The sequence below is a fragment of the Sander vitreus genome, chromosome 3, assembly GCF_031162955.1.
Source record: "Sander vitreus isolate 19-12246 chromosome 3, sanVit1, whole genome shotgun sequence".
NCBI classification, from domain to species: domain Eukaryota; kingdom Metazoa; phylum Chordata; class Actinopteri; order Perciformes; family Percidae; genus Sander; species Sander vitreus.
In genome coordinates, this window is record NC_135857.1 from 11,319,626 (window position 1) to 11,463,804 (window position 144,179).

General features: G+C 40.1%; 6 protein-coding genes across 17 annotated transcripts in view; 3 read left to right on the forward strand and 3 right to left on the reverse strand.

Moving 5' to 3' along the window:
• The first annotated feature begins 6,084 nt into the window (after positions 1-6,084).
• Positions 6,085-71,344, forward strand: LOC144515268 (roundabout homolog 2). Of its 2 annotated transcripts, none has more exons than XM_078245950.1 (26): positions 6,085-6,684; positions 19,377-19,703; positions 32,000-32,157; positions 34,188-34,308; positions 34,391-34,529; positions 36,092-36,219; positions 45,613-45,737; positions 47,665-47,836; positions 48,687-48,892; positions 52,792-52,873; positions 53,109-53,271; positions 56,314-56,480; positions 57,847-57,968; positions 58,191-58,407; positions 58,944-59,062; positions 61,604-61,781; positions 63,795-64,013; positions 65,224-65,266; positions 65,369-65,505; positions 65,581-65,868; positions 66,393-66,528; positions 67,580-67,905; positions 68,127-68,243; positions 69,269-69,448; positions 69,758-69,879; positions 70,718-71,344. In XM_078245950.1, exons 1-26 carry the CDS (start codon positions 6,630-6,632, stop codon positions 70,727-70,729), a joined length of 4,059 nt encoding a protein of 1,352 aa, XP_078102076.1. In that variant the 5' UTR covers positions 6,085-6,629; the 3' UTR covers positions 70,730-71,344. The 2 variants fall into 2 exon arrangements, with proteins under 2 accessions (XP_078102076.1, XP_078102077.1); XM_078245951.1 differs by having other exon boundaries at positions 65,584-65,868.
• Positions 71,345-80,646: 9,302 nt separating this feature from the next.
• lim2.3 (lens intrinsic membrane protein 2.3) lies at positions 80,647-81,936 on the forward strand. Its single transcript, XM_078243402.1, has 4 exons — positions 80,647-80,821; positions 81,409-81,558; positions 81,655-81,789; positions 81,875-81,936. Exons 1-4 carry the CDS (start codon positions 80,647-80,649, stop codon positions 81,934-81,936), a joined length of 522 nt encoding a protein of 173 aa, XP_078099528.1.
• A 3,285-nt stretch (positions 81,937-85,221) lies between these two features.
• On the reverse strand, positions 85,222-92,145 carry hspa8b (heat shock protein family A (Hsp70) member 8b). The gene is made up of 9 exons (XM_078245952.1): positions 91,972-92,145; positions 89,420-89,629; positions 89,125-89,330; positions 88,735-88,887; positions 87,669-88,224; positions 86,960-87,162; positions 86,648-86,846; positions 86,320-86,552; positions 85,222-85,724 (listed from the first exon to the last, which is right to left on the reverse strand). The coding sequence occupies exons 2-9, from the start codon at positions 89,622-89,624 to the stop codon at positions 85,539-85,541; spliced, it is 1,941 nt and encodes a 646-aa protein (XP_078102078.1). The 5' UTR covers positions 89,625-89,629; positions 91,972-92,145; the 3' UTR covers positions 85,222-85,538.
• An 8,482-nt stretch (positions 92,146-100,627) lies between these two features.
• LOC144512601 (zona pellucida-like domain-containing protein 1) lies at positions 100,628-103,601 on the forward strand. The gene is made up of 10 exons (XM_078243413.1): positions 100,628-100,727; positions 100,827-101,053; positions 101,287-101,471; positions 101,566-101,638; positions 101,740-101,837; positions 101,938-102,018; positions 102,137-102,308; positions 102,427-102,526; positions 103,230-103,259; positions 103,391-103,601. Exons 1-10 carry the CDS (start codon positions 100,628-100,630, stop codon positions 103,525-103,527), a joined length of 1,203 nt encoding a protein of 400 aa, XP_078099539.1. The 3' UTR covers positions 103,528-103,601.
• A 3,196-nt stretch (positions 103,602-106,797) lies between these two features.
• Positions 106,798-132,560, reverse strand: sytl2b (synaptotagmin-like 2b). 3 transcript variants are annotated; one of them, XM_078245953.1, is made up of 19 exons: positions 132,434-132,560; positions 130,399-130,606; positions 127,035-127,195; positions 125,903-126,014; positions 123,756-123,804; positions 123,532-123,634; positions 122,680-123,414; positions 118,846-121,293; positions 116,456-116,569; positions 116,315-116,365; positions 116,118-116,212; positions 115,922-116,023; positions 114,645-114,814; positions 112,360-112,462; positions 112,071-112,232; positions 111,757-111,841; positions 111,516-111,618; positions 108,484-108,689; positions 106,798-107,596 (listed from the first exon to the last, which is right to left on the reverse strand). In XM_078245953.1, exons 2-19 carry the CDS (start codon positions 130,497-130,499, stop codon positions 107,448-107,450), a joined length of 5,049 nt encoding a protein of 1,682 aa, XP_078102079.1. In that variant the 5' UTR covers positions 130,500-130,606; positions 132,434-132,560; the 3' UTR covers positions 106,798-107,447. The 3 variants fall into 3 exon arrangements, with proteins under 3 accessions (XP_078102079.1, XP_078102081.1, XP_078102080.1); XM_078245955.1 differs by lacking the exon at positions 130,399-130,606; XM_078245954.1 differs by lacking the exon at positions 115,922-116,023.
• A 4,186-nt stretch (positions 132,561-136,746) lies between these two features.
• picalmb (phosphatidylinositol binding clathrin assembly protein b) overlaps positions 136,747-144,179 on the reverse strand; it is a 22,623-nt gene continuing 15,190 nt past the window's right edge. For 5 of the 9 annotated variants that reach the window (XM_078245964.1, XM_078245957.1, XM_078245956.1 and 2 more), the window contains 8 exons: positions 143,915-144,025; positions 142,328-142,444; positions 142,177-142,207; positions 141,850-141,949; positions 141,626-141,685; positions 140,508-140,660; positions 140,048-140,153; positions 136,747-138,210 (listed from right to left, as the gene is read on the reverse strand). In XM_078245964.1, coding sequence (XP_078102090.1) covers positions 140,061-140,153; positions 140,508-140,660; positions 141,626-141,685; positions 141,850-141,949; positions 142,177-142,207; positions 142,328-142,444; positions 143,915-144,025 — 665 coding nt within the window. In that variant the 3' untranslated portion in view covers positions 136,747-138,210; positions 140,048-140,060. The remainder of the gene's footprint in view (positions 138,211-140,047; positions 140,154-140,507; positions 140,661-141,625; positions 141,686-141,849; positions 141,950-142,176; positions 142,208-142,327; positions 142,445-143,914; positions 144,026-144,179) is intronic. The other 4 variants (XM_078245958.1, XM_078245965.1, XM_078245961.1 and 1 more) reach the window with 3 other exon arrangements.

Sequence of the window (144,179 nt, forward strand, 5' to 3'; positions counted from 1 at the left end):
ATGGGCTCTTGAGCACAAGTGGCAATTACATGAGGGATCTATTTGTACCGAGCAATCAGTGGCTGTAGATATGGAGACTGAGAAGTCTCTTTTTCTTGTTCTGTAAGTATCAGAACCATTGGACGATATTGTTTAAGTCTCATCCAATCTCTGTGTTTAACAGTCCCACAAAACAAGTTACATTTTAATTACTTTTCCAAAAAAGGGATTTTCTCCCAAAACAACTCACAGAACTCTCTATCAACAGCAATCACAGCTGTCTGAAACTACATACATTATCATTATATAAATGACGAAGACATGTATTATGGCAGGATGTTGACGGATCACACTGACTTGACAGAGATGAGAAAGGGTTGATGATGAATAAAGTCATTTAAAGTTGTGAATATACATGCATACATAAGTAAATGAGGATTTATTGTGTTTGATATTGCTGTTTGTGCTTACTGCATCATAATAAGACAAGCATTTAAAAAAAGGCTTGGCATGACTAAACTCGTGTATGGAAGCCTATTTCTGCCACAAGAAGAAAAAAGAAAAGTTAATCAAGAGAAAAACAAATGGTCATGTTAAATTACAATTATGAGACAGAAGCCAAACTTTTGACATACTAATTTCAAATACTGTGAGATACAAACTAAAATTGGGACTTACTAAATCAATACAATGACAAAATAAAAATGTAATTATGAGGGACAGTCAAAATTAAAAGATGAAAGTCAAAATTCTGACAATTTCAACACACTAAATCAAAAGGATGATAAAGTAAGTCACAAGTAAGAGATAGAAAGTCAAAATGATGAGCTAGTAAATCAGATTTATGAGATAAGACATCCAAACTTGAATTACTAATGCCTGGTTTAGACTACACAATATCAGACCAATTATGACAACCAACGGCGCGTCTCGACAGAAAGATGAGCATGTTAGAATTTTTTTTTTTGCATTCCAGGATGTGTTCCCTCACGATCGTGACTTTGATCAGTACACAAAGGAGCACAGAGCATTCTTCATCTGTAAACATGATGAAGCAAAAGAGCAATGATGTGAAAGATCAAGATGTTTTCGGTGCTGTGAGGTGGAACTGTAAAACAGAGGAAAAGTCACCGTCTTGTGGTAAGTAAAGTTATGGTAAGTCAGAAATGTATAATAAGAGGTCACAATGTTGCCATACTAAGTAAAAAACAAAATGAGATAAATAGTGAACATTATAAGATAAAATTATGAACTAGTAAGTCATATAAGATAAGAAGTAAGATAAAATACTTCCTAAATCAGAATTATGAGATAGTAGCTAAGTCAACTATTTAACTTTTATTTATATTTTTTTACTTTCCATGAGTTTTTTTTCTTTTTAAACGTATTATGACTAACTTGACATCAATAGTTATTTCTTTTTCTGGCTGTAATTGGCTTCCATTCCTCACAGCTGTTAAGAAGAGTTGTCAGGAAGCAGATCAGAATATTGTATAAAAATGTTTTTTTTTTTTTTTTTTTTTAAACTACTTTCCTTCTATGGTGGAAACTGTCTTTAGTGCAGAAATATACATTTGGAGAAAAAATAAGTCAAATGAGTTGAGAGGAACTGTACTATAAGCAGCCTCATTATATTGGTTTATCAGATACAGCAGGAGTGAGAGCTCCTCCAGGGCTCTCAGACACTGTGACACTGCCATTTAAGAGCATGACAAAAGAGGAGAGGTGTTGCCCTGTATGCACTTCCTCTGCTGGCAAGGGTCCCGAAACATAAAAAAAAAAAAAAAACGAAGAACAGCTAAGCCTTTGAGCCAAATGTTGCAGCGATAGTAGATGCTTACCTTCGCACTCTGGTGCATGGGATGTAAATGACTTGCTGCTGCTGTGACACTCAGCCTATAAATAAACTCCCCGGTCCTCCTGGCTATCTGGAGGTCCTTTGCACTTGCACACACATGCACATACACACACAATAGGGAAACAAAAGCCCTGCTCCTGTGACTAATGAAATCTGCTGACAAGGTATGTTAGCAGGTCAACAGCTATGAACATCGACCATGTAAAGAGAGATAACAGGAGCTTAATTAGTGACAGCAGACGAGAATCAGCTTTATCACTGCTATGAGTGCCTCTTTTGAGACATATGGGAGTTTTTTGTTTAGTAATTGTTGCGGCTGGTACTGTAAGAGTGAAGCAATATGGAGTTTATTATAATGAGATGGAGCCAGACGGCGATCAGAGACGCATAAGGTCATAGCCAGGAGGCGAGAGGCCAACAGCTGAATCTCACATTCTTCACTGCAGTCAGACAGACTGCCACATCCAGCCATCTGTACCTCCCTGTACTGTCAACACACACACACACCACACACACACACACACACACACACACACACACACACACACACACACACACACACACACCTACCTACAGCAAGCACAAAAAAAGACCAAGTGTCCCCTTAAATCCTGTTAAATGCCAAAAGTCACACAAACACAAAGGGGAAAAGACCAAAGAAATAATTCAGCTGGATTGTGTGTTAAGAGCTGCAAACGTTTTCATGAATTATTGTTCACAATGCTTTACAGTAAGAAATAGTTTGACATTTTGGGAAATATTTGCTATACTTGCCGAGAGACTCCAGCACCCAGGCCAAGAAATAATCAGACACATAACCCCCCATAAAACCACAACTTTACTTTCTACTGTACGGATTAAACAAGCGAGCTATAACAATGAGCTGTGGAGGTGGTGATATGTATATATTTTTTTCTTTCTAGCCAGGCTAGATATTTCCCTTTGTTTCCAGTCTTTGTGCACTAACTATCCCCTGGCACCAGTTTGATATTTACAGTAATGGACAGATATTCAATCTTCTCATCTAACTCTCTGTAAGAAAGTGAATAGGTCTACAGAAACTGTCCTCCCAGAAAGAATGATAGCTTCAGTCCAAAACAACATCTGCTTAGAGCACTTGTTGGAATACACACATTTCCCAAAATGTCAAACTATTCCATTAATGTTTTTTTTACTGAATGGATATAAAGTCTGGATTCTTCTATGCATAATAGATCATTATATAAATAATAATAATAAATAAATAATAAAATAATATTTCTCAAGCTACGTTTACACACTCTCACGCTACAAAATCTACTTTTAAAAGAGAAAAAAAAGAGAGTTAAGATGCTCTTTTGAAAAAAAATAGAGAACTGGAGCTCTGAAAAACTATTGTGTTACAATAAAATGCCTTTATTAAAAGGCATAAAAAAAACCATACAACAGGTATGCAACCCAAGCATGACTCTTCCTGCATCCAAGCAGAAAAGCAGAGCCACGTGAAATGATTTCATGGATCTACTGATGACTTCTGTGAGGTTTTTAGTGGAAGTTGAAAAAGACACCACCATTCCCATCTGACACCTCCAAGACTCCAGCCTTTCTCCTGTTGAGATGCCTCTATTTTCTGCCAATTTAGCCTTTGTGGCCCTTGACAAGACACACTTCCACCATAGCTAAGATCCACGCCATTGTGGGGCCCCTCTTTGTGTCAAGTCTCGCAACAGACATCTGGACAACTCTTCTGTCGCCCAATTTCCAGTCCCATTCAAGACGGACAAAGGAGAGCAGGTGTCTGACCGTCTAAAAGTCACTCTCCATCATGTTGGGCTCTCGCAGCCTGACACGGAGACAATAAGGTGGAAGGAGAAGAAGCAACAGGCACCGAGGAACCGGTCTGCTCTGTGCTGGAGGAGGGGGAATGAGCGAAACAGAGATCATACCCCCAAGGGAGCTGTGTTTGTCCACAGGAGGAGGACAGAGGACAGGCACCAGAGGCTCCAGCGGGGGCCAGATTGTGAAGGGAGGAGTGGGTGTGAAACAACAGCTGCTTCTTAAATCAGAGAGTGGAGGCTCAACAGCAGGACTGCAGCGATCCGAAGTGGCGAGGACACAGGACGACTGTTAACACGCACGCTCCCCATCATCATCATCAGCAGCAGCATGACGATGGTGGCAATGATGATGACACTGAGAAACATGATGAGGGGTGTGCTGAGGTGTCCATTATTGATGAACAACGGCAGTCACAATGGCAGTCGTCAGCAATTTAAAGTGTCAAGTCAAGTTTATTTTAAACCGCACATAATCACATATTTGCCTCAGAGGGTTTTAATGAGAAGGAAAAATAAGCTCACAGGCAAGAGTATGGAATAATCATCTTTTTTTCCTGCAATTAATTGCTCATTTCACACTACGTTCAAACAACATGACAATTATGCTAGAGACTGTTGTAGGGAGAAGAATAGAGATCGACTCATGGGAGGGTTACGATAATGTATAGGCTATGAGCAGTGTTTATGACATACACAAGACATGTTGTGCTGAAAAATACAAAAAAAATATATATACAACACGAGGAACAATATGTTGCTGAAGCAGCGACCAGAAGGCGACCACAAGGAAATATACAAAGTGAAAACCGATTCTGGTGGATGGACATTGTTGAAGAGAGATATGATACGGCAAAGCCTCGTGCATGATCTGAGAACTCAAACATTGGAGTTGAAGGTTCTCATGGAGTTCTTATGAAGGAAAAGGACAAAACAAATATAGTTCATATAGAGAATGAGACCTAATAAAGAGATATTATAACTTGTATCATATGGTTTATCTCACTGACACTATTGTTGGTCATCCTTTTGAATCGCCATCATGAAAAGCATTTAGGTAAAAAAAAAAAAAAAAAAGATATGACGATATAAACTTTAAGTGTAGCTTCACAAATGAATACATTCAGCACATTGGATGGATAGCATTAGTGGAAGTGCTTTAGATAAATAAATAAATAAAAAAGCCTGGCGTAAGTGCAGTCCATTTACTGTGATGTAACTCATTGGATTCACTTGAATTTCCAGTCTTTCTAAGGACTACACTGTATCCCTTTTTGACTTTGGTGTCGTTTCCCATCAGGGGTTTTGCTAAAATAAAATATTTTAGACTTCCAAACCCTAAAACCTGAACTCACAATCTTAACGTTAATCTGAAATCTTTATAAAAACTGATGCAAACCCCAAAGTTGACCTCTCTAACCCAGTGGTTTCTCAACCGTATTGGCTTATGGCAACTTCAACTGAAACAATATGAACGTGTGACCTCTCATCACCGTTTAGAGTCTTAGTTTTGAGACTAAAAAGAAATCAGTATTCAAACAATTTTAGTGAAGTGAAAGTTCATAATTAGTAGGAAGTCAGAAGAAAATAAAATGAAAAATCTAAAACCATCTAGTCACCCCTAACTACAATGACCCTAAAACCAAGGCTCATTTTGATTTTAACACATTTCCTCAATAACAGACCCAATCCTATTTTTAGGACTCGTTAATAGACTTTTTAATATATGTTATGTCAATATTTTAGAGTCAAATGCAATGGACCTTTTTCACAGCAGACATTTTGACCTGTCATAGTAGGAAAAGCACAGCTGAAACTGATAACCATAACAATGGCTCAATTCCATCAAGTGTCCCAGTAAGCTGTTTCAGTGAGTCAGCATGCACAATACCAGGGCCTCTCCTAAGTGAAATGTAGCCATCATTAATGGTTATAATACACCTGTGCTTTTCCTACTATGACATGTCAACGTGTCTGCCGTGAAAAAGGTCTATGTCCAAACCCTAAACCTTAAAGTCTATTTTAGTCACACATACATTCACAACCTAATTCTTGAACCCAAAATACAAGGTTCATTTTTATGCCTATCACTTGCAATAATAACCCGAATCCAGAAATAACTCTCCTTTTATAAGTCTGATCTCATTCCATTGACTTTTTGGTTCTCATATAGGAGACTCACACACACGCACACACGCACGCACACACACACACACGCACACACACACACACACACACACACACACGCACGCACGCGCGCACACACACACACGCACACGCACGCACGCACGCACGCGCACACACACGCACGCACGCACGCGCACACACACACACACACACACACACACACACACACACACACACACACAGGGCGCAGATGTCGTCTCTGTCTCTTTAAAACACTGACTCCTGGAGGTTGCCGAGGATTTGTTGCAGATAGCAGGGAGTGCGGAGCTCAGCTCGGCATGTGCAGCGCTTCATTTTCGCTCAAACTGACGCCGCAACCTGCAACTGCCCGGATCAGAGCAGAGCAGAGAGAGAGAGAGATAGAGAGACAGACAGACAGAGACAGAGAGAGAGACACAGACAGAGAGAGAGAGACACACAGACAGAGAGGAATACTTGTATGTATGGCCGGGGCTAAATACAGTTAAAGCTCTTTTTTTGTTTAGTTTTTCAGCAGCACTTGGGCATGTTGAAGAGAAGCCGGTGTATGTGTGTGACTATGCGGGGATGAAGAAGCGCTGCTGCTGAGTTTTGTTATAAGGTTTCTCCGTGGTGGCGGTGCTGCTGCTGCTGCTGCTGCTGCTGCTGCTGCTGTCATGGCTTTCTGGGAGTGACATGGAAGTTTTTATTTTAGTTTGACGTTTTTTAAGTTAACAAAAAGAAGGAAAAGACAAATCTGGGTGATTTTCTGACTAGAGGTTTGATTTAATCGATCATTTGAGTCGAGAGGCTGCAGAGTCCGGAGAGTGGAGATGAACTTTGGAAATGTACTTCTTGTGACTGTCTCATTCATCACCATCGTATCAGGTAAGATATTATATTAATATCTTTTTTTTTTAAATCTTCTTTAGCTATTTTAAAAGTGTTCTCTCTCGCTCTCTCTCTTTCACACACACACACACACACACACACACACACACACACACACACACACACACACACACACACACACACACACACACACACACACACCATATGGCGTGACTGCCTCATAGTGTATTTGTCTTATCATGTTTTCTGTCCCTCCAGATGGATGTAAATGTGGTGTTCAGTTGCATTTCAACATTTCCCAGACAGCTGTGCGTACATCCTCCCAACAAAAAAAAATGAATTCCAAAGTGGAAATGTCACACATTTATTTCATGCATTCATTTGTAATTTAAATACCACCAGCTTAAAGCAATAAGATGCACATTTTCCCAGAGTGTGCCCCCTGAGCACTGGGGTGGTCACACAGGGAGGCCATTAGGCAGCATTGGCGGTCAAAAGAGGCTCCACTGTAGCCAAAATGAAACCATTTAACTGTCACTTTTAGTTCAGCTGTGAGCAAATAAACTCTCAGTATATAGTGTCATAGTCTTACAAGCCTGCACCTCCCCTCAAAAATGGTTTTGAGGATACAGACATATTATTATGAAATGCTTTTAAAAGCTCATTTTGATTACCTTTGAGAAAGGGATTATATATATATATATTTTTTAATCATTGCTCTAATAACCTGAGCCTTAATCCGAAACCCAAATAAAAGCATGGCTCAGAAAAAAACAATTCATGAGAGTGCAGATGTTTTTTTCATTCTCATGTATGAAAGGTCTGAATGGCCCGTTTCAGGTTTAAACTCTGAGCGAATTAAACTGAACTTAACTCAGTGGATATAAAATGAAATGAAAGAAAGTCTTCGCTGCTACCCTATATCAATATTTGAGTTTTAAAAATCAGAAAGAAATACATATGAGCTGATATTGATTTATTTACACAAACACATACCATACACAACATTTAAGATCCAGATTTTGATCACTAATAGCATCACTAATGAGCAATGTTTTTACATGGCAGCCTGATGTGGTTTTCATTCATGCTAGAGTGCTGATTGAGAGTTAGTAGTAGTAACAGTGCAAGTTAAAATATATTTTTTTAATCAGCTTTCAAATGTTCTACAAAGAAGGAAATGCACTCAACACATTTGTTAGGTCTCAAGAATAAACATAATGCGTTCTTGTGAGAAACCCTGAATGTAAAACATAACTTGTGTTATGAAAATGGCATGAAAATGGTTACATGAAAATGGCACTTATAAACTGGCAATAACTGATTTTTGTTGGCCACTTGGGAGGAAACATCTGTAAACACAACACTGATATTATCAGCTTTTATGTTGATCCTGCTTATCTGCACATCCAGCAGATACATTAGCAACATTGGCATTCATTAGGAGTCTTGTTACTGGCAACCAAGTGGATGTAAGTCCAATATTCTTCTTTGTCTGTCTGCTCTTTGGTGCTGGAGATTTAAAAGCTTTTTCAATGGGAACATCTGCCGAAAGTGACGCTGATAAAAGCAGTGACCCAAAATAATAAAGTTGCGGGACGTTAACCCTATGAGGACGAAAGACGCACCGGCGCGTCCAAATGATGTTTGGCAAAACTCCTACTCAAAAAGCGATATTACAAAATTTCATTTCAGACATTTATTTACTATTTTAATCATGTATAACCTAAGACTTTGGTAAACTCATTTCAAGCACCGAAACAATTCGTCAACACATCATGAGTAAAGATTTGTTTTCAAAAGAGATTTGAGGATTTTTTAAAAAGCCAACATCGACGTTTCAGCTTTAGTGCCAAGCTCTCTCCTTACACATTGCTCTAGAAAAAAATATGGCCGTCACTATACAGAAAGCTGAGTTTGTTCTGAACATTTTGATGAGAAACACACGGGGATCAGTTATATGCAAATACCCTAAAAAGGGGATTTTAAGAAGATATGTGAAAATGCCCTTAAACCTCAGAGAGTTCAACCAAAACAATGAGCTGAAAGATGCTAAAATACTTCTAAAGCTGAGGGGAACTACAGAGTCTGATTCCTTGTGGGTTTGTCACTATACGAGCAACTCCTTTCACATACACGTAGTCAAGTGACCCAACAGCTTTAAATAATTGTGGAAAATGTATTTGTTAGTCTTCTCTTTCTCTCTGTTTGTTTCTAACCTACCTCAAACATATCTTATCTATTTCAGTTGTGCAATTTCTTGTCACCTATTGGCTGACATACACATTAATACCAATATGTCTGAAATGAGCTAATAACAGCCGATCTATCAACCTGGGCCAATTAATGAGTCTAGCTTTATTTTACATATTCCTCAATGATATACTATAATTTCACTATAAATCCTGAGCTCTGTGACTCCTCTTGCCACTCGCTCTGCTCCATTATTATAAACTGGTTCCACCTCTCAACATTAAAGGCACTTTTCAACACCCACACCATCTGCCTTCATCCATTAATGTGGAGTGGGTATTCTCTCTCTCTCTCTCTCTCTCTCTCTCTCTCTCTCTCTCTCTCTCTTTCTCTTTATATATATATACACACACACATACATACACCCTATGGATACTGCACATACCCATAGGGTGATGTGTATTTTCATAAAATACTTGAGAGAAGAGGATTCAAACAGGCTTCACAACCTCTGTGGGAGCTGTGTTGAAATAAATACCGAACCGGGAGATTTTCTTCTGTTGTTTTTGTATAATATAAATAGAAATGTAAGAGTTATAGTGATATATGTTTTTGTCTATGTGTCCAGCCAATAACTTATTCTCTATTGGTCTGAAGAGGCGCGGTGGGGGGGGTTGATTGTGTTTTCACAATCCTCTGTGTGATTGTGAGCTAAAGCAACAACAGTCTCCTTCACAAATTGTGTTCGATTCAACACAGCAGCTTTTTCTCTCTCACACAAGCCAAATCTCAATTAGGACAGCATCAGTGTCGACCCTAATGCGTCTCACTGAAATGTGTCATCTTGAGCTGTATTCAGACTCAGCTTGTTGGCGTGATCGGCATGGAACTAGTCAATGCAAAAACTTGCCTTAGCTGGTGATTTGTGTCCACTCTCTCCTCCTGTTCATTACTTAGTGACACATATGGCTGAAGGCCGACTAAAGCCTCTCACGGTCCCTCTTGATGAAAAAAACGTGAGTGAAGGAAACCACTGTGTGCCTCATGCTTGACTCATGTCGGCGGATGTTGACGACGCCTCCATACAGTTACTGATGACATCATTAAAGATTAGATTACGGCCGAGGAGGACGGTTGCCAAACAAAGGCTCAAAAAGCCCAGAAGTAAATCAAACCTGACTTCTCTGCTTTGAAATTTAGTTTGTCGTGGCACGTTATCGCCCACCTGCAGAGATTACTTGGCAGTGCCACAACACTTCTTGAATGTTTTTGGCCTTTTTAAGCATGTAAATTAATTGAAATTGAAAAAGACACGAGTAAATCTCAGCAGACCGCCACCAGCCCCACAGACAAGCTGCCAGCCTTCTGCTCCTGTCTCACTTTAACCTGTAAAGTTAGTCTCTGAGCAGTCTATTGTCTGCCCTGTTGTTGTTGTTTTTTTCTTCCAGATATCAAGCAGTGCGCTCAGACAGGTCCAGCTTCTTGCATGTGTTTGGCTCCGAGCCTGGCTGTTGCTAAAAGGCACCGAGATCTTAAGCAAAACACAGACGTGCCCTCTGCGGCTTTGTTATTTTCGCACATCAGTGTGGCATCAGTGCACTTCGGTCCCTGGGGAGGATGCAAGGTTAATATTTTGAAATACTAATTAATGAAAGCGCCCCTTGTTATGTAATGTCACCGCCAGGAGCCAAGAAATGCCAAATATAGCCTGAGTCAACAGGGTTTTCAAGACGTGATCTTGATCACGACCCCCAGCTCTTACCCTGCTAACTATGTGTGTTAGATGAGGCAGAAATGTAGGAGACGCCATGAGCAAACATGTGGGCGTGTGTCTGAGTTTGCAATTAGGACCAATGCAATAGCTCGTCAGAGCTGCGTGCGGCACTAATGGGCATCATTTGGCTGCGGTTGCTTGCTTTCTCTGGGTTTTTTCATTTGCTTTGTGAATAAATGAAGAAATTCTCACAGATCAGAAGCAATCATGGCAATTACTGCATCTAATCATCCTTACACACATGAACAGATCACAATGAGTTAGGTCATATAAAGATCATATAGACAAACAGCACCATACATACAGTACAGTAGAGTACAGAGACTATAGGCTCTCACCAAAAATATAGTATAGTATACTATAGTATGATATTATATTTTATTTACGTGTCATGCCACTAAGTGGCCAATCCCACACGGAATTATATGTCACCAATACAAAAGTAATTTCATCCACAGCTTCCGGTCCAATGTCCACACACATCATACTCTACTTTCCACAAAATAAAGAACAAAGAAAACATATTACAGCAGCCACAGCACAATAGTATAACCCATAAATTGTCCAACTAGAACTAAACATTTCATACATGATAAAACATTACTGACACACACAAAAAAAAAAAAAAAAATAACAGGGAAAATAACAGGGAATGTCACTTCCAGACAGAGAATCATCAATATCAATATCATTATCAATATATAGTCAATATTCTTTTTATAGCATATAGCATGTATTAAATGACAACGTGAAAGGAGTCGCTCGTAGTAATGGACCTACAGAGTATAATCACCCGAATCTGTAGCTCCTCTCAGCTTTATGGAGCGTTCTAGTGAGTTTCACTTCATTGTTTAGCTGTCTGCCCCACAACTTTACTGTTTTGGTTCCAACAAGTCCTCCAAACCATCCGACGATATTCTGTTGGGGTGGGGGAAAAAAAATCTAAAATCGTATGTATTGTTATTGTTTTTACGACGATTATGAAAATCATTTTTTCCCCCCAGAATCAATATATATAAACTTAGCACAAAAAGTAAGGACATTTGTGTTTGGTAGATTATTTCTCTGTGGTAACAATGCTTTTTGGCAATAAATCTTATACCGTTGGAAAGCCTGTTTAGTTCCCTTTCAAATGGTGCCCCATTTGTAAGGAACATGCATTCGTGGGATGAGCAGCAGCACTGAGTATGACAAATTTGCCAAATCTTCTCTGCCAATGCCAAACAGCTTATTCTGCCATTGACTCGTTTGGTGTTTGGTGGATTGGATGATTGAAGTTTGGAGAAACAAGACATATTGGCAATTGAACAATTTATTCATTTTACAAACAGGAGCCTCAGTAGCGTGTGGAAGAACCATACACAGCCACAACAGCCTGGCACCTCCTCCTCATGCTGGTCACCAGCCTGGTCACACACTGCTGTGGGATGGCATCCCATTCTTCAACCAGCATTTGTCGCAAGTCAGCCAACGTGGTTGTGTTGGTCACTCTGGCACGAACAGCACGCCCAAGCTGATCCCACAAGTGTTCAACGGGGTTGAGGTCAGGACTGCTGGTTGAAGAATGGGATGCCATCCCACAGCAGTGTGTGACCAGGCTGGTGACCAGCATGAGGAGGAGGTGCCAGGCTGTTGTGGCTGTGTATGGTTCTTCCACACGCTATTGAGGCTCCTGTTTGTGAAATGAATAAATTGTTCAATTGCCAATATGTCTTGTTTCTCCAAACTTCAATCATCCAATCCACCAAACACCAAACGAGTCAATGGCAGAATAAGCTGTTTGGCAAACAATTAGTTTTTATAAATGCCTCATGATATATTGTCTCTAGAAGTGTATTATTCAATTTTTGTTTTTGTTAAAATATGAAAAGAAAATCACAATACGCAATACTTCTAGAATCGCAATAAATAAAAACAATCGCAATACAAATCGAATCGCCACCCATGTGTCGTGAAAGAATCAAATCAGGACAAAAGCATATCGTCCCAGCCCTAATGAATACCATTGATAAATAAATAAGTGTTTTATTCAGTGGGTAAAAAGAGAAAATATCAGCTTCAATTTTAACACGTATCAAATGAGTAGAGCTGTTGAATCAAATTCAGTGTATTTCTCATATGAAGGGCACCTCAGCCTCCCGCCCTGCGGCATCCATTTAAGGATTGCCTTGAGAGTGTACAAGAGAGCGATAACCTTGCACGAGACCCTGCACAGCCCCGCTCCGTAGTGACGACAGCTGAAGGATGACTGCTTTTCACTCTTATGGAGTATCTCAAGTACGTTTACATGCACACCAATATTCCACTATTATTCTGAATATGACAATATTCCGAATTTGATACATGTCATGTAAACAGCATGTTCTAGTTGGATATTCTGAATAAGGCCTTTTTCCGAATAATGCATTTTCAGATTAAGACATGTGGGATATTCAGGTATTATTTGGGTTTTAGAGGCATTCTTTGGACATGTATACATTGCATTCGGAATATGCGTCTCAATCTGGGTTTTTACAGCTTATGGTCAGCTCTGTGTGTTGCTATGGTTGCTGTAAACAAACCAACCAGCCAACAGTTTGCAAGGCTGCAGACCCGATAAGAAGGAGAAACACAGCAACTAAACATTATCAAAGACTTGGATATCAACAGGTTTTTGGATATGCGCACACATCGCTACACCAACCTTTTCGAGAAGCTGGTTGAAGAAATGAAAGAGGGAGACTGTGTTCGAACGGTCCAACAAGTCCGCCGACGCTGGTAAACTTAGAAAAAGTTTTGTACGGCTGCATGTAAACAGGAATATTAGTGGAATATTAGTTACTTTCATTAGCCATGTAAACAGCTTAGGTGGAATATTGTCTTTTTCGGAATAAGGGCAAAGACCAGAATATTATGTGCATGTAAACGTAGTCACTTGACTCTCTCTTGTCCCTTGCGCTGAATGTCTGTAAAGGCCCTGACAAACCAACCCGATAATCGGCCATTGGACAGTCTGGCGAGGTCGGTGACTCGAGTCTGTTCGGTGTGTTCCGTGTCGTCTCCGTCGGAGGGGCCGTCGGCCTTCATTTTGGCCGACCTGACTTGCTGGGTCGGAGGGCGGGCAGTCGGACTCAATGACCTGATCTGATTGGTGGAGTGGTGGAGCGGGATGAGTGACGAACGCCTCTCAAAATCTGCCGAAAATCTTTTAAACTGACCTTTGTCGATCTGAAATGAAGACGGATTCAGCAACTGCATGGCCTATTTCTCGCTTAAAATGTTTTCAGAAACACATTTCAGTGAACTATTTTAGTAAAATACGAGATCGTATTTTGAACAAGCCGCCATTATCTGGCTGGAAAAGCCATACCCACGTGACGCATTTCCGGTGTTCATTTTTTTTGTATTACGTCTCGCGCACGCGCAGAACGTACGCTCAAGTCGACGTTGCTTCGGTGTGTTCCAAGGCACTTTTTGGACCTCGGGGAGCCGACTGATCAGTCCGACTGCCTTTTCTGCCGACGGTCAGCCGTCTGGTTGGCGTGTCAGGGCCTTAAGGTTCAGAGAAGGTAATGTGTGTTTAAAAGGGTTTCATGGATTCGTCCTCTCTGACACGGCTTTGGCACAAAGATGATGCATGATTCCTAACTACCGGGGCTGATTTGTTTTGTATTGTAAGATTCAATGCATCCTTTTGAATCAATACACGTTGAATTGGACATTTGACCTCCTGTTTGGTTAAAATAATCTGGGTTGTTGAGCTGATGTCCTGTTCTTGTTTCTTTTTAAACACACCTATAGCTGTATTTGTTCATTGTAAAGCACTGCCGAGAAACCACTTGAAGCAGCCAGGCGTTAACTTCAATCTTTTATTCTGAGGTCTCCAAAATAGTGCTTTAATAAAATTGAATGTACAGTAAATTGAAAATATTCTCCTGCTGTAATTTGCTGCAACATATCGATCAAAGCTGTGAATTTTGGGAATCCTGACAACAGCTTAAATGAAATGAAGCAGCAGTTTGTGAAAAAAAAATCCCGTCTTTATGTAATTTGTTCTGAAATTCGACAACATCAGTAAAGCCAATATCCTTCTACTTCTACTTGTTCATCTCTTGTAAACATGAAAGTCATTTCACACCAGAATTCCCCAGATTAATTTTTTCACACAAATCAAGTCACACTCTAAATTCCCATGTGCGCTGGGATATCTCTGAGGGCCCACTGCCGTCTCTAATGGGCCGTGTTTATGATCTGACTAAAATCATACCTTCACAGAGGTCCCCATTTTCGCCCGTGACGTTTATTTTCCATGTCACAAATGAGACTGACAGAGTTTCTTTTTTTTTATTTTGCTGAAAGGTGCTTTCAACCACTGCACCGCAATCTTCCTGTCATGAAGCAAACGTTACTGTGAAAATATTTCTTCTCACAAAGAAAATGTGTTGCTGTCGCGGTCAAGGTGGCGGAGACTTTTCACTGATTGCACACTTGTCATAGGAGCATGGTTGTTACTTGTCACTTTGCTCACCTGAGACTATTTGCTGTTCTTTTTGTTGTTGTTGACAAAACTATTTACCTTGTAATACAATGGCGCCGCATTGATACTGTTGCATGATAGCTGTTGTAAGTACCCATATTAACCCTCATTAATAATCCCCACGCCTGATATATCAGTGGGGCGTAAAAATCCTTTTGACAGTTTTCAAAGGCGTTTCTTGTTTCATGCAAATATGCACTCTTCGAATCAAATGAATACACAAGTATTTGCCATGGTGACATTTGTGACATTCAAACCAACTGAAAGCAACCCAAACTTCACAGTATGTGCTGCTGACACACCGAGTACAAGGACAGCTGGATCTTATTCATGCTGCAAAGAGAAGATTACAAAACAGAGAGCCTTGACTACAGCCACAATAAATGCATATAATAAAAGGAGGGAAATGACCCATTGTTAAGACTTAATGGTGTTGTTAATGGCATATTGATGGAGGTGGTTGGAATGATGGAAATAACCATTGAGCCTAGCCTGTATTCCTGTGAGTAAATATAATGTATAACATGACTCTAAATAAATGGTTATGTTGCTCTATATCGCTGGATGTGTAAATGACATGTCAATGTTGTGTTTGCAGTTTTGGTTCGCTGCTCCCAAACAGCCAAAAACTTTACAGCTTTAAAAGAGAGATTTGTTTTAAATGATGCACCGTCTTTATAAAGTAACGTCAGAGAATCAGATCTGGAGTTCTGAAGTCTTGTACCAAAGATTGCAGTTTAAGATAGGGATGCACCGATACCACTTTTTTTTTAAGATCAAGTACAAGTACTTACATTTGGGTACTTGCCAATACCAAGTACCGATACGAGTACTTAATAATCCCTCTGGGGTCAGAGGTTTTTTTCAGACACACATGATTTTGGCCTTCTCTGATATTGTTGTCCATTAGAACACAGCAGTATTTTCAAAGGCCTTTTTTCTGTTCAAAGCTCAGTGCCTGGGACTGGACATTTCCCCGGGCTAGTGTCAATAAAATAAATCATATAATTCCTAATAACACGATACTGAGTGAAGTTTAGAAAGAATGAAAAACACAAAGTCCGATGACGTCATTCACGTGCATATTAAGTACTAGGGTTGCACGATATTGACCAAATGTGATATTGCGATATCGATTATGAATATTGTGATATCGATGTTAATTTCGATATTTTTAAACGTGTAAAATTACAAAAGTTATGGGAAAACGCATCAAAATAGATTCATAACAAATCAAGTTTTCTTACAACGCAAGGTTTATTTCAACTGACAGTCATATTGGACTGGTACAACATGAATAAATAAATAAATAAATAAGGACCATGTCTACAGAACAGGACATGTTTTACTGGTTGGACAGTATAAAATATATAAATAAAGAGAACAGGACACAACTTTTCTTTCGCTTCTCTGATTCGTTCCGTTTTGTTGTCTATCTATTTCTTCACATCACACTGTCACTCTGTTGAAATATGCACACACATTGTACGTTACATAGGGTTTGTCACGTAGTGGACCTGTACGCTGACGTATACTAACATGTGCAAGTGGCACGGTAACCGGCCAATGAAACAGGATCATTACAGCGTTTCAAGCGAGCTCTAAATCAAACACAACTAAGCCACACAGCCAACGGACGGGACGCTGCGCTCCACAAAATAATCTAAATATTGCATACTTATTTTGACACTTTCGATATACTGCGATAACGATATTGAGTCAATATATCTTGCACCCCTATTAAGTACCCATGTGGATTTACCGATCCAGCGGAGAGGATGGTTTGTTTACGCCACCAGCTAAGTTCACAAGATTTTGCCCAAATTTAAAGACTTGTGACAAACTATAACAGTTAGACTACACACTGAGAGCTTTCGTTTCAGTTTGTGAAAAAAAATCGCTATTTACCGAGTAGCACTGTGGTTGTTAAAACAGCGCTGTGTAGAAACCGCAAGCAGACGGAGTAGATTGAAATATCGCTTTCTTCATGTTTGTGCCCGTTAAGCTGATGAGAGACATTGGGCTGACACCGCTACTCCACATATCAGTGGTGAAGTTTATGGGCAACAGGCTGCTGATGTGCTTTTTCACAAAGGAGCTTTGGAAACACGGTTTCTGTGATGTGGTGACGGCTGGGAATCTCTCGGCTCCAGTACACTGAGAAGACGTCGAAACCCAGTATTATTAACGACTGACAATGGCTGGTCGTCAGGGCAATCATGCATTGGGCAAGAGCCTAGTTATTTTTTGCACAGCCAAAAATTTACAAACGGCTGGCATTGCTCCTCTTCCGTCGCCTATACCTGCTTGACGGAGAAGTTTTTGTCACATTGCTATGAGGTGGTATCGGGTGTGGTAGTATCGGAGTAATTTTATGACTACGAGTATGAGTACGTGCGCACGGCATCGGACCGATACCCGATACTGGCATCGGTGCATCCCTAGTTTAAGATTTTGTTTTAATCAGCATAAATTACGCTGATGATGTCATAGTCATGGTGTCTTGGAGACCTCAACAGAAAGCCTGTCTTACAAACTTGGGAAAGCGAGGGAGGGTAACATATGGGATGTGTAGGATCAACAGTGTTGTTCAACATCATTGCCTCTGGGGGTTTTTTAACGGCTATTTTAGACTTTGCTGCATGGATTTTAATACAAACTTCATGGGAATGCAGCATTAAACTGTCGGAAGTAATCTTTTAGGAGGTCAAATCTCTCGCAGTATTTTTTTTTGGTGTTAAAATCCAGTTATGCTAGAAGAGGAATAGTTCAGAGTGATGTCAGTGTTTTACATGAGCTGGGATTTGAAACTGCCAGTGATTCCTTTGCATGCTTTAAAAACCTGGTTCACCACCAGGTCATCACTCAGCTGTTGAGAACACGTCAGATGTGTCAATATGTACTTGTCACAGATGTGATGGAATATAATCTAAAGGAAAGTACATTATAATATCTTCAAGGATTAGTTTACAGGCCTAGCATGAAAATGTTTACACTTGTTCTCTTTTTGTAACAAAGTCTGTGTTTTTGTTGGGACTGACTGGAGGTGCTATGGCACATTTTAATGGCTCGATTAGTAGTCATCCACATCCTGCAATAGTGTTTTGAGCTGTCCTGGTTTGTGACCCCGGGGTGTTTAGCTGAGAGCGCACAGATCGCTCTTTAGATGTTTACTTCAGGATTGTGCCATTATGGCGACTCTTGCTCCGCATGGATCAAATCACTTCACGAAAAGACATAAATCTGCTTACAGCTGAAAAGTGAGGGTTTATCCCGATGCCTCCGATTTAAGTATAATGCAGCAGAAGCATGTGCAACAACATGTGTGTCATTAGGTTACTCCTGACTGCTCCTCACCAATGATAATGGAGGATTTTCATGCAGTCTAGATTATGTGCTGAAAATAATGCCTCAGACTGAGCTGCACAATAATCAGTGGCACAGTGACCATTTCATTTTCTTTCATTTTTTCAGAGTGAGTGAGAGACCATCTGTTCCTAAAAGCAGAGGCATTTTGAATTATTCATTTTTCTAACTGTAACACACTGTTAGAGACATTTGGTCTTTGCCTAAAAGCTTACCTTAAGATTGGAAGCAGTGTGCCTTTCCCTTACAACTAAGGGAAGATAATGGATCCCCAGAGAGAAGAATATGGGAGTTATCTATATCTCTCCGACTTGCTCATTCTCTCAACTCTGGTCTTTCTCCTCTTAAATGCATAGATCTGCTGCTTGTCTTATTCTCAGCTGTTCACCAACTATCATCTCTACCTCTGCAACAATCCTGGTTGAGACAGAAATTGGCCATTACCATATCACATGGCTGATTGAATCCTCTGTACAGGCGGTGCCTGCTGTGAAAATACTCTGCTGGATATAGGCTATATATATATATATATGTTCTCTTAGGGCAATATGGGGCTTCTGTGTTTTGCTATTTGCAGAATATAGCAATAACAAATGGATATCAAATTTAGTGATCTGAAAGGCACAGGTTGTTGTTGGAAAATGTAATGCCTTCCCTTGAATTCAGAGTTAACCTTCAAAGAGAAATTTGCTGCTTCACTACACACACATTTATCCAACACAAACAGTGATTTTTGCCCAGCAACCTCTAAAAGGAAGATATCCTTGCTTTTTAAACGGCTTTGCAGCTGTCTGTCCTGTTACAAAGAGATTAAACATTTCCATGCATGATAGGTAGTCAGATGGATAGATAACATCTGTCCTCATCTTCACTTCACAGGGTTGCGGGCACGGTTTGAAGACAGCGCACCTCGGATTGTGGAGGACCCCTCGGATTTGATCGTCTCCAAGGGGGAGCCTGCCACCCTCAACTGCAAGGCAGAAGGCAGACCCGCTCCCAGTATAGAATGGTATAAGGATGGCGAGCGTGTGGAGACGGACAAAGACGACCCCAGATCTCACCGCATGCTCTTGCCCAGCGGCTCCCTCTTCTTCTTGCGCATTGTACACGGACGCCGGAGCAAACCAGACGAGGGTGTCTACACCTGTGTGGCCCGCAACTACCTGGGAGAGGCCATTAGCCGAAATGCTTCACTAGACGTTGCCAGTAAGGCTCTACATTATTTACCATAGTCCTAAAATTGTGTGTGTGTGTGTGTGTGTGCATGTTTTTTGTGTGTTGATGTGTGTGTACAGTATACAGACGCTTCGTGCAGTTGTGTCCCAGATCTTTTTGCAGCCGTCTGGCAGCTTTATGGAAGTCCTCTGGAGAGTTGGCCGTGCTGAAGAATAATGACACGAAACAACCCAAGTGTCAGAAGCAACCCCTAAAAAGATAGTGATGTGGGTGGACATATGTTTAGTAATAAGTAATAGTCTGCGGATTTGTTCCTAATTTTAGGCTACTATGGGAATAATGTATTTTTTTTTTTTTTAGGCTTGAGAGGCGTCAGCACGGTGAATTAAAAAATGTTTGGGGCATTTGAGCTAGTTAACTACAGACTTAGCAAGTTAGTCATACATTCACAGTAAGTATGTGACTATATAGGTAACATGGATATAATACCAATACAATGATTGAGATTTTGGCTAATTTTATTTTCACAATTGCTTGTAAGATCTCTGTTCTGGTATTAAAGGCTGTAAACAGTGTTCAATTCAATGTTATTTGTGTGTCAAATTATAACAGAAGTTCTCTTAGGACACTTTACAGATAGAATAGGTCTAGACCACACAATATTTAACAAAGACCCAACAATTCCAAGTGTTCTGAAATTACACTATATACGTAAGTTTTTTTTCAACATTGATTGTGAATTCTGGCGGTTGTCTAGTCGAAGATTCTGTATTGATCATGAGGACATTTAACCTTGGAATGCACCGATTAGAAATGCTGGATAGGTATGGGTGCCTATACTGACTATAGTCAGTGTTTATGCTACCAGTAACAATCATAAACATGATTTAGTCAATGTGTGGTATACAGATGTTAATACTGGCAAATAGACTAGTAATGGACTGGTATTGGATCAGTTTATGGTTTGACTTGAGGTACAGAAATCCGTATGAGAGAAAATGTTGGATCAGTTCACCCCTAAAATCCCAAATATTTGGGAAACTCTGGTGAGATCAACTAGCCTGGCTCTGCCCACCTATGTGCTTCCGCTCAATTTTCATTTTCTTTCAGTACTCCGTCTGGGTTTGCGGTATATTCTTGGATTTTCTCCGACCAAATATTTGGCCGTCCAATCAGCGAACAGAGGGAGTGGCTGAGAATGATGACGTTGAGGTCGTGACGTGCGCTAGTTTGAGTTATAGTTCCGTAATGGCGGCGGAGAAAGATGCGGTCCGGAGTGGCAACGCTGCCGAATATCCAGAAGTTAAACCCCGAGCAAGAACAATCTTTGCTGAGTTGTGTTGGTGGCCATGATGTTGTGGCCCTCCTCCCCACGGGGTTCGGGAAAAGTTAGATTTTTCAGCTCGCTCCGTTAGTAGTGAAGGAGTTAGCTAAGGCTAACGCTAGCGATGCTAAGCCGATAGTTGTTGTTGTGCCTTTATATCCACATGATCCCAGTAATACTCTAGGTATGCTATAGCTAAACTCTCCAATCAATTTTCAAGAAAAATCTCTTTGCCGTTTTCTCTATAACGTGTCAAAAAATAGTGAAAAATCCCAATATAATTTCCCAGAGTCCAACGAGATGTCTTCAAATGTCTTATTTTGTCTGATCAACAGTCCAAACCCCAAAGATATTCAGTTAACTGTCATATATGTCAAATAGCGGCAGAAATCATCACATTCTAGAAACTAAAACCAGTGACATTTTGGCGTTTTTGCTGCTACAGAAAAAAAAACTGCTCACTGGTCAGTTTTATTGAGAAAATGTCACAACTGTTGTTGCTGACCTGTGGAGAACTTCTCTGCAGCAGCCAGATTCTCATCATATCACCTGCGAATCCTCTCTGCGTGCACCAACAAGATCATGCGTGTGAGCATGCATGTATAGCCGTGTTTTCTTTCTTGTATGTTGACTGCTGAGTAAAGCAGGGGAGTGTGAGCTTTCTCATATCTTGGTGAGAGTGCACTGAAGTAAAAAGCTCCCTCTAGGAGCCGTGTCTATTATTTCCACTCCTCGGTCAAGGACACGTGCCATTGTCTTCCTTCCCTCCTAATTGTGCCAGTGTGGCTCGGCCCTGGGCTGAACTGCAGCTTCTCTTTGCCATGAGAAAATGGATTAGTCAGTGGGTTGATTATGGGAAGGAGCATTGCATTTTAGCAAGGTCGAAATGTCCTCATTAAAAAACAACAACACACAAAACAGCAATTTGGGCACAGTCTTATCTTCCACCATATTGAGACTTCCTTACTGACTGGTGTACAGTAAGCGCTCATGGCTGGCTGACCTCATCTGTAGATCGCATCCGAAAATAGGGACTCTGATATGCTGTATATTGGGAACAATGAGCTGCTGCGACTAATGCAAATGGGAGAAGATATGATGCACATATTGTCTTATGGCCTCTTTTAAATTGTTGATAATGAAATTAAGCATTTTGTGCAGCTGGAGATTATAGTACAGTCATATTGGTAAAGGGAGGATTCACCTGCAGGCACTGAGTGACTAACAGTATTAATAAGTGCCTGTTTTTGCTCCTAATCTTGCTGCCTCTGGCTAGAGAGGGCATATGCTAAGACAGCATGATGGTGGTCTTAGACTCCCCCCCTCTCTGCGGGAGGTTGTGCTGACTGTGGGGTAACTACTGACCCAATTAGCTCTGGCAGGGAGGTGGGGGGAGTATGCAGTGTTAATGAGAGGCCAGTTTTTAAGCTGGTGGTCCTGCAGTAATGTGGGTGTTGTTGTGTGAGGCAGCCGTCTGACGGACAACAGGTGGGAAGAGGAAGAGCTTAAAACTCCCACTGAGCAGTAATTAATACTGGTGCATCTGTTCGGCTGTTAGTACAAGTCCGAGTCGGGAGCAGGAGTGCTGGCATTAACCTGGTTTTAACCACGTTAATTACACAATAGTCTCGCATTGCCAGACCTTCCTCCACAGCGCTGTGGAGGAAGGTCTGGCTAGTCCACACAGTTCTAGCTTCAGTTCTAGGTTCAGTTCTAGGATGGGAGAAAAACGTGCTCTGGTTTATTGGCATTTCTTTAAACCAATCACAATCGTCTTGGACGGCGCTAAGCACTAGACGGAGAAATGGTGCCTCTGCAAATGATCCTCGGGAAGGAACTTGTTTTGGTGGAACATGTGTACGTTCAAAAGTTGCTCCGATTGGGCAGATGTCTAGTTAGCTGTCTGGATTTACCCTGCAGAGATCTGAGGAGCAGTTAACCATAGTCCTCAGAAATCCACCGGGGTTTAAAATTCCAACACAAAGAAAGCGGAAGGTGACGGACATCCGGCCGAAAATTAGGGACATCCGGTGGAATTTCCGACAGCGCCTGAACAATCCCGGCAGATTTGCAATTCACTCACTCTAGCAATGTTTGCCTCAGCCCCAGGATAAGAGCTTTTCTCTGAACTGGCATCTACTAGCTGGATTTGCTTCTGCTGAGATGCACGTCTTTGTGAAGCTACACAGAAAAGGCTGTTATGGGTAATCGTAGATCGCAAGGCTTGCAGAGGAGCCAATACGCCCAACTCCCAAATCTCAACAACGTCTAGGGCGGACCTGCATGTCAAGCAAGCTGACTGGTTGATCCAACATCATGTTGATATGTTTTCTGTATGTATTCTTGCAGGGTTTGGGCGTACATTTCAGCATAGGACAGCCAAAGGTGATCGTCGAGCAGAGCATAGAAAAATAAATTCCTTGAAGGAAGTTAATATCTTTGCCGATAAAACGGACTTCAATTTCCTGATTTCTTCTACGTTTTTTTTTAACATTGTGGTTTACTATACGTCACACCGCTAGTAGATATGTACTATCTACCCCCAAAGAAACACGCAAGAACGTGTTCGAACACCACCCATGTATGTTCGCTTACATGCAGCCCAGGGAAGCATAATTCCAGCTTTAGCTGTGTGCTACAGGTGTCTTCCTTTTTCTTAGAGCTTTTTGAATGATGTGGGAACACAAACTATGACATCTAAATCTGATATCTGATAATATGACATCTAAAGATTAACGTGATCATATTGACTCTGTTGCCACAGACTGTGAAGCAATAAACAATCTAAAAAGCTCTGAGGCTTATCAGTACTTCCACACAAAATAAATACTACCGGGCATGTTTTGTTAAAGGAGATGGGGTGCAACCTTCAAGATCAAGATTACTTTATTTGTCCCTTGGGAAATTTGCCACATAATACATACACAGACGCAGTGTAACACAGTCCAGTGCAGACATAAAGTGAATTCACATACATGCACCCTCCTTATGTCCTGATCTTAGGAGATGTACTAATAGACGGCATATTCTCCTGTATTGAATTGGACCCCTGTAGCGTCTACCTGATGGGAGCAGTACCTACATATCTAAAAGACAAAGACCCAAGTCAGATCTTTTGGATTTGTCTTTTGGTGACCGATTGGAAACTGGATTGTTGTCAGGAACAATCATTTTTTGGTTGATGTAAGCTTGATCATCCGAGTGTGCATATTCAAATGGCTGCATGTCCTCACATTTCAGCAGCTGACCCAGTAGATGTTTGCCATTTTTTCTTGATCAATTCTGAAATTTAGGTTAGCTTTAATGTTGGAGCAGACGCAAACAGTAAAACTCATCCGTCAACTGTGAAACATTTTAGCTTTAACGCAATTTTGCCCACTTGTTCATGTCGTCCTTTCATCTCTCTGCATGAGAAGGCAGAGGTCTGATCCCATTATCCCATTTAAGGTGCGACAGGTTTTGTTTACCAGATAATTTATTTCCCATACAGCTAACTCTCGCAGACACCACTTCAGTGACAGGATTAACCAGAAGGTTTAATGGGCTAGTAGCTGGGCAGTAATGTGGATTTGTATCTCAATAAATAGAAGAAAATAAAGCTGGAACAAACGCTGACTTCACCGCTGCGTCATGGAGATTTGTGTCAAAACATAAAAAGTATTCAAGAACTTAGATTTATTTTTCTGTGCAGTCATTATTCTGTCTTTTTTTAATTCCCATTTTTACTGTAAGCTGCCAGTGAGTGGCTGACTTGCCTGGCTGCTGAAAAAAAAAAAACAGAATAATGAGACAGTGGGAGTGGACTGAAATTCATTACTCCATTCTTCCAAACTGTGTTTTTTTTATTTTTATTTAAAATATAACTAGAAAACAGTAGTAGTGTCTATTTCAAGATCATGAATGTGTGCGTCTGTCTCAGGGAGGAGCTGGCCACATGGTGTGGCAGGATTAGAATAAAGTAGGACAAATAAAAAATAAAACTTGCTTAAAAAGCTTTAGAGCCAGATGTTCCTCTTACTCCTGATGAGGGATTATGGAGGAATCAAAGTTCTGGTTGCAGCTTGTTTCTTGGCTTCTTCTACTTTACGTTCTCTTTTCACTGGGGATACACATCAGATACTGTACATATCATCCCCGATAAATACGGTTTATATGTGTAGGTTAGAATTCATCTGCAACTTGGATGCAAGAAAATTGCCAGTTTGACTGAAAATGTGCAAATAACCACTGCTATGGTTTATATGAGCACTGCCAAGCCTCACTAACAATGCAAAATGTGTTGTCTGTATGCAATGTTTGTTTGTAATTGAACCATCATCACATTTTTGGAAAGTGGAGGAATTTATAGTCATGCGTTTTTCATAAAGACTACTTACCCTGGAGTCTCTTCTCATCCTCCATCAACACAATCAGACAATGGATGGATTAAAGCAATCTCTCTTCTCTGTAGGAAAAAGCCTCCATTAGCTGTGACAGGGCAGTATCATGGCAATGGGATTAGACTACCTCCCTAACGGGTTTATTGCACTCCGAAATAAAAGAACAATAGGAGCCAGGAAGCGGGTCGTCTCAGGCTCTGAATAATGTGCACCCTCCTACCTGTCAGCCGTGAAAACACAGAGCCTGGTAGCCATTCACACATCTGGCCGGCCCACACTGTCTGCGCTGCCTGCTTCCCACACTCACCGTCACCTTGCGTTCAGTACAAAACCCTTCTTTTTTTTCTGTCCCGTCTGTCACACTCAGCCATCATGTTGCTTTCATGCTGGGTATGTAAATGGTCTGTGAACTGTTATGTAATTTTCCCTGTGGCTGCTTGATTTTAGACCAAGTCGCAATCGATTTACAAATATACAATATACATTAATCAGCCCTGTGCATGCAATACAAATGTGAATGCCATGCACACAGTTTTCTTGTGATTAATATCTCTTCCTAACTCTGTTCATTTTTCCAAAAACACCAACAGATGGCCTTTCTGCCGTCCCAGAGCTCCTCTGTGCTAAACACTACATTATAGAGATAAATGTCACTTAAAAATCAAGTGATGAATATTCTCGTGGAGATTAAATCTCCTAATCTGTATATCCCTGAAATATTAAAGTTATGAAAATGAATGGGCGCTCTTGGATATAGCGCCCACAGAAATAATGATGAAACCGCTGAAAGCCATTGAGCCCTGCTTTGCCATTATCTAAGCTCACAGGAAGTGCCTTGGGGTACATGAGGATTTGTCTCCGCAGAGGCTGGGTCAAACCTCAGCTGCCCTGCGGTAACCATGCTCCCTGTCTGAGCCCAGCGTGGACGGACGGACCGAAGCGAGAGTGCAGGGCCTGGTTTAGGAGATTATTTTTCAGACCTATTCGTATTAACTTGTTAAGTTAAGTTAGGGACAGTAGCCCCTCAGGAGACAGAGGGAGGGTTCGTCTTTGTGTTTCTGAGGAGATTGGTCGATTCTGTGGTTGGATCATCACATACTTAAACATCCGTGAGGAACTCTGTTTGGCGTGTCAGGCTTTTAAGTCGGAGCAATGAAGGATCACATTAACTTGAACACAGCTTCAAAGAAAATTTTGGAGCTCATGTTGCACAGTGTTTGGGGGTAGTGAGGTCAGGAACATATTCTGGTCTCTAGCATGGGTTTCAAACCCTGAAATGTCCCACTTTCTGCAAGTCTGTGCCTGGGGACTTGGGGTTTCAAATGCTAAAGGAAGGTGTGTGCATGCATGTGTGTACAGTTCAGGGATTAGCTATATGCCCATAATGTTTTCACTTCAGTCACCTGGCAGTGAAACGAAGGTTTCTGTGTACACATCTAACCAGGCCTTACAGACGGAGGTCTAAAAATAATGCAGTGCTTTCAATTAGCCCCTCAGCTCTGCTCAGGCAGCCATGTGAACAGAGTCTGGTTTTTTGGTGAAAAGACCTTTGGGAGGAGAGTGAGTGCCTTTCCTGGTTATAGTCCACCCCTGCTCTTGCTATAGCTAGAGCTTTGCTATAGCTGCAAAGGCTCCTTAATTGTCCTGGTTTGTGAAGGTCTTTGGGGTGTTTTACTTCTCTGTGGCAGATGTCCACACTACAAATGTCTTCTACAAGCTCCCTGGTCAGGAAAAATCCTCCTCAGTGTTCAGCTAATCTCCTGGGGCCTCATATATAAAACTGTGTGGCAAATTTGTGCCAGAAGTGGCGTACGGACGAAATATAGGACGTGAGTACGCACAGAAATATTCTGATTTATAAAACCGTGCGCACACACGTCCTACGCCGGTTTCCCTTTATGAATCATAATCGACTAATTGTGGCGCAGCTTTGGCAGCTTCATGTCACGCCCGTAGTTGCCCTTAAATAGTCAGTGAAATGCCCCCAATTTATTCATAACGACACGCGCAGAGAGAAAAACAAAACAAAGGATTTTCACTCAAAGTGAAGTTGTAGTTCTTGTTAGAGAGGTGGAAAAGAGGAAACAATGTTTGGAGGGCACAGTGTGGACATTACTAATGCGAAAAAGCTGTAGAGTGACAACATGTTGCAGACGCAGCTAATGCCTCAGAGGTCGGACCGTGCCGAAATTAAAAAGAAATGGTCCGATATTAAAGGTGATGCAAAAAAAACACAGAGAAAGTGTATTTGCCACGGGACACCAGAGCTGACCCCTATTGAAGTGGGACTGTCACAGCATGGTTTCTCCAAGTGCTCCTCTATAACGCTGGGCCCAAAACAGCACAGAGATCCAACAGGACAGCTCGAGGAAGTCGGAACCGGATCTGAGGCCATTCGTCCTCATTCGCCAGCAACTCTTACTGCGGTTTGTCTCCATTTGCCACATCTTCCAACAGTGCAAAGCCAGCCATTGTGTCCGTCATTACACATGGCATGCCTTTTTATACCCATCAATTTGATTGTATCTAAAAAGCTAAATGCGTCAGAATGAATCTACTTGTAAATGAGAAATAGTTCTGCGCAAGGAGCATGTTTTTAGTAAAACTTTATTTCTATTGCACCTTTCACAATGGTTAAAACATGCTTTAGACCTACAATAAAAATAAACATTTAAAACAGAAATAAAAAGATCTAAAGTCATAAAAATAAACACTGTATAAAACACTATGATAGTATACGATGACCATATTAAAACAACGTGCGCCACCAGACGGAGGCATCGAAAAACAGCATCAGTGTTAACATTATTTTTCGGTTTATTGTATTATTTATGAGAATAAATTCCATAACATGCCAATATATTTACAGAACATATTAGTTTTTTTTTTTGCAAATATATCTTTTGTTCTAATTTAAATTTACGATAGTAGGCTCGGGTGTTTGCGTAGGATATTTATTGTAAGAATGACTTTGTGAATTCTTCATATCATCAATGAGAGGCAATATTTTGATTTGTTTTACACAATGGCCTCAGTTTCACGTGTTTCATCCATCTGCTGTCGGTGTCACCGTTTCTCATGTCACCCGTTTCTGTGCCTACACCTGGGTCAGGGTTTCCGTGGAGGACTGCACATTTTCCCGTCAAGTTTGCGTTTTATAAATCCCAATTCTTGGGTAGAGAGCGGCATATGTCTTCTTTTGTGTGTACGCCACGTTTATAAATGAGGCCCCTGCTCTGAGATGTATTACAGCGTCATATCACTACAGCGCATTAAGACATTTAATCGAGGTTAGAAGTTCTGGAAGTTCACTTTTCCTTATCCTAACTGTCACGGCATTTAAAATCCCACTCGGGGAAGAGAGTAAACTTCCACTTAATTTAAATAAAGTTCAGTTTTAGAAGGCAGATATGTAAGATTGATATCGCTGAGTAAGTTGAAGACAGGGTGCATAATGCACGGATTGACTGATGTCCTGCTGTATTAAAGGACAGAGCTGCCATGTTGACACATACCTGTCAGGAGTACTGATGGATAATTCATGTGGCATAGATTGAATTATGTACTCAGAGTAATTGGCTTTGAATGAACTAAGTGCTTAGTTTAGTTGATTTAAGGTGGATTACTGTAATGTCAGTAAATCCTAATGAGTGAAGACTAACTGAGATTACACCAATTGATGGTTCGCTTGTTCCTCTTGCTACACACCTGTCAAGCTTGTTGTCCTAGTATAGCAAACATGTAGGTTACAATGATTTACCACTTGAAATTCAGTGTCATGTTTTTTTTTAATAATAAAGAAAACCAAAAAATAGAACAGAAATAAACAGAACTTCTCATTTCTAGCAAATTGCTGTGGATTTTGCTGGCTAAAATAGCTGTCATTAGCAAAACTGTATCTGTAGGTAGCACGATAATGCTAACTTCGCATCTTGGCGTGAAACTTTGTCTCCAGCTGACTTTTTAATGTTCCTGCTGATAAACGAGAACCATGAAAATCTATAAAATGTGCACTTGGTGGTTGCATACTTGATTAAATGCTAAAAGACTGTGTGTGCTATACAGTCAGCACACTCACCATTTGATGATCTAAATAGAAATGGAAATAAAGAAACAGCATTGTGTATTTTAGGGAAGAGATAGTCAGCCCTCTATTACTGCATTATAATTAAAAATGTAATTAAAATGTGATCTATTCAGGCAAGCATTTTGCAGTTGGTATGCCCATAAGGTATGCATAGAAAGGAAGGGAGATGTGCAGTAGACAAACAGTAAGAATTTCATTCAGTTTATGCTAACATTATTATTATTATTATTTATTGATTTTTTTTTTATATAAATGCTACATTACTTGTGTAAGGGAGGTTTCTGTGCTTTCAACCCCTTCTGGACTCTGGAGTTCATTTCTCACAGACTAACCTGAGCTAACTTGGGCGTAGTCTTGGTTGGCATCATTACTACTAGCTGCCGTTTCACACACTGGTATTGTTAGCTAGGTACAGATAAGACATGTGTGATTAAAAAAATAAATTGAAAAGCAAGGAGAAGTGCTGCATACAATTTTACCTTTAAACTGTATTTTGACTTGTTTACACAAAGTTTCCATATTTCTTAATACTGAAAATGTTCATGATTAAGCTACTGTATCATGACATAGCACTTGTTTTCTTCCTGGATTGTTTTTCGAAAGACATACTTGGACAAGCAACTCAATGGTCAGACTTTTACAAGAGAAAACATTACACTACATCTAACACAAATTTGGCTTTAGTGTAAACTTCCCCAAACCAAATTAGGTGCAAGACAGAGCTGCTATCATTCAATTCAAATGTATTTACAGTGTCAAATCATAACAGTAGTTATCTCAGGACACTTTACAGATAGAGTAGGTCTAGACCACACTCTATAATTTACAAAGACCTAACAATTCCCCCCAAGAGGAAGCATCACTGGTGTGACAGTGGCGAGGAAAAACTTCCTTTAAACGGGCAGAAACCTCAGGCTGAACCAGGCTCTTGGTGGGCGGCCATCTGCTGGTTGGGACACAGAGACACTGATACAGATATACAGAAATATGATTCATAATAATTATAGCAGTTGGTATGATGAACAGTGGCAATTATAATATTATATTATATATATTATTATTATTATTATTATTATTATTATTATTATTATTATATTATATTATAAGTAACAAAGATAATAGAACTATGACTAGAAATAATAGTAGTAGCAGTGCAGAGCGTAGCAGGGCATCCATCGTTACTCTCAACTCTGATATTGTAGCATCTTAGCTCCTACTTTTTGTAATGTAGCCCGTAACCGCACAAAATAATGTAGTTAACTAACAACACGGCCGAGTGTGAAGTGGCTGGGATGAGGATCAGCACCTCTAAATCTGAGGCCATGGTTCTCAGCAGGAAACCGATGGAGTGCCTACTCCAGGTGGGGAATAAGTCTTTACCCCAAGTGAAGGAGTTCAAGTATCTCAGGGTCTTGTTTGCGAGTGAGAGGCCAATGGAGCAGAAGATTGGCCGGAGAATCGGAGTAGCGGGGGTGACCTCCAAACTCCTGAATTGAGGTCTGCCATGCCCAATTACTGTTACCAAGCTATGATTGGTAATTGCTTTTCGGGGGTGGGGCTTTAGTGATTGATCAATTGATGATTGAATTTGTTAATGTTTAATATGTTGCCGTGGATTGCAGATTGACTTGAAAGCAGATGATCTCTCATCTGTGTATCTGTGAAAGATTGCTAAAATATTCATTAACTGTAAAAAGAGATTGTATTGATTGATTATGCAGGAGTAATACGCTTTGGTTGAGAAAAAAAGCCTGTAGATACGAGATGTGGAAACATGAAGAGTGAAGCCGTTTGTGTGTGTTTGAAAATGTGAGCCTGTCAGCATTCGAGTATGAATTTCCATTGTACAGGAGGTCTCATGAGAAGGCTCCAGTTCACAGTTCACACTGAGGCTTTCATCTGTCAATCACAGACAAAGATTAGACGATATCAAAAGGTCTCCGTGTCAAACTCGTCTCATCCTGTCGTCATCCACAGGGTGGCGTAAGTGCAAACTTCAGGGGTGACATGAGGATAGATATTCAGTTCAGGGCTGATTTTATTTGAGTCTGAATTTTTCAGATTCGTAAGATAGCTTTTGGAATCAGACACACAATCCCTTCAATAAATCAGGGACCTTTTTTCTCCCTCACACATGGGCTAAATTATGAATGCGCTGTTATTTGTTTACTCCATGTTGGACTGAGAGATGTGCATTATTCATCTGCTCTGACAGGAGAGACAGCAGAGCAGGACGCAGGCCTGGGAAAACATTAAAATGGAGCGCAGTCTAACAAGGACGTTGCCAGGGATTTGAGCAGTCATGCACATGCAAACATAATAATCAACTTTCTCTCAATGAGCTTGTTTGCCGCCAACCCTCTACAAGAAGATATGGTCCACTCAAGAAAACAAGTCTTAATGATTCCCAAGATTTGAGGTCATGTGTCTATGCTGCTGCTCACCGATCTGTGGGTCAGATTTACAGTCCTTGTTTTGAGTACATCAGACAGACAGAGCTCCTGAAGCTAATTAGATTTCACATTTTTCTTTTTAGTCCTGAGAGATGATTTCCGGCAGGCCCCGAGCGATGTGGTGGTGGCTGCTGGTGAGCCTGCAGTGTTAGAGTGTGTGCCTCCACGTGGTCACCCTGAGCCCACCGTGTCCTGGAAACGCAACAACGTCCGAGTCAGCGCCAAGGATGAACGCATGTCTGTGAGTTCAACATAAACACTGAACAAAGACTGAGTCAAGCTCTCATTTCAAATTAAATAGGATAAACAAAAACAGCTATTTAACCTATTCAACTCTCCATGTTGTGCAGCCAAGCATCAGTCAAGTTTCAATCCAAATTTGGTGCAAATTTTAACCACATTTCCAGAAAATCTGCAAAAGAAAAGAATTAATGCCATAAATTCTCACTAGAGCAAATGTGTGTGAATCTGAAACTGAAAATAGTCCCCAAACAAATTCATTATTTACTCCTGTTAAAGCAAAACTACAGTGGGATCTTCAGTAGGAACAAATGGCCTTGTTGCTCAGAGCCATAGACCGGATAGGCAAGCCAGAAAGTATTAAGAGACATCCTGATGCATTTTTGGTTTCTGTCTTTTTTTGACAATAACAAAAAATATAGAATATCACCATCCTTATCTTTTAAGGGGGAGATCATGAGGAGTGTAAATGGCCAAACAATAGCTAACATTAACAAAAATGAACAATTTAACAAGAAATTACATCTGAAACATAAACTACAAGATGGCTTCTTTCTTTAGAGCTTCTTTATAAACCCATTTATTACTATCATTCAGCAGTCCTGGAGAAAGGCAGAGTCACTTATTTACATTGGCAATAGTTTCAATAGACCATAATTCAATGCCTTGGTTTTCTATGGACTGGAAAATGTCTTGGATTTTACTGTCACTTTTGTTCTCTCCTCTCTCGTGTAAAATCAACAGCTGGACACAATCTGTAGTTGTTTTTAAAAGTAATTTTTTCTCAAAATGTAGGAAATCACAAGCAGTTAGATAATAGAAGCTGTGGTGGAGGAAGTAATCAGACCCTTTACTTAAGTAAAACAATACTGTGACGCACTATAAAAATACACAAATAGAAGCAAAAGTCCTGCACTGGAAATGTTACTTAAGTGAAAGTGTGTATGTATTATTGGCAAAATGCAAGACTCTAACGTAAAAGACAATTGGCCCCAGTGACAGACAATTATTATATTATTGGGTTATTATTACTGATACATTAAAGTGTAAGTAGCATTTTCCTCATATGTGTTGTATGTAAAATCTTAATCTTCAAAATAACTAAATGTAGTAGAGCCAAAAGTACATTATTTCTCTCTGAATTGTATTGGAGTAAAAGTATAATGTAACATAAAATAGATATACATTTGGGGGACTTGTACTTTACTTTAGTATTTAAGTACAATACTAGAGTAAATGTACTTAGTTACATTAGACCACTATACAGAAGTATACCAATATGACTCATATAGTACTTTGAGTATAAAGGATTAATGATTTATAAACAAATGTGGATTATTTTTCCATTAAAGCTATAGTGCGTAGTTTATGTCTCCCCCATGAGGAATTCTAAGTGATGACGACAACAACACTGTCAGCGCGTCCACATGATACAAGCCTTCCGTGATCGTGCACGCACCCCCACCCCTCCTCAACACAGTTGCTAGTAACCAAGGAGGACACGGAGGATTAAAAAAACATGATGGACTCTTCAGAAGAGGTCATTATCTTCACTTGAGCTTCTGTGCGGGAAAGTCATCGGACGCCACAATCTTCTGAACATAGTCATACTGAGAAATACAGAGAGTGTTGTGTGGAGCTGATAGTCTTAATTAGCTTTGTAGCAACTCATTTGGCAATGGCTTGAATGTAACGGACGTTCATTAATATCAAAAATGTACGCACTAAAGCTTTAAAGGCTGTGATGATAACGATGAGTAGTGTAAGTAAGTAAAGTTTATTTATCTAGCACTTATCACAGTCACAAAGTGCTTCACAGGCCAAAAGAATAAATACATTAAAAACAAATATCATAAAAAGCACAATAAACCATAGTAAATCATAATAAAACAAAAGCATAACATACATAGTAATACAGTCGAGAATGTGGCTAAAAAAAGGACTGATTATTTCATGTCTATCTGTTGTCTTCACTCATATCAGGACATCGTGAAGACTAATCTCTTCAACTATCACTGTACCATTTTTCAGATGCATGGGGGCAAACTCATGATCTCTCACACCATGAAGAGCGACGCTGGCATGTATGTTTGTGTGGGCACTAATATGGTTGGAGAGAGGGACAGTGATCCTGCAGAGCTGGTGGTGTACGGTGAGTAAATGTCTGTGCAGCAGTATTAGGTCTTTTAAGGAACATGAGCTGGACATGTTTGATATCTTCTGTCTTCCTGCAGAGCGCCCTGTGTTGGTACGGAGGCCGGTGAACCAGGTGGTCATGGAGGAAGAGACTGTCGACTTCCTGTGTGAGGTCCATGGAGATCCCCCTCCCACTGTCCGATGGCGGCGAGAGGAAGGGGAGCTTCCCCGTGGGAGGTGAGTGTGACGGACATGATCACAGACCAATAGAGAGACTGGTGCTGCACATATACGTTTTATGAGGCTGAATAAGAAATACAGCTTTACCAGAGACGAGTCATGCATTGCATAATTAAAAATGTGACCTAGAAAACGTATGTGGAGTAATTGTTAATTCATATCTTTCTATCAGTCTGCTAATATAAACTCATAAATGGATCAGACCAAAATTCATTAGATGGCAGAATCCTCCTGTGACCAGTTTCATCCTTTTTTCCATCTAAACTCAATATAATGTACTGTATATTCAGCTAAGCCTATTAAATAATAGCAACATTTCTTTCACTTTCCAACATACTCTAAAACTTAATATAAAACGCTTAAATAAATAATGAAAGGCTATACAGCTAATCACTTATACAGCCAACACTATGTTGAGCTGAGGTTATAAATTATAGGTATTCTCTACTTTATTTATTTAATAAATGTATGCAGATGATTTTGTTTCCTGCCTGCAGCGCTGCACGCTCTACAACAGCTCTTGAATAAATTGTCTGGTGCTGGCATTGAAATCGGAGTTAATGCCTAAAAATTCATGAGGTGACATTTAAATGTAAAGCAGGTAAACCAAAAAGTAGATTATTTTAAAAGAATAGTTCAACATTTTAGGGAATAGCTTTCGTGTTGACAGTTAGATGACAAGATTGATACCTCTCTAATGTCTATACGGTAAATATGAAGCTACAGATAGCAGTGTGTTAGCTTAGCATAATGACTGAAAACAAGAGGAAACAGCTAATAAGCTAGTTAATCAGAGAGCTACAAAAAGGTAGCTGGCAGACTTTGTTACCTTTGGACAGAGCAATGCCAGCCGTTTTCAGCCTCTATCTTAAGCTTAGCTAACTGTCGTTTGGCTTCAGCTTCATATTTATTCATACAGACACGAGTCCTTTTGTCCACTTTAAAAACAGGTAATTGTGATGACAAACTCATGAAATGATAGTTTGTGAAGAGCTATATTTTTGTCTGTCTTTCATCTGTTCCTTGTTATCTTTTATTTCTTATATCTTTTGCTTTTATGGGTTATGAGTCTATGAAATGAAGTGAATTATACTGGTTTGATTCATTGTATCCCTTTGCATAGTCAAAGACAGCTGAATTAGCTTTCTGTATTGTGGTTGCATTTGGCATTTTTTCAGTAATTCTGCTCTGCAATCCATCTCAACTTCATATTAAATCCACTGCAAAAAAAAAAAGCTGTTTCCCCAGAATAACGTGAAAAATCCTTTAATGGGTTAAGATGATCTTACTTGTTTCCAATTGATTTTCAACTGTTCCAAGACTTTTCCAGGAACTAGTGACAATATCTGAGGCAGATAAGGCACATTGTTCCAGTCGTTTCAAGATGTTACTCGATTTGAAAAAAGAAAATCCTTGCAACAGGTTGATTGACAAGAAAGAAATGACCTTATCTCGTTCTGCTGGCAGATTTTCTTCGCTTTGTGTAAATTAGTATGCTAATTTTCTTTTGGCTATGCTTCTTTGTTAGATCTTACAATCTCTCTTTTTCTCACTCCCAGGTTCGAAATCCGCAACGGCAACAGCCTCCATTTGTTCCGTGTGAAAGAGCAGGATGAAGGGACGTACACCTGCACATCTGAGAACAGTGTGGGCAAGACTGAGGCCTCGGCCATGTTGCAGGTCCACAGTAAGAAACACATCATGCATATTGTATATGCGCATACTTAAGACTTAGGCATGCATACAAAAGCTCATGTTCATGTATACAGGCACAGGGCAACAGAATCATGCAAAAGCCGGTTCCCATTCCCTGTGCAATGCTCTGTGTCTGTATCAGTGTATCTTCCAGCGGTGCTGCCAGGAGCTTATGCTAAACCGTATGGATTACGCCATTTGACAGATGTTTGGTAGATGTGTGCTTTAACTCAGTGCCAGAGCAGTCCCAGTATTAATAAGACATGACTCCCTCCCGCTCGCCTCCTCGCTTTCCGTGTGTCTTGGTTTAAATAGTCTCAGACGACTTCATCCACTAATGCTTTTATCGGTGTAAATGAAATCCAAACCGAGCAGTTTTCCATTCACTTTGGTTTTTTTTTGTTTCTTTTGGCTCTTTCCCATGCTAGCGCTGGTTTTGTTTTGTAGCTGAGCGTTTTATCCATCTCATTCATTTTCCATCTCTCTCCATCATGTTTCAAACCATATCATCATTCCAGTTGGCCCATTCCGTAAGTTCACTTTCCATCTAATTCTTCTCTAACAAAAGACATTTTGTTTTATACTAATTTATTTTTGAAATGGTGCTCTTTTCTGTATGGCATTTTGAAATGGTGCTCTTTTCTGTATGGCATTCTTAATAGCTTTTTTAATCAACACGCAATGCCTGATGGTGTAAATAAGTTCCTCTATTAGGCACTGAGTGAGTGCAGTCAGGCATTAGGTAAGCCTCAGACACAGTGAATTAATGTACAGCAGATTAAGGACTCCTATCAAAACACACATCTGCTGTGCAGAGAGGAGTGTGTCAGGATAGTATGACATGTAAATCCCTCTCTCATTTGTAGCTATCAACTGTAGCTGCAAGATTTTTAATTACAACTCAGTGGAAGTCTTGGTCTTCATTTGTAAATGAGGACATGATTTGACCTCAGGTTACATTGCTGATCATTAAAAAAATAATAATTATATATATATATATTGTATTACTATTAATCATTTTTGTTGAATACACACACCCTTTTACATACTGAATAACAATAGAGTTAATATTAAAGGGGTACTCCAGCCATTTAGAATTGCTTTTCCCTAACATTAGGGGAATCATATGAGACAGTGATTGTTAAAATCATTGCATGAAAGGAGATCCTGAGTTGTAGTCCCTTGTAGCTCTAAAAACAACTGTATCCTACATTTCCCATTATGCAACTCTGATCTTTTCATTACACCTTTCATGACCAGTAAACAACCACATCTTTCTTCCATGCTCCTTGTTTGTTTCTCAAATTTATGTTTTACATTTTTGGTGTCAACCTCAGCTCAAAAACAACCCTGATTATGTCATAGTGATGTCATCAGGGTTGTTTTTGAGTTATTGTTTTAGTAGTTATGTTCTCTGACTTGACAAAATCTGCTCTAGAGCTGCAGAAGAAATACAACTGTTTTAAATGGCTGATTAATACTCCTCATACAGTAGCTATACTACCTTTCATGTGTAGAATTTGTGGAGTGTCCCTTTAAGTAGTACTGTAGTATTAGTTTAAATTAGTAGATTTTCTTTCTTGTTTTAAAGTGCTTATATTTTGCTTTTCCCTTTATTTTGTTATACATCTTTTTTGTGCATGTTATAGGTTTACAAAGTGAAAAAGCCCAAAGTCCACCCCAAAGGGACTTACCATCTCCAACAGAAAACACTTTTCACAAACTGCTCCAGACAGCTGTATTGTAGTCCAGCCTTTACTTCCGTGACGAACGTGCGTCACTTTGTAACACACGGTATAATGCTCGCCTAGCTGCTAGCGTGGCACTCCCTCATACTCTGGTTCTGACTGGCTTGTAGTGCTGACCAAGTACTGAGCATGTGCGACTCCCAACAAAGATGTTACAGAAGTGAGATGTATCACTCTGTAGCTAAAACAGAGAGCTCAACACACAGGGTGAAAAGAGGAGCTGCAGCAATGTGCAGTACAACAAAAATATGGTGTTTTTTGAAAATTAAACCATGCAAACCTATTCCGATATAACCTCTAAATACAATTATGAACCTGAAAATTAACATAATATGAGCACTTTAAATTCAAAGAGCAATTTGTTGTATTTTAGCAGAATGCTAAGCAGCAGAAAGGCAGAAATGAGTACATTTTCATCTGTTAATTTATCGCAAATAATTTTTATCATTATCATATTAGCATATTCAACAACGTTGTTAGGGCATGTTGCATATTTTCCTCATATTGTTCAGCCCTAATAAATACCCTTGTGTCAGATGCAGCATAGTCTAACAATATTTTCATCTGTATCATCTTTTAGTCTAATTTGTTTAATATGTAAATAGTTATTTCATTTCTAAATTATCTGATAATGTTATCTATAGTAATTTTTTTCACCTTCGTTCAACTAGTTTATTGCTGAACCCAGCCATCACAAGTAAATTCTCAACCTGTGGCAAACACTGAATCTTCATTTAATCAGAAAAATTTAAATCTGTAGTGTCATGATGGGATGCTTTATATTTAGAGTGAAGCCAGGCCAAACAAGCACATATTTGATTTGCGGTGCAGGAGCTAAACTAACCTTGCAAAAGAAAGATGAACAAAAATACACACTAACCCTGACCCCCTAACAGAAACTAAGTACAAACCACAGCTGGACTTCTTAGATTACTGACCAACATGGCATCATGACTTTGCTTAAACATACACACCACTTTCCTAAAGCCAAATGGTGTGTTATCTGTGCGCATTTTGAGCTATCCGTGTGTATGTCTATGCTGTATACAGCGGATGTAAACATACACATCGTCGCCACGTGGCGTGTTATCGCGAGAACGTCACAAGCGTGTAAAAAAAGTTGGGTTTAGGGAAAGAACATTGGGAAAGGCTTTAGTAACACAAAAAAGCCATAAAACCACGACGGTCACCAACATCACACACTTAGGAAAACAATACACGGTTGGGTTTAGGAAAAGAACATTGGGGAAGGCTTTATATATATATAAAAAAAAAATAAAATAGGTTACTAAACGCCACACGTGGGACGCAATCCCGGCTCTGGGTGAAAGTCCTGTGTTTTACCCCTCCGCCACCCCAACCAACCAACCTCCGTCCTTTCATACTACTCGCTACAACGATAATTCACATGTAATGTAGGTCAATGGAGGCCAAACAGCGTTGATAAACATGCTAAAAAAACGATTATGCGTCTTGATAACACGCCAAAATGGCATACGAAATGGTGTGTCATACATACGCCACTTAGTGGGATCAGTCTGTACTGACAGACAAACATAACTGCCACGTAACTGGTGTGTTAAAGAGACGCTGTTTTTTTAACCAAGCAAAACAATTGAAGAAGAATGTCCAATAATACCGTCATAATGCAGCCAGCCTGTATAACATTATCTACTGTACATTCATGATAAATATAATAAGAAACAGAAACTACAATGACTGACCAAGCGGGAGTGAGAACGGGTTGACGTAACACACGTACGTCACCAAATTAATTTCCTTGTTTCTGATATGAAGACGAGACGTGTGTGACTTGAACATCTCACATTTACCAAATAAAATGTACAGCGAAAGACCGTGCAAAACATTTCAGACCGTCCTGCCAACCTGTATACATTTTAACATTAATGTACGCTGTAACGTTTTTTCTCTCTAAAGTTGGTGAAAGCTGCTGCTGTTTCAATCCTGTCGGCTCTCTGCAGCAGGCGGGGCTGCTGCTCAGTTCCCCCCGCGACTGACGCGCGCACACACACAAACACACATGGTGGATGCAGGAAAAACCGAAGATGAGACGTACAGGATGACCTAAATTGAGGACAGCTACGCTCGTTATTTTAAGTGCAATGATAAGTTAAAGTCCAATAAGTACTTACTAGGTACAATAGGTACTAACAATGTAAAGATCAACAAGCCACTGACACATATGTTCAAATTTGATTCATTCAATATTATTTCTTGTCTTACATCCACCAGCCATTTTCATATTATACCAACAGTTGCAGCATCCTGAGCCTTTTTGGTAAGGTTACTAGAAAAACTCATCCCCGAAATAAGTTTTATTTTTAAAAGAAGTATACCAACAACAACAAAAAAAATCACAACTTTTTTTGCAATTTTCTCACGACTTAGTTGCAACGAAAATACAAAAGCCATCGCAACTTTTAATGCAATTTTTTACAAAAGCCCCCGCAAAATCAGCCAATCTCAAAAAAGGCTGCGAAATCCTGGAGGGACTGATATGTACCTTCATCATATAAAGCTACTTTACATCAGCTGCTCGACTTTTAACTTCCAACTAGACAAACAGCATTATACAGATAACACAAGATATATCACACAATCAAAATATAAATCAAATAAAATCATAGAGTTGCCAACAAGAGTCATATAAAATATCAAACTAAATAAATAAGACCAATCTAATGCTATATGTCATAAGACCATAAGTGTATGAGACTAACCAATCAGATTTGATGAAAGACATTACAATCAAAACACTTTGATGTTGATGAAAATGGGAGAAGTATTCAGTGTTTGGGAACATGCTCTTAGTGAGAACACTACGACATACACAGATGACTCAGATACCTTGTTAGTGAGCCAAATATGTGTTTGCATGCTCTCCTGTGTGTGTGTGTGTGTGTGTGTGTGTGTGTGTGTGTGTGTGTGTGTGTGTGTGTGTGTGTGCGTGCGTGCCTGTGCATATGTGCTCACAGATTTATAGAGAGGATGAATCCTGGCTGGAGAAGCTTCTCATCCTACGGGAAGCGTGAGCCAATTATTCAGACGGGAGGTAGAAGGTGGTGGTCAAGTATAAATCCACAGAGGATGTGATGATGGGACTAACACAATGATCTGACCCGAGCTGGAAATTGGCAGCTCTCCCCAGACCTTTCCCAAAATAACTGAGTAAATGTCATCTGAACACTGCTGCCGAGCGCTGCGGTGATTTGTTCATTTCAGAGGACACACGGGTGATGTCTCTCATTAAAGATGAGAAGAAGATGACAGTGTAGTGATACATCAAAAAACTCAGAAGGTTAAAGAGGCAACGCTTACATCTTTGCTTGTTAAGGGCTAATGATTGCTTTATTGGTACAGATCTGGCTTCCAAGAAGTGGTGGAAAGTAACTGAGTATATTTACTCAAAACTGTCAATCAATCACTGCCTTTACTTGCATGTTTTACTACACTATGACAGCAACAGTATAGTTACTTTTGAGATTAACATTTTACTTCAAAAGCATATTATTTATTTTATATGGACATCACAGTAGCAATTGCAATTGTAACATATTTGCACAAGAAGCAGATACAAGTGTTAAAAGATACATACATATACAGATGTGCTACAAATGAGCATTTTGTAGGGGGTCCTTGTGACATTTCAGATGTCTATGAGTTGTTAGCAGTTCCATCACAGAATGACTCCCCCTTGCTTTTCTTTTCTCTCTTTCTACCTCATTAATCATCTCACGACCCCTCAGATTTATATTGAGACCCTTTGGTGGGGCCCAACCCCTAGGTTAGAAACCACTTGGTATATAAAGTGGGCAAGGCAAGGCAAGGCAAGGCAAGGCAAGGCAAGGCAAGGCAAGGCAAGGCAAGGCAAGGCAAGGCAAGGCAAGGCAAGGCAAGGCAAGGCAAGGCAAGGCAAGGCAAGGCAAGGCAAGGCAGCTTTATTTGTATAGCACATTTCAGCAACAGGCCAATTCAAAGTGCTTTACATAAAACATTAAAGAGCAGTTAAAACAATAAAAAAAAAAAAAAATCTTTTAAAACAGGCAGGACCATATTTCTTTACCATCTCATCCACCACAGGCCCCACAGGAACATGTGACTTTGTACTCTTGTTACCCATAACAAGAGTGGAGGTACTTCTCTTTACCTACAATATAGGTAAAGATCGCTATAAGGCTTAGTTTAATCAAGGCAAACTCTGCAAAACCCTAAACAGTTCCAACTGTTTTCCTTTAGATTTGATCATAAAATCTATGTCACACTGCGTTGGAAAAATTCTCAGAAATATGCCCGTTATCTGTTCAAAAATACCACTAGATAAAAGACGAGAATAAAATTGACAGTGCAGTATAAGAAATTAATAATTTATTTAAAGAAAGGCAACATCAAAAAGAAATATCAGCCTTAATTTGAAAGAACTGAGAGTTGTGGCGGACCTGCAGTTTTCTGGGAGTTTGTTCCAGATATGTGGAGCATAAAAACTGAACGCTGCTTCCCCCTGTTTAGTTCTACTAGAGTAGTTAAAACTAGCTCCACCTCGAACAGCTAGCTACTAGGGTTGGGTACTGAACCCTGTACTTCTACTGGTACCGACCGAATCACGTCGGTATTACCAAATATTGGTTCACGTAAAATCAAACGGTGGCAAATTTCGGTGCCTGAGAGCACAAGCTTATCTGTCCTCTCTGCATGTTGACGCGGAGCGGACAGACACACAGACACAGACACGCACACGCACACGCTCTGCAGTTTTGTTGAAGTCACAGTGAGTCACGGCAATGCCGATAAAGTGGTTTCAAGTGTGGTTACAGTTTTTCAAAACTTGATGCAGACACCATTCACTGTGATATGACATTAACGGCGAGCCGAAAGCAGTTGCGGTGCTGTTGACATTACATTTCCTGTGAGACAAGTAGGCACAACCGGTATCGGTACTGATATTGGTTCAGATGCGAATGGTACCCAACCCTACTAGCTACTACAGTAAAATGCTGTTACACATTGATGCATCAGTTAATCTAATTGTTAGACTATGGTTGCACGATATTGACAAAATGTGATACTGTGATATCGATTATGAATATTGCAATATCAATATTAATTTAGATATTTTTAAACATATGTAAAATTACAAAAGTTATGGGAAAATGCATCAAAATAGACTCATAACAAAGTTTTCTTACAACACAAGTTTTATTTCAACTGACAGTCATATTGGACTGGTACAACATGAATAAATAAATAAATAAATAAGGACCATGTCTACAGAACAGGACATGTTTTACTGGTTGGACAGTATAAAATATATAAATAAAGAGAACAGGACACAACTTTTCTTTCGCTTCTCTGATTCGTTCCGTTTTGTTGTCTATCTATTTCTTCACATCACACTGTCACTCTGTCGAAATATGCACACACATTGTACGTTACATAGGGTTTGTCACGTAGTGGACCTGTACGCTGACGTATACTAACATGTGCAACCGGCCAATGAAACAGGATCATTACAGCGTTTCAAGCGAGCTCTAAATCAAACACAACTAAGCCACACAGCCAACGGACGGGACGCTGCGCTCCACAAAATAATCTAAATATTGCATACTTATTGCGACACTTTCGATATAATATTGCGCAACGTGATATCGCGATAACGATATTAAGTCGATATATCATGCACCCGCAGCCTTACAAGGCAAGCGGTCCGAAAGACGTTTCAATTAGCCTATTTAGAACCATGTTCAGGGCCATATTCAACGCAGTGCGTTAAACTTCTATTTTTGGTAACCTATTTGAATGGCCAGTTGAATATTACTTCTATAAAGGCAAGCAGTTAAAGAGTGTGCTAAGAAATCATTCTGTTTTTGATACTGTGCTTAAATTGGCAATTGACAAACTCCATTTCTCTAGGGACTGAAGCTGTAGCTGCAGCATGTTGATTGACATGTTTTAATTATGTAAAGACATGTTCAAGGAGTTCAGATAGAGCCTGTATCAGGGCCATCTTTAGTTCAATGGGTTATATGTCACTATTTGTGGTAGCCTACTGTACTTAAAAGGCCAGTATGTACTTTATTTTTTTTTATTCATTGAAGCCTCTATGTTTACAGGCTTGTGGTGATGCGCAATGGGCTATAGGTGCCAAAACAAATCTGTTTGGTACTGCCAATTTGTTTTGTCATGTTACGTGTGCAATAAACATTGCACTTCGTGAGAGAGAAATCATGGCAGAGAATCGTGATATCAATTCTAAGCTAAAAAAATCGTGATTCATACTTTTCCTCGAATCGTGCAGGCCTACCTAATACAGATATTTTTTTTTCTGTAGAACAAGCGCTTTTAAGTACTTTTACTTGTGTTTGCTGATAATACTTCTGCACTTTTACCTAAGGACCTTTACTTGTAATGAAGTATTTTTACATTGTTGTACTGGTACTTTTGCTTAAGTAAAAGGAAATAAATACGTCTTTCACCACTGGTCAAAAGATCAGGTGTTGGTACACAGTGGAAATACAGAGCAAAGCAGGAGTTTGACAGTTTTCATGCAGTGGAAACTAAGGCTGGGACGTAAATGCGTCGACACAAATAATTTGCGTCGCCGCGTCATGCGTAGAAATCTAAAAATAACCGGCTGCCTCCAGCAACAGCGCAACTATGGATTCCTCGCAAGTTGAGAAAAAGGCTCGCACACGGTCTTCTAAAGTGTTGGAGTATTTACTCTTAATGCCAACAACACCGTGGTAGTCTGTAGACTTTGTAAAATGATCCCTGAGTCAGGATAACAGCAGCAAAACACTGTAAGTTCTGCTCACCTATGCCTCTCCAGCTTCTCCCGTAGCTCACCCGTATACAGTATGTCCTGCACTGACTTGAGTGTGAGGTAAACTGTGCTGCGTCTCCTCCATCTGTAGCACCGTCTTGGATAATTACGCAACCAGGCCAGATTGTTTCAGATATCTCACGAGTCCTTTAACGGCCCACGTATTAAAAAATTGTCGGGTTAAAATCGGGCTCGGGCTCATAATTCCCTTAGAAAGGAGAGAGAAAAATTGCATTTATTTTTTATTTTTAAGTTTTTTATTTGTGTATTCCTCCTGAAAGTGACTTGAAATTGACTGGTTTTATTGTTGGATTTATTTGATACATCTGATTTCATATGTTGCTAAAACTTACTTTTTTTTTACTGTAAGATTAAAGGGAGAAGAGCTTGGATGTTAAACAAGAGCCTAGTCGTTATTTTACCTAATACTCTTAAAAAAAAGCAACTACAGGCTACTCTTTTTGCACTTGCTCTGTTTACTTTAAGTTTTTATTTTTGTATTCCTCCTGAAAGTGACTTTATTTAGTTGTTGGATTGATAGCCTACATCTGGCTTCAGGTAGCACTACAAATTAATTTTACTTGAACAGTGCAGTGCTAAACAATTTTAATAAATACAGACTTTATTGACCTTATTGAAATTTGTTTTGTGTAAATTGTTAATAATTGAGCAATGGGAAACTAATCGCTAATTGAAAAATTATCGCTAGGTTAATCGTTTAAAAAATAATCATTTGGGACAGCCCTAGTGGAAACAGTGCAGCTTTTAATGGGTGGTCACACCACTTTTCCTCCTCCAGTACCACCTCAGATTGCCACAAAGCCCCGAGACCAGATTGCCAGCCAGGGGAGGAGCATCACCTTCCAATGCGGCACCACAGGAAACCCCCCACCTGCCATCTTCTGGCAGAAAGAGGGCAGCCAGGTAAGAGACTGGAACAGGGAACAAGACATCCTCTAATGCTGAATACTGCAGCAACATCCACTACAGTAAATCCGGTGTTGGAATCACTGGATGAGTACGGTGTGTTTGGGGATATTTGTAAAACTTACTCCTACTGTGTAGTTTATCATATCCACAAGCAGAGTTTTCACACTTTGTTCTAAAGGCGAGAACAACTCACCGCAACATGAACAGGTTTTGTCCGATTAATCATACTTTTTCCTCACACTTTTTTTTAGGACTCTCACACTTATTGACACACATTTTTCAAAGAGAATAAGCGAGAGGCGAACAAGAAAATGCAGCACATTTGCATTTGGCACCTAGATATGACTGGAGACAAAGTGTCGGAAGGCATTGTTGTATTGCGTTGGCGAGAAATGTTTCTCCTGCTTGCGGCCGTAGTGTAAGAGAGTTGTGATGAAGAGGGGGTGGGGGTAGAAAAGAAGAGGGAGAGTTGGCAGGAAGTACACCAGGTGTGAAAACTGCGTCTTCGGGCAAACCTGTAGACAAACACTGTCCTCCTTCCACATTGTACTCAACTATAAATACCCTGTTGCTCAACAGCAGCTGGGATCAGTGACTTGGAGGAGCAGCTTCAGATGTTTTTAGAAGCTTGTCAGAGAGCAAACAGGAAGCTCAGCTACAGATTTTGTGAATAAGCTTCCGTCTGCAGGAGGGTTCGGGCACATGGCTTGGCTGTTTGTAGAGCTTTTTGCTGTATTTGGGGGATTAACTGTAGCCTTATAACCTTGGTCCCTCCACCAAAGTCTAAGCCTCTTAGAGGAATGAAATGGATGGCTGAATGGATTGATGTGGATCCCTTCCCCCTTGTTCACATCCATCTCACTTACAGAAAAACAGAATGGGACAGCTATGAAAGGTCTGTTAACGGGCATCATCCCAAAAACACCAAAACAACTGTAGCCCACTCAATCAATTCTAATTGGTTACAGGATTATCATGTGCCCCTTTAAATCTGATAGATCCGTTGCATGGGAGATAAATTGGTGACTGGTACTAAAATGTAAAATTAGAATGCGTCTACAGTAACCAACAAATTCAGGAATATGAGTCTGAATAGGGTGCAGAGAGGCCTAACGTCACTGTGTCCATGTTGGGACACTGTCGCTGCTGTTGGCCATATCCAGAGACTTCCAACCTGATGCACTTTCCGGTCTTTTCGCGTACTTTCCAATTGCAATCATCACCAGCAGAATTGATCTATACCCATCTAACAATATATGTATGAGTTTTCATATACTGTATGTACATGGACATTTACATGTCTAATTAGTATATAAATGAAAATAGTTTTACTGTACTGGAAATTAAGGAGCTTTTATTGCATAATTCAGAGTTGTTGAAACATGTCATTTTATTGTGAAGGACGTAAGTTCGATCCCGGTAGTTTTGACAGCGTTGATTCGACTTAATACCAAGGGGGTGAGCTTCTTCTAACAATGTGTAGCTCCTATGGCACCATTTTGATGCTAACAAGCACTCACCCGCCGTTAGCATTCCAATACAGAAGAAAAGCACCTGAGAGGTTCAAAGGCTACTAACAACAGAGGCCATTTCACTATCTTACCAAACTGTTTCTCTGTGTTTATGCAAAAGTTATAATATACCAGAGATACTTGAACCAGCCAATATATTTTTGTCAACCGAAATACATATCAAAGTACAATATATAAACTAATTCAGCAGGGTGCTACACAACAATCTCTCCCAGTTTGTTTCAGCCATGCTAGTGGTGACGTCGGTCTGTTGGTCCACCATTTTTTTATTTCACTATTTCATGCCATTTTAAAGATTAAATTATGAATTAATTAATTGAAGTATAGACACAATGTAGCCTTGCTTTTTAAATGGTATCTTCTGTTCTGCTGTCCGTCTGTGTGTTTAGATGTTGTTGTTCCCCGGCCAGCCACCGTCGCAGTCTGGCCGTTACTCTGTCTCCGTGAGTGGAGAATTGACCATCACTGACGTCCACCCCGAGGACTCTGGCTTCTACATCTGCCAGGCCATCAGCGTAGCAGGAAGTGTGTTGACCAAGGCGCTGCTGGAGGTGGAGGGAGGTGAGACTTCAGTCCACACAGTTAATGTTTGAACCTGGAGGAGGTTTATTCTTTATTCTCTACTCAGCTAATGAGAAGAAACCATATTAATTACTAAGTAGGTGCATAACAATACGGCTCATAAAGACCAGGAAAGAACACAGTTAGAGACCCCATGCTCGATGAGCAATGAATTTTAGGCTTAATGTTCTTCCTCAGGCTGCTTGTAAACACCAGATTTAAGCTTCTTTTTTGTGCTTTTTATGCAGCCTATTATTTTCTGCCTACTAAGCATCTGAAGTACTCTCACCCTTTACACTCAGGCAGGTATTAACTTGATAATCTTATTTTCTATAGGCTTTTTGTACGCCCTACAAATATGTTTTTCACCACTTTTCTCCACCGTTTAGCTGTTATAAAACAATCTGATCTTGATTGTTTTGTGGTTCGTATCCTATCATCTACTGGCTTGACCTGAGTGAGTTAATTCTGTAAGCAGTTACGAGCGCTTGATAAACAAAATGACACAAAGCAGTGTTCAGTTCACGTTTTTCCAAAGGTTTAATGAGACACACAAGAATACATACATTTTCTAAAAATGAATCTACTCTTACTTCGATGACGTGAGAGTAGATAGATAGAAAGAGGAACCAGAGGAAAGGAGAAATTTAACTCAAGGTAGGTTCATACAGATTAATCTTCAGTAAAGAAAACAGTGTAACACTTTATGATACAAATGTATGATACCAATTAAAGCAGATGAGAGAGGCTTTGTTTAGAGTTTTTACCGAATGGAATGTAACAGATTCACAACAATAGCCAATCAGAAGACAGACATAATATTCTACCTCCGCTCCCCTCATACTGGTAGGTCCTTCAGGTCGTGTCCCGCCTATTATTCGCCAAGGACCGGCCAATCAGACTGTATCTCGGGGCGCGACGGCGCACCTGCACTGCCGTGTAATCGGAGGACCATCAGTGAAGATTTCATGGGAGAAGGATGGAGAGAGACTTCTGGGAAATAAGCCTCGACTGACCTTGATGGAGAATGGCAGTTTGCAAATCACAGACATAAAGGTGTGTGTGTGTGTGTGTGTGTGTGTGTGCATGTGTGAAGTGGGTGTCATTTATTAGAAAGGGCATGAAAATGATGAGCTTTGCTGCTATCAAGCGATCACCCGCCGTTAGCATTCCATTGACTGCCATTCATTTTGGCGCCACTTTGACAGCGAATAACTTTACAGCTGAAGTGTTTAAAGACTTTATTTGTCCATTGTTTATTTCTAAAGAAACACGACAATGTATAAAAGGCTACATTACTTTGTACCTCACGTTATGGCTCCGTAGCAGATATTTTTGTAAAAATAGGCTAACGATTGTGTCATAACCACGCGACTTACTGTCGCACAGTAGAGGAATTACACAGGAGCACAGGAAAAGCTCGCAGGCAGTTTCGACTTACATTAGCTGTTTAAGTTTAATTACTAATGTTAACTAGCATTTTAGTTAGCAATAATTAGCCTGTGCCTATGTTATCTCCTTACATATACCTACGCTCTCCGTCTCTGCAAGATTGGGAATGATTGAGATTTCTCTTGGCACAGCTACCAGAAGACTTCCAACTTTCAGACAGGTTGCTCACGTCACATTTACGTCGTCTCTCTCAGTTGGAGGCTGTGCAGTAACGCTCAGCCATCACCGGAAAAGTGCTTCTAATATCCTTCACTGGTCTCCGTAGAAAACAACAGCATCATTTTGTCCACTTCTTTAACTGTCTATGATCTCTGGCCTAATTTCACTTTCTCTGCAGCCCACATTGCAACATGTTTTTATTTTTTTCCTTTTCCATTATACATTTTATTTTCGTTTGTAAAATGAAGGTGAGACTGAGTTTCAAAGACCAATCTCTCTGAGGCAGAGCGTATCTCTCCAGTGCAGTTATGTGCTCATACGGTGTGTAATTGTAATGTTAATGAAGGTGCTTGTTTGTAAATGCTAATGTGTTCTACTTTGATGGAAGAGCAGTCGGCAGCCCCTTTGTGCTTTAACCCCTCCTGGAGGTCAGCGAGTGCACACAGGACGGAGCGAAAGCAGCATAGTTTTCGTTAATTGACTGGCGATAGATGATTAATCATCTGACCAGCTTTTAATTAAATCTCCTGCCCCGACTATGCTTCACCACTTCCTCCCACGTCCTCTCTCATCCTCTTTCCCCCGCTGTGGTGCTCAGCAAACTTGGAGCATTAAGGTTTGGTCCAATGCATCACTGAGGCTGGGGAAATCTGCCATGCCAATGGATTCAATGGAACAGAAGAGATGCATTAGTGTGGCATCAAGGGGATGACAAGGGGAAAAAAAGAAGAGGGCAAATGTAGATGACGAGTGAGGGACTAAAAATATTTACCCTGCTGATGCCTACCCACCATCAATATTTTAGCAGCAGTTGAAGTCATCTAAAGATGTTCACCTGCCCACACGCTGTGCTGTCTGTCAGCCAGAGGTCAGCACTGCGGTGGATGATCTCATATGGTCTGATGACGGCTCCAGCAGACTGGATCTCAGCCAGGACAGGGCTGGAGCAAACACTAGAGTGTCAGTGAAGCATGAAGGCATATACTATACAGGGCATAATGTAAACAGGGGGGCAGGTACAGTAGAGTTTGGTGTGGTGCCTCATGGTTTGTAGCAATGGAGCTTTGAGAGCTATCGAGGCTCAGGTGAAGACTACTGAGCAGTGTTGGAAGAAGTATTCAGATCCTTCACTTAAGTAAAAGTACTAATACCACCCTGTAAAAAATACTCTGTCCTTGCATTGAAAATGTTACTTAAGTAAAAGTATGTAAGTATCATTAGGAAAATGTACTAAAAGTATTACAAGTAAAAGTACTCAATGCAGAAAAATCCTCACATTTTAGAAACTGGATACGATCAAAACAGTTCTGTCAATCAACAAGTGTTTAATTGGTTAATCATTTCAGCTGTACTTGTAGACCTGTATTTTGTCAGTTTAATTTATAATAAAACATCATATTTTATAGACTATGTTTGCGTGCAAAGAAATCTTAATTTGGAAATTAACTAGTAACCTGCTTTAATGCAGTGGAGTAAAAAGTACAATGCATACAATACAGCATCAGGCAACTGTTTTCAGTGAAAAAGCACTGTGAATATTGGACATTTATCAGGTGGCCAGCAACATGACTCCAAATGAATGCTAATGTTGCTCCGTAACTGATGGATGTGTAAGTAAGGAGCTGTTTCCAATAATAAATAAATGATGAAAGAATAATTACTTGGGTTCAAACAGAGCATCTTCTTTCGGGCATTCTTATTTTCTCGATAATTACATGATTCCTTGATGAAAACTTCTTGGATTGGAAGTTAGAATTAAGTGATTTGGAATTTACGGACTTGTATAAAACGCACGTGTTTACTTACATTTACGTTTACTTACAACTTATATTTACATTATTGTCATGACCTGGCTCAGGTGGTCACAACAAACAGGGAGACGACACCATGTTGAATGTTTAAAGACAACTTTATTTAATCCGGTTAAATCAAATTAGACCACATTAAATAACCAAATTAACTATATACAGAATGGGATGAGGAGATCAGACTCAGTGGCGTAGGGTGTGCATGAGTGAAAGAGGTGAGTGTGTGTTGGTGTTGTAAAGTGTAAACATCGCAAAAGGCAAACCTAGGACAACATAACCAAATCAAACCAAACCACGGTGTGCCTGTGGAGACAGCCAGAGCAGAAAGAGGGAGAGCCAGAGTGCAGTTTAAGTAATCTCAGCACACCGGGCCCTGGTAAAATGAGGTATTCTAAGTAGTGACGTGAAAATGGGAGGCAGAGGTTAGAAACACACCTCCACAATGTCAACTGCAAAACCACTCCAAAATGACACCACAGGGGCATAGCAATTATGTTTTTTTGGGATGCATTAACATGTGAACAGCATGTTACATGTAATATTGTGGCGACATTATACTTTAAAGTGCCCATATTATGAAAAAGAAATCACTTTTTCTGGGATTTGGGGTGTTATTTTGTGTCTCTGGTGCTTCCACACGCAAACAAACTTTGCTCCGGGTGAGCTGTTCAAAATCTGCACGGCTTTCTACGTCACCAGCCGAAATGAGGGTGCTAGGGAGCTAACCGTTAGCATGCTAGCGCTAGCATGCTAGCTCGTTCTCAATGGCAAAACACTGCTACAACACACACAAATTCACCCTAATCTACAAAATAAATTGTATAGAACTACTTACATGTCTCTGTTCTGCAGGTATTCCACGCAAAGTTGTAAGTGCGCCCTCGTTTAGAAGAAGTCTCCCGGCTAATCCTGCCTTGTACAGGCCGAAGTTGGAGAAACAGCTAGCTAGCAATTGTGATCTTACCTAGCTACTGCGTATGTGCGACTGACAACAAAGATCTTACAGAAGTTGAGAGTTCTCACTCTGTAGCTAAAACAGAGACCTGAACACAGGGTGAAAAGAGGAGCTGCAGCAATGGGCAGTACAACAAAAATATGGTGTTTTTTGAGAATTAAACCATGTAAACCTATTCTGATACAATCTAAAATTACAATTATGAACCTGAAAATGAGCATAATATGACCACTTTAAAATAAATCTGTACAGAAACTAATACATGTACATGTCAGGTGAATGTAGTTAAGTAAAACATGCAGTATTTACCTTTTGAAATGTAGAAGTACAAACTAGCATATTACGGAAATTGTATACAGTAAGCACAATACTTATAGTAAATGTATAGTCTTCTTCTGCCAGTCAGATTGAGAATAGGATGACTTTGCTGACTTTGGCATTCTTGATCTAAACATTCTTTCAGTCATCTAAATAGATCCAAACCATCCTTCAAAAATGAATAACTGCTGGCAGCATTTGTTCTTCATTGGCTCCTTTTTTTTTCCGGGTGTCTGTCTCAAATGTTAACTTCTGTTCAACAGAATGCAGACTCAGGGATGTACACGTGCGTGGTATCTAGCGCCACAGGGGAGACGAGCTGGAGTGGGATGCTGACTGTCAGAGGTACTCCCACCAAAACTCTCCACACTCTGTCTCTCTGATACACTTTACACTCTAGTCGCTCTCACACTACACCTCCATGCTCAAGAAACTACACGCTCTGCCAGTGTTCTTTATAAGAGCACAGTCTGTAGCCATAACAGGACAAAATCCTCTCCAGTTTCAGCCAAAATGTTGATGAGAATCAATTTGTTGTTGTGGTATAACAGTGCTGTTTGTGCTCTGGTTTGTGTAACAGAGGATGGAGTTTCTTCTGTATCCAGAGAGTTTATCCAGCTTCCGGGGCCTCCGCAGAAGCCTGTAGTGACAGAGGTGACTAAAAACACTGTCACCCTCACGTGGCAGTCCAACCCTCATGAAGGCGGGGCCGCCGTCACCTCCTACATCATCGAGGCCTTCAGGTACACAATGACACACTGATACAGGAACACCATGTTTTTTGTACATTGTACAATTTAAAAAAACATTTTGAGTTTGCAAAGTCAGATCAGGCATTGTAGTGTAATCTGAAAAGCCTTATCTATTATCTATTATTATAAAAAAAAGATGTTTTCATGATTGTAGTCTGGTTATAGGAACACTGATGTTTTTGGGAAATATGCGTATTTGCTTTCTTGCTGAGAGTTAGATAAGAAGATCGATACCACTTCCATATACTATGTCTGTTCAATATGAAACTACTGCAGCTTGTTAGCTTAGCTAAGCATGAAGACTGAAAAAAGGGGGAAACAGTTAGCCTGTCTCCCTGCATAAACAAATCCACCAACCAGCACCTTTAAAACTCACAAATGAACACGTTTTATCTCGTTTGTTGAATCTGTCCAAACAGAGCTGGTATCTGTTTTTCCAATTTTGCCAATATTCTGACTATTCACACATAATGAGGTCTTCTTCATTTAGAGTTATTAGAGTTGGGGAATGACTCATCAATGCCTGAGGGAGAGACAGTTCTATTAAGTGACGTCCTGAAGTGACACCGTGACACTCATTGCATCCGTATTTAGCCGTGGCAATCCCGAGGAGAGCCATAGCAGTTCTAACAACAAACTAGAGGCTTTAGTGAGACAGACAGTGAGTGAAAGAAGAGACAATTACTGCTGTGGTCAGCTTGGCAGCTCTGTCCTGTCCTGGGGCAAAGGAAGGAGGGGATGCTAGCCCAGTTGGAGAGTTCACTCATTACAGAAGCAGGAGAGAGGATACAGGCAAAGTGTACAAGCACAAACACACACAAAAGTCCAGTTGGTATGTGTGTGGAAAGAAAGCTCGTTGTGGTAGACTTGCACGCAGAGCTGATGATGACAATCCACTCACTGTTGCATGATCCACCAACAACAAATTGTTGACCTTTGTTGATCTGAAATGAAGACAGATTCAGCAACTGCACGGCCTATTTCTCGCTTAAAATGTTTTCAGAAACACATTTCGGTGAACTATTTTAGTACAATATGAGATCGTATTCTGAACAAGCCGCCATGACAGTCTGTCTTTGAATTTCCGGAGAAACCAGACCCATGTGACGCCTTCGTCCAATCAGCTGCCGGTTTTCATTTTTGGGCGACAATACAGATTAGCGCCGCCTGCTGTTAGGGAGACGTATTACGTCTCGTCACTTTGGTGTGTTCCGAGGCACTTTTTTGACCAATTTGGGGAGACTGATCAGTCCAACTGCCTTTTCCGTCGGCTCTGTGTGTCTGGCCCTTTAGTCAGTTAATCATGACAGTTACGGAAACATGGGGGTTTTGTTTGAACTTTACTTGGAACGTCAACAGAAGTGACCATGCAGGAACTCATAGTGCACCTTTAAGAGCCATGGCAGTGCCAACAGATGATTCTCACTGTCCTGTATTTAAAAGAATTATTTTGACATTTTTTGTTTGCTTTCTCGCAGAGAGTTAGATGAGAAGATCGATACCCTTGTAATATCTGCCAGTTAGAGGTCCTGATAGATGGATATGATAGTGGTATCGATCTTCTCATTTAACTCTCAGCAAGAAAGCGAATAAGGGAATTAAGTGTATTTCCCAATATGTCAAACTATTGCTTTAGGACACCAACCAATGCTGAAAGGCAATTGACATTAAAGTAATTACCTGCGATTTTAGTAATCTATTAACTGTTTAAGTCATCTATCGAGACATGTTCTCAAATGTGTTTTATGTCATTTTAACTGACATGAAAATATTAATATGGACTTTGACTGTCACCTTGTGCTCGGGGAAACGGCGATGGGCCTTTTCTGACCCAAACAATGAATCAGTTGATTGAAAACATAACGGAGAGATGATCTAGTCATATAGAGTGACAGGCATTTTTACTTGCAGCCGTAATATCAACTAATTTATGTCATTACCCTGAGATATCGCTTTGTTTTCTCATAATCACAAAGATAGCAACAACTGTTTTCAAAACTTAAACGTGATTTACCCAATGTAGAGCTCTCTTCTGTTGTCTGTTCCATTTTCATCAGTACGTCTGCTGTCAGGCTTTCAGCAATCAAACCCATTATGTTGTTATCTCAATGTTATAATGAAGCCGTGCTCTCAAGATAGGAGGAAAAAAAAAAGTTTGCCTGTTGAAACTGTGGGCCCTATTTTAACGATATAAGCGCACGGCGTGAAGCGCATGGTGCAGGTGCTTTTCCAAATCCACGTTTGCTAATTTGACGGTGGAAAAAAGGGACAGTGCACCGGGCGCATGGTTCAAAAGGGTTGTACTTGGTGTCTTCATTAATTCATAGGTGTGTTTTGGGCGTAACATGCAATAAACCAGTGTCATCTCCCATTCCCTTTAAAAGCCAGGTGCGTTTGTACATTTGTGTATTGCTATTATGATGGCGGATTTGCACCGAAATATTTTTATTTGTAATCTTTTGCATGTGTGTGTGCTGCTGCGCTTCCCTGTGTGTGTAACAAGCAGTGTGCGCTCGCTGTGCATAAGCCTAGGCGCATTTTACTAGTTTGCTGTTAAAATAACAATGAAATGCTGCGCTATTGACTTTAGACCAGGTTTTTGTTGGTCAATGGAGCGATCACTTTTCGCTGCCTCAAGATAGCATTACGCCAAGAATTCACCTGAACACACCTCCCTGTAAGACCAGCACGCCCATGGGCTCAAAGATGGGTGCAGGTGTATTTGCCATTTTAACGACGCGGGCGCTGGACGGGAAATTGACCACTGCATCGGTCTTAAACTAGCAAAGACACTGGGGTCGTGCTTTGCGCCGTGCTGCGCCAGGTGCAAGATAGGGCTGTATGTTTTAAGATCCTCCTGATAAAGATCTTGACCTCAAGTGTGATGCTATCATCTTACATTCCCCCAAATCCCTAAATAATGAAATAAATATCAAATTCAGTCTTTTAATCTGACAATATTGGTATAGTTAAATTATGATCACAAGACAGATTTTAAGAAATGTTTTAATTGTCTTGTTTCTTTCCCATCAGCCAATCAGTGGGCAGCACCTGGCAAACGGTGGCGGACCACGTGAAGCATGAGAGGCACACAGTGGCCGGACTCTTCCCCAACACTGTTTATCTCTTCATCGTCCGAGCAGTCAACTCTTACGGCCTCAGTGACCCCAGCCCCATCTCCGAGCCTGTCAGGACGCAGGGTGAGTTATATAAACAAAAACTTTTTCTGTCACAACCTCAGACTCGAGACTGGTGGACTCAAATGCACGACTCTTAACTCAGTAGACACTTAACAAAAAGTTCACTTGGCAAGAAAGGTTAAACAAAAAGCGCTCACAAAGAGGATCAGTCACTATACAAAAATCAATTAACAAAAACCTGGAAACATGAAGGTATGGCTAGAAATCTTGACACTTTCACGTGGAACGAACAAGACGAACTGGCACAAGACAAAGGGAGACGAGGAACATTTATACATGAGGTAGGGGAAAACAGGTGAAAACAATCAGGGGCGGGGATGACTATCACACTGGTGGGAAAATCACACAAAGGGAGGAAGTCAGGGTCTGAAACGGGAAAGTGAATACAAAATAAAACAGGAAGTGCACAACAAGACAAGAGTGACTAAACTTAACAAACTTGACGAGACATAATTTAGAATTCTCTTTGGATTGGGTTCTATGAGTTTAGCATCGCCATGGTACATCGGCAAGAATGTATGAGGGACAACAGGTGTTTCCGTTTAAGCCATGCATTTACTCCGCACACATTCAGGGCGAAAGCAGATGATGAGGCTTGACGGTTATGTGTTTTTTTTCTATAAATGATAAACAGACACAAATTACAATACAGTTAAACATATAACATCAAGTAACTTAATGATTAAATACCTAAACAAACAATACATATAAGTAACCTTACCCGAGGGGGTGAGGGATAGGCCTACCACTGCTTAAATTCTAGAGTACTATATAACAGACAAACATTAATTGAACAGTTACATAGGACATTGCACTAAATCAGGTTAAGGATACTTGTATTTCCTGAAGGCTACAATTAAATCATGTGCACTGCACACTTACACACAATATTACTCCTGTAGCCTCAAGGCAAACAGGCAAGATTTCAGCATTTACTGGTCAAGCATTAAATCACATCCACTTCCAAATAACCATTAAAGTAACACAATAGTTGATTAATAGGTGAGAATGATTGAGTCCATGCTATGAAAGTGAACCAATGAATAGTATGGCTCTATTCTACACATAACATTTTCTGATTACACTCTTGCGTAATATAACTCCTACTGTACAATCTTTATTTTAGTTTATGGTTTTGAAGAAAGACATTAGAGATACTGAGGCCGGCACCAAGATAATGAGGTTTAAAAAAAACTTGCTTTTCATGTGCAGTCTCAAAACTAATTTGCTTTCCCAGTGTGATTTTCTTTTACCTTGAGCGCTGCTGAATTTCATCAAAAAGCTTTGCTTTTGTTTGTTTTTTTTGCTGAAAATTGCTATCCAGTTGTTTTTGTGGCTTGGACTGACTGGATTTCATTGTTGTCAGATGGAAGTCCTACAGAACAAGGTGTGGACCACAGACAGGTGCAGAGGGAGTTAGGAGAGGTGTCTGTCTACCTGCAGAAGCCTGTGGTTCTGTCTCCTACCAGCGCCAGGATTTCTTGGACTGTGAGTTGAATACTTGGCTCATCAAAAGGTCTACTTACTCAATGTCGGCTTGCAGTGTGCGGAGGACACGCTACTCTCCAAGAATTAACTTCAAAACCCTCAAACATTACGTGACACAAACAGATTAACTTGAAGTACAGACACAACTGGTTCTGCTTGTCGTTACTGATGTAAATGTGAAACTCGGTTTCTTCTTCTTCTTGTCTTGCCAACGTTTCTCAGGTCGCCTTTCAGTCCCGGTACGTTCAGGGTTATCGTATATTTTACCGGACTATCGGCAGCTCCTGGTTGGTCCAGGATGTGGAGGCCACGTCTGACCACAGCATCGTCTTGGTAGATCTGTACAGCAGTACGGAGTATGAGGTCAAGATTCGCCCTTACTTCAATGAGTTACAGGGACATGACAGCCTCATGGTCCTGCTGCGTACGCCTGAGGAGGGTAAGAAATGACATCATCAATAACTTTGTCAATAGCATAGAACTGTAATTATCAAGTGAAGCTCAGGAATGATTAGATTAGCAGTTGATAGTATTGTCCCTTAAAGGAATACATCAAAGTTGGTAACACTTAATTTCTAAAAGGTTTCCTTGAAATAACTATGCAATTTGGGACGTAATACAGAGAAGAGTGTTCAATTGCTACACTTGTAGTGTAAATGGAAACAAATCTGTGCACAGCAGGTCTGCTGAACACGCACACATGTGCCAGATATCGAGAATAATGTTTCCAATAATAAATAAATAATTACAGAATATTTAATTGGATTTAAACAGAGCCTTTATTTCATGGACATTCCTATTTCCCCCGAATAATAGCACCAAATTACAGTTGTTTTTTTTTAGGAAACCTCCTGGACATTATTGGGAAATTATCCACTAATCACAGACCTGTAAAATCGATCGCTACCATAACACTGATATCCGTTAATAATAATAATAGAAATGTAATCGTCTTCTTCTTATCTCTGTCTGCAGTTTTAAGTGCACCCCCACAGGCTATATCAGTGGTTCAGCTCACCAACAGCTCCAGTATCAGTGTGTCCTGGGAGCCTCCGACTCATAATACTCAGAGCGGCATCATTCGAGAGTACAAGGTGAGACCTTCCTGAGATTTCCTCCATTTTTCCCCCGTTAATGGGTTTTTTCGGGGACTTTTTTTTTTTTACAGCTATCAGTATATGACTAGACTCAGTGCGGCATCATTCAAGAGTACAAGGTGAGACCTTCTTCGTGAGATTTCCTCAATTTTTTTCCCCGTTAATGGGTTTTTTTCGGGGAGTTTTTCTACAGCTATCAGTATATGACTAGACCCGACTCCTGAGACAACACCTGACTGTCTGTCTTGTTCTCTGATGTTTATTTTTTCTTTTAAGTCGGTCAATCGGTAGTCTATATCCACGACGTTCCACTTCCGGGATTGCTCCGGTGCCACCGGAAATTCCGCCGGATGTCGCTCTTTTCGGCCAGACGTCTATTACCTTCCATTTTCTTTGTGTTGGAATTTTAAACTCCATTTTATTTATGAGGGCTATGGTTAACTGCTCCTCAGATCTCTGCAGGGTAAATCCAGACAGCTAGCTAGACTATCTGCCCAATCTGAGTTTTCTGTTGCACACCTAAAACAACCTTTGAATGTACACGTTCCACCAAAACAAGTTCCTTCCCGAGGCTGTTTTGCAGCAGCACCGTTGCTGTGTCCGGTACTTAGCGCCGCTCAAGACGATTCTGATTGGTTTAAAGAAATGCCAATAAACCAGAGCACGTTTTTCTTCCATCCCGGAATGCTGTGTGGACTAGCCAGACCCTCCGCAGCAGCACTGTGGAGGAAGGTCTGGCAAAGCAAACAAGTCAATCAGTGACGTAGACTGTAGACTGCGTAAATAGAAAGGAACAAATTGTTCTTTTAATCCATGATATTTTTACGCACTCATTACTCAGTGTTTGTCCAAATTTGTTGTTTAGACACATAAAATTCATTTTTAATTAACAATTGCCTCTAATCTTCTGCCAGTGCATGCACTGCTGTCGCCGAAAGAGCCTCAATTTTGTCATCAGATTGAAAACTGACTGTCCCTGTCATCTGTTTGCTCCGTGAAAAAAACATTGAGAGTGAGTCTCTTAGTATGAGCACAACACTGATTACTAATCATCAGGCTGCTATTGCAGAAAAAAAGGAAGAACATGCAGTTATATTGTTTTGATTTATTCATCCCATCTGCGTCTCCATGTAGAAAGTTAGTGAGAAAACCCCACATGTCTGATCATAAAAAAAAACAGATCATTTTTGTGTGCGGAGGCTCATCAGCTGAAGGCAAAGATCACACTTAATCCCCTTAAACATTTAATTTGCTGAAACCTGCACACAATGTTTTGTATAAGCCTCCCCGTGTCTTAAATGTTAAAAAATGAAATGTTGAATTGGCAGTACGGTGTTACAGGATAGATTTTCATCACAAAAACAGATGATACCGGAGGTGGAAGGTACCTAAGAAGTTCTTTACTAATGTATTGAGGGACTAAGGAAAAATATTCAACTTCTTATTCCACTATATTTATTTTCAATAGTTGCAGATTTTAGCTTACTGTTTGCTCATTTTAAAGTAGTATGATCCTCCGTTGTTGATTAAATTAGCCATCTGTGTAAAAAGTATTTCAAATTTGCTCCATCTTGACCAGCTGCAACATTAAAATGCTACAAACATTCTGCATGATACTTTTATTTTGAAACTTTAAAGAAGCTGTTAATCTATGTTTAAATTGAGACTACACAGAAGAAATATTCAGAAACATATTCCTCACTTACAAATTAAAAGTGGAATTCATGAGCAGTAAAACACACTGTTGTTCAATTTAATAGACTCAGGGTTACTTGGTCTGGTATGTCCAGTAGCTTATGGTGGCTAATGTTAGCACATTTCAGATAGATACTGCTGTCTGACAAACATTACTGAGTCAGTTTAATGATGATGCTGACTTGATGACTTCATTTTGTTTCTGCAACTTTTACAAATACAGTTTAAGCATTTCCCATCCTGTAATGGTCACTTGGCCATAGTGACACACACAAAACACATTTGAAAAAATAATTAGTTGTTTATCAACTTGATTAATCAGTAAATAATGTCAGCACTTAATTGTTTTTTGAAGTTATTTATCAAGAAAAGAAGCAAAAATATCTCACTATTCACAGCAGTTATTTGAAAATAGGACTCTGAGCTCCGGGAACTTCTCATCTGTCGCCATTTATGATCTTATAAAACATTTTCGCCATTGACGTGTTGCTATACTTTTACTGAAGAAATCTGAATATTTCTTCCGCTGCAGGATTTTAAAAGACATACTTTAAATCCAACATGCATGAGAGTAACATATCCAACACATAAAGTGAATGCCTAAAGGCACGTACATTTGGAACATCAGGATTTTAAATCTGGCTTTTAACTGTCATTGCGTTGACATCCCTTTCTCTTTCATCTCTGCTGTATCTTTGCCGTCATTCTCCACTGCGTTCTGCCAGATAAAGCTTCAATGCCTGTCTTATTATAATAACAGGCCATGTCTTGTCACAGGGTGTGCAAGATAAATAAATGTCTCTATGATTCAAACATTAACCCTTCATGTCTGGTGTGGATCAGGTCTGGTGTCTAGCCAGCAGCATGGAGCAGAAGAGCCAGATAAACCGAACAGTGGATGGATCGGTGCTGTCCATCCTGCTGACAGGCCTGTTGCCTGACGTCCACTACACCGTGGTGTTGGCTGCTGTCACCAGTCTGGGTGTGGGCGCTCAAAGCGCACCCGTCAGCCTGCTTCTTAGTGAGTCACTCTTACTGTAAAAGCCACTACAGATAGATAAATATGGCAAGATGTGCTTTCAGCGGGCTCCGTTTACCACAAATGAAATCTGTATGTGGAATGTTGATTTGCTGTGTGAATGACTTTACAACAGATAAGTCATCAACACTGATGCTCTGATTGTGAAAACGTAAAAAGTGTCAGAAAAAGTCAGAAATTCACAGTGAAGCTGAGATATTAATTAAAACTGCATTTAAAGTCTGGTCAGCTACACAGCCAGTTACCCAGACAAGTTGTAGCCCAGAGGGATTGAGCCATTTTCTGAGACCTTTAGCCTCTCCTCTTTACCTTCTGCTGTAGTTTTTTTGAGGGAATAGTTTGACATTTTGGGAAACATGCTTACTCACTCTCTTGCTGAGAGTTAGAGAGAGAGGGTTGATGCCATTTTCATGTCTGTAGGGCAATTATGAAGCCACAGCCAGCAGCCGGTTAGCTTAGCATAAAGCAGGCAAATATTTGTGTTCCTGTGGTCCTATGTTTCCCAGCTAAATGTCTTTTTAATATGACACATTAAAAGGACAATTCCGGCGCAAAAGAGTCGACCGTTCTCTGGGATATGTTTTCATGCTAATCGAATGTGACCAGTTTTATCGCAAACCGCTAATTAGCTTATAACGCTAGTCATTGGGGCGTGCAAAAGTAAAAAGAAATCGCTATTTCTATACCACTAACAAGGCTCAAAAAAGCACCACACTTCCACGGTAGCATAATGAGGGTCCCTACATGTAAACCGCAGCATTGAGAACTTTGTAAGTGTTACTTACTTATGCCTGACACCCCTTGTGGGGGTATAGGCTGTCGACAAAGGACCTCCAGACAACTCGGTCGCTGGCTTTCTTTTCTGTGACCAGGTAAGTAAGTAAGTAAGTGTAGAGACAGTTTATTAAAAAGATAGTTTATAAAGACAGTACCGTTCGGTATACAGGCAGGCCGCATCTTGGGAAAACAGTCATGAGCAGTCAAACGACGAACAGCATGTAACCAGTAACCACTAACGTAGCTCAAGCACGGCGTTCGTCGTCTACTAGCGTTATAAGCTAATTAGCGGTTTGCGCTAAAACTGGTCACATTCGATTAGCATGAAAACGTATCCCAGAGAATGGTCGACTCGGTACCCATGTGTTATTAACCCCTAGGTTCATTTTGCGCCGGAATTGTCCTTTTAAGGGTAAGATAAGGGTTTTATGTTCTCAGCATTGTTTTTTTTCCCTAGGTCAGACGTTCAATGTACGCTTTCCCTGGGTCAATATGTTGAAATCAACCACCTACAGCTTATACTCCTTAAAACCTATGCCCTCAAATTTGCGGGCAAGCCCATTTTCTTGAATTTAGACATTGACATCTCCACAGTGGCTGAACGGATCTTTACGATTCAAACTGCATTTGAAAAGTCCATCTCCTTTCTCTCTTTTGCAAAACAGAACTGTGAAGATATCCCCCATCAATCGCTTGCAGTGTTAGTTTATATCAAGAACATGGGATCCTGGGAACATAGCCCCATAAGGCCTAGAAACAGCTGGAAACAGCTGGGAACAGCTAGCCGGGCTCTGTGTCCAAAGGGAACAAAATCTGCCTACCAACACCTCAAAAGCTCACTAATTAACACAAATGTATGCTGTTTGTTTATCCTATACAAAAACCTGTGTGCCACATGCCTAGCACCACATAACTTGTAATTGTGGTTTTATGGTCAGGCTAGCTGTTTCCCCCTGTTTCTAGTCCTTACGCTAAGCTAAGCTAACCAGCAGCTTCACATTGAACTAACAGACATGAGAGTGGTATTGATCTTCTCATCTAACTGTCAGCAAGAAAGCGAATAAATATATTTATTAAAATGTCAAACTTCTCCTTTTGAACTGTCACCAGATCGTTGTTACATAACCTAAATGATACAGCATGATATAAAAACAATACAAATGCATCAGTAGAGAACAGCCCTCCACTTTGTCTTTAACTTTGCTACTTTTCTTTCAGCTCTCCCCCCGGACAAAACGTCAACTCCTGTGAAGAAAGGCGGTAACCTCAGCATATCAGAGCAGATCACAAGCGTGGTGCGGCAGCCGGCCTTCATCGCAGGGCTGGGTGTGGCTGCGTGGTTGGTGCTGATGGGCTTCAGTGGTTGGCTTTACTGTCGACACCGCAGGAGGAAGCAGCTGGGACACTACACCACATCCTTCGCATACACACCGGCAGGTACGTGGAAAAAAACTTTGACTTATCTTAACTGAGTTTCAGCATCAGGACAGGTGTTGGTAGCTCAGTGTAATAACGGGAAAATAAATCAGTATATTGAGTTTCTAGACTTCAACATTTGTAGAGATTTTCCGCAGCTTGAGATTTTTGGTGGCAGGAAGATTCATCCTTGAAGAATGAACTGTAAAAAGCAGAAAAGGCTACAATTACATGATCCAGGATGGTTTTCAGATGCACTCTGTCACATCTTATTCATTATAAATCTCTTGTCCATGAAAAGGAGAAGTTACAGACAAAAGGCTTCAGTTGTTGTACAGCAAACTGTCAGATTTTAAGTTCTTAATAAACCACTGGGGATATCTCCAGCAGTGATGAATCTTTTTAATTTTAGTTTGCACACACTTGCACTGGATATTCGGTTAATTAAAATCTATTTATCCCCACTGGGCAGTTTTCATGAAGACACACTGAAGCATATGCAAACAGAAACCACTGTGTGCAGTTTATTTTAAATTTGTATGCCCTTTGGCACATTAGCACATAAACACATCAGTTGTTTTCTGACTTTGAGAGATATTTGTCCATGTTCATTAATAATCAATGGACAGCCCAAAGCTTTGAACAAAAATATCAGCTATTTGATTTTCCCATACATATTTCACAGTGACTATTATTGCCATACTAATGACTAAAATATGTTTTTGTTTCATTTTAGTATGGAATCTTTTATCATCTTGTTCATTTAAATGCCACAGACTCTAGATACAAGCAAGAAACAGCTTCACTGATTCGTCAAATAACATTTGTATTTTTTATGTATTGCAGGCATAATGTGTATATATATGTATGTATGTATGTATGTATGTATGTATGTATGTATATATATATATATGTATGTATGTATGTATGTATGTATATGTATATATGTGTGTATATATATATGTGTGTGTGTGTGTGTGTGTAGATATATATATATATATATATATATATATATATATATATATATGTGTGTTTATGTAGGTCAGCAGTATAACATTAAAATATAATATAAATAAAATATTGATTATTATCTGCAATCTTCAAACTTGTGCTTTTGTTTTTTAATAATAGAGCACAATTCAGTTTGAAATGTATTTCATTTCCAGTGAGTCTTTTGTGTCTTTTCTGTTGTAAGACAAGATTAATAACTGAGCAATATTTGTTCTTTCAGTAGGCTTTGCTCACAGTGAAGGATCTGGAATCATCAGTGGAGGGTAAACTGAAGATTATGATTTGATTCAGATAATAATTTGTGTACTTGATGTACAAAGTATTGATATAATCTCACCTTTTTTTATTTTTATTTTTTTTTTTAGGCCTGGCTTGTTAGGATCGAATATGGGCAACTACCCCTGGCTGTCCGACTCTTGGCCGACTCCGAACGTCATTCATAACGGCAAAGACTCTGTCAACTGCTGCTCTGGCAAACTGGACTCAGACAAATATTATAACAGTAAGAGCTAAAAAAAAAGTCTTTTTAGAATACTGAATATATAATTCCCATTGTTAATGAACCTTTGCTGTTCAGCAGTCGGCATCATGAACTATCCGAACCAGTCCGAGAAACACAGCGCGGCGTCCAACGACAGTCCCATCTACAGCACCATCAACACAGCCGCTGAGGACGACCTGCTGGCGTACTACGACACCTACTCCAGTACGTCCTACAACCAGGGTCCGGACCCGTACAGCAGCAACCCGGTACTGTCAAACAGTGCCCTTGTGGGCCTGGAGCTAGACCTGGACCAGTGGACCATCCAGTCTGGTCAGTCTGGGTCTGAATATGCCAAGCTCCAGTATACCAAGAAAAGCAACGGTGAGTTTTCTACCTCTATATTCCATAAAAATAAATAAATAAAAACAGTGCTGGAATGTAGCCGCTAAGTGCTCAATCAGTTTCACATGCAGAAATCCAAGAGAACCTTGATTATTAAAATAAAAGCTGGTCAACCAAGAGAAACATCCTTGTGTTGTCTTACCGTCAACCTTGGAAAATCCTTTTTTCTCACACCTTCTTTTCACAGTTTGTTTTTGTTTTTTCCAACGTTTTAAATTGTTAAATCTTTCTTCAATTTTTTCAGCACTTATTTCTACGTCCCATATTTTCTGATATAAAACAAAAATTGAAAACGGGTCAATGTGACCTGAAGTCAACACAAGGGTTAAAGCATTTATAAGCAGAGCAAAGATAAATAAATGATTTAAAAGCCTGTATTGACTTTATTTATACTTTAAAACCGCCAGCGGATTCAATCTCAGGGTCAGCCTGGAGATAATAAAAACACAGTGGTTACACCTTGTACACAATACTGTGTGACATATTGTGTTTTGGCTTTATAGACAAACTGGTAAAGCAGAGGTCCGCTGGGTCCTCGTCCAGGTCAGCTCCTCTCACCTGGGTGGATGTTTTATCGCTGCCTCTTCCTGCCAACAAAGACAGAGCTCACACAAAGACAGACAAAGGGGAGCAACACAGGTGAGACTAATTTAGACTTATTTAACTTGTACATCAAGGCCCTTTTGTCTTTTCCTTTTAAGAAGCTTTTTGTTCCGTCTAATATTCTGCTTATTTATAGCATTAAGGCCTCTGACTTCACCTACATGACAGAGAGAGTTAAGGCAGATGGATATCAAACCTGCCCTGTAACTCTGCCAAGGCTGTCAAATAAAACTTGAGTGAAGTTTGGAGTCTGGGGAGTTTTCAAATTAACAATTGCGACTGCAGGCAGTGAGTAGACTGAGCTGTGGGGTTTCGGAGGGGAGCGTCTCCTCTAACTACTTCTGACAGAATAGATTGCGGATATAACGGGGTGGGATCCGAGGGCTGTTCTTACTGTGCCGTGTCTTTTGTAATGGCATTAGCCACCATCTGACAGTCTGGATTAGTACTTTCCATTTTCAATGACACAGCCATCATTAAATTAGCCCTGACAGCACTGAAGTGACAAAACAAATCACAGGGGTGGTTCTCTTTTTTTTCCTTTTTTCATAGAGTATGAACTTGGAAATGGATTTTATTTTAACAATTATTTCTTTACTTGTTATTCATTCTTTCTTATATTTAGTAATTGTGTAGGTCAGCGGTTGGATGGCAGTGTTGGTTTGTCTATCTGCGGCTTTGGTCCGGACTGAAATATCACATGGATTGCCATAAAAAGGCACTTAAGTCCCCCTAAGACTGATTTAAGGGGTGATCCCTTAACTTTTCATTTTTGGCTATTAACAGGTGCAAAATTTGAATTTGTCCAATACTTTGGTTTATGACAAAAATACCTGGAAAAAGAAATCTGTCAGCTGTACTTTTGTGTTTAGTGCTAATAAAAAAAAAAAAGTTAGCATGCTAATACGCTAAACTTATTAACACTGACGTTTGCATTTACCTCAAAGCACCACTGTACAGCCTCACAGAGCCGCTAGCATGGCTGTAAACTTGTTTTACATTTATTTTACAAGAGCAGGTTTCACGTTAAGTGTTTTCCCTCTGAGACACACACTCATGCTGCCATGACTCGCTGTCCGTCCTCTAGCTCTGAGGAGGAAGATGACAACTGGTGTCCTCCGCTGCCTGCCAGAACCTACCTGATGGACACTTCCAGGGAGGAACTCTCCAGCCTGCCCTCCAAACCAGACGAACTGTCCTACGCAGCAACACTGACGTCTCCCTCCCAGCGAGATAAGCCCAGTGACAGTCCACGGCTACAGCACTTTGACCTCTTGGCCCGTAACCACTCAGGCTCCCAGGTTTCCCAGTCCAACCCAGATCTGTTTACCAACGCCAAGGCCCAGGTTGCAGGGGGGATGTACCACACCAGCCAATGGGCAGAAGATTTCAAGGGGGAAAGCCTCGGAAAAGGTCAGTTCATATTCAGTTTAGAGCCTCGCATCTTTGGAAGTGACTTCCCAAGAGGCAGCGCACAACCACACAGTGTCATCCATAATTTAGTTTATGATGATGTTACCCAGCAGAAAGCATTTGTACATGAAAATCATGTCGCATTTATTCAAAGTGCAGCTCAGTGTTCTTTAGTTTCCTCTAAGTTTCCTGAGGATGACATCAGTGTGCTTTCTTGTCAGGACAATCTCCTGCTCCAGCTGCCGAGTCTGGCCCCGCAGCCCAGGCAAACAGATCCAGGAGTAAGAAGAAAACAGCCAAGGATGGACAACTCAGGCGAGAGCTACACAACCAAGCAGGTATGACACAATGTTTGTAATTCATCTAACTTCTGTTTTAGTTTTATTTATTTTTTAATGCGAGAGAGAGGAATTACTACTCAAAGACTCTTTTTTTTAGAAACATTTTAAGCCAAACTAGTAGCATGACTTTCATACCATGCTATTTTATACACACATTCATGTCCCTCTCAGGCTGAACTGTAATAACGTTGGTGATCCCTTAACTTTTTTATGTAGCCACTCCATCAAGTCAAAATTCGAGTGTGTCCAGTTTATGTCCAAATACCAAAACTAATGACATTCCCATCAGCCTCAACTGTGCTTTGTGTTTAATGGCAATTAGCAAATGTTAGCATTCTAACACAGTACACTAATCTATGATTGTTATTAACAAGGTAAAAATGATGCTCGCTAAACACTAGCACGTTAGCATTGCCTAAGTACAGCCTCACAGAGCTGGGGCTGTACACTTCTTGAGATGAGAACAAATTCAGCTTGCATTATTTATGGTCTAATAATTCGGACCAAATCGTGGTATTGCTAATGTTAAAAACAATTAAAGGATTATTTACTTATTCATGATATACTTTAAACGTATAAGAGGACCATGGGTCTGGGGAGGGGGGAAGACGATAGGGAGGGGAGAAGGCGGGGGGGGGTTGTTCATTTAAGTTCATAAAAAAGAAAAGACATTGTATTCCTGTATGCACTTTATGTCTGTGTCTTGCACTTGATAAATAAAAGTTAGGAAAAAAAAAAGAAAAAAAAAACAATTAAAGGAAATGTTTGACATTTTCAAACCTGCCTGGCAACTGTTCATTGCACAGAATTAGTTTGGTCCATAAAACGTCCAACTGACAGCTTTACTTTTACATAATATTACATAATATGTTAACCAGTCAGCTATAGAGGTCCTGGTACACTTTTGGACAGAGCCAGGCTAGCTGTTTCCCCGTTTCCAGTCCAAATGTATATTCTAAATTCCTTTTAAAGCAGTATTTCTATTTGCAGTTTATTAATTACCATTGATCAATCATATGTAGGACGTCCCCCTGCACCAGCCCCTCCCCCTACAGATGACTCCCTGCAGCTCTTGGCTGATGTTTTGACCCGCAGCCGAACAGACACTCAAAGAAAAGAGGGCAGCGACTCGCCTACTCTTCAGAAGAGGGGAGAACATTTCTCAACCCAAAGGAAAGGAGCTACAAAGTGGTTATCGCAGGGTAAGTACAATATGTAATACTCGCCTCTGTAGCATTATTCTGCATCTGTCAACAATAGATGATAAAAGAACAATTTCTGCTCCAACAGCTGGAACCCAAATAAATGTGTATTAATATCGTGATGCTTCATGCAAATCCCTTTTGAGCTTAGAAAGAACCAACTGCCACCCGTGTATGCACAATTATTATCCCATAGTAGTAGCTCTGCTTTTAGTAGCAGGGGGTCTATTTTCAGTCTGCTCCATCACTTAGGGTTTAACCTATATAAATACAGCTGTATCTTGGGGGTGATTTGTTTGCCATCCACAGATGAGAATGTAATCCCACATGGACAGTCCAGCGTAGTGCCCCAGGTCCAGATGTCAGGCTACGGTTCCCTGGGTGGAGGGGTCCTTTCACGACCCTCCACCACTGGCCAAAGGAGAGATGAGGTATGGTCTAGACTTACAATAGCAACTGCTGAACAAACATTGTGTTTTTATAATGTGGGTCACAGTCTGTTCAGCAGAAAAATCAGGGCATTTTGAGCTGCTTGTCAGAATCCTTGTGACAGTGCATGGTAGAGGTTTCCCATGGGTTTTGGGAAAGAGCCATGTAGCATAATGACTCGACAAAAGTCTCTAAGAATCTCCTGATACAATATAGGACATTGCAAGATTACTTGGAGTGCTGTTAAAGTTCTCCTCTAGTTTTCTTGTGTGTTAAGTATGCACATGAATAAGGATGGTTTTTAAAAAAAAGCATCTATGCTTTAATAGATAGATGAAATAAATCATTATTGATACCGTACTCCACCCAAAATCTGGCTTTTGAGAATAAGAGTGGAAACTGTAATGAGATTGATTTCAAGGTTTCAAGCTTCAGTGGACCTTTAATGCTTCATGTACTTGATGATTTATTCGCCAAGTCTGTTTCGATAATGCTACTGTATGTTGAATTTAGTTCTCATCGATCCGAGAAATAAAACCATTTGTCATGTCAGAGAGCATTAACAAGTATATTTTTCAACAATGAAATGTCTCCGTCAGAACATATCAATTTAAGAACAAACGTATACATTTAAGGGACCCTTATCAAAAATGTTTGCTCATGGTTATGTTTATGAATTAAAGAAAAAGTAAAGAGAAAAACATCCCTTAAAAATATTTATCTATTTTATATTTGCCTATAAAAATTCAGTACTGGTCAGGGTCTGTTTAATATTTCTATGTTTGTGTATGTACATGTTACTCTCCGTCTCATTGCTCTTTGTGTTGCGTTTGTTTCCAGAACCTCATGTAGACAGACGCCGATTACATGACATGCCATCCTCCTTTTTCCTCCCCGATTTCCTGTCTTTGCGAACCATCAATCTGTTGCCATGGTCTCTTATGAAATACTGAAGACTAAAGGGAAAGCGTCAAGGCTAGCCGTCTGCCTTTTCACAAAATATTTTGTTTTATTTTAATGATTTCATCTTTATTTTTTTGTGGTTTCCTTCACCCTTTCTCCGTGTATATATACTGTACATCTTTGCAATTTTATAAAGATGTGATCAGATGTATTACTAAAAATGGATCTGCTGTTTAAAAGAAATACTGTATTTTCAGGCAGTGGGAAGTTAATGCAACTATTACATTATTGTACAACAGATTAATGAATGTATCTTCTGTTTACTCCTGACCATGAAACCATGATGATGTACAGTATGTGTTTGACGAAAGACTGGAGAAGGTGTGTGTGTGTGTGTGTGTGTGTGTGTGTGTGTGTGTGTGTGTGTGTGTGTGTGTGTGTACATGTACATGGTGTAGTGTTGTGTGTTACTGTTTGTATCTCTCATTTCTGTGTGACTGTGTACTGTGGTATCCCTGTAGATCACCAGTGTGTTAGTTCTGTCAAGATTTTTAAATTGACCAATAAAACATTTATTACAAAAAAATGCTTCTGTCCATGTGTGAACTTTACTATATACTACCGAAGTAATAGCTAACGCATTTCTAACCACGCTAGCGGCATGGCTCTAGGCCTGGCAATGTCAGTCGGTTTTGTGGTTGGTCCACCACTTTGGTCCAGACTAAAACCATTCAACTAGATTGCAGTGTAATGTGTACAGACACTCAAATCTCCCTGAACTATTATAACTTTGGTAATCACCTGACATACCTCCGCCTTTCGCGCTTTTACACTCAGTGGCAGCGTGACAAATGTCAGGGAGGGGGAGAAGATTAGTCGCAACTGCCGGCAGATTTGAAAGCCTGTTGAAGATGGAGTCGCCAAGAAAGTTAAGAGAATTAAAAACGACAATGCGACAGGCAAAGCAACAACACCACAGTTCGTATTGGAGTGGCTTTTCCAAGATGGAAAGAGCTCATAAGGAGCAAGGATTTAAAAAAAAGGGACATCGAAGTTGCCTGCTTTCTTCTCAAAAGGTAATTCTGCCTATTTGTGTAAATTTGAAGTTTTATAGTTGCTACTTGCTTGGCTAACTAGAGCATCATTGTGCATAACGCTAGAACAACGTCTAGGATACTTTACCTCGCGTCAATGATGAAAAAGGATTGTCTACCTTGTAGCATAAACGTAATCATATGTGTCGTGATTTGGGGGAGGGGGTGGCTTAGAAAGTAATAATCAGTTGGTTGTCATATACAATTTCACAGCTAGATGGGAAAAATTCTTACACAATGTAGCTTTAAATATATCGTGAAATAATTTGAGTACAGACCATTTGAGTGAAGTGAACAAAAATCCTTCTTTATGACATGAAACTAGATGTATGTGTGTTGGATAATTCGGACGACTTACAGGAGTACTATTAAGAGAAGATGGAGAGAAAGAGGGGCAAAAAAGAAGACAGAGAAGTGAGCTCAAATTTTTCCATCAGAGCCAAATGTCTCTGAGGAGTTTGTTATCTCGTGTTCCCAGTAAAATGGCTATTCTGAAACAAGATAAAAAGGAGGTAACCTTCGTCTCACGGTGCGACTCCTAGTGTGTCAGCGATGGGATATAAAAAGGCTTCCTTCATGTCTGCACCTTCGTCTGCTCTGTGTCCTTGTGTGCAGTTCTCATTGGTTTTGGCAGGAAGGCAGTCGGATGGTGTGGAAAGTGAGTTGGACTCTCCTGCCTCTGGCAAATACTTACTGGGTCCCACCAGGCTAGGAGGATAATGGTAATCCGATGCAATTTAGAAGGGTTCTACAATTTTATGCTTTTAGGCCTTTAGCATGGATTAGGCTCTCTGTGGTTTACACCCTCCCACACACACATACAGACAGCCATGGTCTGTTACTGAGGCCACTTCACATGTGTTCGCAAATGTACTCAACTGGATCAACAGGAAGATTTTTTTTCTTTTGCTATAGAAACTTAATTTCTTGAAACAATGTATTTTAACTGCCACTGTTTGACTTTATTAAAAATCCCCTCCGGACAAATTTTAAGACATAAAATACTCTGCTTGGAATAATAAAGTGTCAAGTTTCCACATAAAACTGTAAGTTGCATATTGGACAATGATTGGCCTCCAAACAGGTTGTGATGTACAAGCAAAATCAGCCTGTACGTACAGGTCTTAAACTTAAACCCTCTTTAGCAGATGGATGTGAAAACAGCCGTCTAGTGTCAAACTCTGCACAAACATTCTGCACAGTGAAGTTCAAACATCCAAGTGAAGTATCATTAAGTATAACACATTTTTTAGTGGAGAGTGACTTTAAAAATCCACATACTGTATATGATGGTCAAGGTGGCGAGAATCATCTAACTTCTCAACCAGGGATGTGTGTACCCTACAGGGGTAAGTTTGCAGTTAGTAAAGTAAAGTGCTTGTAATGTCATACTTCTCATTACAGGCATGTACAAGGGAATATGTGCAGGATGATGGAGTAGCTCAACTATTTAAAAAAAAAAAAATATATATATATAATTATGGTTTCGGTAAAATATATACTGTAAATCTAGTTTAGGAGGAACGTAAACATGATAACCAATACAATAAACATGCCTAACACCAACCAGAATGAGTTCTAACACCTAATCAACACGTGCTGTGATTAAGATCATAAGTTAGAAAGTGAGCAAAAAAATCTAAAGTTAAGTCAAAACAACTGAAGCATTAATAATGCGAATACAAATCTGACCAATATTGAATGAATGGGGTCGTGCACTTGCGACTTACAATGACTTACAAAGATACATAACAGCTACAAGTGTATGCACTATACAGGATTTACCCCTATTATACTTCATCGACAGCGATTGATAGGTCAAACTGCAAACAGCCACCCACAAATAGTCTATAAACAAAGCATCAGTCTGTCTTTGAGATTTCACATGAACCACCGTTAAAGTTACTCAGGCTACCGAAGAATACCATAATTCCTCTGTTCAATTAGGTCTAAGCGATGCACCCCAAGCTTCCATCCTTAACAAACAGCCATGTATATTGGCTCTTCCAGTCTCTCCACTGCTGGCTGTTCCAATTTAACGAGAGAGAGGAGCAAGAGGGGTTAGGATCGTGACCGGCCTCTGACGAGCTGTTACCACCACCATCTTCAGCCAGAGAGGACATTATTTTTCAGCTTCTTCTTGCGTTGTCACCCCGGCAGGAGGTGTGCAAACAGGGCTTGCAGCAGGTGAATTGGTCGTGCTATTAACGTCATCGCTACACAATTTCTTAGTAAAACCAAAATTAAACTGCCTTGTTTTCTTTTTGCCATGGCTATATGATGCTAACTGCAGAATGGATTTCAAGGACTTTGCGCGCCGATTAACTCCGTTTATTTTTTCTACGAATCTTTGAGTTAACATGTACTAAACATGAGTTGAATTTGCTAGCTACGCAAGTACTTTCGATAGAAAAAAACCCGACCCGAATCAGTGCAGGTAACACGGAGAAGCTGCAGTGGTCGGGGCAAGTTTTAGAGTGCCTTTGTGCCTCTTACCAGACACAAAATACAATTAATATGTCTTTGCCACATGAACAGGGCCCTTACGTGTCAACAAGATGTGTTTTCAACTCATACAGTGTTTAAATTCACCTACCCTGGTCCCTGTCTCGATCCTGCTGGTAGCTAGCTTGCCCTGCTAGTTGATAGCCGTTAGCCGTTAGCTGCCAGCTGCCGTCCGGTGAGTGTATTCAGACAGGCTTCTGTGATAATCATCCCAATAACAATCCACGGAGCGGCGGTGGTGTGGCTATGTCCTCCAGAGGACAGATCATGCCTTCGCAGCGAAAAGTTTAGATTATTTCCCCCTCAAAATAGGTAATTCAGCACTGTAGTGGTTATGACCATATCAGTGACTATGTAACTACATGGAAACGGGATAAACGATGTCTGTGGCTTGCACAGTAATAGCGTTACTGAAGCTTAGCTGTAGCATCGCGCTGTCTCCTGGGAATTCAGTTGTAGCAGGAAAAGGTAAAGAGTAGTGTGTGAAGAGTGAAGAGCGGAGTTGTTCACAAGGGAAGAAGCTTGGAGTAATGCAACTATGGAGAACATAGCAGATATACAACACACGGAAGAGCCTTTTGAGTTTGATGGTCATCCCTATTTATTTGAACCCAAGTATACAGACGAAGAACTAGCCTCACAAAAGTTGAAAAGAACGAGACAGACAGAGGGGCAACAGGCAGATGAACTTGCTGCTCCAAGCGCAAGCTAAAGCTAGCCTTCAGTAAGTGGAGGACATAGCAACACCATCGCCGCTCTGTGGATTGTTATTGGGATGATTATCACTCACCGGACGGCAGCTAGCAGCTAACGGCTATCTGGCTGAACAGGGCCCTTACGTGTCAACAATATGCGTTTTCAACTCAGACATTGTTTAAATTCACCTACCCTGGTCCCTGTCTCGATCCTGCTGGTAGCTAGCTTGCCCTGCTAGCTGATAGCCGTTAGCCATTAGCTGCTAGCTGCCGTCCGGTGAGTGTATTCAGACAGGCTTCTGTGATAATCATCCCAATAAAAATCCACGGAGAGGCGGTGGTGTGGCTATGTCCTCCAGAGGACAGTTCATGTCACGTCTTGAAGTGTATTCCCCCCTAAAATAAACAGTACTGCGGTAGTAGCTGTTAGCTGCTAGCTGCCCTCCGGTGAGTGTGTATAGCCAGATAGCCGTTAGCTATTAGCTGCTAGCTGCCGTCCGGTGAGTGTATTCAGCCAGGCTTTTGTGATAATCATCCTTTAAGTAGAGCACTCTGCATAAGGGATGACTGATAAAAGAAAATGGATTTGGGGTATAAAAAAAAAAAGTCTGGCTGAGCAGGTAAAAACATGTATTCATCATTTAAGGGAGAATCTTACAGTGGACTACGATTGTGATTTTTCTATCCCATCATGGCACACTGGCAACAAACCTATTCAATTAACGTGAGGGAAAATCTAACCAATGATTCAGTCTTTGCTGCAAAACAAAACAAAAGGCCCCATCTACTGGTCATAACTGAGACACGCAGGGTGACTGTGATGCCCAGTGACTCCATGTGCTCGAGTTTGTTAATCATCAGTAAGTCCTTGTCCAGAGCTTAAAGCTGCAGCACTTTGTGTGGAATGTAATGTTACTTACCAGGACATCCACTGATATTTGATATTTCAAGCATTTAGTTTGACTGTAAAACCAGCGTCAGTAGCCAGGACAGGGGTCAGGAAACAATGGATGGTAAAAGCCAGGTATAACCGGGTAAAAAAAATGACTTGTCATAGCAGGAAAAGCATGTGTTACTAATAACATTAACGTTATTCTATTCAAATGTCCCATTAAGTCATGACAGTGTGACAGTGAGCCACAGCATGAACATGGTGCAACCATTACAGGTCAGTGGATTGTCCACTAGAAACACAATTGCAGGGAACTGTAAAATATCCTTCAGAAAAACCTCCTTTGGCCAGACATCTTTCTCTATTAAGGGAGCTAAGGAATGGAATGAGCTGCCCATTGAGCTAAAAGCTGACTGTTTAAAAAGCCCTTCTAGGGACGATATTGGAAATTAGCAATAGCTATATATGCTCTACATTGGAGATTTGTTGCACACATGTCTACGTCTAAGCATCTGTCCCTATTCAAATGAACATGAAATGAAATTAGATGAACAACGCAGGATCCTGAAACGGAAGCAGCTAAATGTAATTCAGCCATCATTAATAATATCATTTAAACTTTAGCTTTTGCTCATGTGACATGTCAAAACATCCTTCATTAAAAAGGCTTATTGGACAAAGACACATTTCAACCCACCGGGAAATCGATAAGAACACCAAAATAATGAAGTGAAGTCAAAAATCCTACTTAACTTGCCATTAGCAGATATAAATCTTTTCTGAACAGTGGTCTAAAAGCTTTCAAGGAATTGAAGTTGTTTACATGATGTTGAGAGCACTGTGCTGAAGGTCTGTCTTACAGTTTAGATACATAATATCCATTAATTGCCACGCAAGTCTTAACAGATGTATAGCCTACTCTCAATATACAGTATGCATATTGCGTAACCTACTAAGCCCCCCCCAGACAATTTGCACTACCCTACCCATACTGTTCGATTTATTTATTTACAAATGTACATACTGTAATTACACCTTACATAGCCATATTCTTCTGCTCTTCATACTATTCATCCTGCACATACACTTATTCTTACTACTCTTATAATGTTACCACACTGCACATAGCTGTACATACTGTACATATATGTCTATATGGTTCATTCAGAATATCCATATTTATTCTGTTTTTCTTATTATATATTCTGCTAATATATCTATATTATTCTTACTACTGGTATAATGTCACTGCTACTACATTGCACATATCTGTACATGTTCATACATTGTTCATATTACATAACCATATTTATTCTGCTCTTATAACACTGCAATATATTTCTTGTCCTGCCTATGCACCACCTGTCACTTTTCTGCTTTTTTTTGCACTTCTGGTTGGACGCAAACTGCATTTCGTTGTCTTTGTACTTGTACTCCGCACAATGACAATAAAGTTGAATCTAATCTAATTAACCCTCTTCTGTAAATACAGTGGAGTTACTTGCATTCTTGTACTACTTGACCCAAAACCCACACATACAGTTCACAGCATCAATATTATAAACTACAAATAAATACAATAAACTGTAGAAAGTTTGTCTGTATAATAGCTTTATGCTTAAGTTAGTTTATATCTGCTTAGCTTGATATCTTTGTTTAGTTGTAGGCCTATGTCCCGTCAATTTTAAATATTTTGAGTGTACTGAGAACTGGGGTCCAATTCTTTGTATGTGTCAACATATTTGGTGCAACATTTAACAAAATATGACATAATGGAGTAATCAGCGGACCATACACCATACACTTGCTATTTATCATATAGACTTTATATATATTATGTCTGCTGAAAGAGACTGGAAGAAATTTGCTGCAAATCAGGTTTAGGTTTCTAGTAGGACTGCACGATATGAGGAAAATATCTAATTGTGATTATTTTGACTGATATTGCGATATGATGCACGATATTGGAGGGAATGATCATTTTGGTGATTTTTGCGAGAATCTGTACCAAAAGAAGATTTGTTCTTTAGTCTACAGGATACAATTTCTAGGCCGTGATGTCTCTGCAGCACCACAATACTTAATTAAGAATGGTTTGACACATATTTTGCCTTTAACAAATATTGCCGCGCCGTGCGATTTGGATATTGCACTAGTCCATATTGCGATTTTAGATTAGTTTCTAAAACCCCAAATTACCAGGGAAAATACAGAGAACATGACCTCTGTGTCCGCTGTGGTATTATTTACAGCCTACAAATCACATTTCACCTTAATTCAGTGGTGGGAGATAACTAAGTACATTTACTACAATTTTCACGCTGGTTTATACTTCTACTCCACTACAATTCAACAGGCAGGATGTCAAACATCTTATTGAGAAGATTACCAAACATGAGAGCAGCAGGACAACGTGGTAAAATTGGGCAAAAAGCTAATTTACCCAAAACAGACAAACGAGGGATTGAACAGCTCTCAAATCGGATTATCAATGTGAAATAGTGCATAATGTCGGATTGTAAAAATCTGTAATTTCCTGGTTTGGCATATGTGCAAAGTAACATTAGCTGTGATCCCACCATTGTTTCCAACTCAAACGCCACTAAGGCTACGTTCAGACTGGAGGCAAAAGCCCAAATCTGATTTATTTTTTTTGGGGTCAAGTGACCAGGTCAGACTTCTTCAGAAGTAGTGTGAGCACTCAAATCTTGCCCAGATCAGATTTTTTCAAATCAGATTTAGACCACTTCCATATGTGGTCCTGAATCAGACCCAGGTCTGATTTTATTCAATGCGGCCGCCAAGGCGGATTTGATGCGACTTTTACGTCAATCTACATCGACATTTGTCACAATTCTGCGCCGGCGGGAGTTAGCCCTAGACTTTAAAATTAAAAACTTGACTAGGCCTACAAAATGGAGAACAGTGATGGAGCAAGTCCCCCGCAAAAGGCCAAAATAGCCAATTTGGCTCTCTTTCTCTTAATTCTTCTCCTCCTCAGCACCTGTGAACGTAGCCTAAGTGTGTACACCATCAAAACGTGACTAATTTCTCAGCCATAACTCTCTCTACAAGATGCTACAACAAAGACGAATCCCTCTTTATTGCAGCAGTTTCACCCAAACTGTACATATCCACAACTCTATTAGCCGTCCACCATCCAGCTCGTCATACTCTGTCCTGCCTAAAGTTAACTGTACGCATCACGGCCTGTGAATTTATGTTGTTGGCTATGTTCAAGATCACTGTTAAATGCGTGTAATTGATAAATGTCTGAGCAGTTTTCCATCTGTAATTAAATAAATTGCACTGGGCTTGCTGTGTGCCAGCTAAATGTCAGGAACTTAATGAAAATACGAGACTAAATGTAACATTAATTCAGTCGCTGTAGTATCTTCATCATTTATACCATATGCCTGAAGAAAAAAAAAAAGATTGATTTTATGTAAATTAGCACATTACACAACATAAATTATAATTATTTGTACACAAGCTGGTACAGAGATTTGTATTTAAATAGTCAGAAATGACCTGATATTTACTGAAAATAATGTTGCATTTCCATCAGCATACCAGACAGAAGGATTTACCCACATCAACTTTAACACCATTCAAAATGAGTTTTTACATTTTTACCACTTAAAATAATCTCTGTTAAATGAACTTTTCCAGCAATGGCTATGGGTAAGCCTATTGGAGGCCATGAGTTTACTGTGTGTGGTTGTGCAGCATTTTGAATTAAAAGCCTTGTGTCATCAGTATTACGGAGATGTGCGCAGCGCTTTATCAGTTTTGTATTTTCAGCAGATTCCCTAAAACACAAAACTCATCCTCTGTGATTGGTTGTGGCTCAGCATGCTCCATTGTTCCATCAGACCGTTTGTTCGCTTGGTTTCCTACGCACAAACAAAACTTTCCTGCCCGTACTGCGCAATATTGGGCTCATCTGTGCTTTGACAACCCGAAATATTGGAATCTCTGACGTTTTTCTGAGGGGAGAAGGATAACGGTAGGTCGTTAATATCAAAACATAATAGTGTGAAATAGTGTATTTGTGCTCAATATTTCGTATTTTAAATAGATAAAAAGGTCATCTTATTCATTCCTACCCTACAGCTGGTAGTGTGTAATTGGGAGGAAATTCCACTTTTTATGAACTTTTAAAAACGCAAGATACCATGTTTTTATGGATGCGGCATTGAATCAAATAAAACAATACTTCTAGATCTGTTGTGCATCATTTTAAACACTTTTCCCCATTGTTCAGCATTACATGTTTGGTATCTTTGGAAACCTGGTGGTCTTAATTAGAATTTAAAATACATTTGTGTGGATTTGTAAAAGGTTTTTAAAGATGGACCCACCTCTCAGTCTGGCAGGTTAATGACTTGTCTGACTGAGCTGGCTGCTTGTCCAACGTATACATGTATACATGTAAATTCCCTCAGTGTCATTGCCTAAGGAATACTGTTTCTATAATGAGATATGTCAAGCTCCAGTATAACATTTGTGGTATCCTGCTGAATGTATTTAGGTGTTGTTTTATTCATATTCAGTGTATCCCCATGCTCTGTAACAGGAAGTGCCTGCTCTAATTGGTAAAGCAGGGGCCAGATGTTTGATGAGGCCCTGACCTGCTCCGTTTTCTCTCTGTGTGTCAGTCAGTGCTTTTTTGGCAGGATGTACAGCTTCATGGGAGGTGGCTTGTTCTGTGCCGGAATTGGCAACATACTACTCATTGTCTCTACGGCAACTGACTACTGGATGCAGTACCGTCACTCCAGCAATTACATGCACCAGGGCCTGTGGCGGTACTGTGTGCCTGGGAAATGCATGACACACACAGACAGCATTGGTAAGACTCGCTGGGTGTCTTCCATGTGCATGTGCACAGGCACATCCTCATTTATATTTATTAGTGTGCTGACAATCTGTCTGGGAACTCCACACTGATCAACACTAGGGTTACTTCCCTCTGGGGCTTCGTCGGGGGTGTTTGGTAAAATATGGCTGAGATTCAAATGCAAAGATGTCACTGTCATTTAAATATTTTCAATTAATCTTTAAAAAAAAACAGATTATTTTTGTGTAGGTGCTGTCTTAAGAGATTTCTACATAGAAGTATATATAGGTTATTTTGTGAGTTTACGTTGTGAGTTATATTATAGTACATACTTTAGGTTAAAATAAATCATTTTCAGTTATCTGTCATAGGTTTAATTCATAAAATTGGGTGCAAATCCATTCCCAAACACTAGATGGCAAGCTAGATCTGTCTCCTGTACATGATGAAAAGCATGAATAACTGTGAAAGCTGTGAGCTGTATGTATAGAATAAAAAAATCACATTGTGAATTCTTCCTTTAGTAGTGGACATACTTTTAGGTCTGGTTTCTCAGGTCCCTGGCTTTATCCTCATCTCCTCTCTCCTCCCACCCACAGCGTACTGGGATGCCACCCGGGCCTTCATGATTCTTTCCCTGCTGGCTTGTTTCATCGGCATTGTGATCGGTGTCATGGCCTTCATCCACTACTCCTCCTTTGACGGGTTTGACAAGACATTTGCAGCCGGCATCCTGTTCTTTATCTCCTGTAAGCTACTCCGCCTTAGCTACTGTGTATGCAAGCCTCTGTGATGTAGTAAAGACCTTTTTTCAGGTACACCTAATGATTGTATCTCTTGTGCAGGCTTCTTTGTGTTGCTGGCCATGGCTGTCTACACAGGAGTGACAGTGAACTACTATGGTAAACGCTATGGCAGCTGGCGATTCTCCTGGTCTTATATAATGGGCTGGGTGGCAGTGGTGCTCACATTCTTCTCAGGTATGCATCCTAACAGATTAACTAATTAAGAAACACATAGATGTGTTTCAATTCTGTTCTCGATAATGTGATTGTTCTCTTCTAGGTATCTTCTACATGTGTGCCTATCGGATGCACGAATGCCCAAGAAACTCTAACTCACGCTGACCTGCCAAAAACTTCAACACACACATCAGCACTGGTCCATTATATGTGGCCAAGAGTAACCAATGCCCCTATGAAATTTCCAACTACTTTCTGTTAACCTGAATATTCATGAATAAGCAAAATAAATGAGAAAAAAAGAAGGCATTTGTTATATTGTCTCTAAATGAATAAAACTTAAATAAAGTACAGTAGGCCTATAGAAGGATATGTACACAGTGTTATTTATGACACTAGTATTGGAGCTGATACAGCTCCCTGTTCTTGGGTTAGCAAATTAATTTGCCAATTTAAAACCCGCAACATAATGACATGCGTTTTTACAGTGACAAACATCTTCTATTAGAGGGGAAATGTCTGTGACGGATCTAATCATTTTAGTTTGAAGTAGCAGAGTATTCGCCGTAAGCTGAGTTTGTAGATACAATTTTATAAATCAACAGCTATCTGATCCACAAACTAATGTAACTCACTGTTTAATTTCTTTGTCGTCTACTACTACTACTACTACTACTACTACTACAAATGAGCACTTTAAAAACTACTCAGAGCTTAACTAATTAAGTAGCCTACTTAATATTTGGATAATCTCTGAAACCAATGATGCATGTAAAAGGACAGAATATTATAATATATACTGTAAGTTACAGTATATTGGTAGGCCGTGTATTTTACACCTGGGCCACCAGTCCTATGTCACCATGACATTAGGACATTATCGTGTGGAATAAAGTGACTTAACACAAGGCTCAACACCTAGATAGTTTCAATACACTACTGCAGAGACATGAATACACGGTGACTGAAGCTATCACTTTCACGCAGTATGCAGAGTCTGCATCACATATAATAATAACAATAATAATAATAATAATAATAATATATAATAACTAGAACTGCAAGCAGTTATGGCGAGGGCCAAAGCCACCCCGCCAGTGACCCGGCGAAAGCAGGAACCCCGAAGCCGGGAGGCAAAGCGTCGGTAAATATCGAGTGAGCGCGTCTGGGAGTGCGTCACCGTTGCAAATGTAGCGGTTAACAGTTCATATCTCCTGCATGTTTTCACTCTGTTATTAACAAACAGGCCTGAATTACACACATATGCTCAGTATTTATGCACTAATGAAGAGATGTCAGAGTGAGGGAGCTGCCCATGGAAAGGGGGTGCTTAGTGGGGTGCCTTGCTCAAGAGCACCTTGGCAGTGAACTGGCACCTCTCCAGCTACCAGCCCACCACCATACTTTGATCCGTATGGGACTTGAACCGGTAACCCTCCAGTTCCCAACTCCCAACTCCTACTGACTGAGCTGCTGCCACCCCCACAAGTAGCCTATAGTAAATATAGCCAAAATTAATGTAATCACCAAAGAAACAAAAACAAATCCAAAACAACTCGTCACATTTCCTCAGACGACAACCACAAAGCAATCAATATCACAATCAGCGATCAACAGGCTTCCCCACAAACACCCGAAGACACAGCGGCCCACTGACACTGCTCAAATCTTCAACACCAGCAGCAACTATCTAAAGCTATACTTTGTTTGTCGGGCTATTTCGTTATTAAATTCACTTCTGAGACTTTTTTAAGCGAGAAATCAACTATATAAAGCTCAAAAATGTATGGCTAATTGCAAATTTGGTAAGACGTGTCAGACTTTAGCTAGGAGCTCCACACAGTGACGAGAAAGTGGCAACCTCCATACCCAGTTAAAGTCACCGTTTCTCGGTTACTGGACTACCGGGGCTCGGGGCTCCGCGGAGCTGGCTGGCTGCCATCTGCCGGCATAACTAGAGTATATTTACAGTTTGAATTTCATCACGCCACTTATATATCATCCACCCCCAGGTCTTATAAAGCTAACAATGGTGTCCGATTTCAATTTAATGCATTTTTGTGAACATTAGGGATTTCGTTAGCTGCTACTGTCCCTTCAATCCTATGGGTAAAGATCGTGGCTAGCTGCAGGCCCTGGAGCTCCATCAGGGCCTCGGCATTTTGTAGTCCAGTAACCCAGAAACGGTGACTTTGCGCGGGTATGGAGCGCCGCGGGCTTCCATTCGTGACAGAGATCCAGCTAGCTCACAGTGAGCAGGAGTCTATGAAGTAGGACACGCCGGGCGGCGAGGCAGCACCAGCCGCTGTCACGCAGACTGCTGAGCTCCTGCTGAACTCCGACACACAGTTGGACAAAATTTGCAATTAGCCATCAATTTTCGTAAAATATTTGACCTCTACATAGTTGATTTCTCGCATAAAAAAGTCTCAGAAGTGAATTTAGTGGTAAAATAGCAGATTTACAATGTATACAATTTCTGAGATCTAGCTACGCGACCTATTCAGAAGACTACCTGATCTCAGATCAGTGGTGTAGCCTATGTAAATGTTGGGGCGTGACAAAGATAGAGACTAGAGCCAAATGAGGAGGAGCCGCCGAGTTGACATCGGGCGGCTTGTTGAGATGTGCCCGTTTTCAGAGGCAGTTTCAAATTATGAGATTTGCAGAGGAAAGAGGTGTCAATGGGATTTTGAGGTTCTATGTATGTCCTAGTTACCCACTAAACTGTCATTATTCAGCTATGACAAGGTAAAATCGGTTTTGCATTCAATCACCCCTTTAAACCCGAAACAAACTTGAACTAACGTTACTGCTATGGTTATGTGATTATGTTTTGCTTCTTGGCCACCGTATATTAAGTAGGTGGCTTGCATGGATGGCTGGGCCCAGAGTGATAGAGAAAGTAGGCTCTGTCTGGGCCCAACTGGGAAAACTCTAAATATGATTGGCTAAAGAAAATGGCAATCAACAACTCTGTCTGCTTAAACAGCATAGGGATTCAGTCGAAACAGACCTTGTTCACGGCCGACATGTTGACATGTCATAGTAGGAAAAGCACAAGTGTTTTCAAAACCATTAATGACACACACACATATATATATATATATATATATATATATACATACATATACACATATATATATATATATATATATATATATATATATATATATATATATATATATATACACATACATATATACACATATATATACATATACATACATATACACACACATATATATAAAATTTATTTTTTATATTAAAATTATATTTTTATATATATATATATATATATATATATATATATATATATATATATATATATATATATATAAAAATATATAAAATTTTCTGATTCTGATCTCTTGGCCAGCAGAGAAAGCCTTGCTGGCCCACCTCTGATACCTAAAATCTTTATAGAATTAAGGTGATGAAATAGATGAGTCAAAGTTCAAAAATAACTTTTATTTAGTCTCATTTTGCAAAGTACACATAACCAACTCAGAAAGGAACACACTGTGGTGATACGAACATTAACTGGTTTAACTAGAGGCAACACAGTCGCTTGAGAAGCCACACAGTGCAACGGTTGTATTAAGCCTGGCCCACAAAAATGATCAAAACAATCCCAAAAGAGACGTGGTTAATGGTTCTGAGTATAACAATTTAGATAACTGAGATATTACGACTGTGATCACCCTTCACACCAACCTCAAAACAGGAAAAAGAACAAGCTCATGCAAGTTTGCTAAACCACAAGATTAGTCAACCTCCTCAATGGTGGGACCGGAGGACGCTCCTCCTCCAGGAACATCACCAGCTCCAGGGAAGCCGCCTGGCATCCCCCCCGGCATGCCCCCCGCATTCTGGTACAGCTTGGTCATGATCGGGTTACACACCTTCTCCAACTCCTTCTGCTGATGCTCAAACTCATCTTTTTCTGCAGACTGATGAAAGAGGGAAAGAAGAGGAATTAAGTATCAAATCTGCTGCCAGCCCAACGTTTGTTTTAAAAGGAACACGCCGACTTATTGGGACTTTAGCTTATTCACCGTAACCCCCAGAGTTAGATAAGTCCATACATACCCTTCTCATCTCTGTGCGTGTTGTAACTCTGTCCAACGGCTCCACCGGTAATTGGTTCCAACTAGCCTACTGCTCCCAATAAGTGACAAAATAACACCAACATGTTCCTATTTACATGTTGTGATTTGTATAGTCACAGCGTGTACAAATAACAACGTCACATGAGACACCATCTTCTAACCATATACAAACTGGGAACTATATTCTCAGAAAGGCAAAGCATTTCTACTCTCTGCACTGGGCTTCTCAGGTACTGCAAGCATATCACTCCACCCAAGTAGCAGAAGTAGCTACCGGTGGAGCCGTCGGACAGAGTTACAACACGCACAGAGATGAGAAGGGTATGTATGGACTTATCTAACTCTGGGGGTTACGGTGAATAAGCTAAAGTCCCAATAAGTTGGCGTGTTCCTTTAACACCTATGACCATAACCACCAGCTTCTGCGAATTCATACCTGGTTTCTATCCAGCCAGCTGATGACCTCATTACACTTGTCCACAATCTTCTGTTTGTCCTCGTCGCTGATCTTGTCTTTCAGTTTCTCGTCCTCCACAGTGGACTTCATGTTGAAGGCGTAGGACTCGAGACCGTTCTTGGCAGCCACTTTCTCTCTCTGCACATCATCCTCAGACTTGTACTTCTCTGCTTCCTGGACCATACGCTCAATGTCCTCCTTGCTCAAGCGACCTAGACGGTTTGATTTCAAAAGAACACAAGGTTGACTGTGGCACGTACAATTTCACAATAAAGACACAGCGTTAAAACTTGATTCTTCAGGTTACCTTTGTCGTTGGTGATCGTGATCTTGTTCTCCTTCCCGGTGCTCTTGTCGACCGCGGACACGTTCATGATGCCGTTGGCGTCGATATCAAAGGTCACCTCAATCTGGGGAACCCCTCGGGGTGCCGGGGGGATTCCAGTCAGCTCAAATTTCCCCAAAAGGTTGTTGTCTTTGGTCATGGCCCTTTCACCCTCAAACACCTGCGGATATAACCTCAGGTCAACCCATCAATAAAAGATTTATTTGAAATGAAAGACAATTCTCTATGATAATGTGTTGGTTTTTTTTGCCCTGCTAAATATGGTGGTCATACCTGAATGAGCACACCGGGCTGGTTGTCCGAATAGGTGGTAAAAGTCTGCGTCTGCTTTGTGGGGATCGTGGTGTTCCTCTTGATGAGAACAGTCATGACTCCTCCGGCAGTCTCGATGCCCAGAGACAAGGGGGTCACGTCCAGCAGCAGCAGGTCCTGCACATTCTCCGATTTGTCGCCCGACAGGATGGCTGCCTGCACAGCTGCAGAGCAAATGGGTGGGTTTTGAGTTTCACATTTGTAGCGAATGTTCTCATTCAATCGCTGTCTCTCAAGATTTTTTACTATGTGTTACTGCTAGGGCTGGGATGATTGATTGATTGATTGATAGATAGATAGATAGATAGATAGATAGATAGATAGATAGATAGATTCGATAGTATTGAGAATTGTGGTTCTTTTCCTTCTTTAACAAAAAAGAAGAGTTGAATAATACATGATCTATGTCCTACAATATAACATGAGACATTTCTAAAAACTAATTATTTTCGCAAAAGAATGCACATCACAGTCAGTCAGTCTGACATGTATTTCTCATTTGTAAAGAAGTACATAACATGTGTTTTCTGCATTTTTCTGCTTTCGGTCTGTTATGCTGATGCAGCTGTCGCCAGCAGGACCGTATCAATAGAAAATAGTAAAGGTGTCGTGTTTTTGTTTTTTTTCACCCATAGTTACTGCTATATTTAAGGACATAAAGGGGTTATACCTGCACCATAGGCCACTGCTTCGTCAGGGTTAATGCTCTTATTGAGCTCCTTCCCATTGAAAAGGTCCTGCAGCAGCTTCTGGATCTTGGGAATACGAGTCGAACCTCCCACCAAGACAATGTCGTGGATTTGAGCCTTGTCCATCTTGGCGTCACGGAGAGCCTTTTCCACGGGCTCCAGGGTTCCTCGGAACAGGTCTGCGTTCAGCTCCTCAAACCGGGCCCTGGTGATCGAAGTGTAGAAATCAACTCCCTCGTACAGAGAATCGATTTCAATGCTGGCCTGAGTGCTGGATGACAAAGTGCGCTTGGCCCTCTCGCACGCCGTGCGCAGACGACGCACCGCCCTCTTGTTGTCACCGATGTCTTTCTTGTACTTGCGTTTGAATTCGGAGATAAAGTGGTTGACCATTCGGTTGTCAAAGTCTTCTCCACCCAAGTGTGTGTCGCCTGCTGTGGACTTCACCTCAAAGATGCCGTCTTCAATGGTCAAGATGGAGACGTCAAATGTGCCACCGCCCAGGTCAAAGATGAGGACGTTTCTCTCAGCTCCAACCTGTAGTTTGAAATGATTTTAGATTATTTTGGGGCATTATTTGGGGCATTTTCAGCCTTTATTTTTGACAGGACAGATGAAGACATGAAAGAGGAGAGAGAAGGGGAAAGACAAGCAGCAAAGGGAGTTGAACTTGGGCCCACTGCGTCGAGAAGTAAACCTCTAAATATGGGCACCCGCTCTACCAACTGAGCTATCCGGGCGCCCAGTTTGAAATGATTGTATTGTAATTTGTAGTAGTGTAATATTGGATACATCCACCTTCAGCAAGTGCTTTGGGGAATTTTTTCAGTGTACATTACTTTGGTACATTTAAATATCACATGTTGGACTCCAAAAGTACACAAAACTGACAAAAACAAAAAAACTTAAAAAATAAAAAATAAAAATAAAAGAGTAATAGTCCTTCAAAAGACAGGCCAGAAAGTCATTTTTAGTGTGGTCATTGACATGCAATTTCCCACAATACACTACATTTTATAGAAAGCTGTAGCCTAAGGATTATTTTACCTTTTTGTCCAGGCCATAAGCAATAGCAGCAGCAGTCGGCTCGTTGATGATACGAAGGACATTAAGCCCAGAAATGGTCCCTGCATCTTTGGTGGCCTGGCGCTGAGAGTCATTGAAGTAGGCAGGCACAGTCACGACTGCATTTGTTACAGTCTGCAAGAAAAGAAAATGGTTACAAGTTGCAGCAGATAGAGACATAAATGACAGCAAAGTGAAGCTTTTACCAACACTAAGTTAAATTAGAGCTCTGAGATCCCGAGTCTATTTTAACAACAATATTATTGTTGTAAACAGGAAACAAATACTGCAGGGTTCGGTTTAAAAATTCCATGTTTTGCAGGGGACATAGCAGTCAATTTTGTAAAACTCAAGGTAAACACACAGGTTTACCTTCCCAAGGTATGCCTCTGCAATCTCCTTCATTTTAATTAGCACCATGGAGGAGATCTCCTCTGGGTAGAAGGTTTTGGTCTCGCCCTTGTACTCCACTTGTACTTTGGGGCGTGTAGCATCATTAATGACTGTAAATGGCCAGTGTTTCATGTCTGACTGGACAACGCTGTCATCAAACCGACGTCCAATGAGACGCTTTGCATCTGAGGGACAATTAAAAAAAATGCAATAAATAAGCAGGAGCATTAAAAGTGAACTAATCATACTTGTTTAGAAAAAAAATGTTTTATACCAAATACTGTGTTGTTGGGGTTCAGGGCCACCTGATTCTTGGCTGCATCCCCAATCAGCCTCTCAGTGTCAGTGAAGGCAACATAACTGGGTGTGGTCCTGTTCCCCTGGTCATTGGCAATGATCTCAACTTTGCCGTGCTGAAACACTCCTACACAGGAGTATGTAGTGCCCAGGTCAATGCCGACTGCTGGTCCCTTGGACATGGTTCCTGAGAAAATGAAAATCATCAGCTGTTAACCGTACATTGGGACTGAACTGAAAATCTGGGTATATGACAGATGAGTAACCATGGCTGGCCACCACAGTATTTCCCATACATTGATTTATTTGCGGCCAGTCCGCCACAATACCAACCAATGCCACATATTGATTTATTATTTTTTCCCTCCTTGTCCCTCTCTCATTTGTAGGGCTGGGTGTCGTTCAAAGATTTTGGATGCCGGTACTGATACCTTGCCCCCTCCCCTCGAACAAACCTGTAAGCCAAAAAACTGGACTCTTAACTCCGTTGGAAACACTGCACCATGAGGCACATTTAGTATGGTGTAATGAGTCTATTCTCAGAGTCTGAGCAGCTCAAACAGAAGTGGAAACAAACTTGTCTTAGTGAAGTAAAGGTCCACAGCACCTGTTTACAAGCCTCCCACGTTTGACAGCTTGGCAACAACTTCCTTTATTATGGCAACAGCAGACAACAGGGAGGAGAGGGCCTTTTCTGAGATGCAGGTTTACTGTACAGCCTGATAACCTCACTGGACATTAACATCAATAAATTGAGCCACTGAAAATTATTCAGCCACTATTTTGATTATGAATTCATTGTTCGGTTCATGTGTCAAGAACAAGATGCTAAACTTTGTCTGATTTGAGCGTGTAGGTTTTCTGCTACTTCTTGTGACTTGCTGTTTGTATAACACTCATTAAATACGGTTTGAATTGAACTAGAGCTGGGTTTATAAATTACTGGGATTATTTTCTGAAAACCATATAAAAATAGGGAAAATGAGCTGATGTAAAAAAAATAAAATAAAAAAAGACATGTTTCACTCTACAACAAAGTTATCAAGATGACTCAGTAAGAAGTAACTTCTTTGAACAGGCCCTATGTAATGCTTACTGTTGCTACAGCAGCATAATATCAATATACTGTAACGTTAGCCTAATGTTAAGCCACATGGGAGGTGTTTACAGCTATCCTGGGCAAAGGTCGTCATACCTTGCTTCAATGTCGAAGCTTCAATCATTTTTCAAGTAAAAATGATAAAACAGTGTTTGGGTTCCATGTTAGGATCTGCTGCTTTTCCGCCTATCTTATGTGGGTTTTTAATATTGTATTATGTTGCTTATTTAATTTCCTTTTATTTTAACTGTTTTATTTTACAAAGTATTTGCCTCATTGCAATCTTGCAATGTTATCCTGTTAATTCTGGTTCGACCATGTTAAACCCCTTTGTAACGTATATAATATATTCTTTGATATTATGTTTATCATCATCTCTCATATATATATATATATATATATATAAAAAACTGAAAACCTGTGATGAGCTAGTTTTTTTGTATTTTCTGACACTTTATAGTCTCAATTATTATTTGATCAATTGGTAATGAAAACAACCAATGCTCATCAAGCCAACATGTCAGTCAAATCAGAAATATGAGGAAATATACCTTGTCAACAGCAAGGTATATTTGTATATTAGGTTGTCCAAGTCAATATAGCAGCAGAGCCTTGTCTTTTGTCTGTAGGTTTGTGCACAATCTAATTAGATTTTTGATTTGTACGACAGAAACTAATGACAAACATGCAAGTTCATGTTTTAGATAAGGTTAACACAATTAAACTTGGCTCCTGTTGTTACAATAGTAGTTTCACTCATATTGTTAATAGTTGTTAAAAGGTAATTTGGTGTTGGGACAAGGAGCAAGGGGTTTTATGAAAGAAAAAGTGTGACAGCTAGCCACTAAGCAAGAGTAGGGTGAAGTGCTGCATCATTAACGTTAGCTTAGCTATCAACCGCAGCCCCAGCACAGGAGGGCGTGCCACTTCACATTACAGAAGGATGGGAACTTTCTGGAACATTCCTTTCGCTTTCTCATAACTTGGACACACTTTACAAGGCTTTAAATAACCTCTCAAGAAGATGTGCATCATTTCAACGCAAATTAGCAACTTTGCTAACCAAATTAGCAAGCGTGTTAGCAGCACCAATTCATACCTGTTGTTATAGGGTCTATAGAGTTAGGTACGTTATAGCCACTTTCTGTACGTTAGCTCTCCTGTTAAATTGGTCACCCTTAATTAACATACACAACAATAACAATACAAAAAGTAATCTTAAAGCATCAATTAATAAGAGTTGGTGTTAATGGAGGAGATATGTGCAATTGGATTTGACTAACGTTAACGTAATATTCAAATACCAGTCGGTATCTATTTTATTATATTTGCTATTAAATTAACGTTAGAAAAAAACGTTAGCTAGCTAATATAACGTCTCTGACCAGAAAAAGTTACTATAATACAGTATTCAACTAGCTAATACTTACCTCCGTTAAATTCGGAATCGGTCGTTTAATCGGCGTATCGTTAAACTGATTGTTATTAATACTGCTGGCTGGTTCACCCGGAGCGACTCTCGTTGTGAAGGGTCCCCTGATTCCTGCTGCCTGTCAGTGTGTGTGTGTCATGGATGTATTAAGAGAACGGTGTGTGTGAGCGGCCGCGCCTCCTCCACAACACTTCCTCTCAGAACTCTCCAGAACACAGGAGAAGCGATGCTGGCCAATCAGCCTCCATCACTGCCTCTACAAATGGTCCAATTGAAAATATTGTTTGCACGTTGACACAGCAGCTGCTATCAAGATTATTATGAATTACTTTTACTGTCGTATTTATGATTATTATGCAGCATGGCTATTTGACAATGGCTGATTACAGTGGTGGAAGAAGGAGCCTACTTACTGTTAGTAAAAGTAGCAATATCACAGTGTAGAAACACTGTTTTAAATAAAAGTCCTGCATTCAATTTGTAAAGTAAAAGAACTTTAGAATCCATGTATACTTAAAGTATCAAAAGTAAAAGTACTTGTTAAGCAAAATGGCCCATTTTAGAATCATATATATATCAGTGGATTATAATTATTGATGCAATAAGGCTGTTGCAGCTGGTAAAGGTGGTGCTGATTTGAATTACTTTATATAGGCTACAGCTGGGTAGCTTAATCTATAATATGACATATTTTATAAATTGATTTATATTTTGTATAAATAATCTGCCAATCTGCAAAGTAACTAGCAACTAAAGCTGTCATGTCATAGTACAACATTGGCTTCCAAAATGTAGTGGAGTAGAAGTATAAAGTACCATAAAATGGAAATAAGATACAAGATTGTACTTAAAGCTATAGTGCGTTGTTTCTGTCGTCCCCATTGCTAGTAGCCAAGGAGCACACGGATTAAAAAAACATGATGGACTCTTCAGAAGAGGTCATTATCTTCACTTGAGCTTCTGTGCGGGAAAGTCATCGGACGCCACAATCTTCTGAACATAGTCATACTGAGAAATACAGAGAGAGTTGTGTGGAGCTGACAGTCTTAATTAGCTTTGTAGCAACTCATTTGGCAATGGCTTGAATATAACGGACGTTCATTAGTCCAGTAGTACAGTACAGTACAGTAATTGAGTAAATGTAATTAGTCACATTCAACCATTGATAATAGCACATAATAAATAACCATTAAAAAAATCCTGCATTGAAAATGTTACTTCAACTAAGTACATTTATTCAAGTACAATTTTGAGGCACTTGTATTTTACTTGGGTGCTTCCATTTTATGCTACTTTATACTATACTTAAATGTACGTTTTAAAGTATTTCTAATATACAAAGTATTTAAGGTACTAAGTATCAAAAGTGAAAGTACTCATTGTGCAGAATGGCTCATTTCACAGTGTTATGTTATTATCGAATACGTTATGATTCTGTTCTGTCATAAACACATGTAAGAGTTTTTTTAAGTTGTAGTTTGTCAATGTGAAGCTAATTAAGATACTTTGTATTCTACTGGGTATATTAGTACTGTAGTATTGCATCATATCATAAAAGCAGTTCATATGTTTTCATTTTAAGTAAGTAAGTAATTATGAGTTTCAAATAAAGTGGAGTAAAAAGTACATTAACCTCTCAAATGTAGTGACGTAAAGGTATAAGCAGTACTACAATACTGTAAAACTAATGTATGCATATTATTGAGTTTACTGCACATGTCTCAACAGTGGTGGAAAGTAACATTAAGTATTCAAGTATTGTACTTAAGTAAGATTTGGAGGTACTTCACTTGATTATTTTCTATTTGCTGCTACTTGATACTACATTTCAAAAAGAAATACAGTATTGTACTTTTTTACTCTACTATATTTATCTGGCAGCTATAGTAACTTAGATTAAGATTTTGCATATATATGATCATCTTATAAAATGTGATGCATCATTATTTCACAGTACCTAACAGTATATCAAGTAAAATTAGCTTCACCTGGACCAACTACAGGATTAAAATAGTAATCAGTCATAGTAATCCCATAATACTGCATAAACATAGTACTGTAAGAGGGCTCATTCGACTTTACTGTGAGCAATACGTCTTTAAGCTTTTGGATGCATGGCTTGTAATGGAGTACTTCTTCCACCACTGTATAACTCTTTGCAGTCAGTGCAACAAGGAGAACCGAAAAGCTGAACCATACCTACAAACATGATTTTCTTAGCATCAAGGACACTAAAATGTAAATTTATCCTACAAGATCTGTAGCATGATCTGCAACACCAAATATTCCATCTGGGAACAGTTACTGAGATTAGGGTGGATCTCCCTCTCACAGTTGGGATGGGTCACAGATTATCAAGTTGAAACCCTGGTTTTGGTTTACCATTTACATACATGCAAGAATTGTGTCCTGATTTTTTTTTTTAAAAGGGCCCTTATATCATTACTTGATATGATACTGCTCAGGTGTTGCATGTGGTTGATAGTGTGACTCACAGCACATCACGGTCTACTTACAAAAGCTGTTGTTAAAGGATATCTGGGTTAAACTAAATCATTTGATACTTTCCGGTTGACCCTGTAAAGATGCAAGACAAAAAAAGAAAGGAAAAGATAAGATCTAATAAGATAGATCTAACTACAATGTATACAAATACAATCTACATACATACAGACTTGAATTCTCAGGTTATGTTGTGCCTTCACAGGCTATGAGGCTGAAATCAAGTGCTGATAATTCCTTATTGTTTAGAGTGCCAATGACAACATAAAAGTCAGATTTTATGAAAACACTGGCCTTGTGTAATGTAACTTAGGCTGTTTATGAACTGCCTCTTTCAATGTTCCCAAGAGCCCCTTTAGTGGCGATGCATCGAAATGCCTTTACTGTCACAAGCCTAGAGACACGTCACTTGTTTTGTCCCCTAAGACTTTTCTAACCGCTATTCTTGTTTTAATGTAAACATCCATGGAGGCATTTGTTTTGTACACATTTGACATGAGCACAGTTACACTTTTTCCTTACCAACACCCACATTTCCAAAAAACATGTAACTTCTTAGTAATCTCATTATCATATTAAGGCACTTTAGGATGTTAACTTTAATTATTTCGTCACAGTTTCCATTGAGATTATATGAAGATTATATTCCTCACGTCTATGAGTCACATTCACTGACACATGACAGTGGTGCGTGCAGTGGCCTGGCAAAATTCTTACAAAATGTAAGGGATGCATGTTGATAAAGTAGAGCTCACCCAAACTCTACCCTGCGAGTTAAATATGATGTACAGATGGAGCTGTTCTGTTCTGTTATAAAGATTTATTAGAGTTTAACAATTATGGATATACACACCAAGATCCTTCTTTTCGTTATGGTTGTCCAGGAAAAACAGTACACACACACCTTCAGAGTTGGGTGATAATTCCCATTCACATACAATTATTCCCTTTCGCATCTGTCGTGTCTGTCCTTTACATACGAGGCTGCAGCTCGTTGGTTTGGCTTAGCATAGCAGAAAGGCCGAAAATAGGGAAACAGCTAGTCTGGCTCTATTCAAAGGTTACAAAATCTGCCTACCAAAACTCACTAATTACCTTCACAGTAATTTACTTTTTTGGGCCACCTCGGGCAGTGCAAATAAGTTGCGAACACAACATTGACGTAAAAAAATCCTCTTTAAATTGATATGGCGAACATGATAATAAACAGCAGAGCAACATTATCATTCATCTAGAGTTATGGTTCTGGACACCTGATCAGTGTTAGTCCAATAATCACTAGGGGTGGGGGGAAAAAATCGATACAGCAGAGTATCATGATATTTTCCGTGGCAATATAGTATCAATACACAGACTTCAGACGCTAAGTATCAATCTTATATTACATATGTGATGGTCAGTTTGTCTGCTTGACAATCCCATTTTGCAGCAATACAATTGAAGTGAGATGAACAAACAGAGAAATGTATCTTTTTAGATAAAACAGATGTTGATAAAGTTCCTTTTGGGGACAAGATAAGTTGGAAAAAAGGTAATAAATTGCAATATATCGCAGAATATTGCAATATGTTTAAAATCACAATAAAATCGTATTGTGACATAAGTATTGTGATGATATCGTGTCGTGAGGCCTCTGGTGATTCACACCCCTGATATTCACTCTCTTTTATCTTTGTTTTTGAACTCCTGAGGAAATCGGGGTCTTTTGCTGCTGAATGCTCCACTGTGTTCACCAGCTAATCGATAACTGTGTCGGTCTGCTGTTTAGTGCTGAGCAGATAGTGTGCAGGGGATAATGTTTCTTAATTACCTCAAACATATTTGGTGCATTTCTGTACTACAATCAGAGATGTATAGTAACGAAGTAGAACTAATTCACTACTGTACTTAAGTACTAAAAGGCTGTATCTATATAATCTTATATATGTAATATTTGTTAATTCCTTTGGCTACAGCCTTGGCTAAACATTTAAAATAATATAAACAATATGATATTCAAACTTTTGACTGCTTTCTTTAATAACTACATAACACAATACTTTCACTTTTACTTTCAGTACTTGAGTAGTACATTTTAAAATAAACTACTTGCAATACTTAAGTACAAAAAATGTTGAATACTTTAGTACTTCTACTTAAGTGTAAAAGAGCACTTCAACTTCTACTCACGTCACTTTTTTGATAGAGCACTTGTGCTTTTACTCAAGTATGGGTCTCTAGTACTTTATACATGTCTGACTACAATTTATTGTTACTTACAGTATTGACCAACATACACACTGATAGTTTATGTGTGATAAGCCGGGCCTTACAATCCATGCATCTCAGCTAAGCTAATAATATACGCTCTTGGTCTACTTCATTCCCAGGTAACACAGGGCTACAGCGTCATCATCCGATCTTATTTTTTTTTAATTAAGATATTTAATGCTCATGTGTACATGTCAGCCTATATTGTGGACTGAAGACTGTATATTATTAGGTACAAATTGAGGATAAGTTCATTCTGAAACAGTCAAAGTCATTGTTTTTTCACATTCAAGCTGAGTCATGAGTCAGAATTTGGATTCTTTAAAGAACTATATTTGTGTGAACTGTACATTAAAATACACCTTAAAGTGGCAATATTATGCTCATTTTCAGGTTCATAATTGTAATTTGAAATTGTATCAGAATAGGTTTACATGGTTTAATTTTCAAAAAACACCATATTGTTGTTGTACTGCACATTGCTGCAGATCCTCTTTCCACCCTGTGTGTTGTGTTGTTTGATTTAGCTACAGAGTGAGACCTCTCAACTTCTGTAACGTCTTTGTTGGCAGTCGCACATGCGCAGTAGCTACGTAAGGATTACATGAGCTAGCTAGCTGTTTCTCCAACTTCGGCCTGTACAAGGCAGAATTAGCCGGGAGACTTCTTCTAAACGAGGGCGCACTTCCACCTTTGCGTGGAATACCTGCAGAACAGAGACATGTAAGTAGTTCTATACAATTTAGTTTGTAGATTAGGGTGAATTCGTGTGTGTTGTAGCAGTGTTTTTCCACTGAGAACGAGCTAGCATGCTAGCGCTAGCATGCTAACGGTTAGCCCCCTAGCACCCTCGTTTCGGCTAGTTACGCAGAAAGATTTTGAACAGCTCACCCGGAGACTGAAGGCTAATATCTGCTGTGAAAAAGGTCCATAGCTGTGTTTCCATAAACTAATTTGTATGTGCATTTTGAAGTATCGCATTAGAAAGGCTGTATGAAAACGTCAACATTAAAACGAGGACATTCCAATTGTGCAAAAGAGTTCGCTTCAGGTGGTTTTTGCCTTTGTCGAAAAAAACAGTTGATTCGCTAAATGGGATATGGAAACATTTTGCCAAATAAGAAGTTTGCTTAAAATTTGTTTTGCAATTGAATAGAAGCATGTCTTCTTTTGCGTCTGTTCTCTTTTAATACAAAACGCTTGTGTTTATGATTACGGCTCCTGACCTAAATCTGCCACAGCAGTGGAGCAGGTTAATATCATTATTCCCCAAGGTGAGCACATTCACTGCTTCTGGGTCCAGGTTTTGAAGAGATATGCCCTCAGTAACACTGATGGCATGGCTTGCAGACAAATGCTTATTTAGACAACAATAGGGAGATTAAAACTGGCATTTGACATTGGATATGACTAAAGTAATCTAACAAGCACCTTTTTAAGGCTGTACCCTCATGGTGTATTGTGGTGCTGTTCTTCGGGGACCCGAGTTTCTCAGAGGTCCCTTTTCTATCGTCATGCGTCACAAAAGACTTTGTAGTTCCCTCAGATAGGTGTGTCTTTTATCCGCAGACTGTACAAAACAGCACCGGGATTTTCTATTTACAGTTTACAGCCGGAGGCCACAACAAAAACTGATCCATTACAGAACTTGCACACGAAAGAACAATAATGCGACTTTTATGATATCATAAGATCGCTAAAGAGGACACTTGTAATCAGATCACTGATCCTGCTCTTTCATAGTCTAGTATAATGTATATTCTAGTATACATTACGGTTTCCTATGCGACGCTCTCAGCAATCAAGTGTTTGCAAGACATCATTATCAGCCAATAACCTGGCATTGCCCAACATATAACATAATATTTTGTGCCAGACCAAATCAAAAAAGCTGACTGCTGTGCAGTAAATGTGGCGACAAAGTCAGAATCAATCTGACGGTAAACATCTTTATTCCAGTACAGTACACATGATAAAAGCAAACTATGTTTTATACAAATCATCTTTAGTACATCCATGAAACAAATGACTGGCTATTAATTATTAAATGATCAGCTAGGAAACTCATTCATCTCTTAAGAAATAAGTACCCAGGTTGAGCTTCCTGTATCTGCCTTTAAATAACATCTTGACCTTATTGAAGATAAGGACAAGCTAAAATAAATAAATCCCTGCTGAGATCAATATCAGTCACATTAATAATACAACTGAGCTTATGGCATGAGGATTGATCCTTTTAAATGAACAAATAAGACCAAAAACAGGCTCGGTATCACTGAAAACACTTTTTTTGTGACACATTATAAATAGTAGTCACTTGAAAGGTATTTAAATGTCAACATTTTAATCCAGAAAGTGTGTCCGAGGATTTCAGATAAATAGATTGGACTTGTTTGATGAACAATTTCATTTAAACAACAATGTACAGTAATACAACAATGGTAAATGCTGATCAAAAATACTTAGGTAGAATAATTGTTTCCACAAAGCAACGGATGACTTATAAAACCATTTTTTCTTAATTCTACTTTTTATATGTATATGTATGGAAACAAACATTCAAACGCTACAGGTTACAATCAGCAGAAGGCTAACTGGAGTTGACATGTTGAACTGTGTGAAAAGAAAAAAAAGCTTATTTCAGATGAATTGTTATTTGAATTCAAAATGATGTAAAAGAATATTCAGAAAAATGAAAATTGTTCATAGCCCAGCTCATGTTACACTTTTGTCTGTCTAACACACACCCCTGTGGAGGCGACAGTATAAATGGAGAGGATCAGCCGATAGCAGGAAAGAAAATGAAGACCTACAGGTGAGTCCCTGAAATAACTTTATCACCTCTTTTCCTGGAAGTTTCGTGCTGATGGGCTATGTTTATTTATAATTACTATACTTTAATCAAAAAATGTCACCTGTAAAATTTTGTTTTGAAGTTTCTTACTATATCATCAATACTGTTTATCTGTGTCTTTGAATTAAACTTGACATATGAGATATAATTTAAGGGTATTTATGTGATCAATAATGACGTTTTTTTTCAAATTTTCTTGACATGTAAAATACAGGACATGTTTGTGTAGAAGTACAGCTAATATTTTGTATTATACTTATCATTGTGTCTAAGAATCTTTCAAAGATGCAACTTAATTGAAGGATAATGGTAATTTCACCTTACATAGCCATATTCTACTGCTACTATTCATCCTGCACATACACTTATTCTCACTACTCTTATAATGTTACCACATTGCACATAGCTGTACATACTGTACATATATGTCTATATGGTTCATTCAGTACATCCATATTTATTCAGTTTTTCTTATTATATATTCTGCAAATATACTGCATATATCTATATCTATATTATTCTTACTACTAGTATAATGTCACTGCTACTACATTGCACATATCTGTACATGTTGTTCATACATTGTTCATATTACATAGCCATATTTATTCTGCTCTTTAACACTACAATACATTTTACTTTGTTTATCACATTGCACTTTTCTGCTTTTTTTTGCACTTCTGGTTGGACGCAAACTGCATTTCGTTGTCTTTGTACTTGTACTCCGCACAATGACAATAAAGTTGAATCTAACCTAATCTAATCTAATTTCACATCGTTTTCAGATTTTTTTTTTCTGAAACTATTTATAAATCATGACACAACCCAGTTTGAAGCAGGTCTTTCTATTTTCTTTCAAGTGGCTGCTCACTGTATGTTGCATAATGGGCTTAAGTAACTCTATTGCCATCGTAGGCCCCAGGAAGGTCGTATTTGATGTTAACATTCTTGAAAAGATTTCTTTTAAAGCACTTTTCTCTGACAAAAGATAGTGAATGTCTTGGTTCCAATTGTTTTGCTGTTTTCTCACAGGTCCAAACTCAAAACAATGAGGCTGATCTTCCTTGTGTTCCAGCTTGGACTAATTTTAAGGACCGAGGCCCAGCTACCAGATGCTTGCCTTCTTAGCGATACAAACAGACCTCCAAGTTTGTGGGATTTATTACATAGTATTTAGTGACTGTTATTTTCACACCTCCATTGCACTTTGATTTACATCCTCTTTCTTTTTTTTTAATCTCTCCCAGAAAATACAGACATAACTGTGGTCTGTGGCACTCAGAATATGGACCTGAGCATCTACATCTGCCCTATGTACCAAGCTCTTTACAATGAGTCAATGATGGTCCTCAATAATCAGTTCAATACACCTGAGTGTTTTGGGAAAGCTGACTGGAACGTGACCCCACCTGTCTTAAAATTCAGATTCCCCATGAATGAAAGTGTTGTCTCATCCTGCAAAAATAGCTTTAAGGTATTCATCACACAAGCTTTAACAACTTGGTGTAGCGTACATCAATTGAGGCATTTTGTCTATCAGATTTATTAGATGATCTCATGCTATGGCAGTCAAAAGTTTGATTTTGGTGCATTTTTATAGGATTTAATAGCATTATATGAAAAAGCGTAGAGTGATTATATCTTGAATTCCTGCATCAAAGAATTAATTAGAACTTGTTTATTTTTGATTTTTTTTTTTGTTTAAAGATAACCACTCAGGTTGGAACTGGAGACTTTGCGGACTTCTCAAACGTCCAGTTCGTCAACATCTCTGGCGCTGTTACCTCTGTAGACCCCTCTGCGGGTATGATCACCTATCGCCAGCAGATCAAGTACATGTTTTCCTGCTTCTACCCAATGCAGTATCTCCTGAACAACACTCAAGTGGCCATGTGAGTATGTCATGAATGACATTTATGCTGCATATGAAGAAAGCACGACTGAGCTACATTTTGATTAATCCAAGTTTCTTTACATCCAATACAGATCGGGTGTGAGTCTTGCCATAAGAGACAACAATGGTAGCTTCATCACCACACTGAGTATGCAGCTCTACGAAGTAAGACCTGCTCTAGCTTTTGGAATTGGACAGAGTTTTTTTTTTTTTTTTTTTTTAAACATTAAATAACTTCATTTTGTTTTTACTTTTCTGTGGAACAGGATAGCCTTTACACAAAGATCCTTACTATCCCGCAAACAGGACTAAACCTGAAGACCAAGATTTATGTTGCCGTTAAAGCTACCAATCTAACAGAACGGTATTTAAGTTTTGAAGGTTTACAGTAATTTCACTAAAGTAGTGAAAGTTACGTAAATAAGAACATATACTTAATTTCCACCTGTCTGTCCTACTCGCAGGTTCAACGTGCTGCTGGACAGATGCTACGCATCAACAAATCCATATCCCATGCTTACCACCTATTATGACCTTTTTGTTGGGTGAGTATCCTATGAGTAACCACAGTATATAATACCTTCCTCTTTTACACACAACTCCAGGCTGGCTCTTTGTGCTTCCACATGTTTAGTCACATTACATGTCTTCTTTTCACCTAAGGTGTCAACGTGACCCACAAACTAAGGTGGAACTCAATGGGGCGTCTCAGAAAGCATACTTCTCCTTTGAGGCCTTCAGATTTGTGGAGCACAAAAATCAGACAGTTTCTACTTTCTACCTGCACTGCGTCACCAGGCTCTGTGAGGTGGCCTCGTGTAGTGCATTAATGCCTGTGAGTAGACACCAGAGTTCCTTTAAGAGTCCTCATATAAGGATATCACAACTATGTACTTACTGTAGTTAACTCATACATCAGAGTTTTGATTGTTTTTTTTATCCATTTTGAACAGAACTGTGGTGCCAAAAAAAGGAGAAAGAGAGAGGCTGCAGATGCAATTGGCAACGGAACAGTGACCTCGCCTGCCATTGTTGTGGGAAAACTAAGCAGTGGTGCGTCTTTAGGGCAAAATTCAATAAACAAAAAATATCTCGTTATCCTAACCATCCTATCCATCATCCAAAAAATTTTGATTTGCTTGGTTAATTCAATCTGACTGGATTGTTGTTTAAACATGACGAATAACTTCATATATGACAATAAACTAAATAAATTATATTAGAAAATATATAATGACCATCTTTCCTCATGGTATCTTTTGTAAGTCGTTGAATTCGTTTGACAATTTTGGGAAATGCAAGAGTTAGATGAAAAAATCGATACTAGTCTCAAGTCTGTTTGCTATGTGAAGCTACTGCCAGCAGCCAATTAGCTTAGCTTAGCATAGCATAAGGACTAGAAATGAGAAAATTGTAATATTTACACTTTAGTGTCATTGAAACAAAGAACATATGGTTAACATGTTAATTATTGCGATTTAAAGGTGCTGATAGGTCGATTGGACAGAGCCTGGCTAGCTGTTTCCCCCTGTTTCCAGTCTTTATGCTAAGCTATAGCTACTGGTGTTAGCTCCATCTTTAACTTAGCATACACACATCAGAGTGGTATCAATTTCACATCTAACTCTTGGCAAGAAAGCGAATAAGCACATTTCCCAAAATGTCAAATTACTAATTAAATCAGTTAATTTGATCAATAACGACACAAAAAGTGAATCACGTCAATTATTGACAATAGTTTGGTTACATTTTTCAGGTGATGCTCAAACTTTCTCGGCTTCTCTAGGTAAGAATCTTGGTTCTTCTTGGTCATTACTTTCTCAGTCAGTAATTCGCAACATTCATTCATGTTCATTACCCATGAATCATAACACGGTGTAATATTTTCATGCCTCTCTTCTTTCCTATATTACACAGGTATGCCACCCGAGGCCAACTACAGCAGCCCTGTGGTGGCTGTAATTGTCTGCATCGTGATCCTAACTATTCTCCTTGTCGCCATGGGTGTTTACTTTGCGTTGTTCATCAAACGGAAAAAAACAATCATGCAGTAACATACATACTGCATACATCTCCCAAATTACCAGTTTAACCGTCATCTACAAAGTATCACCATTATGCTGCAGAGACAGTAAAACAAGTAATGAGAAACAATAGAAATATCATACTATACTACTATTTTCCATTTCGCAAACAGCAATATAACAAGGTGGTCAGCAGTAATCTAGGCTTGCAACTATATAACCATTATAAGTCATATCATCTGTAATGTAATTGAGCATTATAATTACATTATAATATATATATAACATTTTATTATGTTGTCAGAGTCTTATTGTAGTATTTAATCAATGGTGGCATCTTTTGTAATCATTTAGAAATGATACCTTTAAAGTGTTTTCAATCAGACTGATGAAAAGTACTCATGCTTTGTTCTTTGATAAAACACACCATTAAACTAAACATTAAAATATGAACAGTCTCTTTCATAAATTAGCATTCCTAGCGGTGGCAAAAGAATACGACCCAGGAGTGTTTTCTGTCCTCATGGCTAAACTAGAGAACGTCACGGTTGCACGGTTTTAAACACGTTAACGTTGTAATACAGTCACAGTTTGGTCATGTTTAGGCACCAAAACTACTTATTTAAGTTATTATATATTATAATGTGGTTTGGGTTCAAATCAGACGTTACTTCTGGTTACGCATGTGACACAGAATGTGACATAGCTCAGTTTGTTCCGTTTTGTTCTGTAAAGTTTACTTTGATGTTTAAATGGGACACAAACCCCGTCTCCTGGGTGAAGGTCTTGGGATTGTTTAACCGGTCCACCCTCCAACTTATCTCCTTATGCAGAATTTGACGTTCTTATACTTTGTCACCATACTTTCTGCTTTGCTCCCCGTTATAATTACTTTGGCCACTAGAGGGCACTGCCACTATAAACTGTTTTAGCTGTACGTCCTTGCCGGTTTTGAATTACATACACATATTTAAATAATAGAAAACGTAAATATAATGCACCAGTACTGCATTGTATAGACAAGACTGTGTCTGACAGCCAGAGTTTGTCCCAAAAGCTATGTGTTATCTGTGTGTAATTTACTTTTTGGACATTTGATTAATTACACATTTGTTGTATGATCTGCTCCTCAGATCTCTGCAGGGTCAATCCAGCTAGCTAGACTATCTGTCCAATCGGAGTTTTCTGTTGCACGACTAAAACAACATTTTAACATACACGTTCCACCAAAACAAGTTCCTTCCTGAGGTTGTTTTGCTGCGCAGAGTGGCTCCCGTGCGGAGCTTAGCGCCGCCCATGACCTCGTTGTGATTGGTTTAAAGGAATGCCAATAAACCAGAGCAAGTTTTTCTCCCATCCCGAATGCTGTGGGAACTAGCCAGACCCCTCCTCCGCAGCTCAGGGGAGGAAGGTCTGGCAATGCGAGACTATAAAAATACTGATATAGATGCTTTAAATATAGTTGCATTTGCACTATTCAAGCATAGAAATTAGTATGATCCCTTCACGATGAATTGGAATAGCTTTGGTGATCCCCATCAACAGATCAAACATTTCAGTTTGTTCATTAACTTGAACAAATACCTTTAAAACTCATGACATTCCCATCAGCTTTAGCTGTACTTTGCGCTAAGATGGTGAACATGGTTTACAATAAACCTGCTAAACATTAGTGTAGCATGTTGTAATTGTGAGCATGTTTTCATGCTGACATGAGTTTAAAGCACCACTGTGTCCAAGTATCGAGCTGCTAGCATGGCTATAGACTCTTACAGCATATTCACATTATAGCCAGACAAACATAAGATGCTGTATAAACCTAAATACAGGATATGTTTTAATGGTATACTTGTATAATGTAAGCTGCTGCACATCATGAGGACTGTCAAAACTGTAATAGGCTTTATGTAAAAAAAGATATATATATATATATATATATATATATATATATATATATATCAATGGGCATAATATATAGTACCACTATTGCAACACATGGAAAGAATATATGGAAATATCCTAGCCAATGTCACTTTTAACTAGCATTTTGTATCAAATTTATCTGATAAATAATGCATTCAGCGTCATCCTATTTTGTCTCATTTTGCAGTTTGTAGGATGTGTGGACCAAATAAAGAAGTGCAACTCAGTTTGCCATTAATTATATCTTGAAAGATTTTGTTGCAAGTAAATTCATAATAGTAATTTAATTTAAAGTTACACTTTTATTTGATATATGACCATACATAAATCCTTACAAAGTCCAGCCAGAAATATGAATTTAGTTTTTTCCATAATAGCACAGCCACAAGTGACATAAGTAAGGCTTTGTCCCTGTGTAGGTTGGTCTGTGGGGTGTGATGATGTGAATGGTGCTGGTGTGTTTTCTTTTCTCACTGCTAGCTCTTTGTACTTCCATATGTGCAGTCACATTACCTCTGGCCTACCTCTGACATTCATCAGAATTTGCAAAATGACACAAAAAAAAAATATACTTATATAAGTAATTTTCTTGTTTTTAGTATGATTAAGTGCAACAGTTCATCCGGTGTCACATACTGTATGCTGTCAAATGAGATTCATAACAATACTGTCCAAATAAGAGTTAGTTTGAGGAGCAAGGTTTTCAGAAGATACAACTGCTTAATGTAATGTCATTTTATTCATGCAGGGACAGTGCACAATTAAACATTAACCTTGTATGAAAACAAGGAAAGATGCATTGCACCAGGTTGTAGCCAGATTGCTATTTTCAATTTGAAGTGAATATTTGCATTCACATTTTTTTATTGTAACCACTGTTTGCCATCACATGTTGGTTGATATTAGCCTTGCAAAATGATAACTGAGATTAGATCTTGATTATTTGACTCATGAGATATTTAGGGAGTAATGGGTGTGTTGCACATTGGGAGCAACTAACAAAATGATGGACCTTAGAAATATTGTTTAAATTATTAAAAACATTTAAAAAAAAAAAAAAGTATGTGTTAAATAATAAAAACTAGATCCTGATACAACTGTGGGTATTATTCACATGCCTGACAACTGATGGTCTTCCCAACTTGCCTGTTTTTAATTTTGTTAGTTTTAAAAAAAAAAAAATTTGGGGTTTACTGTATTTATGATTGATGTATGATTTCTTGATTATATTTTCCTGTGTGCCTCAGTGCTTCCTTTTGTCCAGTGACATTCTTGTTTGAAAAAACCCTTAAATGGCAAAAGCCAACACAAACTGCCAGCAGGTGTCTTAAATTTCTGCTTTTCTTCTTGAACAAAAACTCACAGTTGTGTCCTGTGGAGGTTAAAATTACAGTCACATGTGTCACAGTGTCTTTATTTTTCAATTGACATTTGAAATCCTTAGAAAGCTTTTCCTGACTGAATTTGAATCTTTAAAGGTGCCCTGCCACACGTATTTCATTACTTTTTGGTAATGTCTGAAGTTCTAACGTGGACTCTGTAACATTTTTTGTGGAAAAAATGCCTTGGTTACCTTGTTTCAAGCCATTCTAGCGTGGAAGAGAAAGCCTGCAGGAAGACACCGCGCAGATTTGTGCCAGTTCTCATTAATATTCAACGGGCTAAGCTGCTTGACTCTGATTGGCTAACAGCTAGCCAATGAGAGCCTCGCTTTACCCAGCGCAACTGGGCGAGCTCATGAATAGTAATGAGCTCAGGCAACACCACGTCAGACTGACCAGCTTTTGGAATTGGCCTGATTTCTCCACTTATTTCTTTTCAGTGGCTAGAGCTGACAGAGGAGGTAGCAGTTCATTTTCACATTCACAACATAACACAAAGACATATGGACCTAACATATTTCAAAAAATGCAAGTAAAAACGGTTTTGTGTGGCAGGGCACCTTTAACACTGTTACTACCACTCTGTGTTTTCACCTCTCAAATATATATCTGTCTTTGCACTATGGCAGTTTGGTATACTTTGACTTATTTGAAACCAGTTTTTGCAGAGTTTATCACTCTTAATGGGAGTACGTCCTCCACCCATTCATTTGGGGTGGCCATCATGCGCTCCCACAGGGCTGCCTCATAGGGACTAGAGTCCATCCAGTCCACCAGTGCTCCATAACTTCTGCCTATAGAGAGACACAGGGAAACAAAAAAGCATTAAAGGCACAAGCATTACACTCCTCATATGGTTTCATTTAAGTAAGTGTTTGAGCCTGAAAAGCTTGACCTTTGTTTTCTTCTTTTTTCCTCATAAATCATTTCACAACCCCTCAGATTTATCTTGTGACTTTGGAGCGGGCCCGTCCCTCAGGTTAAATGCTACATGTGCATTGATGCAGCTGTATTAACAATCTAATAATGTAATATATAATAACATCTCACTGACTGGGTCATTTTTCTGCCTAATGAGAACTTCTACTTTTGACACTTTTAGTAAATTTTGTTCAGTACAATTTTGAATGCATGACATTACTTATATATTTTTACATTGTTGTATTTCTGCTACAAACTATTTAAAGATGTCACCTTGGGATTTAAGAAACGGTGACAGGTATTTTTCCCTATTTTTTGACATTTTGCTGGCCAACCAATAAATCGAGAAAGTAATGGCGCAATTAGCCGATAATAAAAATAATTGCAAGTTGCAGCCCTAAATTCAGGCGGCTGCTGAATGAAGATTGACCTGAGGACAACATTTAAACTTCACCATCTGACAGACTATCCTCTGAATAGAAATCTCTCTCTATATAAGCCAATATATTGTAAGTAGTAAATAGTAAATAAGTGAACAAATTGTCGGCTCAGTGATTACTGTTGTTACATCACAATGAGACGACCCTGGTGACAGATCTTTGCTCTTACAAGTTCTCAAATTATAGTTTTCATATTACACCTCATTTTCTGCAGAAAGTGCAGTTTTCTTATTGATACATAAAGCAATGCGATGCTCCAACTGATGATCACTAGCATTGCATGAGTCAGATTTGTCATCAGTTTGTGTATTTCGAAGTACCTGTTCCAGCTCCAAGCCTCAGGCCCCCCAGCAGGTTGCTGGCTAGCCTGTCTCGGTCCCACACAGTGAGCTCCACGCAGGCTTCTGATAGATCAGCCTGCTTGATGCCATCGTACACCATCGTGTGGTTAAACACCGGGTCTACTGTCCTCCGCAGAACACGGGTCTTCTGGCGACTCTTCCTGCTCGTGTCCGGCAGCACAAAGCTTGAGATGAGGGGGAAGGAGGAAACACGTTGACTGATACAGCAGAAAACATCTAAACTAATTGATCAAGGAGTCATTTTGAGATAGTGCTTAACTGCTTTCTTGCTGAGAGTCAGATGAGAAGATCGATACCAATCTTGAGTCTGTTCATTCAGTATGAGGCTAACGTCACAGCTAGGAAAAGGTTCGCTTAGAATGAATGAAACGGGGAAACTGCTTGCCTGGGTCTGTCCGAAGAAAACAAAATCAACCTAGCAGGACCTCTGGAGTTCACTAACTAACATCTTGTTTGTTTAATCCGTATAAATCAAACTACAATTAGTTGTTAAACAGGGAGTTAAGTGGAGACACCAGGAAGGAAATAGTCCAGCACATGTCCCACTGTAAAATTGTAAATTTATGTTTTTAGGCTACTGTTTTTATACATATTAAAATGTAATGTGTTAATTCATGAGCTGTAATGGTGCTGGTAGGTGATTTCTTAGTCTTGCTTTTCCAGACCTTCCTCCAACACGGTGCTGCGTAGGAAGGTCTGGCTAGTCCACACAGCATTCTGGGATGGCAGAAAAACGTGCTCTGGTTTATTGGCATTTCTTTAAACCAATCACAATTGTCATGGGTGGTGCTAAGCACCGGGAAAAGCTGCGGTGCCGCTGCAAAATAGCCTCGGGAAGGAACTTGTTTTGGTGGAACGTGTACGTTCAAAAGTTGTTTCAGTCGTGCAACAGAAAACTCAGATTGGACAAATAGTCTAGCTAGCTGTCTGGATTTACCCTGCAGAGATCTGAGGAGCAGTTAACCTCAGTTAACCTTCTGATAGTCCTCATGAATCCACCGGAGGTTAGAATGCCAACACAAAGGAAGCCCAAGGCAATGGATATCCGACCTAAATGAGTGAAATCTGGTGGAATTTCCTTTGGCAACGGAGAAATCCCAGAAGTAGAACGTCGAGGATATACAGTCAGGTCCATAAATATTGGGACATCGACACAATTCTAATCTTTTTGGCTCTATACTTCACCACAATGGAGTTGAAATGAAACGAACAAGATGTGCTTTAACTGCAGACTTTCAGCTTTAATTTGAGGGTATTTACATCCAAATCAGGTGAACGGTGTAGGAATTACAACAGTTTGTATATGTGCCTCCCACTTTTTAAGGGACCAAAAGTAATGGGACAATTGGCTGCTCAGCTGTTCCATGGCCAGGTGTGTGTTATTCCCTCATTATCCCATTTACAAGGAGCAGATAAAAGGTCCAGAGTTCATTTCAAGTGTGCTATTTGCATTTGGAATCTGTTACTGTCAACTCTCAATATGAGATCCAAAGAGCTGTCACTATCAGTGAAGCAAGCCATCATTAGGCTGAAAAATCTAAACAAACCCATCAGAGAGATAGCAAAAACATTAGGTGTGGCCAAATCAACTGTTTGGAACATTCTTAAAAAGAAAGAACGCGACCGGTGAGCTCAGCAACACCAAAAGACCCGGAAGACCACGGAAAACAACTGTGGTGGATGACCGAAGAATACTTTCCCTGGTGAAGAAAAAACACCCTTCACAACAGTTGGCCAGATCAAGAACACTCTCCAGGAGGTAGGTGTATGTGTGTCAAAGTCAACAATCAAGAGAAGACTTCACCAGAGTGAATACAGAGGGTTCACTACAAGATGTAAACCATTGGTGAGCCTCAAAAACAGGAAGGCCAGATTAGAGTTTGCCAAACAACATCTAAAAAAGCCTTCACATTTCTGGAACAACATCCTATGGACAGATGAGACAAAGATCAACTTGTACCAGAGTGATGGGAAGAGAAGAGTATGGAGAAGGAAAGGAACTGCTCATGATCCAAAGCATACCACCTCATCAGTGAAGTATGGTGGTGGTAGTGTCATGGCGTGGGCATGTATGGCTGCCAATGGAACTGGTTCTCTTGTATTTATTGATGATGTGACTGCTGACAAAAGCAGCAGGATGAATTCTGAAGTGTTTCGGGCAATATTATCTGCTCATATTCAGCCAATGCTTCAGAACTCATTGGACGGCGCTTCACAGTGCAGATGGACAATGACCCAAGCATACTGCGAAAGCAACCAAAGAGTTTTTTTAAGGGAAAGAAGTGGAATGTTATGCAATGGCCAAGTCAATCACCTGACCTGAATCCGATTGAGCATGCATTTCACTTGCTGAAGACAAAACTGAAGGGAAAATGCCCCAAGAACAAGCAGGAACTGAAGACAGTTGCAGTAGAGGCCTGGCAGAGCATCACCAGGGATGAAACCCAGCGTCTGGTGATGTCTATGCTCCAGACTTCAGGCTGTAATTGAATGCAAAGGATTTGCAACCAAGTATTAAAAAGTGAAAGTTTGATTTATGATTGTTAATCTGTCCCATTACTTTTGGTCCCTTAGAAAGTGGGAGGCACATATACAAACTGTTGTAATTCCTACACCGCTCACCTGATTTGAATGTAAATACCCTCAAATTAAAGCTGAAAGTCTGCAGTTAAAGCACATCTTGTTTCGTTTCATTTCAACTCCATTGTGGTGAAGTATAGAGCCAAAAAGATTAGAATTGTGTCGATGTCCCAATATTTATGGACCTGACTGTAGACTAGTGATTTCTTTACCTGTAGACAGAGCTGTTTCCCTGTTTCCTGTCTTTGTGCTAAGCTAAGCTAACTGTCTGCTGGCTGCAGCTACATATTTAACAGACAGACTTGAGTGGTATCAATCTTCTCATCTAACTCTGGGCAAGAAAGCAAATAAGAGTGTTTCCCAAAATGCCAAACTATTCTTTTAACTTAAGATGAATGTTATGTGCATACCACTTGACATATGGGTCGATGGTGGCCCTGATTAGAGGCAGGTTTTTGCATTCTTTCACCCAAATGTGAATCTCTCCGGTGTTTGGACCCTCCTTAACTAATCCTTTAAAGAAGAAATGACAAAATATACAAAATATTTTAAGAACCTTGTCTATAGAAAGGGTGTGACTGCGGATAACTAAAATCCACATCAAAAAGCAAAGCCTGTTTTTAAAACAATAGAATAAAGCCGTGTATGGACCTTCGCTGTGAATGATCTGTGGCAGGAAACGTATGGCTAGTCTCATCTCTCCTCGACCATGTGATGGCGCCAGAGTGGGTGCAGCCTGAAATGTTTGACAGAGTATAAATTACATAAAAAGAAGATCCAAAATCCATCATGAAGCTCCAAAATTCCTTTGTGCACAGGTCATACAGCAACTACAGTGCATGTGATATTGCCAGCTCAAATAGACTCCGGGAAGGCTGCCCACATTCTTAGATAACGCTGCTGTTATTTGATGAGAAAACAACTGCTGAGGATAAAGCAAGCCTGTGTATGCTCCCCCTTCTTACCCTTGCTTTCAGTGCTAAGTAGTTCATCTGGGTGTGGTCAAAGTCCCACCTGGAGAGGTCCACGTCTACCTCGCCCAGGAAACTGTTCCTACCAAAGGTGTCGTGATGCCAAACGGAGAGAATGAGCGTCTGGGTTCGGAGGTACTCCATGCGAACTCGATACTGTAAGGACAGGGAAGAGCGAGCTGCTTTTGTTTGATTCTCATGCATGCCAAGTATTAAACATTACAGTGTGGGAAAGTGTCTGTGTTTGTTTAATACTAGAGGCATTATATCTGTGGATTCTTACTCTGAGGATCTCGTTGAAAGTTGGATTTAGTGTCTTCTTTTTTACAGATGTTTTCCTCTTTCCCAGATTAGCTTTGTCAGGAACCAGGTAGCTTTTGACATACCTTAAAAAGCAACAAAAAAAAAAATAGGAACCTTAAGAACAACTTTAGTATATAATACCATGTGGAAGTAGTCACAGTTAGTGGCCAAAATGCATTTTCTGACTCAAGTGCCAACAACTGGCAAACTAAAATAAATTACATGCCGATAATTATCATCCTAAAATGTAACCCTACACATTTACAGTTTGGCTGTATTATATAGTAGTTTACATTCATACAGAAAAAGACATTGTATTATTTCTGAGACCATTGAGAAAACACAATAGTCTGGCTATCACCAGACCAAGCTCAATCTTTTAATATTGAACATTAGTCTGGGGAGTCTGCTCTGTATTTTCTACTGCACAAGAGGCGTGATCAACAGGCATAGTTCAAATGACTCTGTACGCAATTGGATAGTCCTTCAATCAGACCAACGATCCGGGTGACATACTTTGCAGAGCGAAAGCGAAAAAAAAAAGAAAAAAAAAAGCCAGTTGGTAGTAAGGCAAACACATCCTTCTTTTGTAGGAATTGTTCCAGGGCAAGTTTCTGTTCCGTTTTCAGAGAAAACTTGCCTTTGAAATATTTTAAAACAGCAGCGACTGTCACTGCCCGATGTGAGTCGAGTGCAGATGTGAGTCGCGCATGCCTACAAGAACCTGCTAACTAGAGACTTCTGTAATGTCAATACAGTAACAATTGACCTACAACGAAGTTCGTTCACTGCTGGCTACAAGTTAGCACAACAACGGCTGAAGTTCGTTCACTGCTGAGCTAAAGTTAGCAATCAAACAATCATAGATAGCTAAAATGTTTTTGAAATGATTTCCATCTTCTGTTATTGTATGTAAAGAGAAAAGTTTATTATTTTATGGATTTCACAAATTTCAGTATGACACGTTATGCCGTAAACCGTTTAAAGCTGAGCATGCGCGACTCACGTCTGCACTCGACTCACATCGGGCAGTGACAGCGACAGCTGCATCAATGGGTTGCTGCACTTCGGTGGCCGCCATGTTGAATGTAAACAAGAAGCTTCTTGGTCGCTTCTCTATCGTCATTGTGTTAAACCCACCAATAGCGCGTTAGGTGGATAAGCCAGTTTGTGATTGGTTCCCGCAAATTTGTAACGGAAGCAGGATAGATAAACGTACAGGTTTCCAGCCTGAGCTGCAGGGGGAAATCAAATCTCTGGCAGATGGGGCTGGTCTTACCCAGTCAAAAAACACAATGCAACACGTGCAAATATTATTGGTCATAATTACACGTTTACATGGACATTAGTAGTATTACAGTTATCAGGTTTTTCGAGTATCCCAATAACGCGTTTGTGCACGTCAACATCATATCCTGGTTTCCGCCCTCATCCCAGTTTCGAGAAACCCAAATGTGCTGCCAGGTGTACTCCCATAGAAGCAAATACATGTACACACATTATCCACGTCTAATTACTGGCAGGTGTTTCCTTAGCTTGAGTTATGTGAGAACGTAGTTAAACAGTAAAGACAAATAAATATGAAGATACACAAGGTAATAATGACCTAAATGCTGAAATGAAATTGAAAATCCACAGGCACAAATTCCAATGGCTTGTTATGTGGAAACCCAGTGAAGTGGAGTTTGTGCGTAACATTGATTCAGCAACAACAGGCGGCAGAGATCTTTCATTATTCATCTTTCCACAACTTTTACATGTTGGTAGTGAAACTGCAAGGCCTTTTTTTATTTGAATGTAGCCACTATGAGCCATATCAAATATGTCTTATTTTGTTTAAGTGCAGCACAAATCCATCAATTAAAGTTGGCAGAGAAAAAAAGTGTAAGCATGCGCCTCTTCAACTTACAGGAAATAATACAAAAACAAAAAAATGACGAGCCCCCAATAACCACAAACCTGGATACTGTTAAGGTGGAATTACATATGCTTCTGCGTTCTGCACATTTTCCTTTATTGCATGTAGTACGTTTCCATTTGTTTGGTTTTAATAGCCAGTAACCAGGTTTCTCTATGCTCCATGTAAACATCAAGATAATGAAAAACACTAGATTTAAAAACTAGAGTGCATGCACTCTTTGTACATACTAATTGTCTTTCAGTGGTTGTTAATTCCAGACACATCCACAGTCTTACTTAGCAGAGAATGAACGCTACATACAGTATAGAAATATGATGATAGAAAATTCCAGGTACAGTACTCACGGATCTGAGCGGCCCCTCTTTGGGTCGACGGCAGCCAGGTCTTGGCACTCAACCACAAAGATGTGAAACTCTCTGAGCTTCTGGATGTAGTTGATGGAGAACTTGATGTTTCCCTGAACCTCCACATTCCCAAAGTCCCCGCTGTACATGGTCATCACACTTCCACTCAGCTAGAAGCAGACACAAACAGGTAGGCAAACAATTTACGTCATCAATCATAACTGTAATTATTACATACATTTTTTCTGAAAATCTAATCCATCTGCTGGAGATAGAGGACATGGACGGAGAACTCCACCAATTTTACACATCCAAGTCTGTTGGGTCTTAGGAAGGTCTACTACATAATTCTGTATTTGTAAGTTGTTGTTGTTGTTGTTGTTGTTGTTGTTGGGATGCTTTTTTTGTGTTTTGTTTTAACTTTTTATTTTTACATTTCAATGTTCTTTTATACAGCACCTTAGTGCTTCTTTATACAGCACTTTGGTCAACTTAAGCTGTGTTTTAAATGTGCTCTAGAAATAAACTTTGCTTACTTACTTTACTTACTATATATGAATTACATTGTACAAAGGCACTTTTGTATGAAGCCTGTGTGAAATTTCATTCATTTCAGTGTCGGTTGACGCTGAAGACTTCAAGCTTGAAGATGAAATCAAACTGGAGCTGTGCAGTTAGAAAGAAGTGATCTTACCAGACCTCTGTAGGTCATCTCTGTTGTAGCTGCTACCAGGCGTGTCAGACTGGGGGTGTCAGACTGGGGGTGGAAATGGGACTGAGTACCCAGGGCCCAGAATCTTGTGCTGCGCCCCTGGCCGCTACTACTAGCAAAACCCGAATTTCTGACCAGTCAGCAGTCAAGTTGCAATGTGGGTAATGTAGGCGCCAGGTTTTGTCAAGGAAGCAGAATGCATTGAATAAAAAAAAAAAACTTTGGTTCTGCATTGATTTTTTTCTTCTTCTTCAAATTGTCAACTTCACATTGCAAATCAGTTTTAGGAGTGTGACTAAATGGGTGGAGTACCCTTTTAATGGTTGTGCTTGACCATCTGGTCCCCACCATGAGTCTGATGGGGATGGGAGTTTAAACTTTTTTGAGGGGAAACGGGCATAACATGTGATGGGCCTACCACTTGTACCACCACAAACAAATCATGGGTTAATGTCAATCACAATTGAAGCTTAAAAGCCAATGAGTAGCACAGTTGAAGAGAGCGGTGTCTGAGTGTTAGGCGTGCTCATGCGTTAGCGATGCGTGCTGCTGTGTGTGAACATACAGAAGACAAAGACGCCATGCCAGAGGAGCCGGTGAGATTATTCAAAGAGCTGCCCGTCATTAGTCTTCCTGGGGGGTCACTGTCCTCGCAGGCGGAGTCAGTCTGAAACACAGACAGCAGGCACAGGAAGCTCTGTGCACAGGGATGCAGAGCAGGATTTGACCTAGTGGACTAAAAGATGCAGGGATGGTTTTACCTCCTTCTGTAAGAACGAAGGGACCGATTTGCTCATCTTCTTCAGGTGCTCCGGATCCGAAAATAAGGAGGAGGAGGGCGACGGGATGGATGAAACTAAAGAGCGGATGATTGGGAAGCAGAAGATACAAAATCTTCACTAAATTGCTTGCAAAGATATCCATAATAAAAAGAATCAAGCATTTTTATTTTTTTTACCATCACTAATGCGTCTCATGTCAGCAGTTGGGTCTTGCCTTCTTTCTTGTCCTGTGAGAAATAAATCCCCAAAAAATCACAGTCTCCCAAAATGATCTGTGCATATGGACAATCTGACTCGGAAGTTATAGACATGCTCACGTGGTGATAAGGATGCTGTGATGTCCTCCATACTTTTAGCCAGATTTTTAGGCCGCGCTTCTGCTCGCCTTAGCGCTTTCCTTACAAGGCTTGGGCCGTCACCGTCATTCTCACCTACAAGTACATATTGGAAAGAAAAATATTTAATCATTTTAATGTTTGTTTGCTTACGGTAGTGACAGTTTTTCGTGCTCAGATTGGTTGATGAAACTATTTGGCATGCAGCAAACAGTGATGTTGGACAGACAGTATGCTTAACAGAGGACACAATTATTTTGAGCTGCAATCTGCTCTGAATGCAGAGATTATTTTACTTAAACAAGTTTATTGCTCACATAACTTGTCTGTCTATACTTATAATTAGGGCTGCATCTGACAATATTCCCATGCTCGATTCATATGCAGATTATTTCTCAATAAATCGATTAATCATTTGCTCTATAAAACGTCACAATATCACAGAGCACAATGTGACATTATTAAGTGGCTTGTTCTGCGAGTAGGAACTGAAATATAATGGAGAGGATAAATGGTACTTTTGTAATATATAGTGTATATTGTTAGATATAAGTCTTCAATTTGTGTTGGCATTATCCTGCACATTTTTAAATTTGATTTGATTCTTCTGGTATACATTCATTAGTGAAATAGGATGATTTTTTTACTGACATTTGCTAAAATAAAATGCTGTCAGTAATAACCAACAGTGCATTAAATATGCAGTTTAGTGACCTTTGGAAATGGTGTGTACTTGTTTGAAGGATGTATAGGTACAGCTCCTGCTTCAAAGCCAATAAAACTAGCTTCTGAAATTGTAAGCTGGTACAACATGTCTTCATCTGTGTGGTGTCAGTGAAGTAAGAGTGACGTATCGCCCAGCCCACAAATTAAACATGGGCAGCTGACCACAAGTACACACAGTGCTTACAGACATTTGCTTCTGCCAACACAGATAACTTGACACGGGTATGATATCAAAGATACTGCTGTATAAAACACACGTGGCAATAATCGTCCACCAGTCTGCAAACAGAAAGCAGAAGTTGGACTACATAAAAACAGCTTTATTTTCAATACAATGTTCAACACACTGTAAGAATTATATGACATTTCGAAAAGTGAAAACATTTGTTCTTTCTGCTAAATGTTCACTGTAGGAGATCTTGCTTTGCTCTAACCATTTACATCCCTGCTTCGAAAAAAGTTGTTTTGATTCCGTTTTAGTTCATTTCTTCCCTAAATTAATCTCATTCTCTGCCTGTGTTGTAAAAAAAAATTAAATCTATTTACCAAAACATTGTTGTAAAATATCTATCTACATCAAATTGACTTATTATTAATATTACCTATCAAAAATACTAAATACGTAAGGGATAATCACCGAGAGGCAGGGCAATAAACAGTTTGATATGCCCGGCTTGTGGCATATCAAACTGTTTATTGCCCTGCCTCTCGTGATTATCCCGTTTTTTCTACTTCTTGCTTGCCAACATAATAAAACAATTCAAATACTCTAATAATTAAGCTTTTTCTTATTCGTATTGCATGCTTATTAAATGTATACTCTGAGTTCATCTCCCTCAAAAAGTAGTCCCCTTTAGAACTACGGTGAATAACGTTAGCTCAGCTGTAGCTAATTAGTTTCTATAGCAACCACAGTCCGGGTCAGTTGTCACTGTCAGTCTATCCTTCTGGTGGCTCTTCCACTCGGTGAAAACCTCGATAGCAAAGGCAGTTGCCTTTTTCGTGTTTGATTCAAGGGCCCCGTCTTCAATTGTACGCAGCTCCTCATCTGTCAGATCTCGGAAACGGAGACCCTGGGCCTCGTCTTTTTCTTTTGTCATTCCGTCGTCCTCGTCGCTCTTTAACCAGTCCTCAAATGTCTCCCCCCCTCCAAATATATTAAAATTGACAATGAATTTGTCCATTTTTAAAACACTGTAATGTTTAGAACTACGGCGAATAACGTTAGCTCAACTGTAGCTAACATTAATAAGTTTCTATAGCAACCACACAAGCCTGCATCTGATCACTAACGTTAGTTTAATAACGTAGTTGCTACATTGTATCTCGCTTGCGAAACTACATATCGACTGACCCTCCGATAGATTTCCGACACATTTTAGAACATTTTCTAAACAAGGTTTATTTTTATAATGGACCTCATGTTTGAAATTTCTGTGATAGAAAAAAAATACAAGCGGCGTATTGATCTACTATTTGATGACGCTGTGCTCAGTCAGCGGGCAACCTGCCGGGTTAATGCCCTCCTCCCAGCCAATCAGAATCAAGCATTCTTAAATGAAGTAGAATAACAACATTTAACATCTTTCCAAGGCCAGCTTCAGTTATTCATATTACCATGTAAAAAAACAAAAGTTGTTGCTTACGGTTTGAACCGTTCCTGGACCAGGTTTCTGACGTGCTGCTCACCGATGACTCCTGACCTGCGTCTGAACTGCTGTAGTTTGGCCACAGAGGGCGCTGACTCGCCTTGCTGCCCCTCCTGCCGTAACGCTCCTCGGAGCTCACCGGAGTGCTGGCCCTCATCGGCCCACCCAGGTCAAACTCATAGGCAGACTTCCCCTCGGACCCCTGGTCCTTCACCGGCGGGGCGAGGGAGGTGTGGACGCTGGTCTCATCGGTCATACCCAGGTAATGGCGGTAGTCTCTGGGAACACATGCCCGCGCACGAGGAGTCAGAATCTCCGTTTCCTCAGACGATCTCCTCGGCAAGGCGCCTTTTTCCACGTTCTGCCTCTGCTTCCTGCTCTGGGAGTGGACGGGGCTTACGTCCATTTTAAGCTCTTTTTCATCGGGAACGCTCAGGGCGAACATGCTGGTGGCGCGGCGCATGGAATTTCCACGACTGCTCGAATTGCTAAAGCTGTCTTTTCTGCTCTTTGGAGAACGAGGCTCTTTTCCTGAACTGCTTGGGGGTTTGGTGGATTTCTCCTCTCTGCTAGAGTCTTTTAAGCTCCTTTTGGACTCAGCTGTCGTATAATTAAACTGGCTGTTTTTGCCCTCATTCGCTGCCCTCGACCCCGTCTGTCTATCATGAGGCGACTTCGATCGATTCTGAGGAGGTGGAGATGATTTCATGATGGCTGGTCTTGTTTTCTCTGATAGACAGTAAACCTCAGGGTCGGCGCACTTTAACTCCTGAGATGAAAGCTGGGCACTAATGGGCTCTTTCCTTTTGGGGCTTTTGGGTTTGTCGAAGGAAAATGATCCCTTGGTATCTGACGTGGCCTCGCCCCAGAACTCACGCAGAGTGTTAAATTGTGTGCGGCTCGTGCCCAGGCTAGGGGACAACTTGTCTAGTCTCTGATTCAAAGGAAGAACAGTGAAATTGTGACGATTTCTATCAGAATCTTCCTCATCGCTGCCTGAATCATTTCCAATTGACGTCAGGTCGTACTCTGACTTTGTATATCTTTTATTCAGTTTTGCTTGATTTGCACCACGAGCGACTTTACCTTCCCCAAGAGCTTTAGGTTTGCCGGTGTAAAACGGGGACTTGTCCCTCTCATTCTCCCAAAAAGATTTGAGCTGCTTTATCTTCTCTGCAATGCTTTCTTGATGTGGCAAACCTTGTCTGTTTGAGTGAGTCATTCTGTCTTTATTAAATGTATCCTCTTTCCGTTTGGGAGACATGCTTGATTGCACGCTTTTATCTTCACTGTCCATTCTCTTTACCTCTTCACTTGAACCTCTACGCATTTGTGTTTTAGGGGTGATTTGTATATCATTCGTGCCTTGCTTGTAGTCCGTATATGGGTGGTTTCTGGACATGTGGAGCTTCTCAGAGTCTGGATCTGTATCCAGCTGAGACACAGGAATAGTCTTGGACAGTTCGTTGTGCAGTGAGGTTTCTCTGGATTGGGAGATACTGTCAGGTTGTGGACTGGACTGGATGGGTGTCCTGGGCTGTGGACTAAGTCTGGTTACACTTAAAATCTCAGTCTCTGAACCTCTTCTGTCAGATACTTGGAGACTGGCTGCTAACTTTAAATAATCTAAGTTGTATGTTGGGTCATTATTGTTCCTTTGAGTTAAAGTATTCATCCCCAGACTGTCTACCTCCTGTTTATTATTTGATTGAACATTGTCTCCAGTATCTTTCTGTTTTTCTCTCTTTTCCTGATGATTTGAAGCAGACTTATCATAAATATCCTCCCTGTTGTACACTCCGGGCACAGAGGGAATATCAGGTGCTCTGTGGGGTTTGTTTACTTTTTCCTCGTCTTTCTCCACTGAGAGGTGAACAGGTTTTTGTTTGTTGTGGCCGGGCGTGATTGATTTGCTGATAAGTATTTTAGGTCCCGGGTTGCTTTTCTCCCAGAATGACTTCAGATAACTGATTTGGGGCGGTTCGCTTTCATCATCATTATCTTTAACTTCCTGTGACAGCATTCTTTCTCTGGTATCCTTCACCTCTTCTTGTGTTTCTCGGCCTGTTGCTCTTAACTCTTTAGCCTCATTGGTTTGTCTTCGTAAGTTATTCCTCCTCATCTCAAGGGTTTCATTTTTCCAATCACTTATAATATCCCCAGCATCTTTTCGTAATGAATCTTCACCTCTTAGTTTTCTGATTTCAACATGTTTGTCAGAGCTCTTTGTCGCCCTAGGACCGTCGTCTGTCTTTAGCGAATCAATGCTGTCTGTGCTGCGGCAGAACCAGTCCAGCACCTTTGCGATGGAGTCCTCCTCATCACCAGTGGGACTGATGGTCTGAGTGGATAATTGAAACGCGTGTTTCTGATTGGATTTCTTCTGCGTTTGCTGATCAGACTTATCAATGAAGTTGAGATCATAAGATTCTGGAGGATGTGGATCTGAAAACAAAGGTATGAATTAAGAATGAAATACTTGTCCAAAAATAGTCAGAAAGCTACTACTGTCTGTGCTGCAGCAGGTTGGCCTTATCTTCCAAGAGTCAGCCATGCTAGCTGCAATGTAAGGCTGTACGTTGAGCCAAATGCTAACATCCGAATGCTATAATGCTCAATGCTAACATGCTCACAATAACAACGGTAACATGCTGACGTTTAGAAGGTATAATGTTTATACTATGTTCCCCAGTTTTCGTTTAGCGTGCAAGCTTGCTAACATCAGCTAATTAGCAATAAACACAATGTGGAACTTGATGGGACTGCCATTAGTTTTACAGGTTGCCATGAAACAAAGTATTAGGCAAAATGAACTTAATCAAGATAGATGAAATGTTAAGGGATCACCAAAGGTATTACAAGTATAGCAAATTTCATGACATTCCAGTCAATGAGCAGTGTCACCTTCCAACCCGGTCTCACGCCAGTTCGTAAATAGTCAGGTTATTTTTATTTAATGGTGTATACGTGTACAGGTCACGATTTTCTCGTTTATTTCGTGTACTGGTCACAAATTTCGACCGTTACCATTTCACGAACTGCCACGGGGAAATGAAACGCCACACGCTGGCGACAACAACAGGACGGAGTGACGGACCGCCACACGCGGCCACAACGGGGAAATTACACGCCACACGCCCGCGACAACAACGGGACGGACCGCCACACGGGGATGCGGTCCCTGGGCGCAGGGACACGATCCGCGGTCTCTGTGGCACGCAACAACGGGGACATGAAACGCCACAACAACGGGACGGTTGATGTTAGGAAAAAAAAGAACTGGGAAAGGAACCGTAAAAAAAGAACTGGGAAAGGAACCGTCACATGCCGGACACGCAGACAACAACCGGACGGTTGTGGTTAGGGAGAGAATAACATGGAAAGGAACTGCAATACGCAGGACGCGAACGCCGGTCTCTGGGGTGAAAGTCCTGTGTTGTTTGACCCATCCACCACCCCGACCAACCTCCCTACGTGGATTTTCTGCTTTTCATACTACTCCCTACCGTTGTCGTGCTGTGATCATGAAATATGCTTCCCATTTAAATACATTAAATTAAAATTCGTAATCACTACACGAAAAAAAACCGACATATTCGTGTCCTGTTCACGAATCAATAGATTCAATAACATGACCATTTCACAAACTGCCATGAGACTGGGCTGGATCTACTTTTAAAGCTACTGCAGTGAGGGATTACACTAATGTTTTTATTCCCTGAAAACAGTATGAATCGATCCCTAATTTTTAGGGTCCAAAAGGTTAAAAAAAACTGCCTCAGTTGACACTGAGGGACAGTAAGTAGAGTTATTTCTTGTTACTGAACTCACCCACAATGCTTTGGGGCAGACTCAGCTCTTCCTGCCTCATTGCTGTTCCCACACTGCTGTTGTTTTCTCTGTCTGTATCCTGAATGCTGCCGGTGTGCAGGGCGACAGTGTTCACCGCCGCATGTTCTCTTTGTGTCTGATCATCTCGTGTATCGCCCTTCTTTGGGATCTCTCTGCCAGTGGACGCATCACTCCTGCTAAATGCAGCTGGTCTGAAATGATGCAGGTTGTGAGGTGCAGTGGAAGGATTAGAGAGTTGAATTAAAATGTTGGGGTCAGAGTTGCGGGAGGAAGCGTCCACTGACCTGTCTCTTGTTATAGAATGTGGGGTTTTTTCTCTCTCCAGACTAGAATTAGACGAAACCTGAGATAAATTGTATAGTGTATGCTGAGAGTTTTTATCTAGAGGTTTGAATGGCTGAGCAGACTGAGATACTTGATTAGGAACAACGCTTTTCTGAGGTATTTCATCTCGGCCCTTCAGGTAGGACTGGTTAGAGCTGTCACTGGACCCTCGCTGGAGGCTCCGTCTCGGGGCAGGAACAATCCCCGCTGACCCTCCCTGAGCGTCTAACACCAGGCTGTTGCTTTCTGACTGACTGGAGGTACGTCTTGATAGAAATGTCCTCTTCTTTGGCACTGGCCTGAAACCTACAGAGGAGCACTCTGATGTGAGGGAGCTCCCTGACGTCTGACTGGCCTCCGCTGGCTGGCTCTTCAGTGGAGATATGGGCTCTGAGGGGAAACAACAAAAGAAGCTGCTATAAGTTGGCACATTGATTTTTTTTTTTTTGTGTGGTCAATCTCAGTTCACAGCCTCACAAATGTCTTTTCATGTGTTTCAATTCCAACCTGTCTCAGATGACACCTGGTCCCGACTGGGTGACATGTCATCATTATTTCCAGGTGGCTCAACAACAATAAGGGAAGGGCGGTTGAAAGGGTTGTGCCTCGGCTTGAAGGAAAATGACTATGATGAATGTTTTACATTACAATAGCTACAATATGACAAGGTTGCACCAGAGAGAAGAAAACATTTACAGAGAAGAGGCTGATTCTGTAACACATATGCCTACCGTTCTTGGAGAGCGGACTGCTGAATTTAGATTCTCTTTTTCTGCATCGCTGTGGGGGTAAAAAAAATTGAAATATTTAGTTAGAAAAGGTGAATTTAAAAGAAATACAAGCACTAAAAAGCATCAGATGAAGTGCAGTTTAACATGATGTGCCTGACTGGGGCTTGCTGACTCGTAAATAACGCTGATGAACGAACAAAGAGAAGAATGTCTACCCAACCTCAACAACCAAAGGTATGAGACAAAACTCACAATATCTGGAATTTTGTGGCTGAATCAAAGGATTCATATTACAGGAAAGCAAATATTAAAGCTATAGTGCGTAGTTTCTGTCTCCCCCATTCTAAGTAATGACAACAAAACTGTCAGCGCATCCACATGATACAAGCCTTCCTTGATCGCGCACCACCCCCACCCCTCCTCAACATAGTTGCCAGTAACCAAGGAGGACATGGAGGATTGAACAGAACAGGCCATTCTCTTCACTCGATTTTCTGTGTGCGAAAGTCGCCGGACGACACCAGTTTCTGAACATAGCCATACTGAGAAACACAGAGAGTTGTTTGGAGCTGATAGTCTTAAGTAGCTTTGTAGCAACTCATTTGGCAACGGCTTGAACGAGGAAGTGAGGTGACAAAGTATAAGAGCACCAAATTCTGCATAAGGAGGCATGTTGGGCTTGTGGATAGACAGGACATTCACTCACACGCTCAGACCGGAAATGAGGACATAACACAGTGACGTTACGTCCTCATTTTAAGAGTTTTACGTGACTCATTTTAAGCCAATATCTGATGTTTTACTAACCCTAACTACATATTTGTCTCAAGTTAACTTGTTCAGTTTCACAACATTAAATGATGTTGAAAACAAAATGTTTAAAACAGCGGCCGTTACGTGTTAAAAATGCCCACCGTGACGCAGTACTGTAAATACAACGGTCGTATGAATTGTTTGAGGAGTCATTGGAAATCAACCTATTCTGTCGTTTAGGTATGAAGATGTGTTGTGTTAACAGGCCGCAAATAGAGTTTGGGCAGTTACATTCTTGAGTCTATTGTGTGCTTAGGAAATGTGTACATAAGTACAGAGGCTTGGAAAAATCAAATATTGACTTGTAATAAAATGTTAAATGTGTCTCAGCTGTTGCTGTTATTTGAAGTTACTCAAATAGTCTGAAAGACAAAGTATCTTTTAGAGCAGTTAGTTGCACACTGTATAGTATGTACAGTAGTATTCATAATGCCATAATAATCCACTTACTTTGAATAAAAAAAAAAAACTCCTGGTATTTTACCTCATACAACATGATGGGAACATCCTGATCCTTTTGGTGGAATTTCATTCCAGAAATAACCACCACAGTAATATAAACAGCCACTTCTCATTTTTCAGTTATGCCCAGAGCTCTATTGCGTTAAATACTTTGCTAAACTGTCGGTCTGCTAATCTTTTAATATGTCAGAACACATTCTGCAGTGTTGTGAGCGTTAGCTGCTGCTGGGCTATAAAACAGACATGTTCCCTGACAGCACCACCTATGTTTACACAGGCTGAGTCACAAGACACCACACACACTGCACCCCACACACACACACACACACACACACACACTCTGCAAAGACACACACACACTCTGCACACACACACACACACACACACACACACACACACACACACACACACACACACACACACACACACACACACACACACACACACACACACACACACACACACACACACACACACACACACACACACACACACACACACACACACACACACACACACACACACTGCACACACACACTGCACACACACTGCACACACAGACTGCACACACACACACACACACACACACACACACACACACTACTGCACACACACCACACACACACACACACACACACACACACACACACACACAAAAATACTGTATACACTGATCAAGGGAGAAAGAGAGAGAGAGGAGCTAGTCGAGTATTTCAAATTGGTCTGGTTATTTAATGCTATCTAAAGACTGTTATATGTTGGCATGCCCTTTTAAGTCAACACCGTGGCAGGCTAAATAAGAACATGAACATAAGAAAATGAAAAGGTAAAAGACAGATTGGTAAATCTGTGAATACGAAAGGATTGTGTACTTGATGTCCTGCTGTTGTAGTGGTTCCAAAAATCTGGCAGGTTTTGGTGGAGCGACGATGTCTGAACCTTGACTGCTGGGTGTCTTGGATCTTTCAATTCTGAGGGAATCATCTGCAGCAGAAAGTTGAGGGAAAAAAAGTAGAAAGAGATAATAGAGTTAATAAAAACACGCTGCAATCAAAATATCAGGTTGTATATGTTTTTCATACAGTATGTTTCAAATGCTGTATTCTTTTGATTTGGGGCAGATGTTAGGTTGATTTCTTCCCTGTATGTTACTCTGCGATTCAGAAATGGATATGTTATAGTTTCACTTGTTATCCAGCAGCCGGTTTTATCCTCCAAAGTGTTTTTGTGATCCCACAGTTGTCAACGGTCTGCCCTGAAGGATAAAATGTTTCTCAGGAGTGAAATCAGTGTTTAAATCCAATATTATCACAAACTGTGTTGCTTTCCTCTGATCGTCTTCTCTTCTGTAATATACACATAAGTCCACCGTGTATAGGCATCGGCAGTGTTGGCATAGTCGGCGTAGAAAAGGTTGGATTTAAACTTTGGTTTCGCCATTAAACATTTTATGGGACAGAGAATATCAGCTTCTGCCTTCAAACAGACGCTTTTAGAGTTCATTCTTTCAATCGCATCAGACTTAAAAACTCTTTCATACATCAATCTATCCTATTGTTAAACCAGCTACATTAAATCCAGTGCAATATATATTCAGGGTTACAAGTCAAGTCAGACCTTGTCTGTGTGTATGTTCATGTCATTTTCTGTTGTTATACATCTATTCTTTGTTTCCTTACTTGGGAGTTTATGTCACTTGTGGTAATGTTTCATGTATGTCTTTTGGTGTTATTCATCTTATGTATGTCTATGTCCTCTTTTTTATACGAGCTACCCAGGGATGCAAAAAGAATTTCAGCCCTGGCTGACAATAAAGTTATATCGTATCATATCATATCTTTCAAGGCAGACAGAAGAAATCTTAGGGTATGTGAAAATACCTCTGAAGATATAACCTGCTGCTGGATAACAGGTACAGAAACTAAATGTAAAGAGTGCTTGGGTCACAAATGGAGCTAGAACAACACCCCCCCCCCCCCCCTCAACAGTGTAGAATGAACACACCTAAACCAGCTTTCCTCTTTTTCATGGAGGCCAGGATGATCTCGGAGCCGTGGATCTTGTCCATGTGTCTGCGAGACTTGGCCTCGTAAAACCACTCTCCAGTCCGGTACTTCCGCTCGGTGTCTGGCTGCGATCCGCTGTCCAGAATCTTCTCCAGTTTCCTGGAGGGGAAACACAAAAGGGACATGTATGAAAGCTTAAGTCAAGAGGTTTGTATAGTCTGTACAGTCATTCATTATCTGTTTATGCGGTATGTTCGCCTAGCTGAGAAATATAAGACTTATACATAGATAATACGTGTAAATCTTATACAGATTTATGTGTAGCAGCTGCACTAAATGGTGAATCTGACACCATTTTAATTCAGTTTGAGCAGCACTAATCTCAAAATATGAGGTGAAATATAAAGCCAATGCCGACCGTGGGCAGAAAAGGCAGTCGGACTGATCAGTCGGCTCCCCGAATTGGTGAGTGGAGCGTGTGTTCTGCGCTGTATTGTCGCCCAAAAAATAAAACGGACGAACGTGTCACGTGGGTCTGGCTGCTCCCGGATTTTTCAACAGGGCATAATGGCGGCTCGTTCAGAATACGATCTTGTATTTTACGAAGATAGTTCACCGAAACGTGTTTCTGAAAACATTTTAAGCGAGAAATAGGCCATGCAGTTGCTGAATCTGTCTTCATTTCAGATCGACAAAGGTCAGTTTAAAAGATTTTCATCAGATTTTGAGAGACTCTAGTCACACTCATCCCGCTCGTCATTTCGCCCGACCTCCGACCCAGCAAGTCAGGTCGGCCAAAATGAAGGCCGACAGCTCCTCAAATGGCCGATGGCACGGAACACACCAAACAGACTCGAGTCACCGACCTCGCCAGACTGTCCGACGGCCGATTATCGGGTTGGTTTGTCAGGGCCATAACACTAACCTTAACCCTAACCTTTGCCTAATCCTAGTGCCTTCCAGGCAGCACTGCCTGGAAGACGATGTTGGGGGCTTTAAACACCAAACACCACAAAGTTTTGAAGTTGTCGCCACAACTGGATATAATTTTGTATTGGAGTTGATTTATTTCATTTGTTACTGCTTGTTTTATACTGTTTTCTGTTTTTAACCTTGTTCAACTTTCTTTCTTTCTTTTTTTTTATCTCCTGAGGCACGTTATCGAGTCAGTTTGGGAAAGTGAAATGTAAAAGTTATTTAATATCACTTTTAGTACACCCTGTTTCATTCTTCTACTCCACTTTATAGTGCAACGCCGGCTTTACATAACAGTTGCACATGATCTATTTAGAGGAAGGAATTCAGAAAACATTCCCATCAAGTTCAAATTGAATCAAAGAGAAGTGACCGCTTCAACTCATCTTCCCTTGAGACGGAGAAGCACAGCAGTCATGTGAAAAAAGGGTAGCACATTATTACAGGCTGTTGGCTTAATCCTTTTACACCATGCCGACCGAGACACAGCGAGCATTCAGCCTCCTGCTGATAAAAAAGAAGAAATAAAAAAGTTGACTGGCGAAATCAATTAAACTCACAATGAAAAGCACATTGCTTCATGACATTCTTGACTCTTGTAAAATGGAATGAAACCCATTTTAAAAGATGTTTTGTTGTTACGTTTACATGCATGACTGCAGTTTTATTTGGAAAGACGAAGTGTTTTCCTTTTGTATCTGCACATGGCAGGGATCAGAAAACATACTGGGCCTTTGTTTGTCTTAAAAACCCTTGAATATACACTGAGACGAATGTTTGACCCCTCCCAAAGGTTCAATGGAGATCTTAGGAACAGCTGACTTCAAATTTAAGCTGCAATATCTAACATTTTTCTTTATTTCCAAGCTGACCGGAGGCAGCATCAGGCATTACCCTCTTCACAGGTGAGGTGTCTCTCATCATTGAGGCCTTTAAGGGTTTCTATTCTTGTTTGTCAGAACAGCATGATCCTCTCTCCCATGTGTGGACTTCATCAGGGCTGTAATCTAATTGCCCATCTCCCATCGAGGCTTCTCAGAGATGGCTTCTCTGTATCTGGCCAAGCTGTTATTGTGTTATTCTATTATGGCGAGAGAAGTATTATTTTCCCTCTCCCACAAAGGCCTCTTCTCACAAAAACAGCCGTTGGAAGGACTAAGGCGTACTTATTGAATCATTAAAATTACATTAGCTGAACAACATGACATAAGCTTAAATGTCAGCCAAAACATTTCTGCTCATGTAAATTAAGCCGAGTTGGACGCTGTTGACATTTGAAACCTCTACCAGCCTAAAACGCAATTTAAGGATGCCAGATGCTGATTTGTTTTCACTGACGCATATTTCTACCAAGAGGGTAAGCCTCTCTCCACAACGTGTACCTCCTATAGCGCCATTTTAATGCTAACAAGCCATCAACCGCCGTTAGCATCCCATTGACTGCCATTCATTTTGACGTCACTTTGACAGCTAATAACTTTACATCTGAAGCGTTTAAAGACTTTATTTGTCCATTGTTTATTTCTAAAGAAACACGACAATGTATAAAAGGCTCCATTACCTTGTACCTCACGTTTTGGCTCCGTAGCAGGCGTTTTTGTAAAAATAGGCTAACGATTGTGTCAAAACCACGCGACTTACTGTCGCGCAGTAGAAAATGACCGTATAGTACAGGAGAAGCTCGCAGGCAGTTTCGACTTACATTAGCTGTTTAAGTTTAATTACTAATGTTAACTAGCATTTTAGTTAGCAATAATTAGCCTGTGCCCATGTTATCTCCTTACATATACCTACGCTCTCCGTCTCTGCAAGATTGGGAATGATTGAGATTTCTCTTGGCACAGCTACCAGAAGACTTCCAACTTTCAGACAGGTTGCTCACGTCACATTTACGTCGTCTCTCTCAGTTTGAGCCATCACCATCATTTGAGCCATCACCATCACCGGAAAAGTGCTTCTAATATCCTTCACTGGTCTCCGTCCAGAGCAACGGGATCTGTTGGTCCATTTCTTTCACTGTCTGATGATTCTTTTAGGCCTGCACAATTAATCGCAATTTTATCGAAATCGAAGCGCAATATATGTTAAAGGCAAAATATGTGTCAAACCATTCTGAGTTAAGTATTGTGGTGCTGCAGAGACGTTCCGGCCTAGAAATCGTATCCTACAGTATAAAGAAAAGAATCTTTGTTTGGTACACATCCTCTCATAAATCACACTATAATCATTTCAATTTTTTAATTTTTTATATTTTTCAATGAAAATGAGAATAATGATACAAAAATGATCATTCCCTCCAATATCGTGAATCATATCGCAATCGCAATATCAGTCAAAAATAATCGCAATTAGATATTTTCCTCATGTCTTGCAGCCCTGGCTTCTACCTGATTCTCTCCTCCTCGGCTTTCTTCAGCTCGGCGTCCCTCCTCAGCACCGTCATTATCGCCCCCTGCTCTTCCTCCGTCAGGTGGCTCAGGTCAATCATGGTTCCTCCCCCCCCTCCCCCCCCCCCCCCCCTCCTGCTTCTGTCAGCGAGCAGGTGTGTGTGGAAACGCTCAGCAAGCAGGGAGCAACCACCAGCTGGGTCCGTCACTGCCAGGCAAATCACATTGTCAAATCCTAAACCGTTGTGATTTTGTTCCAATATTTCACAAACGTGTTGAGTACACCAGTGCATATTGATTTAAATGAATTACAAGGGTAAGAATTACATGGGCAGACAGTCTTCTGTTGTTTGGTGAGTTGTTTCTAAAAGATATGGGAGCAAAATTACAGCATGCCATTCTTGCCCAGCCATTGAACTGCTGTGACGTTCCAGCTCCGTTTAAATCCAAAAAACTGGAAGCCGTTCTGACAATCCCACCAAATGACTGTAAAGTGAACCACTGTAGCTTCTGTATCTGTTCAGAAACAGTGGGGGAAAGTAACTAGGGAGATTTACTCAAGAACACTTAAGTCAAATGTTGAGCTACTTTACTCCAGTATATCTTTTTATTTTACTTTATACTTCTACTTCACTACATTTCAGTGGGAAATATTGTATTATTTTACCCCACTACATTAATTGACAGCTAGTTACTTTACAGATTAAGACTTTACATTTAGTTGTGTCTATTCTGGGCTTAATGAGTTGATGTTTATGAGCTATATGAGCTCAGATGGTTTCATTTAACTAACAGCTTGAGGCCCAAAGAGGTCAAATGATCTAATATTTCACAAAAAAAAGCAAAGATTAGGAATGAAAACTAATTTGTTTAGCAGAACTTTGTTTTATCTCCCATTTATCATCGCACAGCCGCTCAGTTATCTTGTGACCTTTTGAAGGGGCCTCACCCCTAGGTTGGGAACCACTGGAAAAAAAGTAGTTAAAACTAACTCCACCTCCACCAGCTACAACAGTAAAATGCTGCTCATTCATTAATGCATCAGTGTTAAATATCTAATAATGTCATGAATAATAATAATATTACTGAAGAACAACTACTTTCCACACATTTTTTCTGATAATACTTATACTGTACTTATACTTGAGTAAAGGATATGAGTACTTCTTCCACCACTGCGTTTACAACATAAAGTATTGAAATATGCCTTGTGTGCTCCTTTAGCAAGTTTATTTAGGGAACTGATTGTTGACACCACAGGTAAGAACTCCATAGAAAGACAAATTCACTGACTGTCGGAGCATTTGTTCTTTGAAAAACAACAACGCTTTGTCTTTGTTAAACAGTATTTATACAATGTGTAAAGCAACACATGTGCATGGCTTTGTGCAGCTGCAGATACTGAAATAAAAGTGAACAAGCTGCTGGAAATGTTCTCTTGTCAAGTTGTTTTCTCTGTTTAGTAAACTACATTTAATTTGTTACCTAGAGTTAAATTCAGTGGTAGAAGAAGTGTTCAGATCCTTTACTTAAGTAAAAGTATATAGCCTACTAATACCACACTGTAAAAATACTCTGTTACAAGTAAAAGTCCTGTCGGGTAGTTTAATTTATAATAAACCATCATATTTTATTAACTACATGTGTTTTGTGTACAAAAATCTTAATTTGTAAAGTAACTAAAGCTGTCTGATTAATGTAGTGGAGTAAAAAGTACAATATTTCCCTCTGAAATGTAGTGGAGTAGAAGTAGAAGGTGGCATGAAAAGAAAAGACAAGTAAAGTACAAGTACCTCAAATTTGTACTTCAGTCCTTGAGTAATTGTACTGTGTTACATTCCACCACTGGTTACATATCGCTAGAGAGAGCAGAGTGCACTTTTTACCAGTGTCCAGTCAAATCTCCTACCTATTTTCTGGTTTATTTTATTAGCTCACACTTACAAAGTATGTTTATGAATAACCTACGATATAATGCCAGCAAAAAAGAAGAAAACATAAGTGTCCCTTTAATGATTCAGAGTATGTCGCCTACCTTACAGGACGCCTGCAGGCTTGTTGCAAACCGCTCCTGTAACTCCCATCCTGATATGTTGGTTACAACAGAAAACAGCTGAAGTAGGAGTAGAAGTGTTTGGCTCCTCCACAGGTCTGATGCTGCGGGATGTGCTGGGCTCCCAGGACAGGAGCTGAGGAGAGGGGGCGGACTCTCACTCTCTCTGTGTGTGTGTGTGTGTGTGTGTGTGTGTGTGTGTGTGTGTGTGTAGGACCTGACATGTGCATCAACGGCAGAGTAGTGAAATACTTGTTTCAGTGAGGTATGTCATCTGTGCTGTAGTGGCAGGTGGCGTCCAGCAGGTGTGCTCAGTTTCCACACATTGACATCATCAGTGTGTTTGCCAAAAGGGTGTGGACATCCGCACCAGCTGAACCTGACGTATTTCAAACAGCAATAACATGCTCACAGTACAAATAATAAGTTTGTAAGGCCTTAAAATGGTTTGGAGAATACTGTAAAGGTTTCTCATAAACTCTGTTGATCAGCTCCTTTACATCACCATCCTCCTCAAGATCCTTGTGAGCTTTCTGTAGAGCCTCCTGAGTTTCAGTGAGTGCATTGCGCAGGGTCTTGAGATTCTCCTTGATGTCCTCTGATAGCTCTTCATGCTCAAGAATCGTTGCTAGTCGTTTATAGATTAGAGCCTCTCTCCAGAGCAGGATGCAGCGCACGCCCCGCCTGTAGTGCTTCCCTCGTAGTGCTTGGTCTACAGACCCCTCCACTACTACCCCTGCTGTAACCAGAGGGTCTGCCATTCCAGAGCCCTTGAATCTCTTGTAGATAGCGTAAATGTAGGACATCTGTTGGTGGAAAGCGCCGAGGATTGGGATAATGTCCTTCAACATTTGCGCATTCTCTGCATTGAGCTGAACTCTTGTCTTGTAGGTGGGCAAGTTCTGGAGGAGCTGCTCATCACTGACGCCAAGGGATGAGACTGCAGCCTCAATGTAGTCACCTCCTCCCCCAACATCACAGACCCACTCGCTTTTATTAAGCTCACTTCTCTCTTTGAAGCCAATTTTCTCTTGATGCTCATTAATGAGCAGGTCCTTGACATAAGATGATTTCACATCGCCCACTGCACAGCCATACTCACTGACTATGCGTTTGTAGTCTGCTAAAAGAGACTGTAGTGAACGGATCTCACGCTCAGTAAAGATGACAGAATCAACATGTCTAAGGAACAAACTTTTTGCCTCTGAGAGCGACACACTCTGGAGATGCATTGCATCATCTGGCTTGAAATGTGTATGGTGGATGTGCTTCATCCAACAGACACGGTGGTACATGATGTCATTTGCAAAAGGATCTGACAGTGCTGATGTTGACTCAATGAGACTTGTGAGACGGTCCCTCAACTATTCATCTTCTATAAGGACTGCGTGGCGCTTGAAGGCGTGCCATGCTGACTGTGTGTTGATTCTGAACAGCTTGCTTTGCACTCTATTTGGGTGCCTCATGTCCTCACCTTGCATGCACCACACACTTTGTCTAGTCGTGGAGAGCCCCCCCCCCCACAGATGAACGCAGGTGCTTTGGCGATGGTCCCTCTGACTCTTTGTCACACAGAGCCTTCTGAGCTGGCATTTCAGAACTTGAACACTGAGCAATGCCACTTTCTTTGTTTGTGCGCTGTCTGGCTTTATCTTTTGTCTGAAGATAAGATGGAGATATAACATGACTCTGACTGATGTATGTAATGATTCCCTGGCCCATCTTGCCACGAAGTGGTGGTGTAAACATGACCAAATTTGTCAAGCCCTGACCAGTTTTTGGCTTTGGATTGTAAGCTGTCCCATTTTCCTTAGTTGATTTTATCAGATGACTCACAAGGCTTGCCACATTTCAGCACACATTCATAGGACATTGTGCCTTGTTTTTCATGCTACATTCACATAAACCTAAAAAAAGAGAAGAAAAAAAACTACTGTAGAGTACCAATAGAAGCTAGTCATCAGCTCTATCTAGCTAGGGTAGGCCTATTGGAGCTGAAACTAGCAGTGTTGCAAACCCGAATCATGTTAGTAGCTAGCTAGCTAGCTAACGTTAGCTAGCTACCTAACTTGGCAAACACTAATTATCAATGATAACTTCTGCACATAACATTATCTTTTTGCTGTCATACATTCATAATGATTAAATTATCTTTGGACTAGTGAATAATGTTGAGTATATATGAACTTACCTCAAACAAAGTGTCTCAATGGAGCAAGGCATTTTCCAGTGACATGAAACTGTGGAAACTAAACATTAGAGAGAGAGTGCGTGTTCGCACATCACTTGGAGGGAGTGAGGTATGCTTGTTGAATTACTGCAGTAGACAACTTTAGAGATATTTTATGCCATTGAGAAGTGTTAAAAAACATTGACATTTAAAGAGCCAAAAATTGGCAGCCATCTTGAATTTGAAGGTTAAAAATAGGTCAAAACAATAAATCTACATCATTTATGAATTTCTTGACCCAAATAGTCTCAGAAACCATGTATTATGCAAAACCATTAAAAAGTGAATGTCCATCTTGGCTGACGGCAGCCATTTTGGATATAGGGATCTCACAAAATTACCCCACATTTTTGTGAAGGGCACCCCAGCTAATTTTTTTGACAAATCCAGTGAGAAATGAACCTTCGCTCTCCACGGTCACGGAACTGCTATAGATGACCCAACTAACTTTTGAACGTACACGTTTCCCCCAAACAAGTTCCTTCCTGAGGCTATTTTGCAGCGTCACCGTAGCTTAGCACCGCCCATGACGATTGTGATTGGTTTAAAGAAATGCCCATAAACCAGAGTACGTTTTTCTCTTATCCAGCAATGCTGTGTGACTAGCGAGACTATTCTCACTGTGACCCTGATGTTACTCCGTGGTTTGGGTTCCCTCCTCGTTTGTTGTTGATCAGCCCAAAAACGGACAACCAAAAACAGCTGGAAACCAGACTGACAAAAACTGTTAAAAACAATAAAACTTTATCAATATGTTTGGCTTGTGACCAGGGTTTAAAATTAGCACCATCTACCAGACAAATGCTGGTTAAATATGAAAGTGGCTGGTAGATTTGCTTCACTCACCAGCCAAAAAAACAATGGTAATCTATTGAGTGGCTGGTAAACTTTGAACATCCACTAGCCATTTGGCTGGTTGAAAAAAATGTTAATTTTGAACCCTGCTTGTGACCACATAAATTAGTGCAATGCGTAGGCCTACTTGTCATTGCAGGACATGTTATGGTCTGTTGTGGGCTGCGAGGGGTTAAACTGAAGAGTATATTTTCCTTCTTAGATTGTTACCTTTTGATTATTATAAGCTTGAGGTGGTAAGAGTAGAAAAGCAACGATTAGTGGACCGATTAATCGACAACTTTTTGACGTTTTTAATATGATAATCCAAAACATTGCCTTGTTTAAGCTTCTCAAATGTGACAATTGTGCTACTTTTCTTGTCTTAACATAATGAATTGAATATATTTGGGGTTTTATCAGACAAAACAAGACATTTAATGACATAACCTTGGACTCTAGATAATTATGATTCACAATTTTAACTGTTTCTTGATGTTTTACCTTATGATTTATCAATCAATCGAGAAAATAATCAGCAGTCAGTTAGTTAGTTGCAACCCTAGGTGAAAGTATCCAGTATTTGGCAGGACAAAAAAGAAAAAAGAAATAAGAAAAACATTTTGAGACCCCTCTCTCTCTCTCAACTTTCCGAGGGTCTTATGAATTGTAACTTGGTCTAGGAATATGGTGCTCTGCACCACTAAAGCAGAATATCAAATGACATGGTATGATCCTGTAGAAGGGTCCTGTCCTGTCTTACAATGGCAACACATACTGTACAATGGCAAAAGGTCTCTTATGCAGGTGGACCATGTATTTACAGTATTTCAAATTAGTAACAGTCTACTTTGTATGTTGTATAATCTTAAACAAATGTAAACATTACTGGTTTATAAATTGCCTACAAAGTATAAAAGTAGTATAAAAGTATTTCTATTTTCTTTACCGTCTTGCTGTATGCCACAGTGTAAACAGTTAAAATTCAAAAGATTTTTTTGGGGGTATTTTCAGCCTTTATTTTGATAGGACAGCAGAAGACATGAAAGGGGAGAGAGAGGGGGAATGACATGCAGGAAAGGGCTGCAGGTTGGAGTCGAACCTGGGCCCGCTGCGTCGAGGAGTGGGCGCCCGCTCTACCAACTGAGCTATCCGGGCACCCAAAAAAAAAAAAGAATCAAAAGATTTAACATTCACCGGGATAAAAAGAAATACATAAACTGTACAGAAGTTTGTGGAAGCTGCTCTTTATTTGTAAAAGAAAGAAAAGACTTCAGTCATTGTCTGCTACACGTTCTAATTACATAAAGAAAATATCTGCGGAGACAAACGCAGAGAATATCCTGAATCAAACTTAGGTAGAGTCAAATTTGATTGAATTGCTTTCATATTTCATACATCTTTCACTTTTGAACTCAAAGGACAGTCAGTTTCTATATACACAGAGCGCCGATCAACAGTGCTCCTCCACTCCACCCTGGTCCTCTGGATCTTTTATACATTAATTTACATCAAATCTGTGACCCTTTTTCCCGTTAGCGTGGCGACAGCTAACCAACAAGCAGACGCGCCCACATCCTCTCAACCCCACCCACCCACCAACCCACCCACTCCCACTGAGGAACTGCAGTGGGGAAAGATGTGTGCAACATGAAGACAACTCTTTCACATTCAGAGTAAAGGCAGCCTTGAATACGGTCAGTGAGTCAATGGCATGCCAAGCTTAAAGCAAATGGAGCCCACCACCCAGTGCGGCGCTTCAGATTCGTGGATTAAGTGTTTTTCAACTAGACAGGAAACTGATCCATTGCAAAAAACCCTAGGCACAGAATCGACTATATACTGGTAACTGACTCGTACTCTAACCCCTGCACTTTAAATTATAATGGAGTGTGAAATCTTTCATCTAGTAAAAAAGTTTCTTAACACAAAACTCGTAGAATATTTAGTGCTCTATCATTCCGCTTAATAGGTGTAATTTATATAATAGCTATTTTTAACTCTACCTCTCAATGATAGTCTGAGATCCTTTTGTTTAATGCTGAAGCACTCCCACAGGTGTTCAATGTACTGTAGATTTTACATTATTTTTTCCCCCCCCCAATCTTAAACCAATAATCATAAATAAATACAAACACACAAGGAATGTCTACTGTAAACACGGTAAAAAAGACAAAAACTAAACAGGTGTAAACGCCATTAGCATCACTACTTAGTGACAGTTAAATAACTGTAGGGAGTGGACTGACTGATGATTGGATCAAGAAAGGGAAGGACCGCTCTCCTTTGTCGCTGAACATCAAGCCTTTACATCCAACCACAGTATTTCCAAATACATAACATCAAAGTTTCTCAGCACCCATATCTATCTTTACAGATTACACTGTAAAATGGACACGGAATCCTCTTTAAGGGGGGGGTTTAGACAGCAGCATCACTCGACGTCTCGGACAAGTTATAGAATAATGGGTGTGAGCTATCGCCAAACGTCGTTTGGACGTGGTCGCCATGGTTTCGGACAGTTGTTGCACCATTGTGTTCTTGACATGTCTGTGTTTGGGTGTGTGTGTGTGTGTGTGTGTGTGTGTGTGTGTGAATGTTTCTCTGAAGAGTTAGACTGCAACGAGGACAACGCTTTGCTGCTAAGTGCTTCATCTTCCGAGAGACACATTTCTTCAAATTACATGAACTGCATCTGCAAGAAAGGCAACAGACCATGGTAGTTAGTTTGGCTAAAATGTGAACAAAAATAGATAAAAGAATTAATTTGTCAATTGACTGTTCGCTAAACCCTTCCCCAGAACATCATTGGCCAATTAGCAACCATAACGAGGCACGGCAGGTCTTTCAAGCTTGGAATTTATGTTGACCTGGTGTTAATGGGGCTGTTCATTGGCAGGCCATGCTCTTTTAAAGCAACACTAAAGAACTTTTCCCGCTTCGGCCCCCCTACAGGTTGGAAGCGGAATTGTCCATTACATTACATTGTCCAGTTCATTCAAACTACAGATCAGCTACCCGATCTGGCAAACTTGCATAATGTAATGTAATGGACAATTCCCCTTCCAACCTGTAGGGGGGCCGAAGCGGGAAAAGTTCTTTAGGTGTTGCTTTTAAGCCTTTCAAAAACAAAACACAAAAGTGTATGAATTAAATAAACAGTGTTTTTCTGCGCTGATGTAAGCCGCAGTGGTTAGATGTATATAATCTGTCCGTATCAGTTTTCATTTCAGCTGGCAAAATCTACAGTCGGCAGTTCAAAATAACAAGATTACTCCTGACTACATCTGTGGCCCATTCGTTTAACTAGGACTACGAATTTAGATGGCAACATTGCCATCTTCATCATTATAAACTGTAAGTATATACATATATGCTGTGTGAGAACGGAAAGCTTGACAGTAACTTGGAAGGACCGATCCTAGCGAACAGTCAATAACTTAAACTCAACAACGGCTACAAGGTTCACAGGAAACAGGTTTGAGCAATACGTGATGACAGTGGCAGAACAAAGGGTCAGAATGAGTCTGGCTATGTCAAAGACGCAGTCAATCCGTCAAAAGAAGCAAGAAATCCAAGCAACAAAAGGTCAAGATGAAACAGAATAAATGAGAGAAATGCATGTAGCATCTAATCAGAGGAGGCATTACGTATGTAAAGATAAAAAAGAAATAAAAAGGGTAGGACATTAGAGTTGTTCCAATACCAGTATAAGAAATACCTCCGATACTGCCTAACATGCTGGTATCGGTGAGTACACGAGTCAATGCACCGCTCTACGTAATTTAGCACAAAGAAAAATCTACTTTAAAGTATGTTTCACCCTGTTTTTGCTAACGTTAGCTCTGACTAACATTGCACTGTTGACTAGCAGACCGAACCGCTCTCAAACAGTAGCCTACACAGCAAGTTGCGCTGTGCTGCCACCATAGAAGAGCCCAAAGGCTGCAGCCTCCTGGCAACGACTGTTTTTAGAAGGACAAAGAAACATTTATTTCAGGTCTGCTAGTGTAGAGTGTGACCAAAGATGCTCTTTCTAAACCGTCTCTGGTGTAATGTTAGTCAGGGCTAGCGTCAGCAACAAATTGTTTTAGATGGGACAATCCCACCAGCATGCAAGGTTTCAGTTTCGAGGGGTGGCACTGCTGCCAATTTCAGTTGCTGTTGCGCTAACGGTCCTATACTGTTAATGTACCATTTAAAAATTCAAATGTCTTTTATTTTACTAAATTGTGGCTGCACTTTAGCAGTTTTGAAAGGAATTGAAAAGAAATTAATTAATTTATGGGTTTTTTTTTTTCCATTATGACTGACTGTCAAACTTGATAATAAAGTTTGATGGTATTCATTGTCTGTATGCGTTTGTTCATGTTTTACAAATGTTTTAACCTGACTCACACACACACACACACACACACACACACACACACACACACACAGGGAGTAGTCGGGAGGTCAAATATAGTATCGGAACATCTCTACTGGGCATGCAACACATGCAGGTGCACCCGCTAGCAGAGAGCATGCTGTACCTAAAGAGACGCTCTACAAGAAATCCTTGAGAGAGAGGTGTGCAAACGGGTCCTGTCCAGGGGCTCGGAGAGGACTCTGGCTGGAAGGACTAGAGGCTGCGGAGGGCTATTTAAGGAAGAAATACAGGAAGTAGGAGGACCAGAGGAGAAGTCAGAGAGTCAGTACAGAGACTGAAGGAGGGATGATATTAGTTTGGAGAGGCTGTGATGTATAAAAGAAGGGTTAATAAAAGGAGTTGTTTGGGGGGGGGACAGGGCAGTCAAAAACAAGGGCGATGATTCACAGTTTTGTCCCCCTTTCAGCTCATGGGAGTGAAGGGTCTATTGTAAAAACTGTCATCATCTTCAGCAGTATTCACGCTAACAACAAAGCTCACACAGTGACTAATTATGGAACACGTCACAGCACAATGGATACACCTATTTACTCAACCTGATAACTGCGCAAACAGATACTGACTTCATTATGCATCCGCTCGGTGGCGTGGTCAGACGGCTGTGCACCCACCTGAGCACTCGACACAGAGCCAAAGGGGTTGGGTGGCCTCATCACAGGCTGGGAGTACATCATGGTGGGTGGATTCATCATCCCCATAGAGCCCATTTGTGGAGGCTGCAGCATGTTGCACAGAGAGGAGCACAAGTCATTTCAATGGTGGTGTATTTCATCGTCATTTGCTTTACAAATTTAAAGCCACCTTGTGTAGGATGTGTATTATGTTTAGGGCTGCAACTAGAGATTATTTTCATTCTCGGTTAATCTGATGATCATTTTTCAGATTTATTGATTCATCATTTGGTCTGTAATATGTCAGAAAATAGTGAGAATTGCTCAGAGGCCAGGATTACATATTTAAATTGCTTGCTTTGTCCCAACAGTTAAAAATCAAAATCCAGAAAACTTAAAAACAGCCACATTTAAGAGGCTTTTTTTTTCTTTAAACTTAAAAACAATGATTGCAATTTAATTTGAATACTTTTTTTTACGTTTCATCTTTAACGGTTGATCTATAATTCTTTATACGGCCACTAGGGGGCACCAAAAACAGACATTTTCAAACACTACACACTGGCTTTTCATTTAACATAATTGAAGCAGCATACTTGACTAATAAACGTTGCACTGTAAATCAATATGAAGATTAATCACATTTGCATCTCAAGACGTGTGCTGAATAATCTGTCAACCTTCCACAAGTTTATTTTCACTTCCAAATCAAAAAATAAATAATTAAGAAAACTTGTGTGCCTGCCAGTAAAATTAAATATTTATAAGCGGAGTGTGCTTTAAATAAAAACTATTGAGAATCCTCCACCCTTTATTTTATTCATAAAACTTTAAGATAATATTCATAATAACAGCAAAACAACGGCTTACTTGGCCCAAATTAGGTGTATTCAATTAATTCTGAGCAGGTAAAAAAACTAAAGGCATTTATCTGAAATGAAGTGTTTTAGCAACATTCAGAATGTAATATGTGCTTCATTTTTTGACTTCAAAACAGATAAGGACTGAACAGAATCTACACAGACTGTTCTTAAATGCTACACATACTGTGTATTTGCCATAATACTGACCATGCCATATCCCATCATGCTTGTGGGCGTGGTGGCAGGGAAGGCCATGACTGATGATGGCTGAAGAGACACAAACGGGCCATTAAGAACACAAATGACCACAAAAAAACAATAAAGCAGCATGACATTACAACATCTCCAGTTATCTGGCAGTGAAAATAAGACCGAAATACAGCAGGAGCAGAAATCAGCAGCAGCACTACAGTTAAAAACCGGCGTGTCACCATGGAAACGGGGTTCCAGGTCGTGCTCGGTGCTGCTTTGGGCTGCCAGTTGGTTCCGCCGGTCATCCTCTTCTCCCCTGGCTGGCTCCAGTGCATGTCACTGCAGATTAAGACAGTTGACGTTAGCACTAGGTTGTGACTGCCCTGAAAGCACAAAGCTGCTGCCTTTTTTGTGCATCAGTGTGTGTGTGTTGTGTGTGTGTGTGTGTGTGTGTGTGTGTGTGTTTTGTGTGTGTGTGTGTGTGTGTGTGTGTGTGTGTGTGTGTGTGTGTGTGTGTGTGTGTGTGTGTGCGTTTTAAAGCCGCAGAGCGCTGATCCTTCACTTACTTTTTCATCATGCCGTTCCCGATGCCGAGGTCTAAAAAAAGAACGACAAATTCATGGGGTAGAGGTCTATCCGCAAACTTTTTGTCATTCTTGTGCCTTAATGAACATGCGCTTTAATAAGTGCAGCTGAAAGGCAAAGCATCACACTCACTGCCGACAAGGTTGGCCAGGGAGGAGTCGAGGTCATCTGACACCAGCTTATCTGGCAGCAGACCGGACGCCTGGTTGGAGCCGGCGAGAGTCGGTTTCAGGATGCCCCCAGAAATATCTGACAACACAGGCAGCGATAATAAACCTATGTGCACTTACAAAGGTACAATTGTTCATTTGAAAAGAATTGTGTATTTTGTCAGTTGTAGTTTTACAATAAAAATTCTGGATATCGTTTATGGTTTTATCTCTGATGGAGTTTGATACGTTGTATTGTACAGTATTATTTTTCATGCATTTTGTGCCTTTTATTATATTAGATAGCCGACAGTGAGATGACATGAAATGAGGGGAGAGAGAGAGAGACGGTCAACGCCCCTCAATACACTGTGTACACAACTGTAAATACCACTGCTCAGTCTTCTGCTGTGATAAGAGTGCTTAACTTGAATACACGAATCCACGTCTTAAAAAGTGAATTGGTCTCATATTTCTTCTTCAAGACCAAAGAAATTCTGTCAGTGGGGAGAGAAACTCTGATGCAGTTCTTTGCAGATCTTTCTTCTACAAAAAGGTTGCGTAAGATCACTATTACAATACATTCATCTGGCTTCGGTCCCAATAGACTTACTAAATAAGTGACTTATGTAAAAGTAAATTGTGAAGTGAAGAACTAGATGTTACCAAAGCTAGAGGTACAACTCTTCCAAATAAACCAAAAGAGTGTTCAGAAAGCTACTTTGCAAGCACTTAGGGTTTATTTTAAAAGAAATGAGACGCAAGTAAGTGCTACCATGAGCTGTCGAGATGTAGTCTGAAAGGGGTTTTTGATTCAGTAATACCCTACATTACATGTTATGTCTGCAACATAATGGTTTGAGATTGGGCAGCATTACATCGTGGCATGTTGCACTTAGTATGTGCTGTTTGCAGATGCTGACAGAGGTGTGGTAAAAGCAGTGCAGAGAAGACAGCAGTCTGTTCTCGTACTGGCGACTCTCAAGACAGGGCCGAGCGTTGCAGCTGTTTCAGCTGTATGTGACATCCGGACGTGATACAGCGCTCTACTATAACTACTGTACTATATGATATACTATACACAAAGCTTCTATGTTTCACTGTTTTCTGCAGGACTCCTTTTTTCCTTTTCACAGCTGAGTGACTTATATTTGATTTAGTTTGTTATCAAACGTTGGACGAGGGCTTCATGCTAGACTGACTTTTGATTCATCATCTGCAAACACGTCTACCTTACTAAAACACAGACACCTATTGCACGATTGCATGTTCACTTCTATGTAGGGCTGCATGATTAATCTAATCGCAATCGCGATTACATAACTGCAAACATTGTGCGATTTGAATAAACAAAAAAGGTGTGCTTGATACTGTGTGCACTCCACGTCTCCACGTTGTAACACCCTAGGGCATAATTTCCCAGACATGTCCCCCCCCCACACTTTTCAAAATCTAGTTTGCACATTTTTGTTTAGTATTTAGTAATTGTAAGCGCAGCATAAGTAAATCACAATATGACCTTTTCTCCAAATCGTGCAGCCCTACTTATATGTAAACACAAAATCCTCACCATCAGAATTGAGGATGTTGCTGCCTGTGGCCTTGGTTCCAAAAACGGACTCAAAGTCCACTTGGAGTCCCCCTGCTGACTGCTGCGGAGGAGCCTGTGGCGTCGAGTATCCTTCATCAGAGATAAGAGAGACGACAGCTGCAGTTACAGAGGTTACATGAAGTAAAATTACTCTGAAATCTGACCTGGACTTTTGTTTTCTGCACTGGCCCTTGTAAGTACAGTGTCCATTTATCAATCACTGGTTACTTGAACAGACAGCTGA

Excerpts from the sequence above, each read along its gene's own strand:
- sytl2b (XM_078245953.1), bottom strand. The coding sequence starts at position 130,499 with ATGATTGACCTGAGCCACCTGACGGAGGAAGAGCAGGGGGCGATAATG. Across the intron at positions 127,196-130,398 it reads GCCGAGGAGGAGAGAATCAG|GAAACTGGAGAAGATTCTGG; the intron begins GTAGAAGCCAGG and ends TTTCCCCTCCAG. Across the intron at positions 111,842-112,070 it reads ACTTAGCACTGAAAGCAAGG|GCTGCACCCACTCTGGCGCC; the intron begins GTAAGAAGGGGG and ends CAAACATTTCAG.
- lim2.3 (XM_078243402.1), top strand. The coding sequence starts at position 80,647 with ATGTACAGCTTCATGGGAGGTGGCTTGTTCTGTGCCGGAATTGGCAAC. Across the intron at positions 80,822-81,408 it reads GACACACACAGACAGCATTG|CGTACTGGGATGCCACCCGG; the intron begins GTAAGACTCGCT and ends TCCCACCCACAG. Across the intron at positions 81,559-81,654 it reads CATCCTGTTCTTTATCTCCT|GCTTCTTTGTGTTGCTGGCC; the intron begins GTAAGCTACTCC and ends TCTCTTGTGCAG.
- LOC144512601 (XM_078243413.1), top strand. The coding sequence starts at position 100,628 with ATGAGGCTGATCTTCCTTGTGTTCCAGCTTGGACTAATTTTAAGGACC. Across the intron at positions 101,472-101,565 it reads AACAACACTCAAGTGGCCAT|ATCGGGTGTGAGTCTTGCCA; the intron begins GTGAGTATGTCA and ends CATCCAATACAG. Across the intron at positions 101,639-101,739 it reads TGAGTATGCAGCTCTACGAA|GATAGCCTTTACACAAAGAT; the intron begins GTAAGACCTGCT and ends TCTGTGGAACAG.
- LOC144515268 (XM_078245950.1), top strand. The coding sequence starts at position 6,630 with ATGAACTTTGGAAATGTACTTCTTGTGACTGTCTCATTCATCACCATC. Across the intron at positions 57,969-58,190 it reads GCGCCAGGATTTCTTGGACT|GTCGCCTTTCAGTCCCGGTA; the intron begins GTGAGTTGAATA and ends AACGTTTCTCAG. Across the intron at positions 58,408-58,943 it reads GCTGCGTACGCCTGAGGAGG|TTTTAAGTGCACCCCCACAG; the intron begins GTAAGAAATGAC and ends CTCTGTCTGCAG.
- hspa8b (XM_078245952.1), bottom strand. The coding sequence starts at position 89,624 with ATGTCCAAGGGACCAGCAGTCGGCATTGACCTGGGCACTACATACTCC. Across the intron at positions 88,225-88,734 it reads CTTATGGCCTGGACAAAAAG|GTTGGAGCTGAGAGAAACGT; the intron begins GTAAAATAATCC and ends TTCAAACTACAG. Across the intron at positions 86,847-86,959 it reads AGCCCGGTGTGCTCATTCAG|GTGTTTGAGGGTGAAAGGGC; the intron begins GTATGACCACCA and ends TTATATCCGCAG.